At 38.7% G+C, this 107,631-nt stretch overlaps 3 protein-coding genes across 4 annotated transcripts; all 3 read left to right on the forward strand.

The window, feature by feature from the left end:
- The first annotated feature begins 33,769 nt into the window (after window positions 1–33,769).
- Window positions 33,770–74,613, forward strand: LOC111220351 (zinc finger protein 385C-like). Its single transcript, XM_022743414.1, has 8 exons — window positions 33,770–34,055; window positions 63,432–63,586; window positions 64,743–64,850; window positions 69,499–69,676; window positions 72,891–73,268; window positions 73,428–73,630; window positions 73,808–73,906; window positions 74,383–74,613. Exons 1-8 carry the CDS (start codon window positions 33,770–33,772, stop codon window positions 74,611–74,613), a joined length of 1,638 nt encoding a protein of 545 aa, XP_022599135.1.
- A 2,591-nt stretch (window positions 74,614–77,204) lies between these two features.
- Window positions 77,205–86,576, forward strand: LOC111220343 (dnaJ homolog subfamily C member 7-like). Its single transcript, XM_022743402.1, has 14 exons — window positions 77,205–77,285; window positions 80,578–80,666; window positions 80,952–81,076; window positions 81,234–81,347; window positions 81,509–81,583; window positions 81,865–81,983; window positions 82,177–82,330; window positions 82,505–82,669; window positions 82,914–83,005; window positions 83,105–83,178; window positions 83,282–83,428; window positions 83,523–83,678; window positions 84,990–85,064; window positions 85,187–86,576. The coding sequence occupies exons 1-14, from the start codon at window positions 77,215–77,217 to the stop codon at window positions 85,222–85,224; spliced, it is 1,494 nt and encodes a 497-aa protein (XP_022599123.1). The 5' UTR covers window positions 77,205–77,214; the 3' UTR covers window positions 85,225–86,576.
- Window positions 86,577–87,356: 780 nt separating this feature from the next.
- On the forward strand, window positions 87,357–107,101 carry LOC111220212 (ATP-citrate synthase-like). Of its 2 annotated transcripts, XM_022743221.1 has the most exons (28): window positions 87,357–87,484; window positions 90,498–90,679; window positions 90,842–90,964; window positions 92,177–92,239; window positions 92,740–92,930; window positions 93,602–93,681; window positions 94,010–94,140; window positions 94,544–94,662; window positions 94,970–95,106; window positions 95,473–95,534; window positions 96,370–96,487; window positions 96,769–96,923; window positions 97,805–97,898; window positions 100,608–100,749; window positions 101,466–101,634; window positions 101,724–101,828; window positions 102,018–102,214; window positions 102,395–102,476; window positions 102,610–102,720; window positions 102,810–102,937; window positions 103,031–103,124; window positions 103,553–103,707; window positions 103,822–103,972; window positions 104,271–104,414; window positions 104,607–104,720; window positions 105,003–105,085; window positions 105,505–105,581; window positions 105,669–105,763. In XM_022743221.1, exons 2-28 carry the CDS (start codon window positions 90,521–90,523, stop codon window positions 105,761–105,763), a joined length of 3,279 nt encoding a protein of 1,092 aa, XP_022598942.1. In that variant the 5' UTR covers window positions 87,357–87,484; window positions 90,498–90,520. The 2 variants fall into 2 exon arrangements, with proteins under 2 accessions (XP_022598942.1, XP_022598943.1); XM_022743222.1 differs by lacking the exon at window positions 87,357–87,484 and having other exon boundaries at window positions 90,521–90,679; window positions 105,669–107,101.
- The last annotated feature ends 530 nt before the right edge of the window (window positions 107,102–107,631 follow it).

A 107,631-nucleotide genomic window follows, 5' to 3' on the forward strand; every position in this document is an offset into this window, starting at 1 on the left:
GTACACAAGATGTGCAGACTAAAGGTCCTTAAAAGTCTTTGGTTACTGAATACCTCTTTGTTGATATTCTAAAATTAAAGGTCACAGTTTGTTGGGTAATTTTCCACAAAATTACATCCATAATATATGCTGCACATTTTGAATCGTAACAATATAATTCAATTTCAAATCATTTCTAAAAAAATGTATGTTTACTTGATACCTTTTGGTATAGTAGAAAGTATCATTTTCATCATGTCAAATTTCAGAAACAAACTTCTCTTAAATTGCCATTTTATTATTATTTTTCATTGTTTAAGTAGTGAAATAGCAAAACAAACCATGAATACCTTATTTGAAAAAACAAATAAAAAACAAGCCAACAGCTCTAGTGATATGGATTTTTTTATACTGCAAAGTAAAAATATATGAATGCAAAATTATACATTTACAACTGACATCAAAGATTAAAACACCATACAATCTACACACCCATGTCACAAATCAGTCGTTGAGGGAATGAGAGTTCTGAGAATTAACTCACGTTTAATCATATATCTATCTGACATAAATAATGCCATTGATTTCTTTGAAGCCATGATTGATTCTGTTATACTATCACTTCAAAAGATTTCCTCAAAAGTCTGATCATAAGAATTTTAACTTTGGACAAAGTTTTAGAAATGTCCTTTTCCTTTGCTGACATTTGTAACAAAAAGCAGAGAGGGTTAATTTTTCTATCTGACAGCTTAAGAATTGATAATGGATCTAAATTGTTGTTTTATCTCCCTAAAAATATGTCACATCTTGTGAGTCACATGTCATTCATGCCAAAAATAAGAAATCACTTTTGTTATCTGAGAAATAAACGGTCAAAACGCTGTAGTGGACTAATAACTATGACTCCACTGTATGTCATCGTGAGTCAGAAGTTGGATATTTTAGTCACGCTTAAATATTCTTTTCTACTGAAGGTTACACTGTTCCAGGCTGTGGACTGCAGTCATTATCTGTCTATCTTTTTAAACGAGACACTCGCATCCTTCAGGTGCCATCTCAATCAAACATTTAAGTCAAAAGACAGAATGAATACAGTTAAAAGAAAAAATGTTGCCATAGTAACCACGTTAAACTGAGATGGGACTCGAAGGGAGCAGCCGCGTTCTTGATAATTCTGGGACCAGAGGAATAAAAATGTCCTTTAATGAAAGCACTCAAGATGATGATGGAGCCGAGTTCTGGTATTAACTTTGATGCTGGGAACATGCTGATTGGACTCGAGCTTCATGGAAATGGAACAACCAAATATACTGTACCCTATAAATCCTAATCCAACCTTAATAACAGGAGTCTGATTCTACTATTGTGGGAGTATCCAGTTTGAACTAGCTTTGTGTGCGTCCATGTGTGTGTAGCTGTTTAGCTGTGTGCTGTTTTCTTTTGTATCCACACACACGAGCAGAAACATCAAGAGCACTTGATGAGCTGTGATATCTTACACCCTTGTCTCTGCTTGTATGTGCATACTAGCACATGTGCACCTTTATTTTTAGGGTGGGTGCGTTGTGGCAGGGTCAAGCAGGGTGCCAAAGGACTTCTACGCGAAGGACATAGCTCAAACTCCAAGTATGTTTCCACCGTGCATCCATCACTGTCTGGCTGACAGCTGAGCCAAACGCACACCACCATGTTGGCCACAGCACACGCAGGCATGTGCCCATGTCACTGTACTCCCAAATTCATCTGCAGGCATCTGCTTTTGAATGTGGCCCAACAATGTTAACGAGGGGGTCTAGAGGGGGTGGGATTGGGGAATGATGGCTGGTGATAGGCCCCATAGCAAACAAACAGGGCCTAAAGGTGGAGAGGACTTGACATGTCAAAGTGATAGAACATTTTCCTTTGACCCCTCGACCAGTTTATCTTACTCCAAGTGGCTGTAATGTGCAAGTAAGTTTTTAATAGAACTGCTTACATTAGCATTGTTTCAAGGCTGTAAAAATGCCAGTAGGTGTTTTACAAAGACTTTCACTGGCCAAAATAATAGAACAGCTATCTTTTCCTTATACTATAGGCTCTAGTCTACAGCGCCCTTACCTCTGGAGTCGGCCTTCTAAAGCCTAGAAATTAACCTTATTGAGCCATCAGGGTTGTGTAACCTTGGCCTTGGCGTTTATACATTTAAAACACAAAGCCTGGATTACAAAAGTATGAAAAGATGTGGTCCTTAGCGAGGAAGGGAAAAGTAGGATCTAGTGTTTTAACCATAATTGGGACAGTTTTTTTGATGAGGATATTCGCACATCTACATGTCTCAGGTGCTGGAGCATTGGAAAATGTCACTGTAGGACTTGCAGAGAAGAATATCCCGCAAACTGTGCTAGCTTAGCATCACAATTTATTAACGCCGCCTTCGTCGAGAGAGACCAAAACGTTAGGATGATTAATAAATTGTGATGCTGAGCAAGAGCAGTGTGTGGGATATTCTTCTATGCCATACCATAATTTGGACAAAAATTCAGGATGTCTGTGTCTAATTTTCTTCAATTTTGACCATTGCAATACAACCATCTTTGTAGAAGTAAAATATTAAAATGTGAAAACCCATTTGAGAGAAGTCAGCCAGTAAATAACAAGAAACTGCAGTAGAGAAATTCCTAATAGATGTCTTCAGGTTTGTTCATCACCAGAGCAATGAGAAGTTAATGTCCCATTCATTATGTTATATGTAAATGAAGGAAAAAGTTTGCTAAATGTTAATGTTGAAAACAAACGCTGGTTGATATATTCAAATTTTTAAACAATTGATAATTTGTATTGGTATTGCTCTCAAGGTAAAACTTTCCTTAAAGTCCCCCTAGTAAGGCTAGTATTTACAAGTAGTATTAAACATTACTACTGTATAGGGAAGTTAAGATTTCACCTGTGTTTGTTTGTTTGTTTGTTTGTTTGTTTGTTTGAACCTATTTATACCAAAGTTGGTATGGGGCATGGGTCAGGGAAGCAACAATTTAATTTTGGTGCCAATCTTTAAAGGGGCAGATCCAGAATTATTTCATCACTTTCCTTAACAATGCGAGACATTTTATTTTTATTTATTTTTCATTACATTATAACAGCTAGACAAACATATTTAATGACTTCTAATAACTTCTCCTATGAAGACATAGTTTATATTATTATTATGCGTTTTACCATATTGTCACCTATTATTTGTTCATACACTATAGTCATTTATGGGTTGCTACAGGGAGAGTTATATGATAAATACATGAATTAAAACTTGCTGGGTAGCTGACCACTTGTCCTGGTTGGTGGTCCACCTTGTGTTAAGGACACTAAAACTCTAAATTCACGTTTGTTTAGATCAGGATTATATAAGAAAAATTTAGATTAATATAAGGAATAGAAATGGTCTTGCTGGAAATGCTGCATTTGCCTAATTTCTATTCACATCATTGCTGTGACTTAACTGCAGCCAAACAGGTTACAGACAATCTTTGTGTGGCTTAAAAAGTTAGTGATGAGTCTTTTTTTTTTTAACATTTCAAACACTTTCATGTCGTGCAGCTTTGGCTCTGTTCTCTAACACCGGCAGATTTCATTTCGTCCTTTTTCCTCTCTCTCACTCTCGCGCGCAGTGATTTGGCATCTCTGTCGCGCAGGCGGCAGTGGCACAGCGCGCACACATTACCCGCGTGGCTTATCTTCCTGACTCGCTCGCGGGACCAAAACGCCTGCAGCTGAGCTCGCGCTGTAATCAGTGACAACTGGAAATGGACAGCAACAACGGAGGAGCCGTAAAACCGTCTTACATAGGTAGGAATGTTTTTAATTTCAACCCGTCTAAGCTGTTTGTGTGTAATTTAGACACAGGTGGGCTCCTCTTGTCTGTCGACTAAATGTTTCCACAATATGTCTCTCTTTCATTAAGGTAAAATGCAGTTGTTTCGGCTTAAGCTGTGACAACCCAGCAAATATTAGCCATATTTGTACACTGACGAGAAATCACTCCATCATTTCTGTAAGGACAACAGTGCCTGTACTTTTCTATTATTAACCTATAGCCGACTTGTGTTGTGATACAGCTGTAGCTACTTTTTTTGTATGAGTAACATGTGGTTACGTGTGGTTATATTTCTTGAAAGAACTTGCCAGGATGCACACATTTTGCCCTTTTCAGTTTTTAATCCCCTAACAAACAGACACCCCTATTTTTGTGCACAAGGTGAAAAATAATGTACCCAAAATATAAAGGCTACTGTTCTTCAACCCTTTTGTTTACAGCCATAACCCTGGTCTCCTTAGAAAGCTAATTCTTTACATTTTACAACCAAAAAGTCTGTATCAAAGTTAAAGAGGAACAAACATGCTAGCAGTGTAAGGCTTTTTTTTTTTTTTGCCTCGCCTATTTATTTCTTATTTTTGGCATAAAAAAGGGAATATAAAAATATAAGGCCTATAGGACCTAGGACCTTTTGGGTGGAAAACACTTTGGAGCCATAGAGACATGTTTGACTCAATTCTGTGACCAGCTGTTGCAGTGATATGGGGATCCTAAGAGAGTAGGAGCTTTCAAACAATGTACAGTTTGTCAAGGTTGTGTGGAGATTGAGTCCGCTACAGACCAAGACACACCTAAAGTAGTGCCACAAAGTCCAAGGTGTATTTTAAAAGGTTGAATAACAATTATTGTCTACTATTTGAAATTGTTCAGACTTGGGTCGTAATATGGGTTGTGAAATCACTATTATGACTACTAAGTGTTTTACATGCAAAAACATCAACTGTGTCCATCATCATTCACTGGCTGCCAAAGATATATTTCTTAGGAAGCAATTTCTGACAGCTGCGGTCCTGTTAATGGAGGTCAAAGGTATAAAGTTGGATATCTGGGTAAATGAATGGAGTAATTTTTTAAACCCTGGACTTTAAGGATCTGTTAGCTCTGCCCATAAGAGTCCCAGTCAGGGTGTGTCTGCCTGTTTGTGTTCCTATGGACAGTTTTACACTGTAGCCCTGAATGTGTATGCTTGTGCATGTCTGCAGATGCTTAAGTGTGTCAGTCAGGAAGTTATTTTCTGTATGACTGTACAGATATACACATGCATATTCACCCACATGCCCCAATATACAGTATTTAACACACCCTATGTGTCAGAACTGCACTGTTGAGTCTGTGTATCTACCTATAGCCTTCTATAGATGTGTGTGTCTCACACTGTCATTATTGTCAATGTTGCCATGGCGTGCTCAGCTGCTACTCACTTCAGGCAGAGTAGACCCACTTAAACACCCAGAACTGGCCACATCATCATCTTCTGCATCCTCTTTAAATGACCTTGCACTCTTCTGTCCCCCTCTGCGTCAGCTTCAAACCTAAATGGCTCCAAATGACGCCCGCCTGCCTGCCAAACACCGCCGCACTGCCGAAGAGATGTTCTTTCCAACTGCATGCAAGCAGTCATTTTCAGTGTGAACAAAAGGTCCTTGATTCATCAAATCCTGCACCTCCTACTGCCCACTCCCCAGAGTGCAGCTGTAATTTTCACTAGCACTCCTCCAGTGTGAGGCTGGTAGAGTTTGTAGATTTTTTTTAGTACCTTGTGTGATTCTGTTGGGCTCTTAGGTGTGTACACAGCTGGACTCACACTCTCCAGGCAGTGACTCAAATTCACAAAACTAGCTTACTAATGAAAGGCAAAGCTTACTGTTTATATATCATGCACAAGATACTCACTGTTACATTAAAAATGTTAAGGAAAAAGACTGACCATAACAGGCATACAAAAGAGTAAATACTTGCCTGACCGATTTATCGATACGATATTGGCCCATCACACATATATTGGTATCGGCACATATATTCTCCGATATGCGCTGATCTGGATACTTTTATTAAGAAGCAATAATGCAGTGGAAATGCTCAGGTCAAGTCAAGTTATAGTTAGTTTAGTTATTCAAGTTCAAGGCAAAACATAATTGCTGCTTTTTAAATAGCATTTCTCAAGTCGTCAAAAAGGCAATTTCAGTGACTAGGAGCATAAAAATGTCAGTTTCATCTCATCCCATTTCTAAATGACCTGAGAGGTCTGTTAGTTCATAACTTTCACATGCAGATAACAAAAGTTGTCAGAGTTTCACAAATGATTGATGCTTGTGAATTGTAGATATGCCAGTAGTACAGGGCTCTTGCACGCTCATGCATTGTTCGCAAGTATGCAGTTTGTTCTGATAAGTGAATTATGTCGAAATGAATGAAATTACTCATATTGCAGATTGCACTTTGCATGTTGTAACTTTGGTGCAACAGGCTCCAGGTCAGCAAATGTTCAATTCCTTCCTTGGGCTGGTGTAGGGTCTGGGTTCAGAAAGTTTTGAGAAACATGATTTTGAGTGCATTTTGCATTTAGCCCACACTAGCGTCGGGAGGGATGAATTTGTCAATATTTACCAGCTGTGACAGTGGGGATGGTATTGTTTTCACCTTGTGAGTCTGTGTATGTGGTCCTGTAAACACATCAGGAACTACCACAGAGGCAGTTTTGACAGTTTTGGTCAGACCACACCCATCTTTGAACTTGGCCTTTATTTTTATCCCAACGACACACCTGTAAAGTTTTGCGAATGTATGTTGTATGGTTGTGACACCATCGTGGTGATAAAATCACTGCACATACAGACAGACATCTAATCCCCTGTCTCTCAGTAGTCTGACTTCTCCAGCCTGTCCGTGGCTGTCATTGCTACTGAGGAAGTAAACCAGGTCATGAATATATAACACAGTTTTAAAGAAAGCCTAAATAATTTCCCTAAACAACTGGGCACTGTAGTTTATAGCAAACATTACTCAAGCGGAAGTAAATAGCTGCAGATTTCATGAACATTTACAACTGGAGGACAGTGTATGTAGGACCAGCTCATTATAACCTACAGTGTTCATCATTAAAGAAGGTGGTTTGAGTTCAGACGTTTTAGGTCTAAGTATGATAAATGGAAATGTTGGTCTGCAGAATTAAAATTACAACTGCATCAGAGTTATGAGTGTGCTGCTTTGCCTTCATTTCTTTGATATCTACCTGCAGGGCCAGCACCTCATCATATCGTAATATATCGTTTTCCCTCATTTCTTCAGCTTCACTTTGGCTTGTATTGTCAGACCCAAGATCGAGCAGCGCCCCACATCCCTCTGCATCTGGCAATAGGTCACATTCACAGATTACTTCTATCCCAAACATTGGTGATGAAGTTGAGTGACCAGCCTATCTTTTCTCTCCCTCTCTAACTTTCTCTCCCTCCTCAGGGTGCTCTCCTCTGTACTTTGGCATTTGGCTGCTGCCGTCTGTCTCAGTAAAAACCATCAGCTGTGAAATTGAGAATAATCATGTGGAACGAGATTGGGATGGGAGCAGCTTGAGCTCCAGCCCTTCACTGTCAATGGACTTGTGGCTCCTGCTGATAAAGTCCACCAAGGATTGAACAATCAACCACAAAACATTTTTTTTTGTTGACATGAGGAATATTGCTTTTTGTCATCGGCATGACCTATCAAAGATTTTTCTACAAGACTCATCATTCTGTGTTTTTATGTGAGGGTACAACAAGTCCTCCAACTTAAACGACCATACATCGCCTGTTCCTATCCTCGGATGCGACTCATACGAGTGTACAAACGGTAGCCATACCAGACCTTCATCGTCATGGTTACAATAATAAACTCACAATTAAGGTTGGAGAACTGTCATGGTTAAAAGCAACAGCGTTTCACACTGGAAACTTACAATGGTCTAATTGAAAGTATTGTATTATGCTGATCCTCCTCCTAACATGGACTTTGTTGGTCTTTATACAACATGACCTGACCTCCTTTGCTCCCATCATAATTACTACAGGTGCTTGCACAGATAACCAATGGGCCTGTTTTTTACAGGGGGACAGTCAGTCAGGGTGGTAAATGACTAATAATTAAGTTGTGTCTGCTGTATGTTATCCTAAAATAGGGATATCTTGTTGGTACCTCCAAATACTATTCAGCTGCGATAGGGTGTGGCATCCGTAATGTGTCAAATGATTAATTTACTGGAAATATTCAGGATTGACTAATGGCTCCTGGACTAATGGACAGTCAACTGGCACACCTCTTTATTTGAAGAGCCTCTGGACAATTGGCAAGATGAAACGCAAAGAAATCAGAAAATCAGCTGAAACCACATGGCTACAACAGAAATATATTATCGTAGGTGTAACATGTAAAAAAATAAGATGGTGTGGTTATCTCATTATTTGGGCTGCACGTAGTCACAGAGAAACATCCTTGTATCCTATGTATATAACTTGAAATATTTTCCAACATTGCAATGATATAAATTTTTATAAAAGAGCTTATTAGTTAAAAGATGTCAAGTGTTAATTTGTTTGTGAAATGTCACTGTAGAAATAATATGGTAGGGATATTATACATGGCTTGAAATGATAATCTAACTGAATGCTCAAAATTAAAACACTTTTTACTAAAGTTATACAATACTAAGAGTAGACTGTCAAGTTTAATTATCAAACATAGCCTCTTTATTTTGTGTCTGTAATAACCTTATTTTTACTTCCTGAATAATGAAAAATTAAAATTAGAGAAGAGACTATATGAAGGTCACAGGTTATTAGCACTGAATAAAATCACATTGTTTCCACAATCACACATCAAGTGTTGCCTTCAAAATACAGAAAAAATCAACCAAATAGGCCGCTTCAGAGATAAAATCATATAATTCAATACAAATGAGGCTTAAAAATAGAATCATTTTGTAATCAATTGCTGATTTTTTCCTCCACTTTTTCTCTTTTTCACAATACTGCTAGTTTGAAGCAGCTAGCGTCTTTCAGAAAATATATATAACATTAAAACATGGTCAGTCCTACTTAAGATACTTTATGAGGGTATTTTTCAGTGTTCAGCTGTGTGAGATTTCCCAGAGGATGGGCTACATTCAGGACGATGTTAGAAGAACACTAGTGCATCAGAAATACTTCAGCATATTTGAGATGTTTACCTCTTTTGCAGTAAATTGCTTTTCTACACATATGGCTGATAGCAGGGTTATTTTTCAGCCTCTTAAAGGTGCAGATGGAGTGTACCACCTGCTCTGTGGCATCTAGGAACACAGGTCTTAAATCAGTGTCCACCAATAGCATTGGCCTGCTAAGCTCCTCTCACCATTGAAACCGCAGTCTTTTGTTTCACAAGTTTCATTTCACTAATTTAACATCTTCATTAAAAATCATTTAATGTAATGTTGTTTTCAGACCTGATGTACTTGTAACTTGATTATATGATTATTTGGTTAAATTCTGAATCAAGTTTTAACCTAAAAAATATGGATTGTCGTACCTACATTATGCATTTGCTTTTGAACAGTAGGGATGTTTTCTCAATTAATCATTTCATCCATAGAACTGTAGAAAATTGTGAAAATCACTATTGCAGTTTTGCAGAGCCTAGGATGGCTTCAATTTTTTTTAAAATCTCAGACCAACAATCTAAAACCCAAAGATATTTAATATAAAGTCATGTAAAAGCAGAAAATTCTCATTTTGGAGAAGCCATAAAATGTTTGGCATTTTTATCAGTTACCCAAATAGCCGCAGATTAATTTTGTGAGTCTGTTGGACAGTCCTTTTCATTTCATTCAGTATATACAAAGAAGAGTGATGTAAATTGTGGGCAAAAGAAAGACTGTGGTCATGTGTTCATCACAGTTCGCCACAGCAGCCATTTTCTGCACAGGATTTTATCGTTGCACCCCCTGCCTGTGTTGTTAACACACATTCTCTCCGCCGACAGTAGCAGGAGAAAATGACGATTAAGATGAGAAATGTTTAGACAAAACACTTCTGTTTTCTTTCTGTGCATCTATCGTCAATAATGATTTGAAATGGACTGGGTGAAATTATAAATCACGGTCACCCTCACTGGAAGCTTCCACCGGTAAATTGCATGTGCAGTGTACACCTTATCACGACAGACTGCTCTCAGATTGCTCTTCCCAAACACCCCACACCCCTCCACCTTCCTCTGCGCTTGCCTCTCCCCAGACACACTGAAATGGATTTCTGCTTAAGTCTCCCATCAAAGATGTAATGGCTCTCGGGCTGTGTCATTACAAGTCAGATGACAGTCTCCTTCACACAGTGGCAGCTTAAACCTGCCTCTGGACTGATAACTGTGATCTTTATTTGGCTGCTTAGAGGTGAAGACAGGGCAAAGCCTTCTCCCCGACTCTCTCCTGATCCCCCCTCCCAACACACCGCTGTCAGCTGGAGCCCAGGGTGGAAAAACAATCCTTCAAGGTACCGTGAAAATGTCAAAATGCCCACAAAAAAGATCAATAGATGACATGTAATGAGACAACACAAGCTGGTCAATACGAGGCTATAATAAAATGAAAACTGAAAAGAGACAGGCTGTCTGTCTATAAGACATAGTCAAATGTTTAGTTACACCTACAGTAAGTAATTTTCTCAGCTCATATATCATTACACTGACAGTATGAATCATCTTCCCTGAGGTTGGATCGTCAGTGTCCCTGTTGGGAAAAACATTTGTGTAAGATGTTGGGCTTGTGTGAAGGATTTAGAATCTACCTGGAGATAAAACAATATTAATATTGGCTGTAAGGAAAAATATAGTGAAATGCAGGGATCCTTGCAAAGTACAAACTTAACACAAAAAACCCCATTCTTTCCTCTCCCTCACACATGCAAGCTCTTGTGTGTGTGTATAAAAAAAGGGCCTCCTGTCATTATGTCATGTAATATCAACGCACAAGGTGCTAAAATATACACTATATGCATAGCACAGAAAGTCCTTGATTTCTCTGTCTCCCCTCCCTTTTGTGAAAGCAAACGTGAAGTTGCCTGTCAAATGCCAGTCACATGCAGCTCCCACAATATTTCCAAAATGCTGTTGGCTGGTGAATTAAGCAGCGTGTATCACACTTAGCTGCATTTATGAACACAAACATACATTAGAAAGAAACGTTTTTGTTGATTTTATATCTTCATGCCCATGCAGAATCCTTCATGTCTGCAAAAAAGCATGTTGTATGTAACACAGCAGCACTAATGCACAGTTCCTCTTTGAGTCCTTGTCATATGGACAGAGAAATGGACCGACACCTTATGGGCTGTGTGGGAAGTTGAATTTTTGTGCGGTCCATTACCTCTCCATTCCTCTGTGACTGGATTGCAGGTACAGATTCAACACAGCAGGCAGCAGTACAAAAATGTTTCTCTTTGTGTGTGTATGTGTGTGGTGCATATAGATGTGTACACCCACATACCTGTGTGTGTTGTTTGTGCAAGTACGTACACCTGTGTGTGCAGTTGTTAGGATGCATGGATCTGTCATTCCCGCAAAGAAAATGTCCTTTATAATGGACGTGAACAGAATTCCTCAGAAACAGCACTCTTATATGATTCCACTCCATTTTTCTGTAAGAGTAGCCCTGCTAAACAATTTCCTGAGAGAAATCCTGGAAGCTTAAGGCTTTACAGTAAAACTCTACTGATTTAAATGTGATTTAAATTGTTACTACTAATATTGTTTTCAGATTTAACAGTTTACATCAACATTTTACTTTCAACATTTTTACCAAATCCCTTGCTTTTTCGGGCTGAGAATCGTGGCGAATCTCATGATTCGATTCTGTGTCATGATTCAATTCAGAATTGATTCGTAATTCAAAACCAAATTTTAATTTGGTGAATAGAAAGGGAGGCACTATTTTTCATGCTCTTAATCTAATGTGAAAAATAACTGGGAGGTAGCTATGCTGTAATTTTAGTACCAGTGAAACTCAATGTTACCTGCAGTCACTCAACCAGAGTTGTTGAAGTTTTGTAACGTGTTGCAGTGTGTGTTGGTTGGTCAGTTACTTTGCTAGTCCTGGAGGTCGGTGCTCCGCTCCACTAAAGTTTGTTTGTGGCTGATGGCACACCAAGTATCCACAAAATATTTCACCTTCATACTGCAAAGCATCTGATTAAGTTATTGAATCCAAAATGCTACAACTACAAGATAACTGTATAAAAAGGTGTGTAGTGAGTGCACGGAATACACCTGCTGGATGCTGCAATGTGAACTGAGGAGAATCTTGATTCTTCTCGCACTGTCTGTCTACATCTATGATCTGCTACACCAGAGTGAGTGCCCCCTCCTACAGAAGTAAGGAGGGGGCACCTTGACAGTGTGTTCATGCAGATGAGTTTTCTCCTGTTGAATATTTCCCACCTATTGCATATTCCATGTGCCATCACGTCCAGAGGGAACAATCTGTATACGTGTGTGTGTGTGTGTGTGTGTGTGTGTGTGTGTGTGTGTGTGTGTGTGTGTGTGTGTGTGTGTGTGTGTGTGTGTGTGTGTGTGTTGCTACAGTGTAAAATGGGATGGTTACTAGAGAGCTGGCAGACACCATCCTACAAAACAGATTGTTGTTACTGTTTGTTTTAGAAACAACTAATTATGCTGAAGTTTTGATACAGTTGGTACAGTTGTCCTTTATATTGACATACATATCAGGACAACCTCATTTATCTACATATAGATAAATACTGCAGGCTAATGGTGTTAATGAGAAAATGTATTTAATTTCCTTCAGACAGTGAAAAAATAGTCCTTATGCCCTACAGTTAAACTAGATTCAGTCACACAGTACAGTTGACAAAATTGGAAACTTTTTTTTTTTTTGCAAAGGAAAGGTGCAAACCATTGCCATCCTCCATGTTTTTTTGCATCAAATAACATTACTTTTCACCCGATTTGTCATGCAGCCTCTTATTCTGTAATAATTTTGCTTTGTTCTTCCATTAAATGGTGTGTTATATTCTCTCTAATGGCCATTACTGCTGAACACAAAGACCAGTCAAGCAGGCCAAATTAAATGGTCGTTAATTGATGGAGCCATTATAGCATGGCTGTGCTGCTTGTATAATGCCGTCTGTTTCAATCACAGCTGAATCACAGGGTACTGATGGTGAAGCCCCTGGACTGTTCTGTCCACTAATAAGTTATGATCATGGGTCATCTGACTAAAATGACTTGCAGAATCTTTATGTCAACATTTTCAATTTTAGCTCACAGTGACACAAAGGTCGCATTTGTTAACAAAGCTTGATAATAAATGTTGCTGATATTTTCCATTTTCTTGCTGCCTCTGTGTGTGAGAGGACATGTTTTGAGTATAATATGAATTAACAGAGCAACATCAAGCAATGTTTTTCTGCTACTGTGCGGTTTGCTATGGAGCTTTTCACTCAGGGGAGAGATAACACTGTGCTACTCTGGCTTGTTTAATAATACGAAATTACAACTGGACTACAGCATGTTGAATTAATTTTTATATTTTTGCATGTGTGTAGAGACTGGAGAACTGTTCTCATGAATTCCTTTTTTACATTTGGTCACACTTAGTCCTATGTCTGTTTTATTCTTCCCTCCCTTCAGCTCTACAGAGTGTTTTAACATTTTTCAGCTTACTGTCTTCATTTTACAGCTTGAAGCTTTGCTGTTTTGGTTTTCATTAATGTTGTTTCAGGTTGCAGGCAGCTGTTTAAGGCTCTAAAACCCACTGTATATTATTCACAGAGCACCAAAGAATTGTTTTGTGTGATTATATGTAATTATTGCCAATAAGATCAATTCAATAATGTTGTAAATAATTACCTCTTCATTTCACTGAGACATGGGCTCATGGCCAAGTTTCTCAAGACAGTAGTTTTAAAGGTGATACCCATAGTGATTGTTAACATCAACTTCACTCACTAGTTGATGATTAACTGTGTCATGTGTAGTTGGTGTATTTTTTAATCAGTAGCAGTTTTAGCCAGTTGGTCTTATTATCACCTTGTGTGCAAATTACTTACTTCATCTACAATTAAACATCATAATGTCAGTATTATTTGGATAAAACAGACAAAATCTTTTCTTCTAGAGGCAGATATGATTTTGATTCAAACTGATTTAACTGACTGGTTTATTTGTCAGAAAAGCTATCCAGGTGCTTCTTCTTGCCCTACCACCATAAGGAGCCAGCAAGATAATTCAGGCAATTAAACCCATTTTACCTGGGGAGTACAGCTAATTAAAAGTCAATCCAATTTAGCCTGTTAGGTTTCCAATAGGAGTCAGCACAGATAAGAACTCGCAGGATGGATGATTAGGGGAAATGGAGCGAGAAAGAGCAGTGATCGTATCAGCAGTCATCTGTCAACGATGGGATGATTTGCTCCTGAAATAAAACACCATTGAATTTCTTTACCATGTGATTAGATACCTCAGCGATTCTCACTGCAGTGAAAAGTAATTTAATCTAAAGTTTGTTTGGGTAATTACTAATGCAGGTAGCCAAGAATCAACATACTAAACCATACAACTTTTATTGCATAACCACCCTTAGACATCGGAAGCAGTAGCCTAGTATTATTTCTGTTGTCTACTGCTCCAGGTTTGATTTGCAAAGCGACCGTGTATTGTTTTATTTTTACTTTTTGGAAGTTAATCAAGACATATAACTTTCGCAATAATAGTTTTCATTTACAACATGAGATGATAAGCAACAGTTCTTCTCTATGAACCACAGGTGCCAGTTTTAGTATGGAGAATCATACTATGAGGTGACCATATTGTAAGATTTACAGTTACATTACTTTGTCACTTGCTTAAATAGCCAGTCAGAGCGTGTGTGTGGTAGGTGTGTGTATGTTATCTATATATAGTATGTTTGGTGAAACCCAGTGAAGTTAATGATTTACTTTGGTACGTTTGTTCTTGAGGTTCTGAGCTTCAGCTCTTCAGCCCTTCATAACCATCTGTTATGAAGGGATTGTTGAGCTAATAAACTGAGCAGCTTGTTGTTATGTGTTGATGTGAGCTACAACAATTGGATGATTAATTGTTTCGTTAATCAACAGAAAATTAATTGGCTACTATTTTGTTTATGGAGTAATCATTCAAATAATTAAACTAAAAATCTGAAACATTCCTTAGGTCCAGCTTTGTTCAATGTGAGGATATGCTGCTTTTGTCTGTTTTATATCCTTTAAAATTTAATGTTTTACCTCTGGACTGTTGGTGGACAAAACAAGACATTTGGAAAGATCACCTTGGATTTTAGGAAACTTGGCTCTTTTTTTTTTTTTTTACATTTTATAGACCAAATTGGTCTATATTGATATTTTATTGATTGATTAATCAGTAGATTAATCTTTTAATGAAAATACTCGTCAGTCGCAACCCTAATGTGGATGCTATGGCTTTTGTGCAGTAGGATTTCTATTCCTGCATTTTGGGCATCGCTGGGAGAAAAACACTCACCAGCTATGTTGTGAACAATCATATATTTTAAGTATCTCCTGTTGTTCATGCTTTGCTCACTCTATGGCACCCATATGAAAAATGGAAAAAAATGGAAATGAAAAATACAATAGCAACACAGGGGTCTCACCAACATCTTCGCACAATGTATATTTATCAACTGATGGGCTAGACATGGCCTAGACAAATGACATGGAAAAGCACCCTGAACACATCTCTTAGTCATCCGCATTAGTCATCCCTGCCTCCATGTTTCCCTCCTCCCACCTCCTGCTATCACTCCACATGGAAAGCATACGTTTTCCCTCCAGATGGAAGGATTTTCTGCCTGGCATGCCATCATTTAGCATAAACATATTTAGCATTTTGCTGAAGTTCTTAAAACAGTGGGAATGTAACTTGGTGCCAAAGATTTAAAAAAATAAAAATGGAGAAACAGACTGAGATAAGGTGCATGTCTTTGTGATTGAGACGTCACGAGTCCTTGCTTCAGCCTGCACTATCAGTGCCATGCAGTTACTGATCTGAGAGCTATCAGGAGCACGAAGCTCAAAGGGAAAATAGGCAGAAAGTAGCTTTACCATGCTCGCCATTAAGGTCCTTTTGTAAATGTGAAGATGTGTTCACACACATGTGTTTGTGCCAGGAGAGTTGAATAGTCTCCTGTTCATATTCTTCAAATAGCTGCAGGGGTTATTTTCTATGCCAAGTTTGTATCCAAGGTTGTTTTCAGAATTTATAAAAAGAAATGCAATAATGGACTCAACAACCCACTACCTTGACAGTTTGATATGGCAAGCTGGCATTTGCAGTAGCTGCAAATTGGAAATCTAAGTAAAAGGTGGAACAATTATTTAATGAGATAAATTTGTAGGAGATAAAGTTGTTTAGAAAGACAGCAGGTAGAGCCTGTGAAGACTGTTGGAAACTAAAGCTTTGAATAATGACCTCTCCATAGATATCACTTGAAACTGTTTTCACGCAGCCCCAGAAGATAGTTACTCACTATTAAAAGTCTGTCAGATATAAGGAATAGCTCCACCAGAACACTGGACTGTCCGGTTTGTCTATATATACAACCTGCTGTTAGTTAACATGCCTTGAAGGTCAAAATGTTTCCTCATCAAATTTTGGTGAGCTTGCAATGTGCAGTTTCCTGCCTACCTCTCCTTTTCTTTTGTCAAGAAAACCCTGTCCCTTTAAAACTTAACAAGATCCAAGTGTAGAGAACTCGCCACGCTCTTAATTTCAGACTTCAAAAACATCATGTAGCTCTCTCTGTATAGGCATCAAAGATAAAAAATACAATGCTGCCAGGATGGGCAGAGAAAACTAACTGAACTGGTCACAGACAATAGACACTGAGCTAATTAGATAACTCTTAAGAGGTTGAACTGACTGCAGAGGAAGTAGCTTGCAAAGAAACATTAGAGATTTGTACTAATTTGTTAAGTGAGTCAGCTACACTCACACAGAACAGTTAGTAAAACAAATGTTCTTGGCCCCAAGGCTGAGCAAATAAACCAAATATGACGAAGAATAACTCACATTGAAGTTTCTAGGCTTTGAATTTCACCTTCAACATATGTGTATATAATCTAAATATGAACAATCACAGAGGACCTATGGGTTAGAGCAAAATCTAACACAAAAACCATCTTAAAGTAGAGAAAAATTATCCAAACTGACAGTGTGTTCAGTTGCCTGTCATAGGAAATATAATAGCTTGATTTTCACCAACATATACCACATGCTGCATGGATTCACACATTTTGTTGGCATCACTTAGCCATGATAATTCTTGCAATAAGCTCCCATTTGTTGAATATATCTAAAACTATTAAAGAGAATTTGGGTCAAGTCTTGTTTTGAGCGTGGAAGGAAGGAAGAGGAGGATTACAGCTGACTGCAGGCCGATCCCTTCAACAGCCCACATCTCCCTGTCAGAGAAACAGCACAGTTGTTCCAACTAATCCATCTCATTGTAATCAGCATTCTCGCCATATTTGTATGTCCCTCAACCTGTCTATAAGATCTCTGAAACAAGCCATAGTCAGTCAATTTAAAGCATATGCTGACATACAGTATGTTAGGTGAAATACACTTACAAGCACTTCTAAAGCTTAATGATTAATCATTTGCTAAATAAACCAGGTTTTGAGGACCAAATTCGACAGATCACCTTTGTGAGTTTTCATCACTTACAACATTTGGGGAAAGCCAGGCTAGTTGCTTCCCTCTGTTTTCAGTCTTTGTGCAAAGCTAATCTGACCGACTGTAACCTGGTATTTACCAGACGTGAGAATGATATTGAGCAAATAAGCATATTTCCCTAAATCTCAAACTATTCCTAACCAGACCACATTACATTAAATTGTATTTTGAGGAAAATACCGAACGAATTGTTTGATTCACCAGGTGTAAATACAAAGTCTTGGTTTGAATGCTGTATGATTATTGCTTTTTTCCTCTTGCATTTGACTATATACACTGATTCCAGTACACTACAGTCATTCGTGCTCAGGTCACATTTGCTTTGGTCCCCACAGCAGCCTTAGGGCTCTCCCAGATGGCCGATGACAGATGCCCACAATTGCTGTTGCCCTTGGTTGGAGTGCAGTCTCTCCCTCCAGAAAAAAAAAAAAACTGTCCTTCCTTAGTTCCCCCCAATGTCCCAGTTTTCCCATTTGTCCTACCCTGATTTTTGCTCATAGTTTACTTTATCATCTTCTGTCTATGTTGTGTATCGGTCAGTCTACCTACTGCCTTTAGTTTACGTATAGACTATAAAGAAATCACGAGTTTGATTGAGCACCTCTGTCCTATTTAGGTTTTTCTAACATCCTCTCCTGTCCTCTCCTCTTGCAACATTCTTCATCCTTGGCTTCATCCCATGTCCTCTGCTTCTTTCTTCTTCTTTTTTTTTTTTTTTTTATCCCTGAGCTGAATGCTTACCAAGGGTTTTAGTCCACTCTTTTATCCTTTATGTCCTGTCACTGGGTAAAAAATAGAGACTGAATGAATATGAAATGCAATGAAATAATAACCTCCTAAGTAATAACTTTGCATTTCAATAAAGGGCCATACCACTGTTTAAGCATTATTTGAACATGCATTACATTACTGCCCAGAAAGAATTTGGGGGAATTTTAATCTGTTTTTGTAATAGTCAACAGTAGAGAGGAGACAGGAAGTGGGGGGAGAGAGACATAAGGGAATGGCATGAAATAAAGATCCCCAGCACAACTCAAACTGGGGGTATACAATAACAGTTCATTTTCATTACCTGTAAACCCTTAGGCCACCAAGGCACTTCCTTATTTGCATAAAGCCACTAGCTTCCATTAATTGATTTATATTCAATTATGGTGTCAAAATAACCAATATTTGAAACTTGAAACACAGTGAACATCATGTCTGCTTTTATTGTTGTCAAATTTGTGTCATATTGGTCTGGAAGTTATAAATACAACTGCACCTACAACTACATTACCATGCAATGATGATGAAGCTTTGACAAAAATATAAACCGACAATAATTGTCACTGTGATGAAATACTCGCAAGTTTCAAATCTCTTGATTTTCAGGCCATAAAAAATGGTGATGAGTGATATAGTGTATGATGTTTTATAATATATGAGCTATAAAATGCATTAGCATGGTGTAGTAACAATACCATGATGAAAAATAGAAGTTCTCTGATACAGATAAAGTTGTCCAGGGCAAATTCTGGTGTGTGTGTTTTTCTGCCTCCTTATGACAGGAAATTCAGTCCGTCCCCCTGGCCCTCAGTTTCAGTGACTCCACCTGGGTGAAGGAGATTACATTTTGTCAGTCCTGACTGTGGCTTACCTCAGCAGTGTTTATGTGGAGCACAATACTATCGTGAATGTGAATGTGTCAAGGTTTTTGCTGAAAGGAGATTAAGTGCAAGGACGGGGATTTATTTTAAATGAGCATGGCAACTGGGTTTCTCCGATTATGAAACAATTTGTGCCAAAATGTGACCTATGTTCAGATATATTTTGATTGCTTCTAGTTTCATAAAGTAATGATATTTAAGAAAACAGGGGTAACATTACAATGATTGAATAGATGCCATTTTGTAAAGTGCTGTATTATGTTAAAATAATTGTGTGGATTGAATGATTGTAGCTGCAACTGAAGATTATTTTCATTGTTGATTTATCTGCCGGTCCGTTTTTCAATTAATTGATTGTTTTGTATACACAATGCCAGAAAATAATTTTCTTAATTCACCAAACACCAAGCTGACAACTTGAAATGTCATATTTTGTCTAAGCAACAGTCCAAAATCCAGATATTCAGTTTACTGCCATATGACAAAAAAAATCATCAGATCCTCACATTTGACTAAAACAATTGATCATAAAAAATAGTTGCAGCTTAATTATCTGTCAATTGCCTTATCAATCAATTGACTAATAGTTGCAGCCTTAGTTGATTATTGTTTGATTGTGATTATGATTGATTCTGCTAATTGCAGTCTAACATTGTAAAGAATCTATGGGATTGTAATCAGAATTTTTTTTAAAAAAACAAAATTTTACAGTGTATTAAATACACATCAATAACTAACAACAGGTTCCTAAACTTTACACTACAGTGTGCAGCATTGTCATGAAGCCATAGCTATCTTACTCACACACAAGTTGCCACTCAGAAACTCTTATTTTGACCAATCTTTAGTCCCCTGCTAAGAGCGGGGTCTTACATTTTAGATGAGGCTTCAGCAGGCAGATGCTTCTCCAAGGTCAAGGTCAAAGGTCAAAGAGGGACATGTCCTACCACCCACTGTTCTTTTGTAAAATGTTGACATACACTTTTTGCACGGTCACTGCTGGCACAAAGACATCACACACAACTGTTCATAGACAGAACGACAGCTGCCTCATCTACATTGTATGGAGGCCTGTCAAAGAGATCAAAGAGATAGACATAGAGGAGTATGACTTCACCATAACGTACTGTAGCTGTTCACAGTGATGGGACTGACCACAGGGGGGTCAGTGCTTGATGGTCTGTCTAGGTACAGTAGATGTGTGTGTCTTTGATTGACTGGTGGCACGGTGGCCTATACATTCAGGTTAAGTGAATCAGAAACTACTCCGAATTTAGGATGTGAGTGTATTTGTCTGTTGTTGGCGTTTGGCCCAATGCAAAATCCCCTTGTGACTGTAACCAGCAATAAGCAAATACTGAAAATGGGTGGCTGAGAATTTTGATGTCCCAGAATGGCCTTAAGAGATTCGTCTTATAACCTCTAGCTGGTGTTAGGAAAACAACAACAATTCCCTTGTTCAAGATTATTTTGTCTGTACTGCTTATGCTATTGCTCTACTGAGTGCAGTTTCTTATCCTGCAACAATGGATGCTTTAGATTTTAGTTCCCTGGTGACAGAAATGGTGGTATCTATTTTTTTTTCATTGAATCACAGTGGTATTTTTACAGAGCAACTTTTTAAAACTGCTAATTCCAAACTGTAGTGGTGCTGCAGCAATTACTCAATTAATCAATTAGTTGAGAGAAAATTAATCAGCAACTATGTTCATAATTGATTCATTGTTCATTTTTGCCATATTTTATTTCCTGGTTCCAGCTTTTCAAATATGAGGATTTTATGTTTTTTGTCAAATAATCGAAAAGTATCATATCTTGTCATGTATCATAAATCAGAATCTCTAAAACTTAACCATTCGATAATTAAAGAAAATAGTTTTCAACTGTAGGTGTCAGACATTACTTTTGTTTGAAATGCTGTAAATGTTAACAGTTACAGTGGCCCAGGTGGGTCAACGTAATGCAAAAGCCACAACACAAATACAGAAGCAACAACATGAATGCAGCTGAAACGCACTATTGAAACACAGTTGGCAAGATAGAAGTAGCTGTGTGTTACTAAAAGTTAAATTGATAGGCTAGGCTAGGAGATAATCCAAGAGGGCAGCAACAGCCTACCCAATAACACTAAGATTGTGTCTAAGTAGAAAGTGGAAGTTCCTAAATGATATGAGTAAGCACACAGTGAGTATCAGAGTTATACGTTTTAAGAGTAGAGATCGAGAAGAAAGAAAAGATTAAACAGAAACGAGTAGGAGCAGACAGCAGTTGTCAGTCATTGCATAATTAATTTATCAATAGTGATGAATGGATGTAATGTTCAGCAAGCCTGTTGGATTGTTTGAGTAGCCAGTGTTAGCAAATACTGTATAGCAGGCCACTTACCCAAAGAGGCTGTCTGGTTTGTGGAGCCTCACAACACATCAGAGAAGGTGACAGCTGATTGGCTGCTCCACTTCCTATCTGCCTGTGGCAACATCTCACTGTGACAAACACTAGACAGATAAATAATTTGGATTACAAACAATTAGCAACAGCAGCATTATTAGCGTTAGAGTTTGTGTGTGCGTGTTCAAAATGACCTTGTACAACATAGTTTATTTACTTATTGTTCTTAATGATGTTCTATAGCTTTTCTGAGCGCTACTGTGTGTGTGTGCATGTGTGGTCTGTGCATGTCTGTGTGTAGGGGTATCTGTGTCCTCAGATACCAGTGGTCTAATTAAAGAGCTGGCATGTCGGAAACCAGCTCTGCCTCTTTGTTTAACATTGGACTTAATCTCTTGCTACAGAGAGTGGTGTGTGTGTGTGTGTGTGTGTGTGTGTGTGTGTGTGTGTGTGTGTGTGTGTGTGTGTGTGTGTGTGTGCGCGCGTTTGTGCTTGCGAATCTATCCAACACCGGTCCATGCCATCGTTACACACTCATCAACAGTGGACCTGTCAGATATCACAGGACATTTAGGAAGCCCACTCCTGCATCAGCAGTGGTGGCGCAAGGCTGCCCCCCCTCACCCTCTGTGGTGAGATTGGATTTGATGCTCCAGGTACCAACAACAATCCCCTTCAAACTGACAGCTTCTCTCAGCTCACTTTTTAGTCTTCGCTTTACATGTTGGAGGAATTCAGAGCTTTGTGAGGATTGAACTCACAACCATAGACCTTCCAAGCAGGCCTCTAACACCATTAGCTATTTGGTCAGAATGACTCCTATTTCCTACAGCCTTTGTGTTTAGCGACTTAAAAGTTCTTGAGGTTTGAACCCAAAACTTCAAACCTCCAGAATTGACCTCTAACTCTCTGACATATTTGACTACAGACACCTCACAGGGATCAAACCCATAACCCTAAAGGCACCAAACTGTCTCTAACTCCCTGAGCTGTCACTACATCAATGCTCCCTGTATTTGATATAGTCTTTCAGTCTTTCCTCTGGGTGCTGGACATCAAAGTAGAACAAGTTGCCACAGGATCAAACCCACAACCTCAAAAACGTTGTGAATGGTCTTGTTACTCCAGTGCCTTTCCACTTGGCTGCCATGACCTGCCAAAGGTTTCCCCAACTTTTCCTTTCCTCTATGAAATAGAATGAAACAGTCCCTAATCGAAAAGTTCAGCATATTTGAGGATGGCTTTGCAGTTTGATCATTGTGATCCTTGTTGAATTTTGAAGTCTAGTGGCAAAAGGAGTCAAAAGCCTCAAGAAATGAAGCTCAGCTTGTCTGGTCAAATAGCTCAGGTGCTGTACTGAAGTTTGTTGTCCAACACCAAAACACCCAGAGGCTCTAACAAACACTGGTCATGTCTTATAAGTAGTGCAGGGTGTTAGAGGAGTGCTTGTCGCTTTGAGGTTTTGAGGACATGGGTGTGATCCTTATTTGGCTCAGTGCATTTTGTCCAACAGCCAAAAACTCAAATGCTCCAAGACACACACACAGTGCTGAAGTGCTTGACCAAGTGGCTCAAGGAGTTGGAAGTTGGCTCTGATGTTTTGAGGTTGTGGATTCAATCTTTGGTGATTTTGAAGACAAACACTAAGACTTGGGGACTCCAAGAAATGGAGTTCAAATGTCTCTGTCCATCACCCAAAGGGAGGACTGAAAAGTACCAAAGAAATACTCAATCTGTAGCTTGAGGGGGCATTTGCAACTGTAAGAGACCAGTGGTACCGCAGGAGGTCCAAAAAACTGGAACAGTCGTGTGTGTGTGTGTATGTGTGTGTGTGTGTGTGTGTGTGTGTGTGTGTGTGTGTGTGTGTGTGTGTGTGTGTGTGTGTGTTCTGGTCAATGCTGTGAGGTGTGTACAAAATGGATGCCAGACTAGTACAGACATTAAGTGAGAGAGTGAACTTTTTTAAATTTAATTTTAATGCATATTTACTATGTTTTGCTCAATAATCTGGCTTTGAGTCTGAGTCAGAATCACATGTGATGAATTAAATTGTGTGGCAGCAGATTTATGTAGTGTAGGAAAACATTGATGACAGCCTCTTAATATACTCTTTTCTAGTTTGAATAAAATAAATTTACTGCTTTAATTGTTGCTATATTTATTATTTTTGCTATAATCCTCGTTAAACACCTGACTGAACTGTAATTATCCAGAAGCTACATCCCATCATCACTTCAGTTTTATCATCTACTGCATGTTGTCTAATAAATTCATGTAGACCATACATGCAGTAGCTAGAATGACAAATGCAGAAATATTTTAGCCAGTAATCGAAGCAAAATTCAAATTCTGAACATAAGTCTTTTCCATCATATGAACCATTTAATTACTTTTTTTGCATCATATAAACACATTTATTGCCTTATTTGGGTTGTCAAGGTCACAATTTCACTGCAGACTTGTTCTAGTTTTATTATTTCATGGTTTATTCAACTCACAGATTAGTCTACATGGTCTATAAAAGTATATGTCACTGCCTTCATCTGACGTACAACTGTATGCATATATGCAGTGTCGTTGCCCCATGTTCCCAGTACCAGCTGAGTCCAAGGGAAATGTAGAGACTAAAAATATGCACCCTCTTAACGGCTCCCACTCACTTACCTAACAGAGTGAATCACTGCATTATATGAGTGGAACATTTGCAAATGACCTTGTCATCAAGATATGACACACACTCATGCTGTGGGATTATGTATGCTGACACAGTTGTATCTATATGGTATACATATATACAGTGTGTATAGTGAATGTGTATGTGTGTGTTGTTCTGGGGGGCATACTGTGTGTTAGTGAATGTTAATGTGTTGAATGCACCTGTGTGTCTCTGCGTATATGTAGTTATACTTCATTGAGCTTTCCAGGTGAGTCATGCTTCTCTTTGAGCTTTCTTCATAAAGAGATCTTTGTCATCTTTATTTTACACACACTACAGAGAGAAGCATCGTCATACAACTAAGAAAAGCTTTTATTTAACCACATTCTTACAAGGCATATTTTATAAGGGTTTATAAATTGGTTATGTAGTTAATTTATAAACCATTTTCTGATTTATACATTGCTTGATGTGCTTATATGTCCCCATCAACAACAGCTATCGACACAGTATTGACTCAGTGTATGTCTAGCAGAGCTGCAACTAAAGATTAATTTCATTATCAGTTATTCTGCTGATTTAGTTTCTGAAAGAATTAATTTATCTGTAAAATGTCAGAAAATGTTGAAAAGTGTGTGTTACAAGTTTTACAGTGTGTGATTCATCGTCTTCAAGTTATTTATTTTTGTCTGACCAACACTCCCAAACCCAAAGCTTTTCAGTCTGTTAGCACCTAGCACAGAAGAGGAAAATGCTCATATTGGAGAAGGTGCAACCCGAGAATGCTTTGGCACGTTTCCTTGCAAAATAACTGAAATGATTAATAAATTATTAACATATTAAATAATAAAAGTTATAGATATAAAATAATATATTTATTAAATTTTTGCTCAATCTACTTGTAATCACTTCAGCTCTAACATGTTCTGTACTACCTGACCTGACCACAAATAGTAGTTCTTCTGTCAGATCATGTATTTCGCTACCATAGCCCATATCTGTAGAACCCTGCTTCTTTTTCTGCCATCCTACTACTTTATGATTCCTGCCTTCTTTGGGGTTTTGCTTGGCTTCTCCGTTTTACGATTTTTTTTTATTTTTTTTGCCTCCACTGACTGATTGCCTATTGTTCACCCCCGCTGTGGTTCTGGACAAACTTAACCTCTTTTAAGCTGACTTGCTCTACTGTTGCAACCCTGTCTCTCACAGCACTCGGTCAAGGTTAGGGAAAGGTCGTGGTATAGGTTAAATATTAAAAAGCATTGAAGCATGGGACTCCATTAGAAATATTTTATTATTTCCCCACAAAACATAATTGGGAAAGCAAATTAGTATTATAAAAATGTAATTTCAAGGAAACAGGGTTGGCTGTTGAGCCTTGCTTTTGAGTCCACATTACACTTACCAGAAATGAAACAGTTGACAGCATGTAACAGCACCATCAAAATCGCCATCAGACCGATACCTACTATAGATTCAGTACCCAAGACAACACCATTGTTGGGCTGACTATAGTCAGAACTATTTCTTGTTGGAATTGGGACTGTCAGTGTGACAGGTGTAAGGGAAGACAGGCTGAAATTAGTGAGCAAATGTGAAATTTGCACCATGTGACACAACTATTGGAGTATTATTCTATAATCTAATTCATCCATGTTACAGAGCAGAGATTAGTACATCATATGTTATCAGACTGTACATTACCTTGTTCTTTCAGAGTTCACTTACCTCCAGCTCTCTGCAAACCCCACAGTGTGTGTTGGAAAGAGTTCTTCATCCACAATTCTGTAAAATGTAGAATTTTGTCCATTTCTTTCTCCTTCCTGCATAAATTGCAGCATAATTGAGCTGCAATTTGTGTGGGAAAGGTTCAAATTCATCTTCACATGGGATGTGCAGGGTTGCCTAGCGACACAGCTGTAATTAACTTGAAGACTCAAAAGAACTGTATAGGTGCTGGCTTTTTGTGGGGGGCATCTAGTGTTTAGTAGTGTAAGTAATCGTGATCTGAATTTTTTGCACATGGACACACACTTGGTAAATATATCCTGCTATAAACGGCAAGATTATTACTCATATTCCTCCACTGTCCAGTTTTTCCATGTCAGGCCAAACACGTAATCTGCTGTCGTCTGTTGTCGACGTAATGGAACAGTGATGACAGGTGTGGCAGCGAGGGAACTCATCTTGGCCTTAGTGTCTGGAGCAAAGCCATTTTTGAAAGAGCATATGCCTATGCCAAAACATCCCATTAACAGCTGCCTTTCCTAGAGTTGCTGTAGGCCTTGGCCACCTCTTTAACACATCTGGATTAGACCTGCTCATTCAAGGAAGTTTCCTAGATCACACGGACGGAAGAAAGTGCTGCAAAATATCACAGGCTCAGGTGAATTAATAGCCTGGAGGGGAGTTGAAGGGCCAGTCTAAACACAGGACTTGGTTCTCCGAAATATATTCTTAGTCCGCCTTGAAGTTGCGTGTGATTAATAATAATTCAGCAGGCTTTGATTGTACAGAGACAGATGGCAGAGTGTACAGTTAAAGAACAAAAAACACTGCATAGCCACATAGCCTTTATAGTGTAATAGATATACTGTTGCAGGGAATTAAGAGCAACTAAATATAGAGAAGTGCAATGGTGTACTGTGTCCCCTTGAGAAATTATAGGACAATAATCTACATGCTGACAAGTCATTTTATCATATAATTAATGTGTTTTAAAAATGGAATGAGATTTTTGAATCACACGTCAAAATGAAAATTATTCCAAATACCTCTTTTAGACTTCACAGTGCCAAAGCTCCTCTTGCAGCAATCCCTCATTTGTCAAAGCTCAGTGATAAACAAATTCGCCCCCAGCGTGAAACAACAGCACATCAAGGCAGGCAGCACATCATACAGATGGGTAAAGCAGCTTGGGGGAAACAGGCTGAACAGGTTGCATGTTTTATAGCTGCCTGTCAGCTCAGTATCCACTTGGCTTGACTGGATAGAACTGCTGCTGCTAGCCGTTAGCCTCTGCCAGCTTAGCATTAAGACGACCTTCATGGAAGCTTTGATAAAGAGGTAGCACTAAAGCCGATATAATTGGCTGCAAATTACTTTATTTTTTGGGCGGGCACTGTAGGTAAAACAACATTTTAAGTTCTAACTTCCTGTTTTCCTTTCAGAATAAAAGTCACACTTAATTAGCTCTTCTAACCATCAAGATTTGGACATGTGTGTGTGTTAGATTTATTCTACGCTCTGGACTCACTTCTGGACCATAAAATGAATGACTGGTCTTTTATGTGGGCACCCATGTGGAGAACATTAGCTACAAGTGAGTCCCTTGATAGAGTAGTTTATGAAGTTGACAGGTCACTTCCACGCAGCTATGTTAGGCCATAAAGAAAAGTTGTTGAGCACGCTGTTCGCTGGGAAAGTTAGTGGAGGGTTAAAAAAAGAGATGAGACTTGCAGGCAGGTGAACAATCTTTTTTATTTTTTTTTTTATATCTGTTATCTTGATTGATCGACTGATGACAAGACTCATTAGTTGGAATCCTTGTTGGATGGCTGACTGAATTTAACACATTACTATGAATAAAAATGTTTTCTAATGCTTACTGTATCTGGTCAAGCAAACGCACATATCTTAGTAAGAGGTGTCATGCTGATTTTTTTACATTTTCAGTTTTACAGTAAAGGGGCATCAGGTCAACATAATGCAACCTTTACGATTTGTGCTTTATAGTATTGGCTCTGAAGTAGTTTTCCTCATCCTGGAGCAACAGCCAGACAGGCTGATGAGTGCTGGTATTTAAAGAGCAGCTGGGGCCAGATAGCTTCACTACCAAGAGGACAGCACGACAGATACTGCGTTTACAGATAAAGGTACTGAGTTTCTGATGCTTGAACTCCTCTCAGAGCTCTCTGTATCATGTTTAATAAACAAAATTGTTCCATGATACATAAAGATCTATTAGGCTGAGCTAATGACTCCTGCATGGATAATACTACCAGTAAGTAACTCATCACATTTTGAGTGATATGTACACTGATATGTAGATTTTTGTGCTGGTGAGATTTAGATATTTATAGTTTGTCAGTCCCCTTGCTCATCATCACACTCCATTAGCTTTTATTTTCTTTGAGGACTGTTCAGTAATTTATCTTTTGCTATATATGTATTTGTTTTTCATTATTCAGTCTTCCTAAATGTTGAATTTCAGAATTTCAACAATATTAATTTAGTTCAGTCCATTTGTGCTCTTGAATTCTTTCTTTTGTAAAGAGCTATTTGTAAGTCTTGCTATCACTACATTAATATTAATGCATTAGCATGAACAGCTGTTTACTTGCCAGTCCAGAAGAAACGTTGTGGGTTCAGTATCAAACTTGATTCCTTCACTTGCCAAGAGCTGTCTGGTGGAAAGCAACAACAATGTTAACTCTTGTCACTACATCTTTTGTTCTACTGAAGCTAGCATGCTAACCAGCTAGCCCCAACTCGTTCCGTCACTTTTGAAGAGCATCTCACTGTCGCCTCCATTCTGCCCTGAAGACGCTCTTGCTCTCGCTTCCGGCAAGAAACCGCGTTCGGCTGCAAAGAAAACTTACAAATGTCCCCTTTTAATTGATTATATATATGTTTTCAAACAAACATAAAAAAAATATGTTGGATTGAATGCCAAACACATAATTTAGAAAGTGCATGACATCCTTTTTAAAGGATCAAAACTAGGACAATTTAAATTCCATATATTATTATTATTATTATTATTATTATTATTATTATATAGTATTTAAATGCAAGTTAAATAAGTCCAAGTTTCTTTTATTGTATCATTTCAACACTGACAGAGGTTAATGATTTAAAACTCACTCCCCATATAAATGAAAGACTCAAAAAGAAAATCCGGAACACTTTCAATCACTTTCTCTCTCGACTCATAGAGGGAGAAGGGAAGTGGCCTTCGGTGTGGATTTTGAGATTTTTGAAATCCAAAGTCAGAGTTTATGGGTTTCTGAAATTCAAGAACTTTGTTGGAAGTGTAAATATAACAAAAAAATAATCAGTTCATACGACAATTTCACTCTACCACCCAGTATAATCATCGATCTAAATAGGCCATTTTGATGGATGTTTTGTTTAGCTACGTACTTTGCATTACACCCTGTAGTGCTGGTGAAAATGAAAAATTCAAATATTTCAATGAATAAAATAGCTGCTGTAACCTTTTGTGAGGGATTTTCACTCTAACTCATGACTAAATGGACCTTCAGCTGCAGGCTGCAGGTGCCAGAGCTCAATCTGTAAAGCACCGGTCACTTTAGCCATTTGGTCCGTAGCAGAAGACTGGGCTGCTCCCAGCTGCCCGTTCAGGTGCCAAACAGGCAGAGCAGCCCTGGCTGTGGTACAAAGCGTCAGCAAAAACCAGCAGCTGCTGGCTGCCGGCAACCTGTTAAAAGTTGTTTTGTAATGAGACTGTCAGGTGCCAACTCCAGCTGGCCACATAAAGATGAGTAAGTGGAGCAGCTTGAGTGTTTTTAGTGTGAAGGAGGGTTTACAGACTAGTGGAATCAATGTACAGTAGTAGACATTAGCCAGCATGAGCATCTGAACAGTGCTCGACTTGGCCTAAAAACAGTGCCAGCATTTTAAACCGGCAGCCTGAAGGTCATGCTCCTTCAACTTTCATATTAATGACCATCCAGGGGGCTATTTATTTTAATATGGTCATTTGCAAACACTTTTTTTTTTTTTTTTCAAACGCTCTTCTGACTTCTACAAAAAAAAGTACATACCCCCATAAGGCCATATATGTTATGGGATGTGACATACAGTATGCCTATTTCATGGTATGGTATTGTATTCATGGATGATAATACATGCTGATAGGCCATTATATTTAATTGTTTACTTAAATCCTTAATTTGAACAGGAAGTCTCACTGAGATCAGGATCTCTTTTTCAAGAAAGACCTATCTACAAAATTAACATACAGTTTAAACAGACAGACACAGATAATTCACAGACATACATTATACATTTTAACATTTAAGAAAAACATGCAAATCTGATGGTAAATACATAAATACAACCTTTTAAAATCTTCCAGAGAAATAAGAGAATATAACTTCATATTTTTGTAGCTCATTAATTTGTATTTGAACCTAGTTTTTCAGTGTGAATGTTATGTCATGTGACCTGACATTGTAAGAATTAAATGTAACCAGAGAGCAGAAGTAACTATGCAGTTTTTGCATACAATATGGTTTGATAGAAGTTTTTTTTCCACAAGTAAATGAAAACAGTGTATATATTTTTATAGACAAGTCCCTGTCTATTTTTTATTTATTCATTTATCGTGTTAATTCTTTTAAATTACAACCCATACTAAGTCCAGAGCATCTCTGTGTCCAAAAACAGAAATGATGCCAGAAATACTGAATCCTTGTATTTTTCCCTAAATGATGGTCAAACTTTGAGATAATAACTCTGTAAAATGATGCCATGAATTGTATTGTTTATTTACAGGCGCCAGTGCAGTTACTATTGATAATGTAAAGACATTAGTTTCAATAAACAATTATGAAGCGGCAGAACAGATAAAAACATTTAGGTCACAACAGTTTACAGGGCAGTTCGAAAAGATGAGTAAACTGACTTCCTGCCCCCGTCTATTTCATCCCTGAATAGAGGGAACTTGTCGATGCAAACCACCTTAAAGTGAGTTAGACGGCCCACACCTCCCTCTGACTGACCCCGTCTGCTGTCTTAACATCAATACTGTTCTGTGATGGCAGACCATTTACTGACAAAAGACTTTGGAGGCGAGAGCAAAAGTCTGAGCTCCTATCCAGCAGCTGTCTGACAGAACTGAGACGCATATTGTATATCAGACAGTCGGAGAGCAGGCTCATATTTCTGCCGCGGCCCTGCGGCTTGTTTTGGCTGGAAAACAATCACTAATATCATGATACTTTAAAATAAAAAGTGATCTGTGTACCTGCATTCATTGGTGACACACAGATATCATAACAGTAAACGTGTTGGAAAAAATGGTATTGGGCCAGTTCAAGTATGATATAAGAAGTACATTAATCTATTAGTTGATTTATTTTATTTATTTGAAGTTATTTATCAAGCATAAATGTCAAACAATCTGTGTGAATATTGTCTGATTGTGTCTCTAAAGATTTGCCTGTTGTCTCTGTTTCATATCATTGTACAGTAAATTGAATATCTGGAATATTTTGTTGACTGTTAGAAGGACAATAAGACATGAACTTGTGTGCAGAGGCAGATATAGGTAATGTGTGTCCTTGATATCCCAGATGATCATAACTGAATCTTATATTTCGATATTTTAGTGTCTGAATTTGACCAAGTCAATTTGATCAACCAGATTTTTTGACTTGACTTGAACTTTTAGATCTAAACTGAAATAATTGAATTTGAATATAGATTTTGAATATTGGGTATATGCATTTTCTCTCTGTATTTTGACAAACCTAAAATATATTCAGTGCTATTTATTTTAGTTCTAAACATTCAGTGGTACTTAAATGTCAACATATTCAATAGTGATTACATTACAAAACTAGGTATGATTATAAAATTCAAATCTTTATGGCCATTATTTTCATATATTTCCTGTCTTTGAATGATGAATTAATCATTGATTAATTAATCAGATGTTCAGCAGCGGGAGCTCTGATTGGCTGGAGTATGGCCCTTCAAACACATTGATGAATCATTATTATATCACTATGTTTTAAATAAATCATTCTTAGATGATTATGCAAACCCTGGATTTTGTCCGATTCCAACATTTTTTCGTTTGTTACACCTTGCAAGGAGGAGGTGGTTTCAGTTAAATGGTCTTGTCTCATGCTTTAAGTCACTGTGGACTTTTTCTGTATTAAACCAAGTTTCCCTAACATGACCATAAACTGTTTAATTATGCTGTAGTCACCATGAAGAGATACATTATGCACCATATTTTATGCCTAAAGCAAATAACAGACTCTCATTAGACATTTTACTGACACATTCCATATCAACATTTTGTGACTTGCCAGATACAGTATATTGATCAACAACATTTCCCCAGTATGTTTCTAGAAAACATAATCCAGTCAGCATTACGTTTCCATTGAAACATATTTCCTTTAGCAAATTACAGTAGTTGTGTATAAATTTAAACTCTATTCGACAGGGTTTATTTTTTTTCTTATGATTAACTGTGAACCTGTTTTTCACAATTGTCTGGGTCAAACTTGCATGTAAATGTATATTCTATTGTGGGGAGAAAATGGAGCTTCGTAACAATCCTGCCAGGGAGTGTGTAGTATTCATGAGCTGTGTTTGGCTGCTATCGTGCCCCAGTCCATCCCTGGCTTTCAGAAACTGTGATGGACATTTTTCACTATTTCCTGACACTTTGTATTTCTTGGGCGTGTGTTTGTTGTAGTCAAGATTAGGGTGAACACCTGGTTGTGTTTAAACCCTCCTTATTCCTACACCAGCTTCACTGGCAGTTACTCATCCTCTGCCAGACTTACATTCAAATAATTGTGGTGATGGGCTGCTGCTGCTTTGAAGTCCATGTTGCTGGTCGGAGGCTGATGAATTCCAGTGAGCACATTTCCATTCCACTTTCATCTTTCCACCGGTCAAATTGAATTTTTAGAACAGCAAAGATTTTACAAATGATGGTTTCCGTTCGGCGGTGGTGGCGGCGGCAGCAGTGGTGGGGTGGGTACCTTCAGCCAGGCGGAGGATAAAACGTCCAACACAATGAGTACTTAATTGATGCCATTATCATATGAACAGCATCAAAACAAAGAATTCAGTTAGACTTTGGGTGACATTTCGACATCCATAGTGGAGCTCGCGCTTAGCTGCAGCTTGATTTATGCTGTCGGTCTGCCATAACTGCTCAGCCATTACAGGTATTAAGGCTGTGTGCTCTCACAAAGAAACATGTCGCTTTGTTTTCCCCCCGGGAGCCAGCTTTTATTATCTGATAAATAGAGACATGCTGGAACATGATGCTTATCTACAGACTGTTGTAATGCTGTGATGTGTGCCAGAGATAGGCCATTCATTTCAGCTAATGGATGTCTAATTCAAGTCCTTTAATGGGATGTCAAAGATTTCTGACACATGCATTTGGACATATTGAAATTTGTACGTGCTGATAGTGAACACTCTGGTCAAAGGATGTAGATAAATCCAAGTGATAAGTATCTTTTTATAAGACTTTGAATTTTCTCAGGCTTTACAATTGCAGTGCACATAAAATTGCAGTTTGAATCAGACTAAAGAAAAAGACCAATACTTCTCTGAATGGAGTCCATGCTGCTCTGTTGCCCCCCTGTGGAGGCTTCAACGACCTACATACCAGCACACTCCTGAAATGTCTGTATTCACATTTTCAACACTTCTGATTACATAACCTTTATTTAATCAGGCAATCTCTAATTAATCTTCTCATTAATGACAATTTTTTTTCTTCATCCAGATATGAAACGTCCCAAGAGCCCCGACTGGCTGGACGGCAGCCCTGCCCGCAAGAATCAGGAGGGGCAGGAGGAGGAAGAAGAGGAGGAGGAGGATGAAGAGGAGAGGAAGGTGGGGGCAGGATACAGGGCCAAACGGGAGCGACGTCAGAGCAGCGGCAGCGGCAGCAGTGCCACTATGTGCCAGGTGTGCAACATACAGCTCAACTCCAGCGCCCAGGCCCAGATCCACTACAGGGGGAAGACGCACCAGAGGCGGCTGCGCCGACTCGCAAAGGCTGTCAGCACAGGTAGGGACGCACTGACTTTATTTATTTCAATGATCTGAAACTAAACTTGAAACTTCAGTTTCAACTTTGTTTCCTTAAGTGAAAGTTTGCCTCAGACATGAACATAAAACATAGTAAATACATAAATCATACTACAAAACATGTTAAATATGTTGAAACTCACATAAGACAATGAACATCAGTGTCTGCATAACATACATGGATAAGCAGCCCAACAAACACCTGCTGCCGGTCGCTACGAGAGCAAAAAGTTTACTGTTGATTATAAGTAAAGCTGTGATTTATGAGCTGTTGATAAGAAGGGGATAGACAACATAACAGATGAAACTAGCAAAACAATCGCTCTGCAGTGAGTAAAGGAGTTAGTGAAGTTCATAATGTTCAGGTTTTGCCGAGCATGTCAGAGGGAGGTGTTCACTCAGCTCTGTGGTGGTTAGTTCTTACTGTTATGGTATCCATGAACTATCATGCTTTTAACTCTGATGATTTTTGAGGCTGTGGTTTGTCATGCTGTTTTATCCTGTGCCACAAGAGTGTTTCGTGTTAAGATGGAAACAAATAAGAATATACTCTATGTGAGCTTCAGCAGACAATCTCATTTCTTATAAGTCACTTTAATGAGGTCAGACAGTCCCAGCATGAATGTACCTTTCCCTCAGGGCGTTTCCTCACATTTTGACTCGTCAAAGGAGGGAAAACAACAGGTGTCAGTAATCAAATGAGTGATGGCTCCATTACATCCGTCACAGTGGGCCATGCCAGTGAGACATCAGGCACAACACCAGAGCCCTGGAAGTGGAGCACCTAAATGGGACAGAGCCGCCATTTATGTTATTAATTACACCTGTGTTATTCATCTGATGACAAGTTAAGTGTCTGCTGTGAAAAGGATGTAGTGATGGTGTATTACTCTCAAATCCTGACAATTTAACACTTATTACTAGAGTGGAACAACCCTCACCACTTCTGACTGAAAGACTCATAACTTAATATTTGCTTGGGCACACTACAAACTCTACAAAACACACTTTAATCACCAACTCAGAACAAAAACAGAACATTATGAGCTTCTGTTCACAAGAGGTAGAAATAGATACTACCTTGGTATACTACTCTCCTGCTTCTTGATATCAAGAAAATGTATTTTTATATATCAAATACTAGGTCTTGGCTTTTACATTGCCTTAGAAGATTTTACAACCTAATGCTACATAAAAACAGGAAAAAATAAAAGGACATCACTCCCTGTCAGAAAAGTTCTGCATTTATTCTGCAAGTACTGCAAATACAGGCTTTCCAGCAGGAGTTGTGCTGTTTTCTGGCAAAAAAAAAAAGAAGAAAAGTAAAGAAATAGTTTCAGTCTTCACTCAGCAGAGACATAACACACCTTGTTTAGTCAGATGTTTATTTATTTTGACTTGTGGCGTTTTCTCTCAGGCGTGATCTTGTAAACGTTCACATCTGCAAACCATGAGGAGGTGTTATGCATTCAGAATATATTTGCTACTCCAGAAGACAGACCCCTCGCCGTTTCCAAGCATTTTCTGCACACCTGTTCCGACGAGGGGGCCATTAATCACCCTCACTCACCGCCACCTGTGTCACTCTGCCGCGCTGACCAGTTTGATCAGTCAGCATTCAGGGAAAAAAAGAGCCTCTAATCTACAACTGGCCAATAAGATGGCACTTTTTTAATATTGATTTATGAGGCTGTCTCTCTCTGTAGGCTTACCACACATATTTAGCTGTTCCAGTCTAACTCGATGCATGAAATTAAATTAATACTATATCCAATGTTTAATTTCTCCCCTATTTCAACCTCATTTTGTTATCATCAGAAAGTTATTGACTTTTTTGTGTCAGATAATAGGCTTTGAAGATCATCATTCATACTTAAAAGTCTGAGACTGATCCAGAACAAAAGGAGAACATTGGTGTATGTGTTTGTGCATGGTCTCCATTTGTTCATATACTTTTTGGAAATCTGGGTCAGGGGTCGACTGTCTGGCTTTCTGGTGCAGAAACAGACACCTGTGAGAATGTCACTCCCTCTCTAGCAAGAAATTAGTCTATATTAGAGGATGCACATGTCTGAAATCAACCCCCCCCATCCACTCCAATTCACACGTCTGAGCCGCCACTGATTGCATGACTGCACGTCTTCAACCTTACACATTAAACACAACTTACTGCTATATGCACTCATCGGTTTAAGAGGGTGTGTGTTTGCACTTTTGTACTTTTGTCCCTGTGGGAACATGTTTTAAACCTGCAAAGTAAGGATAAATTTGCAAAGCAATTTCATTTAGTCTTCCTTCTTTTTTCTTTTTTTTCTTTTGTGACATTTTCTGATTTAAAACTCATATGTGTTTTTTAGAGAAAACATTATTACATGTAAAAGCAGGAAAAGCGCAGGTGTAAATAATAAGATAAGTGATGGCTGAATCCCACTTAGCTGCTTCAGTTTCAGGGTCCTGGTGCTGTGCATGCTGGCTCACTGTCACACTGTCAAGGCTTTCAACTGAAACAGAGCCATTGTTAATGTTACTATTAAACCTTTGTTTTTCCTGCTATTACAAGTAGAAATGTCTGCTGTGAAAAACACCCATTGAGTTCGAAGGTTAAAATTTGAGAATGCCTTTTTTTAATAAAGCAGAGATTTTGGCTTGTCATAGCAGGAAAAGCACAGGTGTAATTCATAATTGATTACTGGGACACCTGTTGGTACTAAGCAATTGTTACTAAAATTTGTTTCACTCGTGTATTTCCTTCTATGACAAATCAAAATGTCACCTTAAAAATAGTACTGTTGAGTTTAATGTTAATATCAGAAAGCGAACTTTAATATTAAGCCTGAAACAATTAATCAAATAGTTGATGGCACTTTGTCAAAAACTTCAGATTTAAGTCATTTAAAAATACATTTTTTATGGTTATTCCTGGTTCTAGGAACTCTAATATGGACTAATACTTTTCTTCTTTTCTGTTTGCTGTCACTGTAAATCTAACATCTAATATTTTTGGGTCTTGGTCTGTTGGACAAACAACATTTTATTGACTGAATAGTTAACCATATAAACCAAAATAATCTGTGAATTATTTACATTATTAATCGAAAGTAATCGTTAGTTGTTGCCCTAGTTAATATTACATTTTGTAACTGGGACATACTGTACTGTATATTTGTTGACCTCTGTGTGTACTACTAATTGTCTCGGTATATAGTAGTTTTTGCAGTTAGTACAAAATATAATATTGATATACTTAAAGTACCTGGAGCCAAAGTTGACAAATGGAAATCAAAATGGGTTTAATTACTATTTGTTTTGTTCCATTTTTTGTTTTTGTTTGTTTGTTTGTTTGTTTGTTTTATCTGTGAGTAGCTACTCCACTTTCTTTGTGCGATACACCGTGGGGAAAACAGTGTTCATCAGGTTTTTATTGTGCATACGTATGTAGTGTGTATGTAGCTGACAGGAGATTTTTGCAATGTGTAAAACGACATCAGTGTCTTACAGTGCCATGACAAACTGAGAAAGTGTGTATGGTTTTTTTGAATGTGACCTCCATTTTGCTCCAGTTTGCTGGCAAGACAGCAGGGAGCAGTTTGTTCTCTCAGATGAAATGCTGCCCTTACTGACACATCTCTCTAAAACAAGAGTCAGATTGTGTTGGAAATTCTTCCACACTGTAATGTTGATATACAGCATTTAGACACCTGTAATTAACACCACTGCAACTGTTTTAAAATGTATTTGTTGCACAAAAAGTTGTTTATTGTGCATCATTTTTCATAATGTACACTTCCCAAGATTAGACGTGTACGTCAACAACATCAGCACTGACAGAGTTTAAACACCTCCTGCGGGCCACAATGTCAGAGCCATCTCGTCCACTAATTGATAGTTGGGATGAGACTCAGTCATGGGCAGCTTGTGTCGGTCCCTCGGGGTGAAGAGCCTCTCGTTTCCCCACACAGGGCACAGAGTGATTTCACACCTGCCATGTTAGAACTGGTTAAATGAACCCTACAGGATTTGACCCCTTTTGTTTGGGTTGTTGTGAAATTGACAATACTGCAGCCAAATTGAGCAGCACAGCAAACAACTGCCTGGCCCTAAAATTAGCCATGAAATGGTTTATTTGAAGAAAAACTCCGACTAGACCTCAGACAGGAAAATAATTGTACTTTTGAAGACACACTGTCAGTAATCCCGTCATATTAAGGGCTCCAAATAATTATTTTTTCATCAGTAAGTAAGTGATGTTCTTCGTTCTATAAAATAATGAAAATAATGAGAAATGTCTATGAAAATAGTCCAGAAATCCAAAAGGATATCTTCAAATGTCCTGTGTTGTTCAGTTTAATATCGCGTAAGACAAAAAAGTTTGATAAAGAGTAATCAACTATCAAAATAGTGGCAGGGTAATATTCTGTTGATTAATTAGTTGATTAACAAATTAGTTATTTACATCAGAATAACTGTATTTTGTAGTATAATATTAATACAGTCTAAGAAGTCATATGTATGATTAATCACTCACATTAAACGGTATCGGAAATAATCATCTATAAGACTTAAATCTAATTGTGGAAAAACCAAGGAAAAAACACTGTGGTTAAGTAAACTGTAGTGATCATTTTGTAAAAATGACTCATCACAGGATTCAACTGGTAGAAAATAGCAGCCACATATATCTTCGGTTAAACCTTGTAAACAAATAGGAAGGAAAGTTCCTACATAAAAATCCACCCAAATGCCAGGTTTTATACAGTGTCTCAAACAGTTTTCTCCCTGTTTCCTATTTCACAGTAGAAAGGAGAAAAGGAGGACGGGCCAAGTCAATTAAGGTGACTGTTGGTATAAGGCAGACTGTGCTGCGATGAAACCAGCCTAATAATACCCATTCCCTTCCCACAGCTGAACTAACATTCCCTTTATTTAGCTTCATGAAGTGATTGCTCAAATGAAAATAGGGTGGGGTGGTTCTCGCTGGGGGCCTTTTTTGAAAAGAGAACGGAGCAAAGCACTTTCCACTTCCTACATGCCACACTAAACTTCAGGACCACTACACAGTCATTCCACTTCAGGGGTTATGCTTTTCTAAATTACGGTACGATGTGTGTTTGTGTCATGTGTGTAGACTTCTAAGAAGTGATTTTTATGTGTGTATGCTGCACACACAAAAATAGATAGAACAGGAAATGGACATTTATGTATGAAACATGCATTTTACCAGAGATTTACAAGCACATAGTGGGTCCCAGGTGTGAACAGCATTTAAGGGCAATTTGCATGATTCAGTTTGAATTGAAGATACAACCCCCTCTCAGACATACACCATTTAATCTAAAGGTAATTTAATATGTCAATCTCATGTCTTTTAATAAGGCCTTTAATGTAAAAGACATGTTGTAATATTTCCATATCACTCACAATGGCACAAGTCAGAGCTGAATGCCTTCAGATTAACATAAAGGCTGCAGCAGCACATGGTCAAACATACACACACACAGAGAAATGTAATAAATGTATAAGATCATCTCATAAGAATAATTGTATTCTCTCAATCATCATCTCTAAAATTAGTTTAATAAACTAGGAAACGAGTCCGGTCTATACAAAAATCAGTCTATAAAAAATATTTTCCTCTGGTGGTACAACCTGAGCAGAAGTGGTTAAAAAGAAAACCCTCATAAAATCACAGTACTAAGCAGACCAGCACTCTCTTCCGTTATTTTCAATGTCCATCTGTGTGGACGAACGAATGACTATCTAGCTTCACATACAACATCTGAGCAAAGTCCCAATTTAACGTCCTGTCATTCAATGCTTTTGCAGAATTTCACTCTGTAACATTTAAGTATGAAACTGGTGTGAAAATGTATCTAAAGGTTCGCTGTGAGAAGTGGGGGGGGGGGGGGGGGGGGGGGGGAGCGTCTCTTGTGCTGACGATGGTCATTAAGACCTCAACAGTCACTCACTTTGACGTGTGGTCCCTTCTGACATGGCATTCATTCATTTGAACAACTATGGCACCATGATGTGACCTTACAAGAAGCTAAAATGCTCCTGCGGCTCTTTTCTTATTTATGCTTTTCAACCAGCAGAATCAACGGGGTGCAAGTACCTTTCATTTATCTACAGGAGCATTCGGGGACAGGACAGTCCTAGGAACAAAGAAACATTTTATATAGGAGAGATTTTCTTTTGTCTAACGTTATCTCCGTCCCGTTGTTTCCTTCTGGAGATTCTGCTTCTTCCAACCTCCAAACTGTCCTCAGCGTCATTGTTGTTAGACAGTTTTTTGTTGTTGACAAACATTATTAATGTCCCTTATATTTGCAGCTCTATGTGCCCGATATGGAGCAACAGTAAGGGAAATTACATTTGTTGAGTTTGTCCTTAAGACTGCTCTTCTTCCCAGACATGTTGCTGTTTTACATGGGTACTTTGGGAGTACTATTGCCTGAAAGGATAAAGTCAGGGAAAAAAATGTCTCTTGTGCACAGTTGATGCCACAGATTACATGAAAGACTGTAACATGATCGTGTGAGAGATTACTCTGCCAGATGTGCACTGATATTGTTTTTGAGGCAGGTGCGCAGTCAATCCCTCTGGCCAGAGGTGAGTATACATCATATACTGTGTCATGTACCATTGCACCTCCAAAAGTTTCAGATTAACCTAATGTGACTGTACTTGGATTACCAGTCTTCTTTGATTAGATTTTTCAAAGTAAGACTGTTCAAACATCCCAAAATCTGAAAAATAATGTCATTTCCTGTAACAATTTTCCCTCTGAAAGGTAAAATTACGTCCCTCTTCGTCCTGCAACAAAGCTTCCTCTCACTAATGGAAAATCTAAAAATTTCTGAAATAGAGCTTCACTGCAGACTGAGTGCTTTTCTGAAGGTTTAGTTGTTGCTTCATTTGTATAGCAACATACAGTAGATACACTGTACCACAAAAACAGCCATTAAAAGCACGTGCATGCTGATTATACAGTATATTGTGAGAGCTGTGAAATGGGACATTTATCAGCTGGAGTTTCATGCTGCTTGGCCTCATTTCACATAGCAGAGGCTGCTGAGCAAATTTTTTAAGATGTCACTTGATCTGTCATTAATGATACTTCTGCACAGGCTGAGGGCCTGCAGGAGAGTGTGAGCTGCAGCCGGAGATGCAGAGACAGAAAAGAGAGGGGTGATGGTGGCTTGCTCACCATTTCCCAATTTTTTTTTTTTTTTTTTTTTTTTGACTCAACACCAAAACCCTTAGGGAACGTTGGCATTAAAACATCCGCCTGTTTTACAGTATTCCCAATGGCTGTGTCATCTAAACAGGTCACAAATTACCCAGGGAGCTGTACCTACCTGATTTACACTCAAATTAAGCAAGTAAATAGTTCCTTCTTTGTATTCTCGATGTCAGTGCACTGGGAGAACATGAGTCATTATCCTGCATGTGAAGCAGAGTCACATGAGGAGTCTGTGAATATATTTGAAAACAAACATGAACAACGCTGGATTTAGTGTCACTTTTTGAGATTGGATGTTTGGCAAGAGGAAATTATGATGTATCAGTATGTAGGTTCATTTATTTAGGAAGTGTAGTGACTATAAAAACTATACCTATGTATGCAGTGGTGTTTGATCCTGTTAAAATGCAGAAAAAATGTTTTGGGAGGGGGTTAAAGTAAGTTGAGGCTTTGTAAATCATTTCCCCCTTTCTTTCTATCTCCCAGTCTGTGATTTACATAAGTAACATGGCACATACAGAGTCCATATAGCTAAATGGAGGTATATGCACAGCCATTGTTTAGTAGGCCCACAGTCAGATGAAAGCGTGCTGTGTGGAACCGACATACGACCGCTGTGCTCGAGGCCGTCTCCCTGCTCTTCCATTTGAATGCAGCAGCCTGAAATCAAGTGTAAAACTGTCAGGATTTGTCAGTGTTGTGCTTCCACACCACACTTATTCAAGTGGACAAGGAGCCAGCAAGGAGCACACAGGGCAGACACAAGCTGCGTGTGTGCATGTGTGCGTGTGTGCGTGTGTGTGTGTGTGCGTGTACACACAACACTTGTATGACATTTGAGGCCAGGAGACTGTGTGAATAATTGTGTTTATTTGAAGTGATTATAGCGACTGTGGAATGAATAACAATGCACTGAAGGCCAGCCCTCCCCAGTGGTGCATACAAGCCTCTGTGTTGCCTCCACAAATATCGAGTAATAACATGCTTCTGTGAGTGAGTCAAGTTTTCAGTGAAAATCTTCCTCTTTAACAACTTAAAGCGACGAGCAGTCAGTCTTAAGGTAAATATATAATGTCCATTTTGAAAATTGTTTACCTGAAAGCTGTGATAAGCTGTTAGAAGTATAGACCTTTTAAAGAAAACATGCTCTGTTACTGGTAAAAGTCCTACACTTGAAATATAGCTACTATATATATTTATACTCTCAAAGAGCCATTCTGCATATTGGTTACTTGGAGTAAAATGACTGATGCATCAACATGTGAGCAGCATTTTATTAATTGGTCACTGTCAGGATATTTTGACATTCAGCACTATAATTCTTAGGCCTTTATTATGGGGCTGACAGGAAATGAGGTGAGAGAGACTCAAACCAGGGACGTTATGATTAATGGTCGGCACCATAACCCAGAGTCAACAAGAGCACACCATGTACATTTAATCTTAATCTGCGTTGTATAGTCAAAAGGATGCGCTCTCTCATTTTCTTGTCAAAGACAAAAATTATGTTTATATTCAGTGTTACTCACTAAAATGAATCATGTGTATCCTTAAAGACTAACAAATGAGATGACTGCATTTTTTTCCTCATAAAACATTTACAAAACCAACTTTTGGTCAAAGTTTAAAACCACCATTCTTTACATGCATGTTTCCTAGCTTGCAGTCTTGTTCTCCCCCATCTTTTGTTGCTGTTGATTGGTGGAATAGAGTGAAAAAACTGGCAGGAATATGTAATGCTTCACCTGCATGCACATGTGCGCTCATTGTACGAGACAAACAAAACATGGACCCATTCATAAAAAAAAGCTGCTTTATCATGCTACTACAGCTCAAAAACTCCACAGAATACCTTGAACTAGTCAGAATAGTTGCCAAACTGAATTTCGTGATGTAAAAATGCAATATTTCTATTGGAAATCTAGTGACATACTGAATGTAGTGTAAAAGTTATATATGATATATACGAAGTAAATGTATTATAGTCTATCCGAATTTTTAAACATCTTAGTTATGTGCAACAACTATACGTTAAAACAATGAGTTGTTGTCAAACTGCTACAAAGGCAGGTGTCTTCTTTTCTACTGCTGTATGCAAATAAAAAAGACAACACTGTTAATGTACAAGTAAAACATTTATCCTGAAAACCAAAGCTGGTACATATCAGCTAGAATGAATTTTGTATTGAATATTCTCATCAGATCTTTACCAAGTGCTAATGCAAAGACCATTGCTGTGCATAATACATTGCAACTCAAGGACCCATTCAAGGCATATATGCTTTACAGAGCTGTAAAATGCCTTATTCATCCATAAAATGGCCTATTTGGATCATGGAGGAGTGTGACAGGGCAACACAGAAGCCAGAATCTCAACTCTGCTCTGCCGCATCAACAGAGTAATCATCAAAAGATTAGTCTGGAAAATTAGCAAACTATTAGTTGAACAATAATCTCTCCCACCTGCTCATTAAAACAAACAGTCTGTTAGAGCTACACACTTTTGGCTGCTTAATCTCGAATAGTTTAAATCAGCACTGAGTGGGGAAAACAGCTGTACAATTAATATGCTAAGTTCCCATGATTTCGATTTTTGTAACTCGTTAAAGTGAGTTAACCTTCTACTGCATGAATTATGTTGTTTGTTTTTGGAAGACTGGAGTCTTATGATAAAAAATAAGACTTCGCATAAGAAATATAATATATTTGCATGGCCACAGGCTTTTCTGCTAATACTATCATAAATAGCAAATAGTAATCATTAAGGACTGAGAATGTGTGGTTTCTGTACATTGGCATAAGATGATGCAACAAGTACTTTACCATTTTGTTAAATGTAAATAAACGTGTTGTTATTGCCTAAGCTTAACCATGAAGTGGATATTGTACTGCAAGGTTGTGTATTTTGGCAGAAAACAAATGCACTGAACAATACAGACTTAAATGAACAACATTATATTAATAGAAAATGATTCAGTCGGCATTGGGTTTCCTTCAAAAGGAATTTCCTGTCGCAAATTTGTTGTACCTAATCAAAATTTCTAGGAGACAGGGTTGCCTCTCTACTTCTTCTACCGTCACACCGTATTTGACTATTTACAATTAACCTGTAACCTGTTCTGGTGGCCACAGCGTTCGTGCAGAAGTAGTTACACAGTCACTTGTCTGGCACTGTGGCTCAGCTCCTGCAACATTACAGCCACTTCAGCCCATAATGTGATCGATTGGATAATATAAATATTTATAATTGTGGAGCTGTAAAAGCTTCAGAACACAAAACTGAGCTTTTCTGTAGGAAAACCATAGTATATACAGCTCATATTACTCAGCTGTACTTGGGCTGAACACTAAATGGCTGCTGTTTGATTATGATAGATATTATATCAGTCACACTGAAGTGGTGAAAGAAATAATGACTTTGTACTGTGTGAGTGACTCAGGTATTTTTGACTCAACCTATTGGAAATATGGGCATGAAATAATTGTTATCAGTTATCACAAACACTGAAAACTGCAGAAGTAATCACAACAGTATTTAACCTCAACATATGTCTATCATTTGGTTGTGGATTGGCAGCTTTTAAATGTCTTGCCCTTGTGTCCATGATGTTAATAACTCAGGAGAACAACGCAGCCCGGCTGCATGTTAAGCAGAACACAAACAGATTGATAAATGATACCTATTGTTGTCAAGTAATGCCAGGAAGGAAATTACATTTGAGTGTCCTTAAGGGAGCATGCAGGTGTGAACCCTGAATAGAAAGAAGAAGAAGAAGAAGGGGGAGATGTGGGATGTTGATGTTATACAGAGTGAGTCCTCTGCCAGCTCTGTCTCTCTCTGTCTCTCTCTCTCTCTTTCTCTCTCTCTCTCTCCCTCTCTCTCTCTCTCTCTCTTTCATCCTCTTTCTCACTCACTCTCTTTCGCTCTCTTACATACGCATACACACAGAAGAAGAATACACACTTGCTCTTCAAACACTCTCAGCCTCTTTTTCCGTCTCCGCCGCTTCTCTCTCTCTCTCTCTCTCTCTGTCTCTCTCTCTCTCCCTCTCTCCTCCGTCTCATAAAGGGCATCGTGATCAGCAGAGCATGGGGCTTTTAATTGACGCACACATGTATCGTTCTTTAGCTGTGGCTGTTTGGATCACAGCCAGGATGTGTCACTGTGACTGAGGAAAGGACTGCCATTTCACTTTAGTTAGAGAGTCAAAGTGAAGGGAAGATAGATACAGTGGAGAGACAGGGAAGGTTATCTGCGAGGCGGCACTTTGTTGGTTTTTGTTCAACTTCTCTGATGGGAGATAAGCTGGCAGGAGAAGCCTAAGTCAAACACTGAAGAAAGCGGCAAGCAGAGGAATCACAAACACGTGGCGATGCTGTTAGGTAAGACTGTTGTTTACTCTTACACTAGTATATACAGTATGTCAGTCCCACTTATTTATGGGAATGCAACAATAGCTTCACAAGTATCAGATTTTCTTTTTCTATCAGGTCTTACTTGTCTTGTGGTGTTTTTGTGGATCCATCTCCCTAAATGCATGTGAGTTCTCCCCTGTCAGTGTGTGTTGTACAACAATGACTTCAGCCTCGTTGCTCAAGGGCAGACTCAGTCTCCTGCCGACCATCTGCCCTCTTTCAGTTCCTCTGCATCCACATTGAGTCCCCGGCCTGTTTGTTTTTCTAATTGACCCCTTTTGATGAAGCCTAGTGTGGAGTTCAGACCGATACAACGCTGTCGTTCCCAGATGTGTCAAGTCATTTTTAAGCCACACAAGAACAGCACTGATATCACTGTGTAGATTGCTGGCAATTATGTCTTTGCCTCCCCAGGGAAATATGCCCAGATTAGCTCGCATAATTGGAGCCTGTTAAAGATAAAGGCAGTGGGGATTTTTTAGTCATTTGTGTTTGTGTTTTTTTCAAAGGGGACAAAATGATTATTGCATTAAGGGTTTTTAAATTTAGAACCACCTCAGTTTTGCCAAGTGAAACTCTTATTTTACCAGCAACACATTGGTAGTACACGTAGGAAATGTACAAGGCTAGTTACTTAGTTTGACCTCTATATAAATGGATGTAAATAATAAAGATATATTCTGTTGGTTGGACAGAGATAGATCAGCTTCTTAAATGTGAGATGCTTCTGCTTTTCTCTGTTTTACATCTGTTATTTGTATCCTCCATTTTATAGATTTATAAGAGGAGGAATTTAAACATCTCACCTTGGCCTCTTGGGGGCAGTTTTTACTCTTTTCTTACATTTTATAGACAAAACAATCAATCACAAAATCAGAAATCAGTGGAATAATCAATAATATAAATACCGCTACCATTACAGCTGGATATGTTTGTGCTTTTAATTTTGGATAAACACTAAGAGGCATAAATACTTGTAGGTTTTATATGATAAGGATGGGAAATATGTAATGTCTCATGTCACTGAGTTTATAGTGTGTAGTATATATATATATCACATGTAATATAAGGTGGTTATATATAGATACTATACTACTAATTATAATATATATATATTACACAATATATAATTACATCAATATATACACACAATGCATATTTAATAGTATATATATATATATTATTAATATTATATAGAGGTAGTATAATCATAGTATCTCGTCATACACTGTGGAGCGCTCATCGGAAAACCACGCACGAACGTACGACACACGCGCGCGCGCACACAGTGCAGTGTGTTGCCTGGATGGAAATACTAAGAAGTGTCTGTGTTGCAGCTCGGGTTGCTTTCTTCTTTAAATGGCAGATTATGGAGATCAAAGGGAAACAGTTGGAGAGGAGATAACTGTAGAGTTTTGCCTGGTGGCCATGCTGCAGCTGTCCCCACCCCTCCACCCCTCGTCAAGAGCTCGGTTTTGAAGCTGCAGTGACAGGCCATGTATATGAATCTCATTCCTTGTTCAGTATAATATGTAAGAGATGTGACACTGTGAGAAAATCCTGGAAGAAAGAACATATTTCTCAGCTGTGAGATTAATGTCTTTCTCACTGGCCTTTGTTTATAAGGAAAAGACAAAAAATAAGAGGCAGTAGAAACTGGAGGCAGAGGGAGTTATAAGTGTTGTGTCTTTACCTCACTAAATGGGATAAAATCATTATAATAAATCACAACAGGGGCACAACAGTGTAATAATGCACACTGGGGGCTCTGTTTCCATGTATCATACCACATGCAGCACAGTCAGTGATGCAAATAGCAGTCACCTACAGTAGGACATGGTGACTGGTTTTCGTAATTACGTGATCAGAGGCGCACGGCACAATTGCACCTCAGATGGAAATTAACTGCGCTCAGTGGTGTAAGACGCCTAAGATTTGATTGCCACATTGTTGGCTCAAGTCTGGCAGGGGATCTTTTCAGAGACATGAGATTCATGAGTATGGGAGAAAATATGAAACAGAACCAACCATGATAAAGCTAACCATGTAATACAATAAAACACAGGATCATAAAAGAATAAAGATTGAGTAGAAATAGGATTTAAATTTGGGAAGAAATAGACACTATAGAATCAATGGAACAGAACAATAAAACATATTAAAATTATGAAAACCCTAAGTTGTGTGAGACTTTAAACAAGATTTTAAAACATCGACAATTTAATTCATTCTGACATTGGAAAATAATTTATACCAAAGCTTTGGGGCACATTCATGAGATTTGAGTTCAGTTGTCAGCCCCCTGTTCCCCCTCCTACATGTTTTCATGTTTTCTGCTGCTCTCTACTGTCAGCTAACAAATGGTGAAAATATGCATTTAAAAAACGAAGCAGGAAATGGGTTGTGAATTAGTAAAGTGTGACACAGGCTGGCTTGATTTGTGACAACTCACCTGTTTTCATTCCCTTTTGAAGCAGGTGAGACTAAAGTCTACAGTCGACTAAAATCCTGTTTGTGCTGGTTCAAAGCTGTGCGGTGCAATGTCATAAAAATAAAATCCTGAAATCCAATTTACCACCCACACACACATACAAATTATTTACTATATTTTAGAGGTTTAAAAACACCAGGGAATTGCTTTAAATTGCAACAAATGATAGTTATCTGATCAGCCCTAAAATAACCTGCTGCAGGTTACAAATTACCTCAGTGATTGCTTGCCATGATGAAGTGTAGTTGTGTTTTGGTGGTGCTTTGTTTTTCTCCTGGTCTATACTAAAATCTGTCAAATGTTATTTTACCTTTTACCAGCCAGAAATCTTCCTTTTAGAAAACTTAAAGCTAAGGAAAAATACATTTTATGATCATCTTAATATTTTTATTAATACACATTAAATATTTACACAAACATGTTACACATTGTTTCAGTGACCAGCTGCTGTTCAGTATTTTTCCATTTGCCTGACTTAAATTACAAATCCTCTTCCTATAGAGCCACAATAGGTTTAATTAATTAGGGTTTAGTTGGCTAAATTGTAACAATTTAGAGCTTTAAAAGCAAAATCTTTACATCCATGAAATGATTATCTAATGCGATTTTACCTTAAAATAAAGTAAAATATCCTGTCTGTGTGACAGAATACAAAACTAGCCCTAAGAGCAAACTAGAATATAGTTTTCAAAAATAAAAATGTCTTTCCACAACTGAAGTCACTGTATTTTTAACCATCATTTACAAGAAATATACTGTATAATATTAGTCATGCAAAATCAAATGTGCTAAGATGATACCCATCATATTGGCTATGAGACATTAAACTGTGTTCTGTGGGGGTGGAGAGAGACAAACCTTGTTTTCATGTTATGTTGTGGAAAAGTTTTTCAAATATCTTAGGAGCCAGAAGTTCATGAGTCAGTTTAGATGGGACCATTGATTTTCCTGTTGGGGCTCATATTCACCATGCAGCATCGTTAATGACTCATTATTCTAATCGAAGGGTAATGAAGATGGTGAAGTATGGTTTTAATTGCAATACTGATAGTGCAGATTATCTTAGAGAACAAATTTAATTAATCTTCTGTACTGTGACTCAGTGCCTTGAGTAAGTGAGAGCATTTTAATTTATTTGTGCCACCGCAGTCCTTGAAACAGCGCGGAGTCAAGTTTTTAAGTTCAGTGCAAATACATTATGACATGCCAACTTGATTTCACAACTGCCATTTTGGATTTACTCAGTATCAGCTTGTGTGTATGCGACAACATCCACTCGCTGAGAACTTTATTAGAGGCACCATTCTAATCCGGGATAGGGCCTCCCTCTGCTGTCAAAACAGCCTCAGGCCTTTGTGTCATGGATTCGACAAGATGTTGGAAACATTCCTTTGAGATTCTGGTCCATGTTGACACGAGTGCATCACACAACAATGCCACAATCAAAGTCACTGAGATCACACTTTTTCCTCATTCTGATGTTTGATGTGAACATTGACTGCAGCTCTCGACCTGCTTCTGCATGGTTTTGAGCATTATACTGCTGCCACATGATTGGCTGATTGGATAATTCCATCAATAAGCAGGTGCACAGGTTTTCCTAATAAAGTGCTTGGTGAGTGTAGTGTTGTATACATTTTAAATATTATGGTGTAAATTTGTGACAGTAATACAAACTGTGTTACTCTTACAGATACCATGTGTCGCCGTGTGAAAAAACCGCCAAGCAGATATTTTAAACCTAGATAAACAACTCTGCTTAATGTAACGGTTAAAGTTGCGTCTAATTAATAAGAGAACATCTTTGCATGAACTGTGAATTGAACTGGTTGTTGAAGTCAAAGACCTTTACCTTTTACTTCTCATTCTTGTCTTTCAATGTTAAATCCTTGTGTAGTTGTTCCTCTTACATGATCATTTCGTGTTATTGTGACACATTATCTTGCCCTTGTACATAGAGGATGTGTGCTGTATTTACATTTGAGCACATCACGCTCATTTCACCAGTCTTTTTGAATTTCAGAAACTCATTTCGATACAGTCTGAATAGAAAAATGCGGCAGGCTGTCTAATTTTGTGAGTCTCATTACAAATCTTTGGCTGGTGCAGCAGAGTCTGTGCCCTCCTTTACCTCAGCCCTGCTAACTGAGACTGACAGCCCCAATCAGTCATTGTAGAGTGTTGACAGTGTGAGTTTGATTAGCTTGACTGTTAATGACTGTGGGAGTTCACACACACACACACACACACACACACACACACACACATACACACACACACATACACACACACACACACACACACATTTCTGCCACTTAAGAGGACATGCACTGTATTACAATAATTTTCTGAATGCTTACCCCTATCCAAGCCATGCAATATATGCTGAACCCAAACCCTGGCCTTAATCAAACCCAATCCAATTAAAAAAAAAACAAGTTTTAGCCTCAAAATGTAATGTTAACCATTGTGGGGACCTGGCTTTTATCCCCAGATGGTCTCCACAGTTCATATAAGCACACAAACACATTTTACTTTGCTGGTGGTTGATCATAATCAATAGAGGTCATGCACATGAGGTTATCGTACATCTAAGTCCCCATGGTCACCTTGCTCTTTACACTTATCTCTACCTCCATATATATGAATGTGTGGCTATAGCATCTTTGGTAGTTGCAGGGTCGAGTTGTGAATCTTGAGGAGATGTAAGTTTGAATGGCATGATTGTTCTTAAACTGTACACCCCCTTATATTTATGATTCATCTCACCAGTGAAATCTGATTTGTCATAAAGAGAAAATGAGAATCTTGAGAAAAACAGGGATCCCTACAGTTAAAAGGATGTGAGGATTTCTGCAATGATTTTTCTTTTCCAAATCATATCAAACTTCTAGCTGTACATGTTGAAGCTTGGAGTGACTCACATCCTGCATCAAAATGAGGGCAAAATTTTTCCAAATGTATCCTGGGAATGGAGCCTGCATGCCAGTACCTACTACATTAAGTTATTTTAATGGTTTAGACACATGCCATGGATTTCTGTTATATGCTGGATTTGCCAGGAGTTTACGCAGCCTCAAGATATCTGGTGACCAGATATGGGCTCTAGTGCACTTTTTGGCAGAGGACACTAAAAGGTTCTTTAATGCATTAGAGATTAAGTCACCTGCTGTGGGTCCTGATGATTCAAGTAAAATCAGATTAATTTATTTTTTCCAAATAATAACCTCTGGATTAAGGGCTGAGAGAAGCACATTATATAGAAACAATATGATGGAGATGCAGAGTAGATACGTAGATAGTTTTCTGACTGTTGACTATCAGGAACACACTAGAGAAACATTAGGACAGCACAAAATGATTAAACTTGGTTTTCATTAGGTTTGTCTCTGGCATCCTTGGCCTACTTCCCTCAACACCCAGACACCTCTTACCTGCCCACTTCTTACCCTCCCTCGCTGCTGACAATTTGTACATCACCCAAGAGGTCAGTCATATGGTCCGCAATGCCCAGTAATGGATTTCCAACAGAGCAAGGAACCAATTACATGTCACCATTAAGTGTAAAAAGGTAAAAAAAGTAGCACAGCGTCACAAAAACCGGGGGATGCAAATCAAACCTGACAAGTTTGACAGTGTAGACGTACTGTTGAAGAGAGACGATGTGTACTGTTCGTGCATAATCCAAGAGACTTTTTTCACCCACATCAAGTTGAACGACTAGTCACTGAAATCTTTTTACTTTTCTATTAAATTTTTGTTGCACAGGCGACTGGTTGATACATGAATCCTTGCCAACAGACACATTATCAACATGACAACCATTTTATGATCAGTGGTTTAATTTGCAGTGACCAAAAGCTAATCACAGTCATTCAAAGTTTTCCATTACTTTTATGGCATCAGTTATCAGTGGAATTAAATGAGGTTAGGGTATGGTGCCAGTACCAGCTCCAAAAAGTTTCACCTAGCTTCGAATGTGATCACTGGTCCTCCTCCTCCTTCTGTTTATTCTCCCAAAACTGCCGGTGAACCAACTGTACAGACATTAGCTGTAAGCCAGATGGCAATGGATGCACCAACACTGTGTGGTAGTCAGTCTTTGTACACTTACGAGGCAGATTCATAGCCATGGATACACACACATTTTGTTTCTCATCTTGAAACATTAAAAATCTTGCATCTTTACATCTAAGCAACTGAGGCAAATCCATGTCAACTTGCATCTTTCTCCTGACTTTGTATGCAATCACGCCACCTCTAAAACACATGAAACAGTCACACTTAATACACTGTGCACTATTCTTTGTGGTGGTGTGCTGGGGATCCAGCATCGGCGTTGGGATAAATAAACGGCTAAAAAAACAATTATTCTCATCCTCTGAAGGTGTGAGCTCAGGTGTCTGAGACACTCCATTAAGTCAACAGCCATCAGAGTGGTTAATGCTACTTGTCCAAACAGCTTCAGTCTCCACTAACTAGGAAACTATCGAAGTATGGCACCTGCACTGTGTACACAGACTACCCTGCTATTCACGTGTCTAATTTTGTCATTTATTTGCATTTTTTCTGTCCTGTATATGTTTCTTTAAACTCTGTGTGAATGAGTTGGCCCATATTGTACTGTATCTGACAGTGTGATAGTGCACATGTAGTGAATCACTGAAGTTGGTCAGTCTGTTGGCTGGTTCAACACTTTGGTCCAGAGGACACTATTTTCCAAAGCTGCTGGTATGATTGTCATGAAAGTATGGCTACTCACTGTGCCCTGATTTTTTTTAATTGACATACTGACCTTTTGTTTAGCATCATAATTCGTCCAAAATTTCACCCTAAACACTTTGCTCCATGAAAAAGTATCTTGAAAACTAAAAGCCAAATGCTGTTGCTGATTATTCATGGACCACGGAGGCCAAATTTTTTTGTAAACAAGGACATGGTTTCCATTTGCACTTACCTGATAAAATCCAATGACCTCCAGGGACAGAGTTCTGTCATATGAAGGAAGGATATCCAGTTCTATAATGAAACTTAACAACCCAAAATGATGCAAATGCAAAATGAGAATGTGTTCATTTAACGCAGGTTGTCACTATACTGGGCAATGGATTCTTGAGGACACTGGCACTGACGCACCATCTATTCCAAGTCCTTTAAATTGGAGTAGTTAGCCTGTGGCTCTACCTCTCTCTGAACCTTGCTGTCTACATAAACTGTGAGAACTGTGGAAAAGTGCAATAGTTACACAAAAACTGCTCTCTCCTCAGACATGGAAGAGCCAGCACTATTTCTAAGTTTTGACACGCGTGAAGTTGGCTTTTGAGTGTTCCTACTTCCTGCTGGCTACTGTACATGACCAGCTGCTGACTGAGGACATTTTCTGTGTTTTTTAAATCTCTCTTTGGAGTGGTGGCAAACGATTTAAGTCATTTGTTACAGAAACTCTGAAATGGCTCAAATGTGGCACATGCTTCAATTTAAGAAACACACACACTGAGGCACACACAGTGGCAGGCCCACACACACACACAAACTGCACATTCTGTCAGCAAAATGCATTCACGTTTTGGTATTTTGCTGAAATGCTGACATGAATGAAAATATTGTGCCTCCAATTCCGGCAACGTGCCTCGAAAATCAAGCAGAAAATGCTTAACCTGCTGAAATATGCAGCTGCCAGGAGACATGACATTGCACAAAAAACGTTGACTGAAAATTCAAGTGCTCTCCATTAGGATTCATGCATCTCATGTCAACATGTGTGATTAGGTTAGATGCAGTGAAGTATGTAAGGTGAGTGGTGTTAGCCACTGTATGTTGTTGTGTATTGAAGAGGTTTTGACCCTGTAAAAGGGTTCTTACATGTGAATTTGATGGCTACCTGATAGCATGCCAAAAGACTGAAGCTGACAGATCTAAAAAAAAAAAAAAAAATCTGCATCCTCATTGGTTGATGATGAATATAGAAATCATGGAAATAAAGGAGCAGCATTATTTTTGTATTACAGTGTGTAGCTAGTTATTATTCCTCCGTGCCAGCGACAACCAGGGCTAGAGGCAATATTATGACCGTCCATCCATCCCATTATCATGAACACAATATCTCAATAACACCTTTAGGTAACTTCTTCAAATTTGGCACCAACCTTCATTAGGATTCAATGATGAACTGGTTAGATTTTGGTGATCAAAGGTCAAAGTTCAAGGTCCCGGTGATCTCACATTCTTGTGAATGCAATATATCAGGAACGCCCAGAAGGAATTTCATTACTTCTCGAATGAACTAAGCTTCTAATAGCTTATATTTTATTTGTTTGTTTGTCTGACTGGCTTTCACACAGTCTATACTAACATTACTCAGTTACAGGTTAACATAACCTGTAACTCCACCATCTAACATAGTTAGTTGATAAGCTAACACTCCACCTTAAAGTAGGCTAGTGGTTAGGTTGCTAACTAGGTACTAAACTAGTTAGGCTGACATGCTAACAATAGAGTGCTGCAGGAATGAGTCCTAAAACCTGGAATCCAATGGAAAAATCACATTGGCTTTCAGTCATGGGAAACAGGGTAATGCTAACTTTCTTATTGGCCAATAAAAATAAGTCATCCCTGCAGCACTCTATTGCAGTTCACATAGAACTAATAAATAATGTTTTTGTTTGTTTGTTTGTTTTTTTTTAGGGAAGGAAAGGACATCAACTAGCCAACTCTTGAAAACCAGACTATCACTACTATTCTCCAGATTATGAGGCAAACGTTGCTTTTCTTTAACAATCTATGAGAGCTCTTAAAATTACTGACCTCTGTGATAAATCTACAGATGCTAGCTTATCTTCGTAAATGTAGCCCTGATAAACACACCAGTAAGCAGTTGTCATCTCTGAAGCCGCTGATGTACGATCCTTCAAACTCACAGCTTCATTGCAGCTCAGAGAGGGGCATTGAGACAGAAAGCTGCTAATTACTAAGTTCATGAGGCGGATAAAGCTGCACACAGACTTTAAATATCAATAAGTATGTGCTGCACATCTGCTGACTGCCGCTCAGCAGGCCTGATTGGACTCAGGCTTATCTCATTTCAAGCAGATGGCGGCAGTTTGTTTTAAGTGTGCTTGATACAGACGCGCAGAAAGCTATGGAAGGGCAGAGGGTTGATAAAGGAAACAAACACACAACACAACAAACACTGCTCTGTCTGAGCAGCACTGATAGTGTATTTATGCTTATTCCCTGCAGATCAGCTTTATCTTTCAGTGTTTGTTTATCCTTTTACAGCTAGTACAAAAGATTCAGAATCACAAGTGTTAACTCTGAATACATCATGTGCATTAAATTTGATTTGATGTTTAACCTGTTTTCAAAATGCATCTTCTTGGCATAAACATGATATGGAAATGAATGATCATAGTTAGAGTAACTCAAATGATGCTTCACCAGAACATCCCAAGAATATTACTTTCTTATTGTACCAGACAGGGCAGTTATTGAATATAATTTGGTCTATTTACATTAAACTAAAAAGATTTAAAACTAAAACTGATGCCTTGTGGAAAGTCTATGGAAATGAAAAGTCTCCGCAAGCTGACAGCCTCCTGTAAACTTCACAATAGTAAGCTAGCATTAGCTTACATTTGCTACTGATCTGCTGTTTTGTCCCAGCAGCGTAGCAGAAAAGACAGTAAAAACGTGATTAATTTTGAATCTCCTGATTATTTTTATTTTAATGAATGTGGACAATAGAGCTGCTGCTTCTGCTTATGTCCTTTGCAGACCAATCACAGTTTCCTGTGATTTTTCCGTGACCAGAGGACACCAGTCCTGGATTTCACATTGAACAAATTCAATAGAAGTTTATAGACCCTGGGGTGAAAATGGGGCCCACAACACTCCAGTTGAAAGTAGGACAGATTACCGTGGGGAGCCTGATCTGGACTGGATGGTGCCCTGCAGGTAGAAATTCTCATGAAGCCGCTGGCTCTGCCAGCTGTGGCTGTGTGAGTTTAAATAGACAGTGACAGCCAGCGGGAGAATTTGCCTGTTGGCTGCCAGTCGTGCCCTAAATGTACTTTGTCACAATAAAGATGATTTATTTAAAGACCACACAGTGCAAGGCGGGGGCAGCATTTTAAGCCATCATGGAAATTAGACCTTCACTCTCCACCTTTTTGTTTCCAGTGGAGAGAGCTTAGCGGAGCTGTCAATGGCAGTTTTAATGGATGCTAATTCATCCACCAGAGCTCATCATAAATGCCTAGCTCTCTGCTTGTTGTGTAAGCAATGAATGGCATCATCATTACTGCAAAAGCAGCAGTGCACTAACCACTTCTGTTTTATGACTCAAAAAAGCTGTGAGCTTCATGCTATTGTGGAGTGGAAAACATACCATTCAATTTTCATTATTTGACAATGTGTTTTGCAAGCTTAACAGAAAAAACCTTGTCAACAGAGGCAGAATTTTTTAGTATTTAAATTCCACGTTCCTCAGTGCTTAATCCTTTCTATTTGATTAAACCATTTGTTATGACTGACTGCTATTCTGCAAATAGAAAGATTAGTGTTAGTTAAAGATAGAGTGAGTAGGATTTTCTGATCTGCACCGTATACACAGACTCTGCAGTAGTGACTTGTGATGGCTTTGGTGGAGTAGAGAACATTTTGGTGAGAGAAAAGCAGCTCATACAGTGTGTGAGATGGTCATTATACAGTATATTAACACAATCTGTATAGGCTCTTTTGTCTGTGTAATATGTTTTTAATGATACTAAATACTATATGCTATTAGCTGTAGTAACACAACATACCATGTGCCCAAAATACTCATTCTGTCTCTATAATAAAAGTTTTTATTAACATATATTACAAACAGGACTGAGTTGTTTAATGGGATTTGATTACAAGCTCTTTATTGAGTGCTAATATTAACCAGCTCAACAGACCATTAAAATGACACCGTGGGCCTGGCTTCAGATTTATGATGTGTAAAGGCCCCGATGTCAACACCAGATATTATACAAACACATTTGCACATTTGTGGTTTCCAAAATGAGGGGACAAAAAAAAGAACATGGTTAGTGACTGTAGGCTGAACAAAACATTGTTATATACCTTTGTCTCATTGAGAGGGGAAAAGATGACAAAGTAAATACAATGAATCTTGAGTTGATTGGAGTTTGAGTGAATAAAAGAGAAATTAGAGGGCAAACTGTCCCAAACCTATGGGGTTAAGTCAAGCCAAACTGAGCTTGGTCTGAGAATCAAAGGTCAGATATATAATATCTATCATAATGTGAAAAATATTCCCACATGACTAAAATAATCTGCACTGAAGTTTCCCTTCTGCCATTTGACCTGATATAGAGTCACCTACACCACACCAGCTCTGGTCTTTGGCACTCTTTGACTAAATCTGCTGCCATCCTTAAATCAATCTCCAGAGATGCATCATTTATTAACATATTTTGATGGTAATATTGTTGCAAAATGTTGTGGATTCCTTTCACATTAAATTCAGTGAAATAAGGAAACAGTCCTAATTCAGATGTTAATGTCACAAAGCATTAACACCACACAGAGGAGGCTCATCAGGGGATGTTGGTAGGTGTCAGAAATGAGAGCATGGCTCCACACTGCCATGATGTTTCAGGCTGAAGACAGAGAGCCCGGTTCAGACAGATGATCCTAGGAAATGCATTCACCATGAAACGAGCCAAAGCAGCCTTTCCTCTGATGCTTTCGCTCTGATTCGCAGCTATGAAAGCTTCTCATCCCCCCTTTTTTTCCGCACTTCATGGAAAGATGCCATTTCTCTCCCTCTGTGATTGCTGTGATGTTGAGTCACCCAGAGACTAATCCTGAGAATAATAGAGATTAAGCTTTTCCCCAGTTTTTTTTTCAAGGTGCTATAATTTCTCCAGCTCATAATCTTTTATCCCTTCTCAATAAGGGAAGGTTGGTTGCTGTGACCTACACTCCCAGCCTCCATGGAAGAAGCTATCTTCCTGCATGGAAAAAGAAAGCGAATACAGATTAGAGAGTGGGAACTGGCTAATTTTAATGTGTGGAATAATACACATAACGTAGGGGGAAATCAGAAGTGACACAAGCGCAACCTCCTGCTCAATTCACTGTTTTCTTTTTGCTGAGAGTAAATGTGTAATGGATTAAACAGTGTGTTTGCCTGCTCTCACCTGGAATTGTTATCATGTGCAGCTAATAGCTTACTACCTGCTCTAGAAACAGTGTGCTGCTTCCACAGCCCAGGAGAACCATATTGGATAGTTTGTGGGGTTACAGCTTATGCTTAAAAAAAAAAAAAAGCCAGTCCTGGATGTCAGCAGAATTTAGGCTAACATTAGCAGCTCTGTCATGCTCTTTGTTGGCTTTTTAGGGAGGTTTACACTCCCAACAACCCCAGCCAACATGACACAAGCTAGCACAATGTTTGCTTAATACAGCAGTTAGTCCTCATGCCAGAAGCTTTTACTCATGTAATGTTAAAAGTAAAAACATTATACTTCTTCTTCATTACACTTGACATCATGATAATACTCAATAAACTAAGGTAGCTCTACACTTGAGATCATCATCTGGTGAGGATGCACATTTTTTGCATGTATTTAACTGTAGCCTCATACTTTTAGCATATGTAGCCATAACATATTTAAGACCTTAAAAAAAATAATATAAAATGAGTCAGCTGAAAACAGCAAACAGCATTTGTGCTGTTCAACTACAGAAAGCTTGACAGGCATAGCGGGGACAGGGCTTAGCCATGGGTGTATTAAGGAGAAGTGAGTACTGTGCGAAAAGTTGCTCACATGGTGCATTCACCAAGAAAGCCTCCACATTCCTCCTTCCTCCTCTCCAGCTCACTTCTTGAGCCCATACAGTATGCACACTAGAGTCCTTCCCCAGAGGAGCCAGTTGAGAGCATGTACATCTGACTTCCGCTAGCTGGAGTCGGCTTCTTACTGTTGGCTTCCCACACACATGTGAATTGGATAAAATTATTTAATACATACAATGTTACTGGGCAAATGGATCAAATTCTCATGATAATCAAAATCATTTTTGTGGGGTTTTTGATTGACAGTTTTAGAGCTAATCCCTTTCCAATAATTGTGGATGGTTAAAATGTTTTTTGGGCCAGTGTGCATCATATGATGAATATGTTGCAATTCCTGCGCAGCTAGTTCACCAAAATTGCTTTACTGCCATTGAGCTTCTTGGTTTGCTTCTGTGTTGTACGACCCACATGCACATAAGTGTTTCCCCCGCTGCCCCCATCTGCACATTTCCTGAACAGCCCATAGACTTTTACATGGATAGTGTCACAAAAAGCCCTCACTTTTCCTGGGTCTAGGAAAGTTCATTATACAATACAGCCATGGATTAAGACATCACATCACAAAGAGTAGTTTCCAGTGTGAGGTATCTTGTAAACAGTTTTACAGACATCTTTTTCACAATGTTTGTTGGTTTGTTTTCCTTGAATGTGAGGTTATCTTTGATGGTTAAGTAAACCACTGCACTTAGTCTTTTTCTTTTAGCTTATGGGTGCTGTTATTGAGTTCATGACTGTGAGCTCATGAAGTTTTAATAGTGATGAGTGACTATTTATGAAACTAATCAAAGCCTGGTGGTTAACACATTCCTAGTATGATTGGATGAAACTAATATAACCACAGCTTTCGTCCATCTTGTCAAGTTCCCATGACAGGAAGCCTTTGTGACACTTTCTGAATGCAGACAGGATGGGTAACTTGAAAAGTACCATCCTGTCAGACTTGTGTTCCTTTCGTTGCCTGATGTTGGACAAATTCTCACAGATGATGGCAGCTTCTAGTTTGTTCAGTGCAAAATGCAGTTAATTAAACGTCTCGCCCTGATGTGTTTTGTGAATATATGCGTAGGAGATTAATGAGATCAATTTCAGATTTGTGTAGGAGAGGGAATCAATGTCCCCAAAAGTCATACTGACAGGCAGATTAAGCACATCGGCCTAGCAGAGGGAAAAAAAACAGTCTCTCATCAGCCTGTGGTTGTCTCTCAATGTCTCTCTTTCACTTTCTCTCATTTCTCACTACTCTTTCATTTGCTCTTGATTCAGTGTAATGCAATTCAGTAGACTTTATTGGCATCAGCGGTACATGAATAGTCCTGGTTGAACATTCAAATGAAAATGGAATTCATCAAAAACAAATTCAATCAGTAAACACGTGTTACTTGTGTGTGATTTTGCGAATGTGTGTTTACCAGGGAGATCTGTGGTGCTCATTACACATGCAGGAGCAAATAAACAGTAATAATTATAATCACGCCTCTCACTTCAAACGCTAATCTAAACATTAGCAAAGTACACTGGAGTGGGTGGAAATTCTCTGAATCAACAGAATAAACTGTACTAAAATAAAACAACAAATAATCTAATGTATATTTGTCAAAGATTAAAATGTAACAATACGGCTTTATTAAGTTGAATGTTTAGTTGGTGTTAGCACTGACTGTCCCCCATGTTTGAATGTTTTGTGACTATGAAGCATTGGTGGTTAACCCCTCACTGGTCCGTCTGATGACCAGATGTGGGAATTAAATCTGTTTTAGTAGTTCATGTTTTTCAGTCCCAAAATATAAAATTTAAATTTGCCTGTTCTTTTGAGAATAGTATACAAGCAACATAACAACATTTGGTCTAGACTGTATTACCTTGACATTTTGTGCACAAGTTCATACCCCACCCCCAACCCTTCATCTAGCAACATCAACAGTTTGTTCACGACTCCAAAAATAATGACATTCCCATCAGTCTCAGTTGTACTTTGAGTTTAGTGCTAATTAGCTAATGTTAGCATGCTAAACTAAGAACATGGTAAACATTATAAGCATTAAGCATAAGCATTATCATGTGAGCATGTTAGCATGCTGGACATTAGCAATAGCTCAAAGCAAGACTGAGCCTGAAGGAGCTGCAATCATGGCTGTCTAGACTCTTGTTTGATAATCCGAAATACGTTTGCATATTTCACTACCAATGAGGCATTTGCTTGGATTACTCTGAATGAGATTTAAAACAAATTATGGCAAGCTTTTACATTTTGTTATATTCTCTGCCAGAGAAAAGTTACCCTGAGGCATTTGTAGCTGCAGGCAATAATAAAACAAGATGTGATGTGATTGTCGCTGCTCTGTTAGCTGTTGCCTGTAGTAAACATTGGGTCACCTGCATGGAAACAATTTAACAAATCTCTCTAGCTTCTGTTCAAAACCCTTTTGTATGATTACTATAACCATGTGCCTGTATTAAGTATTCTCTCTGCAGTACTGTCGATAAAATGCATGTTTTGAATCTGAAAAGATTGTTTTTCCTTTTCCATTCGCCTTCCTCTGTTCTGTCTCTCTCCTCCGCTCAGCCTTCAAGAACCATTTTGAATATGAAACCAGATTAGTAAACACATACTAATGCTCAAGGACTTTCGAAGCTGCCTCTTCCCCAGAGATAAAACATGAAATCCACATTGCAAAAGCAGAAAATTTGGGGAAATTGTTCTATTGTTGTTGTGGTTTGTGGTTGAAATAACATCATAACTTTATCATTCTCTCTCTGCAGTAAGTGTACATGAACAGTACATTTAATGATATCCTATGTTTTGGTACTAGTTTAGCAACAGTCTCTTACTCTATACTATACTGTACTCTTTGCTATGTTTTGATAATTCAATTTATTTGCAATTTTATTTGTTATCTTACCCCAAGGGAGAATAAATTTTTCAGTCAGGGTAAATGTGTACATTGTGTTTTAGTGAGTCACCTGTCTTTATCCTCCATCATCAGTTAATTTCATTCAGTTTTTCTATGCAGGAGAATCCACCAACCAGCCAATTCTCCCTTCAGCCTTCTCATCAACCTCCTCTTGACATTTTCCACCCCACTAAGGCCAGACCTCCCCTCCACCCTCTCTAACCACACATTTTTAATCTATACCATGTCAAGCTCTGTCTTTCAAATGGAAGAAAAACTCATGATATTATATTGTATAAACACAGATGGCTGGTTTTAAAACGTCCCTGATTTTTCTTCCCCTTTTTTACCTTAAGATATTTCAACTGCAGCGAAAATGGAGTTTCGGCAGCAAAAAGCAGAAAAATACTTAACTTTGAATTAACTTTTCTTCTTTGAAGCGTCTGTTCATAGACATTCAACAGACATATACATACTGTCATGATTCTGCTGCAGCATTGCCTTCTAGCTGTACAGGCACAACCCAAATGAATACAGCAAGTTTGATTCTCGTTTTCAAGGTTTCATCATCATTCAGGGAAATGTAGGGAATCACCTATAGAAATAAATTTAGTTCAATTAACCTGAGGAAAAGGAGCAGTAACTACCTTATCTCAACAAAAAACACTCTTGATATGATGTTACCATCTATACTGCTCTTGTATTTTAAACTTAACAACCTCAGTATACAGGCACTAAAGACATTCTCTAAACACCATGCTTATGTAAGACAGTGTGAATTTTAATGTGAGCACACTAATGTTTACTTTGGGTCTAGACAAAGGTCAGTGCCTTGGTGTTCTTTAAAGCATGAGCGGTCTGAAAGCATTCAAGGCAACCAAAATAAAGCGTGGTGAGATGAGAGGTCATGCGGAAAGAGATTTCAAAGTAAAATGTGATTTTGAATGAAATTGCTGTGGGGTTCATCAGATTAAACACCTCGGAGGTAAAGTAATGTATGCTAGAAGATAGAACATTGGTGAGCAAAAAAGACCAAACAAATATGTACTTAAAAATGTACAGTATGTACTATCTACCACTCACCTTAAACCTCAGTCAAATTTCCTTTACTCTTTACCTTGAGTGACCTGTTTGAAGGATCTGAGAAAGAATCAAACCCCACAATCACACACACTAGTGCTGTGTTTAAAGGCCAGAGACATTTGTCAAGATAAACTATGGACTTGTGAAGCAGGAAAAGGCCACACAAAGGCGCTCATCATTTATCTCCAGCTATTACCAAATACATTAAAGCTTTTCTGAGTGAATCATTTGCTGTAGGGAACATTGATTTCATATGCCATGTGCTGTGGTGGCTCTCGACAAATCTTCAAAGGTGATTTTTAGATAGAGAAGATTACAGAGGAGTTAGAGAAAACAGCTGTCACATTGATGTGTTTATGTACTTGTGATCATCCCTGCTATAGGTGCACTGTCCCAGAGTCAGGTCCACCCGCTCCTGGGGTCCTTGCCTCTGCCAGGTCGAGCCCTCCAGCCGCAGACTCACGCCCAACTGGAGCACTTTCTGCCGCTCAGAGTCAACGGCTCCTCGCCACTCAGCCTCTTCCCCAATTTCAACACGGTGAGATGCCGCATTTGTTGTCATGTTATATAGGAAAATATTTCAGGTCTGCATTGGCAGGTTCTCAATATCATTTAGCTCTGAACCAGTGGTAAACATATGATGAACACATCCCAAATATAACACTTCTCTCTCATACACACATATGCTGTATATGTTTGGTCTGGCTCTGAATGGTGAAGCAGCAGATGTTTATAGTCTACATTTAGCTTTAACCCTTAATGAGACTAATCAGAGGAAAGTGCTAAATGTATCAGGCATGTGGGAGGCTGGGAAAAGATTCCTGTCTGACACCCAAAGCTAAAAATATGACTCAACTAACACTGCTGCACTGTAGGGATTGAAAATATGATTAGAATTGGCCAAAAAAGATGGTTTTAAAAAGTGTGAAATGAATTGCAATTTCTTCATCTTTTTTTCTGAAAAATATCATCTCTCTTCAGCAAAGACATCGATGTTTAACATAAAACTGTGCGATAATCCATTCAATCCCAGGATGACTCAAAGCAAAATTTCTTATTTTATTTAATCAAGCAAATCACACAAATCAGCTCTGACAAGTCATTCTTCACTGACCTGAAAGATGGTGGAAGCAGTCTGGATAATTATTTTGTATTTTTGTATTTGTGCTTATTCAGGGCCAACTCATCAACTGAAAGATAGAAATCTATGCTACTACACTAGGAACACAATACGACAACAAACTGAAATGCACTTTATTGAATTAATTAAGACCATTCTGGTCTACACAACAGGTTATAACATGTCCAACTGATGCTGTGAGTTACAGGAAGCAATTTGCCCTAAATATGAATGTTAAAAGAAATGTCTCTGTTTTGGAACAACAGGATTTGTACTTCAGTCCTTTTATTGATGCTACAGTAAATATTTGTCAGTATCTTTTAATCTGTTCTATTTACTCTATCTAATCTATATTAAATATAAATGATTTACTGGGAGATTATAAACATTTTCTAATCACTGTACATATTTGTGCAAAAATTGTTTTGTGGGTTAAATATTGATAATTTTGTGAAGAGGAGAATGACAGGTTTAGTTGAGCGGAGTGTGTGTGTGTGTGTGTGTGTGTGTGTGTGTGTGTGTGTGTGTGTGTGTGTGTGTGTGTGTGTGTGTGTGTGTGTGTTTCACCTCGAAGATGGACCCAGTGCAGAAGGCAGTGATCAACCACACCTTTGGCATGGCCCCGCCCAAGAAGAAACCTATCATCTCCTGTAACATCTGTCACCTGCGCTTCAACTCCACTGTAAGTCAGACACTTCACTGTCAGTCTTTTAGCTGATGTCTTTGTCTTTGAGTTTTCAACTGGTAAAACTGTATTTGGACAAAGTCTTTGGTGGAAGGTGGAAAACTAACTTTGACCACACAGTCTGTTTTTTAGTAGAGCGTACTCATGAATTAAATCAACCCATGTTTTCATATGATAAAATGAAAGAACTATTAAATCAACATTATCTCACTTACTAAGTGTTACACATTTTGACCCTGTTGATGCATGCTTAAAGCCATCTTTGCCAGATTGTCTTATCTGAAGGTTATTTTTTGATTATTTCTGCTGTCAGGCAACCACATATTTGAACCACATTTAATATGTTTACATACAACTGGTCTTAAAAGAACGTTGAACAGGCTATTCTTCGTATCAGGCCAATCAGCATACTTCTGCTGCTTCAGTTTTTTTAATCAATCACTGGGTTTTTAAAAGGAAACCAGTCAGCTAATTCTATGGGGTTTTTTTCTCCTTATCACACCTCCCACTTCATATTCATTTGGCTCCCATTCCTGTGGAGTTTGTTTATACATATTTGCATTTATATTGTCAGGAGGAACCTGGCAGAATGACAATGACTCTTCTTTGTATGAATTGTGAAACTTGAAGGAGGCAGGACACTGGTGATGGACCATTATCCTACCCTTACTTCCTCATTTGTCTCTTTCTCTTTTTCTACTCTTTACCTTTGGACATATAGTGATGCTGTCAGGAGTCTGTTTCTTAGCTAACAGGCTCTCTCCTCCTCCCCTCTGTGCTACCTGCAGCTGAGCTGAGAGTGCTGGTTGACCCAGGAGGTGGATGCCAGGTTGCAGGCAGGTACCAGGTCCCAACAGGGGGCAGCACTGAGCAGCTGGAATTTGCACCCCACAAAGAAAATTGGTTAAAGGAATAGTTCAGAATGTCTATTTGTGTTTTATACTCACTGCTTGTGTGGTACGTAGGGTTTCACTGTCACAGACGTCTGCCATTAAATTTCACATTGGACATACAGCTTCAGCTTGCCATCCAAAGTTGGGGAAAAAGGGCAGCAGTTCATTGTGCTAATTTTAATTGGTTATTTTAGTTTAGAGTTGTTTTTATTGAGTATACCAATGAGGAATTGTAATAAATTGAGGAAGAAAATAAATGGAAATGAATAATAAGAAAAAGAAGAAGAAGAAGAAATTTGGGAATAACAATGGGCCTTTTTTTAACACTGCTCTAATCAATATTTTTCTGTTAACAATGGATGCAAGTGGTTGCTTGTCGTGACAAACCCACAGTGAATTATCACTTGACTCTGTAGTCCCTCATTAGCTCTACATGTGTTTTGGCATCTTTTATACAGCCCACAACTTCACTATTTTGTTTCAGTCTCACTGCTCTCCTAGTGTCATTTCAGCAGCAGGCAGCCGTTTTCATTGAAAAGCCTGTAACCTGCCCAAAAATAAATGGCAAAGTTAGTGACTAGCTTGTGAACATAGTGGAGCAATTAGCAGCTAAAGAGGCAGATATCTGTCTCAGGAGTTGGTGGAGACCAGAACAGGGAAAAGAGGAGAGTGACTGTTGGGTTTAAATTTGACAGGTGGCTCAAAATAAATGCTGATGGAGCTTCATGTCTGCTGGATGTTGCTAACACATTAGATATAACAACTTAATATGGTTATAATAAGTGTTTACAGCTACTTCCACCGCCCACCTAAACTAAAGTTAACAATGATATAGTACTGTAAAATCATCTTGGCAGTGGCTGAAGTAGCAGAGTAGAGAGCAGGAGAGTGCTTTATTGAATTAAATGAGGATGCGAATTTGACCGTAATGGAAAGCTGAAGCTGTTTGTTAAGTATAAAGACAAAAATCGATGACTTGATAACTACTACATATAATATGTAGTAGTCTATAGGTTTCGGTTTCATAACTGAAACATATAAACTACAATATGAAAGGTGTATGTAAGACAGAAATAGACTAGACTATTCCAAATTATTCCTTTAAGGCTGTAAACTCACTGAAAAAGCATGAAAGTTTCAACCCTGAAGGATCAAACATGATATTATAATTGTGTTGCCCTTTTGTGGAGGACAGCTGCTGCTCGCTGTGTATGAAGAGTTTGGGCATCAGTGGTGAGAGAATGCGTAAAGCTGCTTGAATCGAGGTCAGCAGAGGTCAGACTCCTTCAGGTGTCTTTAACTGAGGTTTTTTTCTGTTGTTGTTGTTATTGGTTTATTTTTTTAGGTTACTATGGTGGAACATAGTAAACCCATACTACACTGGCATGCCAGATAGTTCGGTAGTATGCAGATGAGAGCAGCTTCATCCCTCTGACTCAGCTGAAAATCACGCTGAATGGTTAATGTGCACTGACATTCAACGTAGCCAAAGGGGTCATACACCCTTTTGCTCAGCCCTGAATTCCCCACCACACACTTTGACCCACAGTGGTGCCCGTTCTGTTTGTGTAGCAGGCCAAGCTTTATGCAAAGTGTTGAATGGGAGACTTGTATCCCCTCCACTCTGTGCACACAGTTGCTAAAAGATCACCTCTACACACTATGAGTTTGAGTGTACATTAGCAGGGGCTGTACAGCGTGTGCCTGGAAACTGGAATGGATAATTTGAGCAATGACAAATTATCTAACAGCCTTGTGTGAAGCCGGACACTTGAAGTCTTGTTACACTGTTCCAAACTCAGACTCTTTGTCGATTTAGGGAGTGCACTTGTGTCTTTTCATATAGAGAAAGTGATTAGTGTTGCAAAAGTGTGTGCTCTTAAAGAATAAGGCTGGTTATGTTTTTATATTTTTCTTGTTTTTAACAAATCCCACAAAAAGAACAAAACCAACAAAACCAACAATATGTTCCATCCAACCTCCCTAGATCAACCTCAAGCCCATTCATGCTTACTGAAGATTAAAAATGTGTCACAAATACTGTTTCATTTATAAAAAAGGGCTAAATAAGCTCATCAGCTGGGCACTGTCATTCTTTTTAGCTTAAATAGGAGTAAATACACCATTTGTCAGGGTCTATTGTCAGTGGCAGATTATTACACATTCGGCGCTCTAGTGAGTATTTACAGCACCAGCACAGTGTATGTGGGATTGATCTTAATATACTGTACACCAATCAACAACAACTGGTTTTATTGTTGTGGCTGATTGGTGTAAACTACAGTGCCCTAGTTCATCATAATGGAAGAACATGTCACCCAGTGCACCATTGTGGGTATTTTATAATAGAAAAATAATGAAGGTCTACAGCAGAGAGGAATAAGCTCTTTCAGGGTTCAGCTACACTACAGGCCGTACTGGTTCTGGACTTATCATGGGATTTGTTGACAATAGGAAAAATACAGAATATCACCAGCCTTATACCCTTTATGACTTCTGCTTGTTCTGTACACTTGATGTTGTGAATAGTTTGCTGAAGCTATACTGAACTTTTCACCTTTTGAGACTAGGTTATACACCTTTTTCACAGAGGACACTTTGACATGTCACAGTAGGAAAAGCACAGGTGTAAAGAACATGATTAATGAGGGCTGAATTCCATGTAGCTGCCTCAGTTTCAGGGTCCTTGATTAGTGTTATTAGTAACACCTGTGCTTTCCCTACTATGGCAGTTCAAAGTGTTTGCTGTGATTATATTCTAAATGTCTTAATATGTAAAAGAGTAGTAAACAACAAACAGGTGTAATATAGTTACTTTGTGACATTTTGTCATAGTAATTTGACCAAAATTAATTGATTAAATAATAATAAAACTCAAGGTTCACTTACCAGCTTTTTCCTGGATTTTCATCTGCCTCTCATGGTCTTCATCAGCAAATTGAGTTTGCTAAGTAAAAAATGTTATAGAATATTAAACATGAAAAATATAAAACCTATTATGTAGCTATGTGTGTATTGTTGTAGAAAATGAGAAACAAAACAATATCAAAATTACTTATTGTATTGCTGTTTGTTTTCTCAAGCTATGTGGTGCATACAAAGTGTAAAGATTTGATGTGTTTTTATGGAAATACTAAGGTGTGTATGGGTTCCCAGATAACTGTGTTTTGCTTCAGCTGTTTTGTTTCACTATTGGTGCACTTCTCTTTGCTGGAAGCTGATCTTCCTCTGCAGAGCATGTCTTGCTTTATCTACAGCCACTCAGAGCCGTTTTTTGGATCCCAAATCTGCATGCATCTGTTGTCACGCTGCCACAAATGTGTTTTCTCTCACTGAGGAAGGCACAGAGGTCATTTTGTGTTGCAGCAGAACGGACACGGGCCATTTTGTGTCAGAACAAATCAGTGGAAAGATGAGCCAGTGAGCTCAGAGGATGGTCATGAGATGCCATGAGTCCAACTGATGCTCATTTGTGCACAACCATGACGATGATGATGATGATCGAAATGGTGACTCTTCCTCTGAGTCAAATGCTCAATCGCATAATTTTTCCCCAACTCCATAGAAGCATGTGAAGCCAGAGAGATGGAACAGATGGAAAGATTACAGTTTACTGATTTCATGCTGTCCATTTAATCACTTTAATTTAATCAGTGATTCAGTGCATATAGTCTACATTGACTTTCCCCTGTGCTTGTTCTGCCTGCTTGTACATATTTTTGTGTGAATGTGTGTGCGCATGTGATGGTCAGACCCAGGCAGAGGCCCACTACAAAGGTCACAAGCATGCTCGCAAGCTAAAGGCCTTGGAGACCCAAAGGAACCGGCAGAGGAACGGACACAGTCCATCCACAACGGGAAAAGACAGAGAGAGGGGGATGATGGGAGGAGGAGCGGTGCCAACGGACTCACATGTGAAAGACAAAAAAGGTATAAATCTTTCTTTTTTTAAAAGCACCCTCTCTCCATCCTCTGAGTAATTAGTGGTAATTGGAGAGACATAAGCACTAAGGCTTGGTTGCTGTCACTCAACTGGCTAATTACCAGCTATTACCTGTCCTGCTATCATTGGCTCTGTCAGATAGGTAATTGCTCCCATCAAGCAAAGACATTCTGCAAGATGAGAAGCCTTAAAGCACTTAAAAAGAGAAGTTTGACATCTGAAGTCTGCAATCTGACGATGGATGTCGTAGGGTTGCTTCCTTTGATTTTGATTTTGCATGTAAATCAACAGCGGCTCAACACAACTCTCACTTGCAGTTTCTTGTTCCTATCATGAAATATGTTGTCACTTTGTTAATTGACATGTCAGAGGATGTAGAAAATTATGGGAAAGCGGCAGGAGTATTGTGTGCCTACATGATTCATGTCAAACTCACACTTAAGAGCAGAAGATTAAAAGAGGGAAGAGGTGGAAGCATGGACGACCAGAGGAGAGCCTGCGTAGCCATTAGCAGTGGCTAATTTCAGTTGCAAAGAATAAAACAGAAGAACACAAATCTAATCAATTAACTTTCTAATTGCAAAATTATTTTAAGATTCACTGTTAGTGTAGATGTTGGAATTTAAATGGCATTAGCAACAAGAATTTTTCTTCAAACTCAAGGTTCATGGTGATGTTTTCAAATGTCTTCTTTTGTCTTACTGAAACTCAGATATTGAATTCAAGATGTTATGGAACTGTTGAAAAGCAGGTAATCCTCACATTTGAAAAGTCAGCAAATGTTTGTCATTTTTTCTTGAGTAAAACTCCCATATTATTAATCAGCAAAATTGATGCCAATTAATTTTCTTTTCTTCAATTAATTGACTAACAGTCTCAGCTCTAAAGATTAGCCAAGTGTGAAAGTTGCTTTGCAAGTTGCTTTGCTACTTTATTGCCCAGCTCAGTGCACAAGACAGAAGCAGAGGTGCAACAAAATGCTCTCCAGACAGATGAGTGTTCACTGAAGCTTTTGTTTACAGAAATATCTGCAAAATATTCACAAAATTACAGGATTTAAAAAAAAATCTACTCACGCGCAATTCTCCACAGTTATTGTGGTTGAGATGAAAAGAAATTAGTTTATTCAGGGTTTATATTGGAGAAAGGCGATCTAGACTTTCTAGAATCTACCACCTGATGCATCCTGGCAACGCTCTCCACAACCGACCGGGACTGAGTGTGAATATCATGCGGCCCCAGCCTCTCCTCTGAGCTCTGAGGGTTTAGGAATGTGGAGAAGAGCCAGCGACCAGTGCTCAGTAGTTTAATAAAAGTTTACGAATTAATCACAGATGTAAATGGTGATGGTTTGAGTTGGTGTGATCTTTCAAAGCAAAGAGATGCTTATGGAATAATTAGTGTCTTATTAGTTTCTTACCTTCTTAATGTTAATAACATTGTATAATTCTTCATTTAATATGAGATGAAATGAAACCAATGAAGAAGTCATCATAAAAAGATCCCCTCAGGTCTGAAGGCCACCCCATTTATATTGTACTTTATCCATTTTTATCTTTTGTGCAAAGTGCACTGCAATTATGTGCAAACAATGAAGGTGTGCTCCGATATGCCCTCACTGACCATGTTCATATTACCTAGCTTTACTTTGTAACTGTGTTTAAAAAAAACAAAAAACACTGGTATCAGCCTGTAAAAAACATCATGTGTAACTGTCTATTGTCCATGTAAACAGCACTTTAGCTTGTTAAAATACACAAATTTCCAGACAAAATACCAAGGACATGAGTGTCCTTAATGGTGGCCACAGCTCAGGATCCTTTCCATATTCTTAATGTTACAGCTCTTGGTTCTTCAGCAACCCTACCTATAAAAGAGCTGCTGTAAAACTTTGATGACTTTGGTCTCTTTTTCTCTCTCAGTCATTTGTCACTCTGCTTCTCATTCTGCCTGACTAAAAAATTTCGCTATCTTCCTTTTCTCTACTCTGTCTAGCTTTCCTTTTCATTATTGATCTCCCCCTCCCATTTTCTTCCAGCACCTATCAATTTCCTTCTAACCACATAATGATAAGCTTGTTACATTCAGCAGTTGCCATGGTTGTTGATTGATGGTCACAGAGGGAGCTTCAGCAGAGGGAGCGAACAAATGAAAGAGAGACAGAGGGAAGGAGGAGGAATGATTGAGATGGCAGAAAAAAGAAGGAAAAGATATGGAAATTAAAGAGATGATAGAGCAGAAAAGGAAAATAAGTAGATGCGGATGAAAAAGAAAAGTATAATAACAAGGTTATGTGAAAAAAACAGAACAAAAAAATGACAGGTAGGCAAAACAAAACAACTGACAGGAACGTCATATTTCTCTTTTTGCATTTGTCAAGAAACTGTATTTCTAACTTGATTGTGTAGAAATCATGTAGTGCCATGATATTATAGAACTGTGTTTATAGATTTATTTTTACCTGTACTGGCAATTATATGTCACAGATGACCATGCACAACAGCAGGTACACATGTAATAGTTTGTAGGAGAAAGGAGAAATCACAAAGCTAAAAAAACAATCAGATGTTATAAGCTTAAAAACTATATGTGGATTTGGAAATACATGCATTAATTGATATGTGTAGATATGTAAAATTCAGTTTAAAAGAATGCTATAATTTACTGTAAGTCCTGCTACTAGCATTTATGATCACTTTATGAACATTTCATAACATATAACATACACACTATATTAAACACTATAATGTAGATGCAATTGTATTCAGTGACTAAAACATTAGTGCTATATCCAGCAGCCACTTAGCCTAGCTTTTTACCTTTTGGATAGAACCAGGCTAGCTCTTTCCCCCTGCCTCCAGTCTTTATGCTAAGCTATGATAATGGCTGCTGGCTGTTGTTTTAAACTTATTGGACAGATATGTCCTCTAATCTTAGTATTTCCCAAAATGTAAAACTATATCTATAAATGTTTGGTCAATATCCAAAAGATTAATGGTTGTTTCTCCAAGTTTCTGTCTGCACTTAATACAATACCATCTGAGAACACAGGTAGTCTTCCCCAAAATAGTATAATGGTATACTTTGCATTAATAGATGTTTATCCTTATTCAGCTATGATATCAATATATACATCATATTGTAATATCACATATAAATGGGGTCATAGTGTAACCTCTGTTTTTATCTCTCCATCCTCAGGCCCAAGCACCTCTTCTCAACCTGCAGCCCAGCAAACTGAAAACGCCCAGGGGACTTCACTGGCAGATACTTCTTCCTCGCAGCTTTCATCAACGGACTCCTCCTCCGCACTCCGCTCTCCTCAGCTGTCCCCACAAGTCCCCCCTGCCTCTCAGCTTTCTGATCTAGCCTCAGAGAGTCCCCATGTGGACGGGTGCAGCCCGGCCACCGGTTCAGCCCCACGCTCTGACCTTCAGGGAAGCTCCACGGGAGGTGAGGAGGAGGTGGCGAAGGTGGACGAGGCTAAAGCGGCCAAGAGCAACAAAAAACAACATCTTCACTGTCCTACGTGCAAAGTTACGGTCAATTCCAGCTCCCAGTTGGAGGCTCATTGTAGTGGTATGTCCTATATGATACTAAAACACTTAAGTTAACATTTGTGAGCCACTTTGCCATTTGATCCTTGTTGTAAAAATGATATGGAAATGTTTCATCAACTTTTATGTTTAACAGATTGTCAAATGACATTTTTCCCTCTTTTCTGATTGGCTGAATCAGGCTCAAAGCACAAACAGATGCTGGACGGTCAGAACAGCAGCCACTCACAACGCAGGGTCAAGATGACATCATTGCCCAGACCCACCTGTCGAATTAAGCAGCGAATGGGCAGCAAGACCAGAGCGGTTGTTGGTGTATCCAGCCAGCCCTTTCACTGTGAATTGTGCCAGGTGTCTGTCAACTCAGAGACACAGCTGAAGCAGGTATTCGGGTTTATGCAAATATAATGAATGTGACTAGTTTTACTTCTATATAAACCACTTGCCGCTGACAACTAAAAAGACATATATTATATATTTATTAAATATATTACTTATATTCTAGTAGGTAGAATATGTCCTGACTGAATAGCTGATCTGTGTATCCCTATCCCCTCTTAGCACATGAACAGCAGGAGACATAAAGAGCGTTTGGCTGGGAAGCCTGTCAAGGCAAAGTTCACCCCCTATAATAAACTACAGCCCAGTGCTGTCTTAGCGGTAAGAATTTGTCACACACACACTCACACACATACACATACATTTGATTGCTTTTATTTTTGCCCATGTTGTACATTGCCATTAAAGAACATGTACCAACAGTACATACATATACTCAGTAGATGCAAATGTTAAGCTTTGCCTGGCACGTCGACATACAGTACTTGCAAGTCTGATAGCTGGTGAGTGGTTGATGCAAATAATAACAAGGTGTCTGTATGTGCTATTTGAAAATAAGTGACTTGTTTTAACTCAAGATTTGAAGATGCTATAGAATGAAGTTTATCTCTAACAATCCGTTACCTTCAGCTTTTCTGTTCAAAAGAGTGATGGAACAGCAGTAGGTGTTTATTAGGAAGCCACTACAGTTGGTGTACACACTGTATGATTGCCAATGTTTGCAAATTTTTGAAAATGCTACTATTTATAGTTTTGTTTTTGTAGAATTTAAAAAGTTCTTTTGTCTTGTGTGTTAGACTAAACTGGCCCTGCAGAAGCAGCTGTCCAAGGCCCTGCCAGCAGGTTTCCTGACCAGCCCTCTCAATCCAGCTGCCTTGTGCACCATGGCGCCCGGACCCTTGGCACTACGGCTGCCATCAGGTCCCACGGCCATCATACAGGGTCCCCTGATCAGCCCCACGCTCTTCAGGCCTGCCCCAGGACCTCTGAGGGCCACACATGCACCCATTATCTTCTCTCCTTACTAGCAATGAGCCAAACTAGGATGGATGACCTACAGTAGAGTGGACCTAACAGGGCCAAAGCTGGACAAAGCAGGGGACCCCTGAGTGACAACAGGACACTATGCAGCAACAGCAAGGGCAGCATATCAGCATGTCAAGTTTGGCAGGTTCAAGACATGAGAACAGTATGCACAATCCCCTGGTGCGGATCGAGATATCAGCGCTGACTGACCAGTGTCTCACTCCCTTAAAAATGGAAGGACCATCACTCAGCTGTTTCCTCTCAACAAACTGTTGAGTGCATGTTCCCCGGGGTCAGGACCCCTCTGGAAGCCATAATGACAAGCATTGTTAGTTTTACTTATAGGACTATAATAGACAAATACACTAGGGTGTGTAAATGTTACTAAGTGTTTGTTGCCAAAATTCCTTCATTTTCAGAGTTTTCTAGTATAATACTTCATCCCTGCATTTGTTTTCATAACCAAATCTAAATGAGGAAAATCCAGATTGTGTTAATCTCCCATGGCTCCTTCCATATAACCCCCTCCACCTGTGAAAAGACAAAGGAGATCCATATCTTTGGATTGCTGACAATGTTGCATCTCAACAAAATTATGTCATCAGCCATTGCCTGATGTGGATGCCTTTTCTTTATAGTTTATTTAAGATATATACACATTCATTTTTTGCTCTCTTGCTCTCTGTGTTATGAGGTGACAATCAACCACCGCCATGATAATGATGCCAAGAATACTTGCTAAATGGAGACAGACTTACATGTAATGCATACAATGACATTATTTAGTTAAAAAGAAACTTGCATTTCTTTGACATGAGCCATTCTAACATCTTCAGGTGACAGTTAGATAAATGATTTAAGATTTTACAACAGCTTGATGCTGTTTGTGCAATATGAAGCGACGGCCTGATTTGTGCTGTTGTCCAAAATTAAAAAATGTAACCACATTTTTAAATGTGTCTTTATTAAACGTGTCTTTTTTATAGAGTTGTATTGAAAAACTGTGTTCTTTCATTTCAAAAATCCTTCTCTCACCTGATTGTGCTGAATCATCCTAAGCAATATGTATTTTTGAATTGTCACCTGGTGAAATTGATTAGTGTAACTGTGCATCAACTGCAATAATGTAAATTATTATGTGCTAAAATGTCAATACTGTATTCTATATGAGCTTATAAATAGTACTGTTTTTTTTAAACAGTTGTGGTTGTTTTTTTCTTTATATTGATGCATGAGCCTTTTTAGGGTTCATAATAGTTTTTCAGTGAGTATACAGTACTTTGTTTATTAATATAGTTGTGGAAAAGAACACTATATAGATATAAATAAGAAACACTAGTTTTTAATCCAGGCACACTGTACTAATTTACATCATTAGTATGATACTGTTGTTATTTCAGATTACTTAAAGGTCAGCGAATATCATTAGCACAGAACATTTTATTTTTGAGAAAATCTATTTATTTTGGATCAACAAACAAACAACAAATGTAGCACCCTAAATGTGTTCGTCAGAAGCATCATCTAGCCTAGATGAATTGCACTTGTATGTGTGGTGAAACACTGAACCACAGCAACACAAAGAAAGTGACTCTTGTCATCCCTTAAGCTAGTCAAAACAATATGGTGTCTGAGACCAGGAAAAAGTAATTGCTGATGTGTCCCTCAAACAGGAGTATACCCTATATTTTATGATACTTTGGTGCCCTCTAGTGGTATTTCACAAACAAGAGCAAGATAGGACAACCCAAGGTGTAAGAGAAGGAAGATGCCAGTGCTTTTCCCTGCGCATATATACATTTATAACAGTTTAACAAACAACAAATTATGAGTAATATTAGTTATCATGCTTTTCATAACAATAGTAATATTAAAATTATTACTATTAATGCACAGACCTTGCTTAAAATCATGTTTAGTTTGTTTGATAGAGACCTGATACTTAAGGATAAATCATGTTTGCATGTTTACAAAGACCACTGTGCTAAACTGCCTCTTTGATTGATTTTCAATCAATGTTGTGTATTTTAGGAGATGATGAACCATAAATAGAACGTACATTCGATGTTTTTACTGAAAAAGTAGGCAAATGTGCTTTTTCAGCTCTTAAAATGGACATTATTTAAATGCAAAATTAGCTACAGCTTGTCCAGCTGTTTACTTTTGGCAGCTGGATCTGCAGGCTCTCAGGTGAGCTCTGATCTCACAGTGAAATGGGTGGATGTAAGATTGAAAACTAAATACAAAGATTAGGTTTAAAGATAGGTTAATGCCATAGGTTAATGCTTAAGGACAGAGCAACATGATATAAGATGAGGTTTAAAGCTGGTTAAATATACAGTGTATGGTTGAAACAGTACCACATTGCGGTTTTTTTGTTTTGAAACACAATTTTTGAAAAGCTAATATAAGTAATTTTTGAATATTCGTTTTAGTCTCAGATTTACATTAATACATGTAAAATATTGTAAATTTAGAAAAGAAACGCCCATGTTATGTTTTTGAAATAAATTTGTAGTGACCTAGTTTCAAATAAATAAATAAATAAATAAAAAACTGCTACCGGAAATGACGTGCGTTCGCGTTCGTCCTTTCCAGAAAAAATGGCAGCTGTTGACATCGACGTGCCGGTGGAAACAGAGCCCCAAATCTACAACCAGGATGACCTGGAACGGTAAACACATAATTATCCACTGTGTTTAATTGTGCTGCGCATATTAAGCTAAAATAAACCGACTGAATTTATCCTTCCGCTCGCTGACAAGGCTCAGAAACAACAACACGGTCAGCCCGGAGACAAGCTAACAAGGCTAGCTTGCCGGGAGTAAAACGGCAGCAGCGTGTCTCCACTCTGCTAAATCTTTACTGTAGCGGTTTTTATAAATGGCGGGCGTTAGCGTTATTTTCAGCGGTTGAAATTATACAGAAAATTTTGGACTCTGAAAAGCAACTGACGGAACAGTTGCTGGCCAGCGCTTCTCAAAACAAGTGAACTGTAGTGTTCTGACACATGCTCCGGGAAAGACATCCAAAAACTGTTGTATTTTGTAACTCACGTAGGTAACCACAGGTTTACTAATCTGCTTGTACGGTTACATTTTTTAATCTTAACATTTGAAATTAAGCATCAATACAGTTTCTTGCTGTATTTTCAGCAGCTAGTGCCTCTCCTCTTTCGAGAAACTTCCATACGAGACAGGCAGGTAGCTAGCCCTTAACTAGCCTTGGTGCTCAACTCTCAGATGAAGTTACAACTACTGCCCAAACATCTAAACAAATCTCAGTTATTTAAAAAAGAAGATTCCTTGATAAAACAACGACGTTTTCAATAGTTTTAGCAAAATAACGATGAACGTCTGGCGGCTTTAGCTAGCTAATGTTAATGAATCAGCTTGGTAGGCAGGTCATCGCAAGTACACTTTGTGTTTCACTTCAACAGTGAAGTAACGTGGTTCTAAGAAAAAATACATATAATGAGATATAAAATATATATTATTATAAAAAATATTATGTGTATAACTTCAGTTTTTACAATCAATACCAATGAAAATTAGACCCTTCCAGGCTCAGAAAAATGTCATATGTGTTTTTAAGCACTGAAATAATCCAAGTTATGAGAATGAGGGCGTTGTCAATGTCTCAATAAGGATCATTATGGTTTAGCTGTAAGGTTTGAATACAGTCAGTCTGTCTGAGCCAAGTTGAGCAGGAAAATCAAGGTGTTACTGTCATGCTATATAGAAGAATGTTAGTACTAAAGTTTGATAACCAGGAACCAAATTTTAAATCATATTCAAAGACAATATATATATATATATATATATATATATATATTTCCAAAAGACCACAATCTATTAGGATTCCAACACAACTGGATCTACAAAACGCCACATGGACAGATGAGCATTAGACCATCACTGTGACTACTATAGTAAAACCTTCAGAATTACCTCCATTTACATATAAATTTTTCCCGAAAGAAAATAATCAGATCTTACAATTATGTTACAATTATGAACAAAGACAAATCTATTTTAAATGCACAGTATGTAACTTCTCTCAATCAAAGCAGTAACAAAGGACAATGTTTGGTGATGTTGTGAAATACCATGGGATCATGGGAGTTGTCTTCACCACCATTGCCATCGTTGCAGTCACATTCGACTGGTAAGGATTTCCCCTGTGTCCTCCAAAGTTCTCTTCTTCAAAACAAATGGACCAGGTCATTAATACTGGTCACAACATTAAATAAAATAGCTTCACGTTAAAAATCGTCCTCAAGGGGCTGCAGCCACTAATGTTTGTTCAGTTTGTTTCTCTGAAAGCTTATGATCCAGATGTTCAGGAGGCTTTTACCAGAAGCTGAATTATCCGCAGAGGTCTCCTTTGTTCCAAAACATACAACTAGGTGATTCAATTAAATAAAAATGCAGAATAAACCAGGTTCATGTTAAAAATCTGTGTTTTTCCAACACTGTTCTGTGGACTCAGGATGTTTTGGAGGGTGGAGTTGAGCTGCTGCTAGCGTTTGCTTGGCTTGTCTGCTAACTAATGATTCAGAGGTCAGATGAGTATAATCCTCCATATGGTTTAAATATATAATTAAAAACAACCAAGATCTATAAAGTATATCTTTAAAATGTGACTTAAAACTGGATAGAAAAGTCCATTTTGACCGCTTTTGGCAGAAAACCACAACGCCGACATGCACACGGGGGATATGACGCTATTGACAGGCAACCAAATGAAACAGGCCATTACGGTTGAAAATTGCTGGAAACATTTGTGATAATGTAAATGCACGACTCAACAAAATATTAAACATAGGTCTAGTCATTTTTAGACATTTTAGTGCTTCGAAATTACATATAATACTGTAACTAATAACACACAAATCATTGTGTTGTTCTTGTCCATATTGAAAACATCATCCCAACATTCACAGCATAGGCTGGAAAAAGTATTTGTACCCCTTGGGTAACAGTATCAACAAAAGATAAGTCAGGATTTATCCAAGTCCAATCAATGAAACCAGGTTGGAGGTGCAGGTCAGAGGTACTGTGACCTATAAAAAAACACTTAAACATTTTGAGTTTCCTGTTCACAAGAAACATCTGCTGATCAAGAATTGTTGATTTTCATAAAGCTGAAAAGGGTGACAAAGAGTTTAGATATTGATCAGTCCACAGTCAGACAAACTGTCTATAAATGGAGATGATTTGGTTCTGTGTCTACTCTCTCTAGAAGTGGGCACCCAGCCAAGATGACTCAAAAAGCACACTTTTGGTTGAATTTTTTTACAAAGGTAATCCTTATGCCACTGGAGCACAACCTTTACATATGTGAGTAAATATTCTTAGCTGTGTGTGCCTTATCACTGATGTTGTGTATTGATATATTTGTTTTCATTGTATTGTTTGGTTTGGTTTTTGCATCCGTTATGGTCTTGGTCACTGTGGCACATGCCTCTACCAAGCCCTTTTTTCTATCAAACACTGACTCTTCCCTTTGCAAGTTTTCTCGTACTTAGTCAGTGACGTTACATCAGTTGAAGGAAAACGCCTACCGTGTCTGTTTTGGGTGTGGCCTGAATTTAAATGCTTCGACACACAGAGGGCAACACAACAGTAGAGTCTTCCTAATGTGAATCAGGATGATTTACCCTTTAGCACTTGGCATCTCTAGTAGGACTGCAGCAGGTGAATTTCACTGCTATGTTTAGTACTTCAGAACTGTGTGTACCCTGCTCTGCTGTCCCAGTTCCAGGTGTAACACACCACACTCGAGCCCCTTCAGACATACTCACACTCTGCCCAACCTGCAAGAAATTCTCAGATCGATATAAATGACAATTTGACTGGTTTCTTGCTGAATAATTTCTTTTTTTTATATCTTATCAGTTGATTTGTTTTATCTTAGTAAAGTACCTGTTCCGCATTGACATTGGTTTCCGTTTCTCTTTCCAGTCAGGCTGAAGGCTTCAAAGAGCAAGGAAATGCACTCTACAGCAGGAAAGATTACTCTGAGGCTTTCAACTATTATACCAAGGCCATCGGTGAGATTACCACTCAGTAATTTTATTTTTCAGTAGTTGGGTGGTTGTGCACAGCACCCATTGAACACCTGCTGTACATCTCTTAGCAAATCAGCAAAACAAATATCATAACAAGTGAAATTTTTATTAGCAATTGAGTCATTGCTCCCCATCCTAGTGCATTTTCCAATACATGTTCATACATAATTGCACATTTTCAGTATATTGGAAGGATATCTCTACTGTTGGTGACTACCCACATCTCAGTGTGCCTGTGTAACATGGATTTTTTTCTCTCATTTTAAGACACTTGCCCCAAAAATGCAAGTTATTATGGCAACAGGGCAGCCACCCTCATGATGCTCTGTCGCTTTCGAGAGGCCCTTGAAGACTCCCAGCAGGCTGTGCGGCTGGATGACTGTTTCATGAAGGTCAGTTTGAAGAGACACTCAACTCAGCGGCATCATCTTCATTCTCAGCTTTGCACACTTGTCCTCAAACCCTGGTTGTATTTTCACAACAGAGTTGGATATGTAGAGTTTTTACACAGTTTTTACACATGGGACATGTGCCCTTTCTGTTACACAGGGGCATCTGCGCGAGGGTAAATGCCATCTGTCTTTGGGAAATGCCATGGCGGCCAGTCGCTGCTTTCAGAAGGTTCTGGAGCTGGAGCCCAGCAACAGAGAGGCTCAGCAGGAGGTGGGGATCACCCAAACGTTTCTCATTTTATTTAATCACAATAGAAAACAAACATTTGAATCATATACCACAGTCATGGAAGTTAATTTGCATGACTGCATCCTCACACTCATCTTGTCACATTTTGAAGACAGCGCTGATAGATGACTATTTTATTTTAGGATAAGAATGCAGCAACTCTCCTGGAGTACGAGCGAATGGCAGATTTTGGCTTTGAAAAGCGGGATTTCAGAAAGGTATTTTACACCCATTCCTTGTTTTCACCAAACTCACAATGGGTACTTCCTCATCTCAGAGTGTTGTCTATTTTTATGACCGTTAGTCATAGAGTTTCTTAAGTTGTTGACAGACTATTTGCAGAAATCTTCTGTTTAAACAATTTGAAAATTTTTGTGTAACTGGAAAAGCAACATATAAAATTTTTAGCTTTTACGAAGCTCTGATATTTGCATTTCTCATGTCTGAATGTAATGATAGAGTGTAACAGATGTAATGTGTGGCTCTTGTCCTGATCCAGGTGGTGTACTGTATGGACCGAGCCTTAGCGATGGCTTCTGCCTGCCACCGCTTCAAAATCCTCAAGGCTGAGTGTCTGGCTCTGCTGGGACGCTATCCAGAAGCTCAGTCTGTAGCAAGGTAGGAATAATTGAGCTTTTATTATGAAGAAACAGGTGAAACAGGTTAATGGTGTATGATTATTTTGTTACAGTGACATAATTTTTTTTCTCCTGTCATTATTTTATCTTAAGTACAAATACAGGGGCTGTTTTAGTAGTTTTCCAGTAAGAGGTCTTCATGGCTGCTCTTTAAACAAAATTTTCTCTTACAGTGATATCCTGCGAATGGATTCTACGAACGCAGACGCACTGTACGTTCGAGGTCTGTGTCTTTACTATGAGGACTGCATCGATAAAGCTGTACAGTTCTTTGTCCAGGCTCTGCGCATGGCACCTGACCATGAAAAGGCCCGGTTGGCCTGCAGGGTAAGACTGTCATTTTGTGTGGTTGACTAAGGTTTGTACTGAGAAACAGGAATTTGTATGGCAATTCCTTTTTGTTTGAAATTTGTAATATTGAATATGTAAAATAACCCAATCTGAAATATGATAAATATTTCTTTAAAAGTAATACAGGGACTTTGTGTTTTCCTAAATCAGAATGCCAAAGCCTTAAAGGCCAAGAAGGAGGAGGGCAACCAGGCATTCAAGAACAACAACTATGAAGCTGCCTACCAGCTGTATACTGAGGCCCTGACGATAGACCCCAACAATATCAAGACCAACGCTAAACTCTACTGCAACAGAGCCACGGCAGGAGCAAAGGTAAAAGACTACAAGTCAACTCAAGTTACGTACTATATTTTGAAATAGGCTTGCACAGTATCCTCACGTCTCAGAGAGCAAGGATATCGTATGCAATTGCATGGAAGGCAGTCACACTGATCACCCTTGATCAATAATACTATCTGATTATTTGCTTAAAAATAGCAACCCTGCATAGCACTTGGGCTTTTCTAGCTCTTTGTGTCCAGTAATTTCACTGTCATTAATTCTTCCTCTACAACAGCTGAAGAAACTGAATCAAGCCATTGAAGACTGCACCAGCGCAATCAAACTAGATGACACATACATCAAGGCCTACTTAAGAAGAGCTCAGTGGTATGCAATACAATCAACATGAGTACGATTTCCCTAATTTGTGTGTTTTGTTGTTTAGCATTGTTCAGTTTTTGAATGACTTTTTGTGACCCTGTGTAGTTTCATGGACACAGAGCAGTATGAAGAGGCTGTACGGGACTATGAAAAAGTTTACCAGACAGAAAAAACGTCAGGTAAGCTGCTGCCATAGTTGTCTTATATTGTCTGAACTGATTCACTACCTGGTCATGTTTACACACACACTCACATGGCTTGATTTTCATTTGATTGCTGTAGATCACAAGCATCTGCTGAAAAACGCACAGCTGCAGCTGAAGAAGAGCAAGAGGAAAGATTACTACAAGGTGCTTGGGGTCGGCAAGAACGCCACAGAGGACGAAATCAAAAAAGCGTACCGCAAACGAGCCCTCATGCATCACCCAGGTAGCTCCATTGTGTTTTACCCACATGCAGAATGTTAGATTATATTTGATGGTTGTATATCATAAGGTCTCTGTATTTTATCATTATCTTGCAGACCGCCACAGTGCAGCAACTCCAGAGGTGCAGAAGGAGGAGGAAAAGAAATTCAAAGAAGTGGGCGAGGCCTTCACTGTGCTGTCCGACCCAAAGAAGAAGATCCGCTATGACAACGGGCACGACTTGGAGGATGACGGCTGCTTTGATGGTGGAGGTAAATGCTTGTTGTGGTTTTTTTTTCTTTGGCTGGATTTACATTCAACCTGCAGGTCATTAGTGGGATGGAAGAGAACAGTTAATGATAGGAACTGTGGGACCATCTTGGTTGTGTGTACATTGGAAAAAGCGGACTATTTTTCTTGGAACCTCATACAATTTTCACCGCAGTTTTACAGCCTTCAAACTGAATACCGTCAAGCAGGACAAAGGTTGATATTTGCTATGCTGTTCCATTTTGTCTGTTTTATGTAACTATAATAAATCAAATGTGCCTTTTTTTTCCACAGAAGACGTTTTGTCAAAGTAGGAAAAGCACATGTGTAAATAATACAATTAATGATAGCTGAATTAGGCTGCACGGTGGTGCAGTGGTTAGCGCTGTCTCCTCACAGCAAGAAGGTTCTGGGTTCGAGTCCCGGCTCAGTCGCAGGATCTTTCTGTGTGGAGTTTGCATGTTCTCCCCGTGCCTGTGTGGGTTCTCTCCGGGTACTCCGGCTTCCTCCCACAGTCCAAAGACATGCAAATGGGGACTAGGCTAATTGGGTACTCTAAATTGACCGTAAGTGTGGCTGTGAGTGTGAATGGTTGTCTGTCTATATGTGTTTGCCCTGTGATGGACTGGCGACCTGTCCAGGGTGTATCCTCGCCCGAAAAGATGCTGGGATAGGTTCCAGCCCCCCCGCAACCCTGCTAGAGGATAAGCGGAAGAAAATGGGGATGGGATAGCTGAATTACATTTGGCTACCTAAGTTTCAGGGTGTTGATACTGTGCATGCTGGCTCACTGTCAGACTGTCATAGCTTTCGGGGACACAGAGCACCTGTGTTTTTCCTACTATAAGTCAGAATGTATGCGGTGAAAAAAGCCTGTTGTAACCTAATGTGGCACATGTCCCCATTCCAGCTGATAGTACATAGAAAATCTTAAGATCGTCTGTCCCTAGGGGGCGCCACAGGTTCTAAACATTTTTACTGGCACAAATAATGTACTTCATTGCAAAAATCTTTCTAAAATTATGTAATGTGTTTGAGGGTTATATCAATATGATTGATTGTGATTAATTAAAGTGAGCAGAGTTTTTAGGCAAATGATCCAAATGATAGTATTTGCACTCTAAACATTTTAAAAAAAACAGCAGAAACCCAATTTATCTTTTTTCCATATTCACTGTGATATACATAGTTGTTTTTAAGTATTAAGCACTTTATTTAAGTTTTGAAAGTTATGTCATCTTAATTTCCATTTTGTTCCTGAAGGCCATCATCACCTGCTAATCCCACCATATTTGCCTTTGCTTTCTCTCTAGATTTTGATGCCAACAACATCTTCAGGGCTTTCTTTGGTGGCCATGGTGGAGGATTTAGTTTCGATTCCAGCCCAGGTGTGTTTCTTTCCAGTTTAAACACCTTTTAAGTTTATTGAAACATGGGAGAATCACTTTGAGAAGGTGCTTTCTATTAACCAAGTTATTTCTCTTTTTTTTTTTTTTTTTACTTTTTCCAGACTCTGGACCAGGAAATTTCTTCTTCCAATTTGGCTAAAGCAAAGGACCATGTGGGAAAATGGCAGCCCTGCAGAGGACAAAATCAAGTTGGACCCACAGTCACTTTGTAATGCTCATACTCCTGCAAAATCTCCCAACATTTTTTTTTTTTTTTTCAAGAGATTTCTGATTATTGCATTCACTACTAAATTTACTCCTTACATTGATGCTAACAAACATTGGGAAGGACAATTCAGAGGCTTTAGTTATAAATTAATGAAGATAAAGAAGTTTGGATCAGCTGATTCAAAGCATGTCATTACCAAAAATCTTATTTCTAATTAAATCTAATCTTGTAAAACTGCCTCAACCTTCCTAAAGGTGATCAGTAAGGAAAGCTTTGGAAATATAAGCATCATGGTTGACTATCTTTTAGAAAACATAACATGACATACATTTTAGGGTTCTCCTGGGACAGCAGGTCTATTGAGCAAGAGGCAATGTACTGTTGAAGTTCAACGTCAAAACTGACCTCAGGACAGCCTGTTGTGGACAACACTGGTCTCTTGCAAATGTGTGTCCAGGTTTTATTGGCTCACTTGCCAAATATAGAATCGACTTGCTGGGCTTTTGTTTCTTCTCCTCTTCTCCATGCTGCATTGTATATTTGATTCGAATGTACAGCATTTTGTGTCCATAAACTTTTATTTCCTCAGTCTTCCCTCAGTCTATTTATATTTATTGTACTGTGTATTCTAGACTGTATGCAGCAGAATGCCATTGTCTTCGTCTTCCTCGTTTTTTAAGAGACCCATTTGTACATGATTTCCACATCATTGTCTCTCAGAGTTTCATTTTCTGAAACAGGCCAAAATCAGCATACATACACCTACAGATTGTCCTCTGTTGAAAGCACCAATCACTCATCTGTCCCACTGTCCCATTCAAATTCAAGTGGTGCCTTACCAGAGTGAGCAGATCAGTTAACCTTCTCACAGTGAAACCTAAAACAAAAGCTGTGGAGTAAGCCACATCCTATTTCGAAATGGCAACAGTCAGCTTGTATAGCAACTTGTCACTTCATATGAAAACTTTTTTTCATGTTTGGCCAGTAAATTGCAAGTACAATTTTGCAAGTAAATGATCATCCTGTCAACAATGAAAGAAATTTCGTTTAATGTCATCAATGCCGTCACACCCAGCTGTCACCCACCTATACTTGTCATGCATGTTTCGTCAGTACAGCCCATCTCCTTCTTGTTCCACCTGTTCAAAGGGGCACTGATAGTAGGTTGGAAGTTTCTGTTAATTGTTTTGTCACTGATCTGTGTATCATTTTTAAGAACTTGTCACAGTATTAACAAGACATGCTTTTCTTATTGCGTAAATAAAGGCTCGTCTTTTACTGTACTGTTGGACTTTTCTCTTAAATTGATTTATTGCACTTATTGTACTTAAGTAAACTTTGAGTGTTTCTGTTTTTTGCTACTTTATTCTCAGAGGAAGATCTTATACTTTTTACTCCACTGCATTTGTCATATTAACTAGTTACTGAAGATTTTCCATCCAAAATGTACAATTATCTCAAAACTCTGATAAATTGTTATAGAATAAACTACCAGTATATACTGTAAAGAAGTATAAATTTAAATGTGAATGCACCAGTAATAATATTCCAATAAAAAATCCAATAATGTATAATACACTAATTTGAAAAGGAGCTATTCATGAGTAGTTTTAATTTTGTTGATCATTTTTCTGATACTTGTGCACTTAAAAATTAAGAAAAGTGAAAGTTCTACTTTTGACTGATTTACTTAAATTCAGGATATGACTGTCTTCCACCACTGTCCATAGATTATATATATATATGATCAAACCATATATTCTATGGATCAAACTGACCTTAAAATCTTAATAAGCGTTAGCAGGCGTAATGGAAATTAACACTTTTTTTTAAATTAAATAAAATGAAACGTCTAAAATAAAAATAAATAAATAAAAAAGACAATCGAAAAAGTCGGGATAAGGAAATTCTAAATCTTACGGTTTTATAGTTTCATGGTGATTTATTGTATGTGGCTTCTTATTATAAAGCTGTGGGTGTAACTGACATCACACATGTGACCACGTTTAAACCAATCAGGGGCCTGCACCGACGTGTAATCGGTCGCCAGATTATGGTACGACAGGAGGAGAGTGAGGTGGCGACTGGCAGGAGCAGACTCCGGTACGAGAAGAAGTGACTCTTTAGCTGTGTCATTTCTTACCAGGAAACGACTCCTGTTCTTCGAGAAGGCGCTGCGTTCATTGACAAGGTAACCACTTTCGCTCAGTTATTGTGAACACCAGCGTTAGTCGTCTTTTCTGGTTCCCAGTTAGCTAGGCTACAGCGGCTAGCCAGTCAGTCAGGACTGCAGGTTAGCGGGTATGTGATGCTGCAAGGTTTCACTGCTAAAAACCTGCAGGCACTGTCATCCTGATAGAAGCAGAGAAGATAACAGTTGTTCCCTGCATTGCTTTCCTAAGCTGCTAGTCTTTGAACTATACTTTATGCTCAAAACTGTATGATTAACTGACTCCTGACTGGCCGGTGAAAAAGCAAAGCTTATTAATCACAGGCTAACTTCACCTTACATCATCCGCAACAGCAACGCCTGCCTCGGCAAGCTTGTCGTCTTTCCTCATGTCTCCCCTCTGAAGGTTTTGCTATACCTTCTACATCCGTCCATTTTCTCTCCTGTCCAGGACGTTGTTCCTTATTTACCCACAGCCAGCAAAAGCTAAAGTTATTGAACTTGCCTGACAAGCTAGTTCAGGCTACAGTCTCTAGGAGTGGGTGTGGTAGCTGGTACAGGAGCTTCATTCACTTATTACTGGCCTGACGCACATGATGTAGCGTGCTGAGTTCATCAAACAGCAGCTGTGTCTGAAGCAGTGCCCCCTTTGCTGGCCTCTGTGGTGCTCCAGCCTCCAAATCCAGCTTCCTTCATCTCAGAAAACCGTATAGTGACACAAATCTTCACGGCTTGGTGGCCTCAAACAATGGACTGGACCCATGGATTATGGCAGGATAAATACTGGGACATCTGCCTCTGAAAGCATGACAGGATAGCCCACTAAGCCAAACTCCACAGGATAGATATCACGGACCTCTTCCAGAAGTGCTGCAGCTACCAAAAAGCCACTGCTTTTTTTTCAGAAGCTGAAATAAAGCCACCATAAAATGTTATCAGTAACACAGAGGAGATAAGGTGCATTAATCAAGGCTCACTGCTTATCACTGTTTGGTTTGTGTCAGAGGGCTGTAAAGGTACTTCATTCACCTGTATGGGCTGTTCACCATATTGCTCTCCAGCCTTCAGGATTACTTGCATCTCCTTAAATTAGAGCAGTAAAGTTTCAGTACTGTGCCAAAAGAGATATGACCTATACACTATGGGTGTATGCTTATGTAAACTGAGGCAGCATTGGCAGTAATGGGTTGGCTGAGCAGGTCTGACCACATGCTGTGATGTTTAAAACAGGAATGTCAGGACCATTGGTGCAACCGGTTGTCTTTGTGTTTACATTCATCACATCTTTTCTCAGATACATGTATTGTTGTGAGATTCCTTTTTTAATTTTTTTTTTTATGTGAAACCATGTGTTCGGACAGAGATATACAGTAGTAGAAGCATATCTTGTTTTTCACATATTGAATTTTGGTCTAGATATGATTCTGTTTTCTTTTTGGCTTCATGGCTAAAATCTAAGGGTGTGATAGTAGTGTATTAAAACCACTGTGTTTATGTTTTAGTTGCTGCTTTTAGGGCTGGAACCAACCATTATTTTAATTATTTATATTTATAATTAATCTGCCAGTTATTTCCTGGTGTAATCGATTCATGCTCCCCAACAAAACAAAGACACTCCATTTAGAATGATTTTAAAACAGAAAAGCGTCAAATCTTCACATTTGAGAAGCTGGAAACAAAAGTTGCCATTTTTTGTATCAGAAACTTATTCAAATAAATAACTAATCAGTTTAGCTCTAGCTACATCCATGTTCTGAATACTGACATGGGTTTTTGTCTTTTTCTGTTTTTCTTTTTTTCTTATATTCACTTGTTGGACAAAGGTTTGTTGGTTGAAGGAAGGGGACTTAAGTTTGTGCACACTACTTAATGATTTGAGGTGGGGCTCTGTTATTGACTGGATGTTTAAGAATTACTGTGCCTCCGATTTTTAATAAAGAAAAAAATGGTTAAAGGAGGAATAAATCACCTTGAGGATTCACTACCTCCCCCTCTATTTAAGTATGACAGTTGACACCAATCCACAGCTCAATTGGTAAACATGACTGTATCAGCAGTTTCTAGGTTTGGAAGAAAGAGTAATTGAGCTGTCATCAGTCGCATACACAAACCTTGAAACTCAGTATCACGGTTTAATCTGTATATTTTCCAGTGGCTAGCTTTGTCAGCCATAATAGAGAAATGATTGTGTTAGATGAACAAGGACATTAATGCACGTTACTGACAAAATAAGCAAGAAGAACTCTGATGAGTTTCTAAATTTAGGATTTTATATTATGCCCAAAGGATATTAATTTATGATTTATTTTAAGATAAGACTATTTTCAGGTTCTGATGCTGATATAACATGATATAATCATCTGTTTCTAGGTCTGTTTGCATTTTGAACATGCCTATCAGAACAAGTAGCGTAGCATTGCCACTAACCATAGCAAATATCATTGCCAGTCAAGTGTTTTGGATAAATATGTGGCCATGCAGCCGATAGCGAATGCTTTTACAGTTTATCTTAGTTAGAGCCGTTTGTAGCAAGGGATTTGTCACTGTCAAAATCTCAAAGCCAGATAAGTGTTGCTGGCAAGGCATCAGAAAGCTTGAATTCAGTAAAACGTGTCAAGCATTAGATTAAGGGTAGTTAGTCTGACATAACGTTGTGCTTTTACTTAATATTATTTAATTATAGCACATTTAATCAGTCAATTGTACCCACTGTTACATAGCCTGTGCAGAAAACTAGGAATTATTTTCAAGGATTTCAGATTTTTCTTGATAGGATAACACCAATGAATGTTCTGATGACACCAAGAAATAATATAACCAAGTACATTAAATCACATCATATTGTATACATACACTTTCATCTGTGCTGGAATGTAGGTCAATCTCTATCGTGGCTGACTTGGCCTGTAGTTTCTGCTTGCTCAAAATGCACATATGCTAACTTAACCTTTAGGTTTTTGTTTGTTTATCCACCAGTAGATGCATTATGATGTCCTTACTCCTGAAGTTAACCATTGGCCTCCCTCTCCCAAAGGTCCTGTGCTAGCCAGCGCTGCCATGTCGGCGAAAGCCATCTCAGAGCAGACAGGAAAAGAGTTCTTGTATAAGTATATCTGCACTTCAGCGGCCGTGCAGAACCGCTTCCGCTATGCCACTGTAACCACTGAAACTGACTGGGATCACCTCACCCAGGAGCACCCATGGCTGCTGACAGAGGTAAGACTGTTGTACCCTATTAAAATTCACCAGAAACTAATACCTGCACATGGAAAGCTTGTCATATTTTTTTTAAGCCTGATGTCTGTTTGACTTGTTACACCAGTACTGATGCAAATTAGCTTTTGTGGTTAATCTGTTTTCCATTTGCTCTCCCTGTAGCGGCTGGTGGTGAAGCCAGATCAGCTAATCAAGCGGCGCTGGAAGCTCGGGCTGGTGGGCATCAACCTGGACCTGCAGGGTGTCCAGGAGTGGCTCAAAGCCTGGCTCATGAGAGAGACCACTGTAAGTTGACTGTAATCTCTCTGTCTGTCTTAGTGAGCGTTTGACCCAAAACAATCCAGCATTACTTTAGAGATAATAAAATACAATCTAAGAAGTCCAGCTAGAGTAACAGATCCAAGAGTTTGAAGGTTTGTCAGACATCAACGCCCTGCGAAGGGGTTTATGATGCTATGAGGAAGTGTTCTACTTCTCTGGAAATTTATTGTTTGTTACTATGATAACTAGGTTACTCAATATAAATATGCTCTCCACGTTACATCCAACTGGAATATTGCAAAAGTTGGTTTATTTTTTTGGCTGGGTAACCCTTTATTTTCTTGCTCACTACATTTGCTCTCCACTGTGTCAACACAGTGATCTCCATTAAATGACTTGGCTGCATTTTTTTTTTTAATGGCAGATCTAATGTCAGCCTGAACGCAGCTTTATGGGTCACTTAACTGTCTTTTCATCCAGACAAAGAACAGCCAATCTTTTCTGAAGGACTCGCAGTTCTGCGATGATGGAAATTTGGGGCATAAGCAGCCTTATCACTGATAGTGTATGTGGTGTTATAAGAACCACAAAGAAAACTAATTTAAATAATGAAACATCATTGCATCTTACATGCATCTATCACATGTTCCTTACTCTCCAAAGCGATTCTCTGACTAATTATGTTGTAAATGACGAAAACAATGGATCCGGACAGTCTGACCCAAGTAGTAAATCACGAGTGCCACGATTTGTCTTGCACAATATATGGAGAGAATTTAAGCAATGGTTCCTTGTCCCATTTGTTCTAGCCTATGTACTTTTATGTGTAGAAATAAGTTGTGTTCAGTGCCAGAGGCCATGTGTTTATGTTTAGATCTGCCAGGTCAGAGGTTATGTAATGCTAGTGGAGGATGGTAGTCTATTCTGGTCCACCATCCATTCAGACATGCTATCCTGCTCTTCAAACAGGCAGTAGCCTTACATCCACTACGTAAGAAAGGGAATTTATGCTCCAGCCATGCTGTTGGTTGTTACTTTTTTTTAATGTCATATGCCGTTAAAAAAGCAACAACCACAATGATAAAGATGGGACTGACACTGTCTTATTTGGGGAAAAACAAAATCATATTCTGTAGAGTCATTCATTTCTATAGACAGTAGTTTTCTTGTAAAGTTTATAACTAGGTTAGACTAATATACCTGGGGTTTGTGACATCAAGTGTTTGTCTTGAATAGGTGGGAAAGGCAAAGGGTGTGCTGAAGAACTTCCTCATTGAGCCATTTGTTCCACACACACAGGTAATGTGTTCCACCTTCCCGTGTTTTGTCATTCCACATCCTGATTATTATGTTTGAAAGCCAAGGCAAGTATATTTGTGTAGCCTTTAATCATAGATAACATTCGTAGAGAACTGCATAGACCCCACACCAACCAAGAAAACAAACTGTCAACCCACCCAGCAGGACAATGAAACCTCCAGGGCCAGCATACAGAAGCTATTTTGTTTGTTTTTATATGTAGCCCAGTGTGCACCAGAGGTAAATGGTGCTGCAGTGTATATGTGATTTTTGTTGTCACCGGTGAATGTGTGAAAACAGTCTTACCCTGTATGAAGGTCAATTTGGTTGAAAGGAGGAACTGAATGTTGTTCAAGTCTAATGTTCAAACAACTTGTCAGCTCTTTGTAGATCACTGAGAATGCACACTCTGCTGTAAACTCACACTCTGCAAACTAAATCTTTGAAAATGTCTTTGCATGTCCTTGTATTTGTCCCGACTCTTCCACTGGCCCACCCAGGAGGAGGAGTTTTATGTGTGTATCTATGCCACACGTGAGGGCGACCATGTGCTTTTCCACCATGAGGGAGGAGTGGAGGTTGGTGACGTGGATGCCAAGGCCCAGAGGCTCATGGTTGCAGTGGATGACAAGCTGAGTGAGGACCAAGTCAGAGAGCAGCTTCTCACGCACGTTCCTGATGATAAGAAAGAGTATGGCTTCATCCTTTTTTTTTTTTTATTGGATCATTTCTTATCCACACGGACAGATCCACAGCAGTAACACAAACTTAGTTTGTTGAAAATAAGACATAAAGATGTTTTTTTTAATATAAATGCTAAAATAGAAAAGGCTGGTATATGAGTCTTTATATGGGTCTCTAACAGGAAAAATGTAGGTATATGGTAACTAAATAATTTTGTCCATCAAACTCAACTAAGAAGTCATCTTGTATTCGTTCAGTAAGGTACAGGAGTTGGAAGGCAGCTTATGATGTGATGGTACAGCCATTTTGTGATGCCAGTTTCATATATATTGCAATATTGGGTTTATTTGATACTTAAACAGCTGATATTTTTTAGTGATGGTCTGTATCCAGGGGGTGCCAGTTATTGCCATAGATAACATACAGTGACAACCAGCAATGTTTAATATTGTGATATATATTTTTTGTCCCACCTATAACTGTCAGTGGAAACCAGGTTGTGGTGGATGTAATTTGTTATTGTTTGTTCCTATATTTATTTCTCAGTTTCTCACAACTTCTGCCCTGGGATTCAAAGTATGAACCACTGTGAATGGTTTAGTTATGACATATTCATTTTATTATTAATTTATGTTGTTTTGTGTGTGCTGTTTTGTTTGTTTGCTTTTCTCCTTAAAGAGTCCTCGCCAATTTTGTTGTGGGCCTCTTCAACTTATATGAGGACCTCTACTTCACCTATCTTGAGATCAACCCCCTCGGTAAGTTTTTCTTAACTCAATAGAGTCGCATCTCTTCACAATTCAGTATTTAACTCAGGTCTTTGTGATTCCCAGAAGCAAGATTTTTTTTATTTCTGTAACAACACCATTTGTACGTACCTGTAATATATTCAAGAGCATGAATTAAATACATATGTGGATTAGTTATTTATTTAAGGGAAAAAGTTACTAATTTTTGTGCATAAATTGTCAAGTCCAAATGATTGCATTTGCCTTATAACCACAAGGCTCTGTAACACGTTTTTTTTTTTTTTTGAGAAAAAATCAAATTAACAAATAACTTGATTTTTTTTCTCCTCTTAACCAGTCGTCACCCAAGATGGAGTGTACATCCTTGACATGGCTGCAAAGATTGATGCCACAGCAGATTACATCTGCAAGGCTAAATGGGGTGATGTGGAGTTTCCACCACCTTTCGGCAGAGAGGCTTATCCAGAGGTGAGAGCTGAAGTAACTGACAGTAAACCATGCTTTTCATGATCATGTCTGCTAATATTTATTGGATTATAATGCTCCAGTTTGTTTTCTGCTTTCTCACTTTATTCATAGAAGATATACAAGTTGAATACCTTGGAAGAATATGTTTTTGACTTCATAGATTCATTTGTTTTAGTGACTGCATACTTAATCATCTTTATAAGTAAATTCATATTCAAATAATAATAAAATACTTATTTTAAACAGCTTGATTTTGCTTGAATTGCATCCTTACTTACATTTACTGACACTGATTGAAATTAATCAAGACATAGTATCTTAAAATGCAGTTTATGCGTCTGTCCTTGGGCTTGTGGACTCATACACCAGACTGTATAACCGCAATATGATTTGTCACTTGTAGGAGGCCTACATAGCAGATCTGGATGCTAAGAGTGGTGCCAGTCTGAAGCTGACCCTGCTGAACCCTCGTGGCAGAATCTGGACCATGGTGGCCGGGGGAGGAGCATCGGTTGTCTACAGGTAGTCTATTGATTTGTAGGGTTTATGTGTTTTGAGCTAATGGGAGTTGGTGAAACTACTTTGGTTGATGAAAGCTTTATAACTTATTTAATATTCTGTGTCACTTGCCTTGCTCCATGGCTACACAATTTAAACCATGTTACAGTTTGAGTTGCATTGCAGTAACAGATGTAAAGCAAGTTTTTGCCTTTTGACAGACAACCGTTTCATGTTAGCTGTTTGGGGTCTTGGAGAGTCAGCAAATTTTCAGTCATCAAACTACAATCAGGACACACTTATTTGACTGTCCGTCTTCTCTCTCCTTTAGTGACACCATCTGTGACCTGGGTGGGGTGGATGAGCTGGCAAACTATGGTGAATACTCTGGTGCACCCAGTGAACAGCAGACCTACGACTACGCAAAAACCATCCTCTCTCTCATGACACGTGAAAAACATCCTCAAGGTGAGTACAGCCAAAACTTCATTGGGACATTTTTCCTCAAACAAGGTCAAAAAAAAGTAGGCCACAGTTGAATGACTGGGGCGGTTCCCAGACACAGTTATAGAAAAAAAGTCTTGACTGCTTCAGATAGCTAACATTTCTTATGACTGTGGGTGCATTTACTTCAAGTATGTAAATCAGTGTTTGATCATTCTTCTGCAATGTGAGCTGCTTGTTTTCCTGTAGTTTGTCGCAAGGCCCTGGTTCACTGTGTGTATGTTGCCAGCAATAGACTTCATGGCTGTCACTTAGTTATGTTACTGGGGTGTCAAATTTCAGTCATGGGCATATTCTTAACATGTCACCTCCTCTCTCTGTATCTTACAGGGAAAGTGCTGATCATCGGAGGAAGTATTGCCAACTTTACTAACGTAGCAGCCACATTCAAGGTGAAACACATTGATATATTTGTCTGAAACACTGTGTAGAATAAGTTATGGCAACTAGATGTTATCACATCGCCACGTAGTGCGACTAAGCCAGTTAAATCTGTATTCATAATGTTTCCTAAGAGAAAAACCAACCCCAATGCAGTGTTTTGTTTTTTCTGAAGCTATTATATAAGAAAGCAGTGCCTTTATTCCTAGTATGGTATTAGATTAGCAGAGCTGCTAAAGCTTCATTCCTTGTTCATATCAAATAATATTTTTGTCCAAATTGGGCTACTTTTGTGAGTAGTGTCTGATTTATCTTAGATGAATACTTTTGGACAGTGCCAGTTGTAGAAGTTCTTCCTCAGGTCCTGCATTTATACCCTCAGGTCAGTGTTGAATGTCAAATTTTCAGAGTCCGGTTTAAAGATTTCACAAACTCAGCCACTTGTAGCTAACTTTAATGCCTATGTGTATTATCTAAGTTCCTTTGGTTAATAACAACGATAATGATAAATAAGACATTAGTAGACAATATCAAGAACTCTGTGTGAAGCAGTCTCTGTAAGAAGAAAAACTGATTACACTAACCACTAACTTAGATGCAGGGAAGGTAGTGTGTGACAAGAAGCCCTTTAATCCTTTGATGCACATGAAATTGAAGTTTTGCATCTTGCTCTTTGAGATGGACAAATGAAATGACGTTATGTAAAACCACACTGGCATTCCTTGTGTCTCTGACCCACTCTTACTGGCTGATATATCAATTTATATTTTACAGGAATATACAGTGTGTGTGTGTGTGTGTGTGTGTGTGAGATCCACATAGCTGACGTGCCTGTCTCTCCCTCAGGGCATTGTCAGGGCCATCAAAGACTACCAAGGTCCTCTTAAAGAGCATGAGGTCACTATCTTTGTTCGACGTGGTGGACCCAACTACCAAGAGGGGCTGAGGGTGATGGGGGAAGTGGGTGAGTGAGATGGACAGAGCCCACACATGGAAAAAGGGATAGATGTTTTAGTATGTAGTTTTAGTGTGTAATTTGATCATTTGAAATACTTTGTCAAGCAATTTTTAGATATTTTTTTGGATGAAGAGTTAAAGACTAAACGTCTTTCCTGTTGGACTGTATGTTTTTGAATATGCACACAAGTGGTATGAGTGAATGAATAAATGCTAGTTTAAGTTTTTCAGTTAAATTGGCTGGAGCCTTTTCTGAGTGGAGTTTAACTCTAACCTTTTCCTCTGCAGGGAAGACCACAGGGATTCCTATCCATGTGTTTGGTACTGAAACCCATATGACAGCCATCGTGGGAATGGCCCTGGGCCACCGGCCAATCCCTAACCAGCCCCCAATGGACGCACACACTGCAAACTTCCTCCTCAATGCCAGCAACAGTGCAATGGTACTTTTATTCAGTAACTTGCTGCAGAAAAATAGGATGGTCTGCAGGTCATTTGCATCTCTTTTAAACAGATTGCAGATGTTGTATTGCTTGAGACATTCAGGATAATTTCATGTGCTGTCCACCGAGTTAAATGAAATGTTAAATGGTGAACTATTCTCAATGTAAATCCAGTTCACTAATTTTATTGATTGTAAGAGTTAAAGAATAGAATTAATAGTGTAAGATGCATGAACATATAGATGGCTCAAACATTCTGTTCACCCTCCCAAGAAGATGTTGCATTTCAGGTGCATTCACTTACTTGTGATACAGTTCAGTCATGCATGTTAAAACACTGTTTAAGCTTTGAAAGGCCTGGACTTTGGAACTTGTTTGAGTTGAGCTCTATTGTGTAGCACTACATGATACTCTTTTCATGTAGTCTGTATGAGCTCTTTAGCCTCTTTACTTGTTAGCTGTGGCCCTCCCTGTTAGCAAAACATCATTTAGTGTTTCTGAAAATCAAAAGTCTTATTCACAAAGTCCTAAAAAGTGTGAACTTTATTGTGGCACTTTTGAACTTGGGTTAATGAAAAAGCCACTTCTAGCTGGTTTGCTAATTTTCTATCCCCATTGGTGTTTTTATTTATTTATTTTATTTATTCATGCTTCTTTATTGTAGAACCAAACTTGCTAAATACAGATGATATACCAAATTGTCACTGCAGTACATTATAATTCACATAATCCATTTTTAAGCACTGCTCTCTTCAAAAATGCATGCATGTCTAATCAATATTAACTAAATTGTAAAGATATTCTCTCACTGTAAGAGACAGATTGGTAGTTCCACGTTATCATTTCTCACTGAAACATTTTATCTCTCTTTTCTGCACCAGACTCCAGCTACAACAAGGACAGCTTCGTTCTCTGAACCCAGGACGTCCAATGATGCCACCCCAGCGAAAAAGTCTAAAGCAGGTCTTCCAGCAGGTAACTCATACTTTGACACTCACCTCTCCACTGCTTCTTTATCAGCAAGACTCCACATGTACTCATACACTTCTGCTTTTTCATTTCTCTTACCCTTGCTTCCTGTACTTCTCCTTCTCCCCCAAATGTCGTCACTGCTGTTCTGCATTTTAATTTTCTTTCTATTTATCCCCGCTGCTTCTCCTCCTCTTCTTGTTTTGCTGCACAAACTGTCCACTCACCCTCATCTTTTTCATGCTTGTTTCTCTAAGACACTCTTCATTCTATACTGTGGCCTCTGAAGAATGTGGTCACAGGCGATTGGAAAGGTAAGCTTTAGGTGTGCCATGCCCACACAGCGCTCGGCTGCCCGCACACACCTCATTGGTTTGCCCCTTTTTCCTCTTTACCCCTCACCCTCCCAATCAGGGTAGAAAGGATTGTGTTTGTGTGTGACACCTACTTGTTTCTGTCACCTCAGTAGTTTTCCAGGTACAATATATTCTTCAGCAATAAGATTCTAGTATTTTTTTCAATCAGAATAAGTCATCTTTGCACTAAACACTGCAGAAATACTTACTCAAACTCAGCTTTCAGTTCAGTTTTAAAGATGATGCTCATTAATACCAAGATCTCTTGAAAAGATTTGTCATCTTTAGACTGAGTTATGCGCTTTTGTTGTGAAATAGTTATGTTTGTGTCGTTAGAAGTCAGACATTCATCACAGGCCATTTGGAAATGAGATTTTGATTGTGGCTTGACTGTCCTTTTGCTTTTTACAACAATGCAGTAAAGGCATGCTCTGTAGAAGCTGAGCTTTGCATGCTCTTTTCTCTGCAAGGCTTTTTATGGAGTGTTTTCAGATGTGATACACAGTTGCCACAATGCACTGAAGTCTGTTAAATGAACAAGATACAGTAAAGATGAACTCATTTTCTCTTTTTTTTTTTTTTTCTTTTTTTTTTGCTCATTTTGTCATATTTTGTGTTTCCGTCCCGTGGGGTCACAGAAGCGCAAGCCTCTTCTGGCTGCAGCGGAGGTATGGAAGGGTGTGAAAAACCTGTCTTCCTGCCCTCTCCGTCCTCTGTCCACTTCCCTCTGCCTTCCCATTTTTGTCTATTCTCTGATGTTTCTCAGCAGTCTGTTTCTCTTTTTCGCATTCTTATGGTGGCTTATTCTCCTTAAGGGGTCCTGTTTTATCTCACTGAAGTTAAATCGGTTGACAGATTCCCAGCATTCCCTTTCAGAATGACATTGTTGAATCATCTTAAATTTGTATGGTTAACCCTGTAAGTGTTGGGAATTTTAACCATGGCAGTACTTTTTAATCACTTAAAATCACAGTATGTGGTTTCTTTAAGATCAGCTTCATTCTAAAACATTATGCTTCACGCAGGCCTCTGTTAAAGGGGCAGTGATGGTGCTGGACAATTCTTCACTGTGTGCTCGTATCGTAGATCAGATTTAAGAACAGAAGGCAGTGAGCTTGGGCAGAGAGGAGAGACTTTGGAGGACTGGAACAAATGTGTGAAAACATGGTGACTAACTAAACCACAAATGATTCAAGCCACATTGTCAAGTGCTCTGTTTTGAAAGCAGAACATCAGTGTACAGTCTTCAGATCTATTGCAAAGTTGCCTCACCCAAGTCTGGCCATAGATGGTAAACAGGTTGTTATGTTTTTTTTTACACTTCTCATATGGGCTTGAATTACTACTGGGTGGCTGTGGTAACTGGACCTTGAAATGCATTAATTCAATTACTAGTAGACAGCTGTGTCATCAGCACTCAAGGATTATGTCTTTCGGACAAGCTTACGCAATATTCACGCATGGTGATGGGCAAGTGGGATGATGTCTCTTGAGAGCACACAGCAACTTTTATGAACTTAAAGTGGAAAAAGCTTCTTGCAAAAACAATTTCAATGCAGACAGTATTGAGGTAAAATCATCATTGGAGCTCCATTAAATACACTGAATTATCTTGTGTCTGATATTTAGGTGGTTAGAAAAAAAACATTAGCAGAGAAGTTTCTTGATGGTTTAACATAGCTTTTTCCTTCCAAGAAAATTAAGTTAGCAGTTGTGTAATCTCAGACAGGCCTTGTGCAAGACTGACAGTTGTTATTAGTGTGCGAGAATGGAAAGAATTTTTTTTTATTATTATTATTTATTTATTTATTTATTTTTTATTGAACTTCAGACAGCATGGCTCAAAGTGTCCCTATCCAAGTTCTAATTTTAACATTGTGAGGCCCAAAATTAATCCTTTTTAACAGTGTGACTTAAAGGGGGTGGACAAAATAATGGACTGAGTGACTTGATTATTCTTATAAATGTGAGCTATATTTGGCTGAATGCTAATAAACAGCGGCAAAAAGGATTTATGGCAAGTATACTATGACTTTTTATGCCTTACCATACTATGAGGTTTTTTATGACATTTTTATGCCTTACTATACTATGGCAAGTAAATCAACAGAGAAACATGACCTATTGCAGCAGTGTTTGAAATGGTGATTTTGTTACAACAAAGTCTTGAATCATAGTTATTTTTTCTACCTCCTGTGTCTCTGTCCTCAGAATGAGTTCTCTCTGTACTCTGCTTGTTACCATCCCCATTCCTGGTGTTTTTCCTGAGCCAGACCTCCTTCTCTTTTCTGTGATTATTTTTATTTCTCCCTTCAGCTCTTGAGTTGAATCTCTCTCCCTCTCTTTCTGCCCTCTTCAGCCAAAGCCACTACACTCTTCAGAAAACACACTAAGGCCATTGTATGGGGCATGCAGACACGTGCTGTGCAAGGCATGCTGGACTTTGACTACGTATGCTCCCGGGACGAGCCTTCTGTGGCAGCCATGGTCTATCCCTTCACGTAGGTTCCCCAAGATCTAATGATTGCCTCAGTTGAGTGAAATTGAAAAGGGTTGAAACTCCACCGATTTAAAGAAATTCCTACATTAAATGTTAACAATAATGTTAACAATAGGATTTACCACAGAAATCATATTATACACTTGTCAGTGTGAGTGAGACTCAGATCCACGATGCTAATGTTTATATTGGAAAACTGCAAAGACCACTGTCAAGGTTTGAATAACTGCAAGAGTGTATTGAATGAAGGAAACATCTGTTTTCACAAACAAAGCAAGATGATGTAACCAACACGAAACTATTTTGGCTGTGGCAGCTGTTACCAATACCCGTTTAGCAATTTTTAACTTGTACATGTGATGTGTTCAAGCAGGAAATGAGGATAAAAAATGTCAAATCTTCATATCTTTTTATTAAGTCATATTACATCTTGATAAAATATGTTAATCTTTCTTACATTTGGTAGAAAACCAAGACAAAAAGATCTAAAGGCAAGGTTTTTCATGGAAAGAATTTTACTATCCTACTCACACTTTTGTAAAGTAATAATCTTACAGTTGCAGCTTTTGATTAGCAGTGGTAAAAATGGAAGAATAATCTAATCATATAATATCTACAGATAAGTAGATTTTAGTTAAAATGCTCCTGTGAAATTATTTCAAAATAAAATTGTTGCTTCATTCATTTTATTCCCTTTTACATTCCTGTGTTGCCCAGTGGGGATCACAAGCAGAAGTTCTACTGGGGCCACAAAGAAATCCTGCTTCCAGTCTATAAGAGCATGGCTGATGCAATGAAGAAGCATCCGGAGGTGGACGTCTTGATCAGCTTTGCGTCACTGCGCTCAGCCTTCGACAGCACAGTGGAGGCCATGCAGTATCCACAGGTAGAAAGAAAATCTGTTTTCATATATGCCCATAAATGACCGCATAAACATGTGAGTTTCACATAACTTTTATCTAATTGTGTTTCCAGATTCACACTATTGCCATTATAGCTGAGGGCATCCCTGAAGCACAGACAAGGAAGATGATCAAGATGGCTGATGAGAAAGGTGTCACAATCATTGGCCCCGCCACGGTATGCAGTCATAACAGAGACTACTAAAAACAGCATTCTTTAAAGTACTGCAATAGACTGCGAATGTAGTTGTGATTCTCTCTGTCTGTATAGATGTGTTTCAGCAACCAACATATGTAAGCAGAAAATTATACCTTTTCAAAAGGCATACACAAGCTCGTTTGATACCCTTTATTTTCTGCCCCCTAGGTTGGTGGCATCAAGCCAGGCTGTTTTAAGATTGGCAACACAGGTGGCATGCTGGACAACATCCTGGCTTCCAAACTTTACCGTCCTGGCAGCGTGGCGTATGTGTCACGCTCTGGGGGCATGTCCAACGAGCTGAACAACATCATCTCCCGCACAACAGACGGCGTCTATGAAGGTGTGGCCATCGGAGGAGACAGGTACAAGAACTTCTTTGCATACTATTTGCTTGGTAGTCAGAGACAGCTGTCCTGTTGAAGCTTGTTGTAAAACACTTAGTGTGGGACTTGTAGATGATTTTATCCCAGCTGCACAAAAATGTATTCTTGTCTGAAAGACTTCTTTATGGTAGTTCTTATTTTTAATTCCTCTTTATCCAGATATCCAGGCTCCACCTTCATGGACCACGTCCTTCGCTACCAAGACACTCCAGGGATCCAGATGATAGTGGTGCTAGGAGAGGTGAGAGTAAATGTTCATATTTTCAGATGAATATAAATGATCAATATAACTATTATTATAGTGTTTTTGTTTTTTACTTTTATTTTGGCCATGTTGTATGTCATTTTTAACATCTTTCACTGTGACGACCCAGATTGGAGGCACAGAGGAGTACAAGATCTGTCAAGGCATCAGAGAGGGTAGGATAACCAAGCCTGTGGTTTGCTGGTGTATTGGAACCTGCGCCACCATGTTTGCTTCAGAGGTCTGTAGGAAAAAAAATTGCTTTTGGATTCTGTTGTAAGGTGAGGATTCAGGGTTTTTGAGTTGAACTTGTCATACTCTCATCTTCAGGTTCAGTTTGGACATGCAGGAGCCTGTGCCAACCAGGCCTCAGAAACAGCGGTAGCCAAGAACCAGGCTCTGAGGGATGCTGGAGCTTATGTTCCCAAGAGCTTTGATGAGCTAGGGGATGTCATTAGGTGAGACATTTTACATGAATAAACCACATAGTTTATCAGTGATTTTGTTTTCAGGGTTTTTCACTGATATTGTGTGTGTATATGGTGAAACAGGACGGTTTACGATGAACTGGTGGCCAATGGTACCATCATTCCTGCCCAGGAGGTTCCTCCACCAACAGTACCTATGGATTACTCTTGGGCCAGGGTAAGAACATTGATGATGACATGAATGAGTAACAATTTTTTATTTTAAAAGATGTGTGAAATTATTAGCTTGTTTTGATTGTTAAAAACTATGGGCTGAAGGATATTGGATTGTTAAGGCTGACTAACTATCTATATTTGCCAATATTCATCTATTTAGATAGACACATGACATAAACAAACATTTATGATCAGGAGGTTATTGTTAGAATTTGGTATTTACAGAATTGTGACATTGATATGTACCAAGCAGGACATTTTACAGTCGAAATATAAACTTGTCCATGTTTTCTTGTGGACAAAATCTGTAATGACACCACTGTTTCTATTACTTCAAACTTATCTGCACTGCAATTTCTTGTTACTTGTTGGTTGACATATACGCTGATACCAATCTTTGCCTCACACTATACAAACATTTTCCTCCAGGAGCTAGGCCTGATCCGTAAGCCAGCCTCATTCATGACGAGCATCTGTGATGAGCGAGGACAGGAGCTCATCTACGCTGGCATGCCAATCACTGAAGTCTTTAAAGAAGAGATGGGTTTAGGAGGAGTGCTGGGCTTGCTCTGGTTCCAACGCAGGTTGGTGTGACAACAAACACTAATGTTAATCAGTTACTAGGAGAAGAAGTGTTGGCTCATTTACTTTTTTGCAAATCTATTTTCAGTGAAATTCTCTGTCATCCCTCTGTCTAGGTTGCCACGCTACGCCTGCCAGTTCATTGAAATGTGCCTGATGGTGACTGCAGACCACGGGCCAGCTGTCTCTGGTGCACACAACACCATTGTCTGTGCTCGTGCTGGCAAAGACCTTATCTCAAGCCTCACCTCTGGCCTACTCACCATTGTCAGTAGTGGTGACACACAGAAACACTTATACACACACAATAACATAGTGCCACGATCAAAGATAACAGAAGTGATGAAAACACAACAATCCAAAATGCTTGTCAGCAGAAGCCTGTGTGTTAACACATTGAAAGCGGTAGTCTATAGTGTAACTTTTTTCATAACTGTTCCAGGGCAGTTGTTGATTGATATCCCTTTGTCTTTTATGAGCCTCTAGAGCCATATTTTGATTTTAAAACGGTTGAAAGTGACCAATACATTTCTGTACTGACAGTTGATTTATTCATAAATTCCAGGGGGACCGTTTTGGAGGTGCTCTGGATGCTGCTGCGAAGCAGTTCAGCAAGGCATTTGACAGTGGTATGCTGCCCATGGAGTTTGTCAACAAGATGAAGAAGGACGGGAAGCTGATCATGGGCATCGGCCACAGGGTCAAATCGGTATGCGGCGCTCAATGAATACAAATGATGGGGCTGTTTTACATTAAAGCAGGAAGTTGATACGATTTTTATTTTAATAAAGAATTATTCAAAGACAAAGTAATATCTTACAGTTAAGAGCTTCTTCTGAGTTACTTGAATGAATTCAGTAAGATGCAATGCCGGTATTCAAAACAGTTTCTTTGTTTTCAGATCAACAACCCAGACATGCGGGTGCAGATTCTGAAGGACTTTGTTAAGCAGCATTTCCCTTCCACCCAGCTACTTGATTACGCCCTAGATGTAGAGAAAATCACCACCTCAAAGGTACGTGTCAGTTGAATTAGCAAGAGGGGAAGCAAAGCTTGTAAAAACTCTCAAAGGGGCTACCTTAAAAAAGCAAACGGTCTTGAAGGAGAGGTGTGTCAGAAAAGCTACCATCAGAGCAAGGGTCCTGCATATTGTTCAAGTCTTAAAGTCTTCAATCTGACATTTTTCGACACTGTGTAGAGCCTTTCCTCTTTTTTATGTTAAATTGGGCAGATGTTGGCTAGCTTACTGATATTCTTCTGAAATTTTGATAAATTAATTTCTCTCACCTATTTTCAGAAACCCAACTTGATCCTCAACGTAGACGGTTTTATTGGTGTTGCCTTTGTGGACCTGCTCAGGACGTGTGGCGGCTTCACACGGTAAGAATGTCAAACTGCTAGGCTATGGAGGGACTGGTGAGGCATGTAAATCCAGTAAGATGGGTTTTTAGTAGATTCGTTCAACAAGTGCTTTGAAGAGATGCATTTTCTCACCAATGCAAATGTCCTGACTACAATGTACCTCTGTTTTTTTTATATTGTTTAATTAAATATATGTTTATACACTAGCCTCCAATTATAGGTGTCCATAGGAGGAGTGCAGTTGTTGCAAAAAATATCTGTTTATGACTGCATTTTAGTCTGTTATAAACCCTTTAAAGTATTAACAAACAGGATTATTCATAAATACATTTTGAAAAGAATCAGATGCCAAAAGTACATTGTCTGTGTTGGTGCTTTCTGCATTGATAGCACACTGCCCAGTATTGTTCCTCATATGAATGTTGAACTGGTTCCAGAGATGAAGCTGACGAGTTTGTGGAGATCGGTGCACTAAATGGGATCTTTGTCCTTGGCCGGAGTATGGGCTTCATTGGTGAGTCCCATTCAGACTGAGCCATGACACTAACCAACTGTTGAACTATTAAAACAAGACATCTAACTTGTGTCCATCTTGCATTAGGCCATTACCTGGACCAGAAGAGGCTGAAACAGGGTCTGTACCGCCACCCCTGGGACGACATCTCTTATGTGCTTCCTGAACATATGTCCATGTAATCCCAACAACACAGAATGGGGTGTACTTCCTGATGTGACTGCCCATCTCACTTAATGTACATTATGTACTCTCCGGTTATGACAACAGCTGCCTTCGGAAAAATGGGCAGGGTGACTCTGGATAGTAGAACTACTGTCTGTCTGAGGGATCTGGGTAGAAGTTTTCGATCTAGTTTTTACGGAGAAAAAGGGGAAGTATATTTTTAGATTTAGTTTTTGACAAATTATTTAAAAAGTCTGATATGTAACTTATTCAGTTTTGAACAAAGAGCCAAACCAATGCAAACTACAGCAATTGCAGGAGCACAACATCTATTGGTACTTAAAATCACTAAGAGATCTGTTTTGCATAGTTGGTACTAGGGCAGGATTCAAAGCACATTTCAAGCCTGACTCTGTATTACAGAGTCTGATTAAACCACAGTAACAGCTGCTGATGTGAAATTTCTTCAAGCTCAGCAATACAGTAACATTTCTTTTTTTATATCACCTGTAAAAATTAACCATGATTTATTTTAATCAGCATTTTCCTGCTTCAGGCCACAAAGTGCGCTTAAAGCATGCTTTCTGAGTCTTGCACCTTAGTTTAAACACTAGCAAATCTAGGACTAATAAGTTTTTAAATTCCTTCTCCAAGTTTCACTCCCACTGAGAAAGATCTTTGTCATCACAAAATAAACCAAAGTTATTTTTAGGTATGTATTGTCTTTGTTAAAAGCGAAAAAAACAGGATCCAGTGGTAGATATTACAGAGCTTATCTAGATCTTACGTTTTGAGAAGTAGGCACAGTAATGGGATAAAAGGAATCAAACAAAAACACAATAATCTAAGTGTCACTCCACCATTGCCTTTCCTACAACAACCCTGTTCACAACCTCGGTTGTAGACAAATGGTTGATACTCCTCAGCTACTGTAAATTAGGTGCCGTTTTAAGGATGTTCAAGTCTTTTACACCAAATACAAATTGAACTACTTGTGTTGCTACTCTGAATAACTGTAAGAAAACAGGGAAATGTAGAAGCATCAAAAGGGAACACACGAAAAGCTTCATGAATGAGCCCTGTGAATCTTGAAAGTATCTTTTGGCGAGGGACCATGAGAGCAGTTTGCTTTATTTTGGGAAATAATTGCACCTAAAAGATGTGTCAACTCTAAAAGAATTGTTAAAATTAAGACTGGACACTAACTTAGAACGCTTTGTAACTGCCCACTGTACGGCCTGCTGTGTTTGATCTTTGTTTTGCTGTTTTTATTTAACTGTGAAAAAATGCTTTGTTTTTGTAATATGCTGTCATATAGTGGTATAATAATAAAGAACTTATTGTTTTACTTTTCATTTTGGCTTACCTGTATAATGTCTACATCTATTGTAGGTGAGTTGCCTGTGAACAGAGGCGGACCCGACAGGGCGTTACATGAATAGAACCAGAATGTAGGTTTAGTCTCAACATTGGTAGGGACACAACAACAGTAAGGCATTAAAGTCACCAATTAAAATAATGCGCAAGTCTTTTGACTATGGAGAGTATCCGAAGAGAACCCACGGAGGCACAGGGAGAACATGCAAACTCCACACAGAAAGGCCCGAGGCTCAAACCCAGAACCTTCTCACTGAGCACAGTTGTAAGCACTACACCACTGTGCCGCCCCATAGAAAGGTCATATTAAGGCACTGGAGTTGCCAATTAAACTAATGTGCATGTCTTTGGATTTCAGGAGGACGCCAAGCATGCAAAGTCCACACAGAAAGGCCCCAGACGCAGGATATAAACCCAGAACCTTCGCACTGTGAGGCAACAGTTCTTAGTACTGCACCGAGCTACTCCACAAATACATCATTGTATAGTACGGCATAAAAAGTCAGGA

The sequence above is a fragment of the Seriola dumerili genome, unplaced genomic scaffold (assembly GCF_002260705.1).
Source record: "Seriola dumerili isolate Sdu_G_001 unplaced genomic scaffold, Sdu_1.0 BDQW01000068.1, whole genome shotgun sequence".
NCBI lineage: Eukaryota > Metazoa > Chordata > Actinopteri > Carangiformes > Carangidae > Seriola > Seriola dumerili.

Excerpts from the sequence above, each read along its gene's own strand:
- LOC111220351 (XM_022743414.1), top strand. The coding sequence starts at position 33,770 with ATGAAACGTCCCAAGAGCCCCGACTGGCTGGACGGCAGCCCTGCCCGC. Across the intron at positions 73,631-73,807 it reads CAGAGACACAGCTGAAGCAG|CACATGAACAGCAGGAGACA; the intron begins GTATTCGGGTTT and ends ATCCCCTCTTAG. Across the intron at positions 73,907-74,382 it reads AGCCCAGTGCTGTCTTAGCG|ACTAAACTGGCCCTGCAGAA; the intron begins GTAAGAATTTGT and ends CTTGTGTGTTAG.
- LOC111220343 (XM_022743402.1), top strand. The coding sequence starts at position 77,215 with ATGGCAGCTGTTGACATCGACGTGCCGGTGGAAACAGAGCCCCAAATC. Across the intron at positions 81,348-81,508 it reads ACAGAGAGGCTCAGCAGGAG|GATAAGAATGCAGCAACTCT; the intron begins GTGGGGATCACC and ends ATTTTATTTTAG. Across the intron at positions 83,679-84,989 it reads CGGCTGCTTTGATGGTGGAG|ATTTTGATGCCAACAACATC; the intron begins GTAAATGCTTGT and ends CTTTCTCTCTAG.
- LOC111220212 (XM_022743221.1), top strand. The coding sequence starts at position 90,521 with ATGTCGGCGAAAGCCATCTCAGAGCAGACAGGAAAAGAGTTCTTGTAT. Across the intron at positions 102,215-102,394 it reads GTGGCCATCGGAGGAGACAG|ATATCCAGGCTCCACCTTCA; the intron begins GTACAAGAACTT and ends CTCTTTATCCAG. Across the intron at positions 103,973-104,270 it reads CCTCTGGCCTACTCACCATT|GGGGACCGTTTTGGAGGTGC; the intron begins GTCAGTAGTGGT and ends CATAAATTCCAG.